Below are 144179 nucleotides of genomic sequence, written 5' to 3' on the forward strand. Positions count from 1 at the left end.
GAATCGGTTGCACCCACCATCAGTTATCAACATGATCTTCATCATCTTTAACCAACGTGACTTTTATATAAGTTAAGGGGCCTATCTGCTCCCCGCGACCCCCGCTAAGCAACACTAGCTATTAACAGCTCCGGGGGTAAGCTTTCCTCTTCTTTACAGTACCAAAGTACCCCATGGGAAGAATTGGTCAGCAACAGGAACATTACAAACATATCCCTGAACAGCAGACAGGGCCTATTATGGGTCGTTTTGTTACCAGATCTCAACTTACACCCTCCCATTCCCCCCGGATCCTTTCTCCACCATGGATTCACCTCTGGGAATTGAGGGTTCTGGCACCCCCAGCTACTGTTCCCCAGGCCTCTGACCCGTGTCCACCTCCACCGCAGCGGATCCTTACACCTGCTATTTTGGATGCAAAACTGGATGCCAAATTACATCTTTTGCTCCAACAGATCACAACTAATGTCTCAGCCGAGGTAAATAAACTTGCGGTGGAACTGAGGAAGGAAATTAACCAGCTTGGTGAGCACACAGACACACTCGAAAATAAATTTGATGAGATGGTTAGCTATGTCCAGGCCGTCGAAGAGGACAACCATAACCTGCGCCTCTTAGTCTCTCAATTACAGCTGCAACAGGTGGACCTGGAAAATAGAGAGAGACGCCAGAACTTGCGCTTTAGAGGTATCCCGGAGACTGTGGGAGATTCTGATTTACGTTCTTATCTCCTAGGCCTCTTTAACACCCTGGCCCCCACGGTCGTGGATATAGACTGGCGCCTTGATAGAGCCCACCGCTCTCTAGCCCCCAGGCCTCCTGCTGTAGCCAGACCCAGGGATGTTATTGTCCTGTTCCACTTCTTTGAAAGCAAAGAGGCACTGATCCAATCCACGAGCAACAAACCTCAAATCGTCTACAAAGGGGTGAAATTGCAGATTTTTAATGACCTTTCTCCCATCACCCTGGCTAAACGCTGGAACCTTTGGCCGATCACCTCCTACTTGCAACATCACAAGGTTCCATATTACTGGGGGTTCTCCTTTCGTTTGCTGGTGTCAAAAAATGGAGCTCAGCACACCTTATGGGATCTTCCGGAGAGCGAATCCTTTTTAAAGAGCCTTGGGCTCCCCCCTTCCTGAGGAGGACATGCACCCTGCTGAAGCCCAGATTTGCCCACTTCCCAATACTCCAAGCCGCATCTGGACACCCATGAGGAGCAAATCCAGGAGGCATCCCTCTACACCTCAACATCCACGGTTCTCCAAGCAACCCCCTGAATTTCCCTGCCAGATCCCACTTGGTTCAATTTTGTATGCTGCTTACACTCCCTCACCTTTTCTCTTCCCTCTGTGAATTGAAAGGAAAGGATCCTGTTGCTATGATAAAGTTTGTCCTCAGTCTTGATTGTTCAAGCTGGGACTATTTTTCCCCATCCCATGGGGTTCCATTCTTACAAAAGACTATATGTTGTTAATGCTATTTGTTAATTTCTGATTTCATAAGGAGAGTAGATGGCCCCTCCACCTTTAAGCTCGACCACTTCCGGTGATCGTCCGGCCATGACCCTCGTGGCCTGGGTTGATACCCTGGGTCCCCTGAGGCACATGTTTCCCTCAGGCTCTCCAGATGTTCTATTCTTTTTTGTTTTTGTTCCCTTTTTTATTTTTCTGATACTTTTGTTAATGTTTCTTTTTAACGTTTTTTGTTCTACTGTGTCCATTTTTATAGCTCAGTTTCACTGTTTACTTATGCATTGCATAAGCTGGTTTGGCCTCAGGCTATCCTGGCTCTGCATATACCTACTATTTTCCCACCGCTTGGGTATAACTGACGCTAATGACACATTCTGTCGAATGGTGTCCTGGTTCAATGTTACTTATTTTTGGCTGTACTGCAACCTCCAGGTACTTACACATGCTTACCCATTTAGTCCGCCCTTATGGCTTTAAAGCTTGTGTCATATAATGTAAAGGGCTTAGGCTCTGTATGCAAGCGCTGGTTGGCACTGAAGGAATTCAGGTCCTCTGGTGCAGATGTGATTATATTGCAAGAAATCCATTTTAAAGCAGATGACTCCCTTAAGTTTGCCTCCAAGCACTTCCCTACCTCCTTCCTAGCCTCCGATCGCATAGGCAGGGCAGGTGTTTTGCGATTCTGATCAAAAAGTCATGCCCCATTAAGGTTAAAAACTCCCATGCAGACCCCCATGGTAGATACCTAGTCCTAGAGTGTCAATACTTTAACACCTCTCTGATCCTCGTCAACCTGTATGCTCCTAATGTTGGTCAGATTGATTTCCTTAGTGGCCTGTTTGACTCTTCCCATTACCCATCACAGCCCTTTATGATAGTCGGCGGGGACTTTAACTTGGTTATGTCCCCCTCTAGAGATAGGCAAACTCTGTTCTCGTCAACACCCTCCAGGAGGATTGCCTCCCAAGCTACCTCCTTCCGTCAGATTCTGAGGTGTTGCTGATTACCTGGTCTGATCATGCCCCCATTACCCTAGATCTCTTGCTCACCCAGGCCTACCCCAGATCTTGCCACTGGTGACTTTACAATCACCTCTTACAATCTGAAAACTCCCACTCCGCCCTTGCGGAGAGCCTTACAGAATTTTTCCAACTAAACAGAGGGTCAGTCTCTGATTTTTCCACCCTGTGGGAAGCTCACAAGGCCGTTTTTAGAGGCGCTTGCATCACAGAGAGCTCTAGACTGAAGAGAGACAGAACCGAATATATTTGATCTTTAATTTCTGCTCTTCTCTTGGCAGAGCGGAGGCTTCTGGGCTCCCCCACGGTGGAGAGGCTCCGGAGAGTCACTCTTCTTAGGGAACAGATTAAAACAGTGCAACTCGACTGGGCAGCCAAATCGCTGCTCTGGATGAAGCAGAAATTCTACGAATTTTCCAATAAACCCCATAAAATGTTAGTTAATAAACTACGTCCATTCAACTGCTTCCCTGAGTTCCTCTCCCGGCCTGATGGATCTAGGACTCATTGCCCTCGTGAAATCTCAAACATTTTTGGTGATTTTTACCATAAACTCTATAACTGTCTATCCCCAGAAAATCATTTTCACTTTACACAAGAGAAACTGAAGTCCTTTTTCTCCAACCTGAAACTTCCCAAGCTCTCGTCAAGTGATTTAGAGGTCCTAAATAAAACAGTAACGGCAGGCGAGCTCTCTGTTGTTATACGGAAGCTCCCATCGCATAAATCTCTGGGCCCTGACGGTCTCCTCTATTTCTACTACAAAATATACCTGGACATTTTGGGACCGCACATGCTCACCTTATTCAATTCTCTGCTAAAGGGCACCCCTCCCCACCCTCACTTTTCACACTACATCATCTCAGTGATTCCCAAGCTGGGTAAGGACCCCTCCATCCCAGATAATTATAGGCCTATAGCCCTTCTGAATTTGGACTACAAGATATTTACGAAAATCCTTGCTTCTAGACTATCAGTTCTTGCCCCCAAACTTATTCACAGAGATCAGGTGGGGTTTGTCACTGGCAGGCATGCTGGAGATAACACCCGACTCACAATCAATCTGGTCGACCTTCTGGATAGGACCAACAAATCAGCACTTCTACTTAGCTTAGACGCACAGAAGGCCTTCGATAGGCTTAGCTGGCCTTATATGTTCACCACGCTCAAAGTCTATGGTTTTAATGCCCCCTTTTTAAATGCACTTGAGGCTTTATACTCAACGGTTACTGCCCAGGTACAGATGTCGTCCTTCTTGTCGCCTAGTTTCCCCTTGATGAATGGTACTCGGCAGGTGTGTCCTTTATCACCGTTGTTATTTATCTTATGTCTAGAACCCCTAGCCGAAGCCGTAAGTTCTCATCCAGATATCCGTGGGGTGGCAATATGACAGGGGGAGTATAAATTATCACTCTTTGCGGACGACATCTTGCTAACCATTACCAATCCACAGGTCTCCCTCCCCTCACTGCATAAGCTACTATCATCCTTTGGGGGTATCTCTGGTTATAAAGTTAACACCTCCAAGACTAAAGCTCTACCCATACACATACCCACTACACAACTCTCTAGGCTGAAAGAAACGTATCCTTATAGATGGTGCAATGACTAACTCAAATATCTGGGTTTTTTTTTTACTCCTTCTTACTCCCACCTGTTTGGTGCAAACTTTCCTGTCCTGTTTCAGGATATAAATAATTCCCTACTGACCTGGTCCAAATACCCTTTGTCCCTATTGGGCAGGATCAATGTCCTTAAAATGTCAGTCTTGCCCAGATTGCTCTACCACTTTGAGACACTGCCAGCTGCCATCCCAACCTCACAGCCTAAACTTCTCCGAAGACGTTTTCTAAAATGTATATGGGCTGACAGGTCTCACCGCTTTGCCAGTTCAATGGTGTTTACGCCTAGAGATCGGGGAGGATTGGGGGCTCCGGATATCGTGAAATATTACCATGCCATTCATTTATGAATTATTGCCACTTGGTCTTCTCTTAGTACCATGAGCCAGTGGGCTGCTATTGAGAAGGGGGTCCTATATCCGGTTCACCCATGCTCCCTGATCTGGGGCGCTCCATCCCCTCTACACCCTAACCTTAGACGTCAATGTACGGCCCCAATGTCCTTTACCTTGAACCTGTGGCAAAAGTGCAACAAAAAGTACTCCCTTTCTTCACCCTGCTCCCCCCTCACGAATGTGTTGTTTAACCCAATTATCCCCAATGGACTGTCTTTGGGTAGGATTTCCCCGTGGCTCGATCCCCCCCTTTTCCAACTTAGAAACCTGGTAACCCTATTTCACGTAGACTTCATGCCTTCAAGACTTTATGTGAAAAATATGACATCTCCAAGCATTTGTTTTACTTTAACCTACAGGTTAGACACCTCTTTAGCTCCAAATCTCCGACTTTAATCCTTGATAACCCCACGGCCTTTGAGAACCTTTGCGCTCAGGGTCCCCATCAACTACATTTAATTTCCTCTATCCACCAAATCCTCCATGAATCGACTCCCTTAAATGAACTTACACATCTGTATATGGGAAAATGGTCTCAGTTGTTGGACAAACCTATCACCCTACAGACATGCGATAGGATTTGGTCCTGTACCTTTAAATCCTCTAAGTGTGTCACGCAAAGGGAAACGGCAATTAAAATCCTCATGTTCTGGTATAGGACCCCCAATGTCATCCACAAATATGACCCCTCAGTCTCTTGCTGGCGATGTGGGCTAGACATTGGGTCACTGTTTCATATTTTCTGGAAATGCCCCCTGATATGTCCCTTTTGGATAGCGGTGGGATTGTTGGTGGCGGAGGTGACGGGGTGTCCCTTCCAATCGGTCCCTTACACTGTTTGTTGGGTCTCCCTGTCCCAGGCCTACCTAAAAATACAAACCGGCTGGTCTCCTATATTCTATTAGCTGCTAAGAGGCTTTTCCCGTTGTGTTGGCTGTCTAGCGCAACTCCCCCCAGCCTAGATTTCTTCAATTGGTGTCCGAAATTCGGAGAATGGAGTACATGACAGCCTGATTTGGTTCCCCAGTTTGATAAAGTATGGGAACTCTGAGATCGGTCGGAATATGGGGCTCCCCTACCTGTACACCCTTCATGATCATAGCTGCCGGCCGTAATGCCTCCTTTTTGGCTACTACTCCTATATTTCTCGACATAATCTTCCAGGTAACCCACCACCCCCTGGGATTCACCATGATGACCATGTGAATGTTTGGTTGCTCTGTTTCTCTCTGGCCTCCGGCCTTCTGTTGAATGGAATTTTTGTTTTGGTTTACATAAACTTTATTTGTTATTCACTGTACAAGATATGGTTATGCAGTTCACCCTTGTGCCTGCATATGTGGACATTATTCTCTGTCTTCTGTAGTTAACGTTTATGTTATAAACCATATTCACTTCTGCTTATTGATTATTCCAATGCTCGATTATATTGTATTTGCTTTGAAAATTAATAAAAATTCCAATTATAAAAAAAAGTCGGGTTAGGGTTAGAAGTAAAAGAAGGGTTAGGGTTAGAATTGAAAGTCGGGTCAGGGTTAAAAGTCGGGTTAGGGTTAGAAGTAAAGGTCGGGTTAGGGTTAGAAGTAAAAGTAGGTTTAGGTTTAGAATTAAAAGTAGGGTTAGGTTTAAAAGTCGGGTTAGGGTTAGAAGTAAAAGTCGGGTTAGGGTTAGAAGTAAAAGTAGGGTTAGGGTTAGAATTAAAAGTAGGGTTAGGGTTAAAACTAACCCAAAATTTAAACCCAAACCGAATATTTAATGTGAAATCTCCTGACGAAATAGACTCAATGTAGGTGCTTGTATAGGTGACATTGTACTTGTGGTTTTCTCAATGCCCTTTTTTCCCCACACAGTTTTGATGCTTTGCTTGGTTTACTCAGCAGCAAGCTGCAACTTCAGAACACATTGTTCAGGGACTGCATTCCACCAACTGAAGGGACTGCATTCCATCAGTTGAAAGGTTATTACATTGAGGTAATTTTTTTACTTTTTGTTTTATACTTTAACCACTTGAGACCCGCAATATGTCTATTGACGTCATTGGGTTTCGCTGGTTATATCTAAATGATGCCTGAGTCCACAGACATCATTCAGATATTGCCGTTTTCAGCCGGCGATTCCCTACACCATAAGAATGATCATAGTGGCTGTTCCGCCACTTGATCGTTCTTACGGGCGGCGGGAGGGGACGCCCCCCCTCCCGCCGCCCTCCGGTGCTTCTACCGACTCACCGTTTCCATCGGTGAGTTGGTCACAGGATCCGCCGGCCCCAGCATCTGATCATAGAGATTTCCGGTGGACTAGATTGTCACCGGAGTCTCTATGATCGTTCGGAGGCCGGGCGCGATGTTATGACGTCACGGCCGGCCTCGGTATTCAAATTAACGGCGCCGATCTGGCTAGGAAGCCATGATTGTTTTTTTGTTTTTTTCTATTCTTCCCAGCCTAGAGATGAGATATGGGGTCTTATTGACTCCATATTTCACTGTAAATAGGTCAGATCGTGCCATATTCCTATTACAAGGGATGTTTACATTCCTTGTAATAGGAATAAAAGTCATAAATTTTTTTTTTTTTAAGTGTAAAACTAAAAATAAAAATAAAAATTAACAATAAAAAAAAAAATTTAAGTGCCCCTGTCCCCGTGAGCTCGCACACAGAAGCGAACGCATACGTAAGTCCCGCCCACATATAAAAACGGTGTTCAAACCACACATGTGAGGTATCGCCACGAACGTTAGAGCGAGAGCAATAATTCTAGCCCTAGACCTCCTCTGTAACCCAAAACATGTAACCAGTAAAAAATTTTAAAGCGTTGCCTATGGGGATTTTTAAATACCAAAGTTTGGCGCCATTCCACGAGCGCGTGCAATTTTGAAGCGTGACATGTTGGGTATCTATTTACTCGGTGTATCCTTCTCTTTCACATTATGCAAAAAAATTGGGCTAACTTTACTGTTTTTTTTTTTTTAAGCATGAAACTGTTTTTTTTATGAAAAAAAACGCTTTTCGAAAAAATTGCTGCTCAAATACCGTGCGCGATAAAAAGTTGCAATGACCGCCATTGTATTCTCTAGGGTCTTTGCTAAAAAAACATATATAATGTTTGGGGGTTCTATGTAATTTTCGAGCAAAAAAATTAGGAATTTTACATGTAGGAGAGAAATGTCAGAATTGGCCTGGGTCTGAAGTGGTTAACACACAAAGTGTTAATCAATGTAAAAGGCACAGTAAGTGTGTATTTCAACAAAAATATTTATTTGTTATTTCCAGTTAGAATTTTGCAATAAACAGATAATGTGTAGAACTGCTTCATTCTTACAAAAAAAATGTTCAGATCACAAAATAAGTAACTATTAGGCTCATCCCTATTTCAATATATCAATTATTTTAGTTAGGTTTCCAACATATTTTTAAAAATTCAAAACAAAAAAATAGGATTTCTTAATTATAAAGTATGATAAGTAAATGGGTCTTGGGATGCTTCAGGTTGCTGAGATACTTTCTCCATAGTGCTGGTCCTGAGTAAGACTTGGAGCATGTGTGAAACGGTAAGGTGGCCCCCTATTGCCCACATCTGGTGCTCCAAAACTGGATCCTGGTGGCCCAAGTGCAGATGTTAGAGGAGGTTGTTGGTGATCAAGCTGTCTAAGTTGTGGTCTGGATAGGTATTGATTTTCCTGGTCTGTAACTTTGTTGCATAGGCATCTCGTAATATAATGGAGGGGTTTGGGAAAGAAGCATAACTAGCTGTCTGCGTTGGCTACATAGGCATCTGGTAATTTAATGGGGGGTTTGGGAAAGAAGCATAATGGGCTGTCTGCGTTGGCTGCAGTGGAAGATTTCTGTCTGTTTGGAAACTGGTTTGAGGACTGAGGAGATTTGATGCATTGCATCACTGAAATTTGCACCTCCATTTTCAGGGTATTGGGTACCTGGTCAAAATAGGGCACAAGGGTGTATGCAAATTGTTGGGAGAGAGACAAATGCCTGGTAAAACGATCAGCCAGATCCTTTAATAAAGTGTACATTTTCTCAGACTCTTTTTCATTTGCCCGTTTGGTGGCATCCCCCTTCTTAGTTGTGCGCCAATTTTGCACTGGTGCAGCAGCCCCCCTCCTCCTTTTCCTCTTCTCCAGCTTTTTCAGCTATTTGCTTATTTGGAGATCCTGGGTTTGACGGCTCCTATGTTGGCGCTAATGAGTCTTCTTCTGCAGCTTCATCATCCCAGCAGGTGTCTATGCTTCAAACCACAAAACAAACCAGGTCATTATTTTTAGGGGGGCGGGTAATATTTGGACAGAAACACAGATTCATTTTACCCTTTTTCTAAAAATTACCTTTGCATCTCCAGAATGAGTCTCAAATATTCAAGGTCTTTGGCATACAAGTATGGTGTGAAGGACTTTGCAGCCGGACCACTTCTCTCACTCCTTTCCTTTTTTAACTGACTGTTAAAGCTATCCTTGGCACTACGCCATCTGGTTTGCAAAGCTTTTACTGCAAAATAATGAAAACATTTTGTTATAAAAGATATATATTAAGGGGTCCAGGCGCTACCTATAATAGATGTATTTAAAGCAGGTGAATCCTAGATAGCTAAAATAATCTAGGTTATGGTTAGCTCCTTGTTGCTGATGTTCCTTATATAAGAGAGAGAAAAATGTGCCCCATATCATTGGCAAAAACAAACAAGAAGAGGTGGTCACAACCTATATATATAGGCCACTATGGGGGTACCCTATATTAAAATTCTATGTTCCTAGGCCTAAGTAGGTTGCCTGCTGCCCTCTACTTAGTGTATATGCCAGTATTCACCTGTGGGTGTACTATATGAAGATTAGAAGATGAGACTTGATACAGTATCACGTATAAGGCCAAAATCAATATCTAACCCCCATTAGGAACCGAATATAGAAACAACTCAGGAAACAGCAATATAAAAGAATAATAAAATAAAAAAGATAAAAAATGTGTAAACTAGTATATAATTGGATAGTGACACTTGTCACCATCCAACCTTATACAATATGAGGGGCCCTATCTTAGTTAAGGACACTAGGCCAATTACATAAGGATCTCCACCACAATGTCCTATGACACCACCTAAATAAATTGTAAATCTGTGGTGTATGGACAACCATAAGTATAGTCCACAGAGGGAGACCTATTGTGCAAAATTACAAGAGAATAAATAATGTGCAAATAAGAATAAGTGCAAATATTGTGCAATGGTGCAAAAAATAGGATAAATGTACCACATATGCAGATAAAATATAAAGTCAAAACCAATAAATTATATAATATGTGATATTGGCCAAAAATAATAATGATGTTTGGCCGGTACGAATAGACCCAAAAATACAAAAATAATAAAAAATGCAAAAATACAAAAAGTGCAAAAGTACAAAAATATAAAATGCGCAAAAAGTGCAAAAATAACAGCAATACCCTCTGATAACACATGAATAGGCACTAAAAGTGCATTAAGTCTATCGTTCTCATATAGAGTCCTTGAAGAATAAGTCCACTTGGCAAAAATAGTTAACTTGACAAAAATAATTATATATACTGTAAATCTTCAAGCAAGTAGATCTTAAGGGAGACTGGTGCTCATGCAGTTAATTCGGTGACTTCTGTGCTCACCCCCTCAGGTCCCCACTCACCGGATCCCTATGCCCACTAGGGGCAGATGTGCGTATCTGTCTCAAGCTGCAAATTGTCATCAGCCCAAACGTCCACCTTATCTTCTTCCTTTGTTGTACAAGGTAATGCAGTGTAGCCGGTGATTACAGGCCAATGTGTCTTCAGGGAGATGGAAAAATATATCCCATAGTGTAGTAACTCAGTGCCACCAAAAAAACGTAAATTCAATATCTTTATTTAATATAGACCATACATCCGGCCAAAAATATATATATAAAAACCATCTTCCACATCTTTCAAGCTCAGTGAAAGCGGAAAAAACACAAAACGCAAAAAATATATATAATATAAAAAAATTAAAATAAAAAAATAAAAATACACTGTAATAAAATTATTAAAAATATAAAGCATTAAAAATAAAAATAAAAATTTAGAGATCAGCAGTCCAAAAATGGCTTAGATAGTGGTCAGGGCTAAAAGCCACACAAATAGCATATACTTAACAGGTGCAAGCAGCGGGGGTCTTCATTGGAGTTTGCCCATGCACAGTATCCATTTTAAAATGCTCCAATAATAAAAAGACGAAAGCACCCACCACCGTTGCCACTGTGAGATAAACAAAAATGAAGCAGATAGAAGCAGTCCGCGGTCTGTGAGCCGAGTATGAGCGGAGATGCAGCGTGCGCTCCAGCCAGACCGGAAGTGATGTGGTGTGGGGGTTAGATATTGATTTTGGCCTTATACGTGATACTGTATCAAATCTGATATTCTAATCTTCCTATAGTACACCCACAGGTGAATACTGGCATATACACTAAGTAGGGAGCAGCAGGCAACCTACTTAGGCCTGGGAACATAGAATTTTAATATAGGGTACCCCCATAGTGGCCTATATATATAGGTTGTGACCACCTCTTCTTGTTTGTTTTTGCCAATGATATGGGGCACATTTTTCTCTCTCTTATATAAGGAACATCAGCAACAAGGAGCTAACCATAACCTAGATTATTTTAGCTATCTAGGATTCACCTGCTTTAAATACATCAATTATAGGTAGTGCCTGGACCCCTTAATATATATCTTTTATAGCAGTTGTAGTTCACTATCTCTTTCGGGAGGTGTGTAGTATAGGGGTGGCAGCAACCTTAGTATAGTGCAGTATAAGAATTACCATAGCACGGGTTTGTTTTTTCCATTTTGATATTTTTGTTATAATTTCAGATACCTAGCAACTGGACACTCCATTTTTAGCCTGCATTTTCAGTTGTTGATTGGGAAATCAACTGCTAGCTACATAATTCAGGACACATGCTCCATCATTTGGGATGTTTTTAAAGAGGTGGTCTTCCCAAAACCTACAACTGATGAATGGGCAAAAATAGCAGATATCTTCTGGCAGCAGTGCAATTTCCCAAATTGTGTGGGTGCTATTGACAGAAAGCATATACACATCCAGAAGCCAGTAGGCAGTGGCAGCAACTTTTATAGCTATAAAAAATATTTTTAATTTGTGTTTTTTGTAATGGCAGATGCCAATTACCATTTTGTATATGCTGATGTCAGGTCCTACGGCAGAAGTTCAGACTCAAGTAAATTTAGCCACTCAACCTTAGGGCATCTTCTGTTTCAAAATAGGCTGGGACTACCAGCCAATAGACTACTCCCTGGAACTAGTGGGCCTGCAATGCCGAATGTCTTTGTGGCTGATGAAGCATTTGCACTAGGGGAAAACCTTCTCAGACCATAATCAAGCCACTCTTTGAACCCCGAAAAAAGGGTGTTTAATTTTAGACTCATTCGGGCCAGGAGAGTTATGGAATGTGCTTTTGGCATACTGGCCAACAAATGGCGTTTTTTGCACACACCAATCTATCTCAAAATGGAACATGCTATACAGGCTGTGAAAGCTGCTTGTGCTCTCCATAATTTTATTCGAGAGCATGATGGGTTCCAAATTGAGGACACTCTTGCCAATCAGGCTATGCCAAGAGCTGAAATAAGATCCACTCGGGGCAGCAGGAGTGGTGCTGCTTTCTGAGAAAATTTCTGCTCATATTTTATGTCTCCAGAAGGTCAGCTGCCATGGCAGCTAGATGCAATAACCTAGATAGGCCAAATTGTACACATCTTCTAAACATTGTGAATGTGTTTCCTTGTTAAGGTTATGTTTGTTCCATTGTTCAAGCTCTGTTCTACTTTTGTCACCTGCATGGGGAAATGTGTATCTGGCATTAAGCTACTATTAAAAACAACTAGCCTAATTTGAATTAGAATTTTTATTAATAAAGTTTTTAAAGGAACATTAATCTCAAATAGACCAATACAGCTCTTAGGGAAATACAAGTCCCATGAAGCATTGCAAGGTTGACAGTTAAAAGCATCACTGACAAAGGTCAAGGCATGCTAGAACAAGCAGGACCACAGGCTCAACACACATTATGCAAAGGTCTATTAATTTTCAAAAGAAAGGGACATTTTAATCTCCTACGCTTTGGGGGCTGCAATTACTGGTGTGTGACTAGACATGTGCAGTTTGGCAAATTTGTAAGAATTTATAGAAAATAGGACATTTGGAGGTCTCTGAATTCATTTTTTACAATAGTAATGAATTTAAACAATTACTAAATAATCAATCAGAAATTGAGCATAAATTATAATCAATTCAAATGCATACAAAAAATTATAAAAAAAGAATTTGCTCAAAGTAAAAAAAAAAAATTAAAACATGATAAGAGAATCTAAATAAAAAGACAAAAAAATAATAAAATAGAAAGAGAATAACTATATTGTTTCTATTTTATTCTAGTTTCTAATCTTATGTAGTTTAATTTGTTAGAAATTATGCTTATGAGTTTTAGCAAATTCGGAAGAAATTCTCAAATTCAGAAGAATTCTACACACATTCAGAAGAATTGGCCCAAATTGAGTTCAATTTGTCACAATTTTAATGCAATTTTGCCCAATTTGAAGTGATTTTTGCCTAATTTGAATGCAATTTTGACCAATTTGAATGGATTTTTCCCAATTTGAATGCAATTTTGCCCACATTTTAATGGGTTTTGCCCAATTTGAATGGATTTTTGCCCAATTTTAGTGCAATTTTGCCAAATTTTAATGGATTTTTGCCCAATTTGGATGCAATTTTGCCCAGTTTGAATGCAATTTTTACCAATTTTATTGGCAGTTGGCACAAATCTAAAGTTGAACTCCTCTAACACTGTAACTTTACAATTTGGTGTGGAGTTCACCTTAAAATCCCATTCAGGTCTGGTATGGATATTTGGAGGGGACCCCACATCATTTTTTTTTATTTGACATGGGGTTCCCCTTAATATCCATACCAGACCTGAAGGGCCTTGTAATTGAATTTGAGGGAACCCCACACTTTTTTTTTATCAATGACTTTCAATGACTGTTCTCTGTATTATGGGGAGCTGACAATTCATTATAGCCGCGAGTGCTTTTAAATTACTTATTCCTGCAGAAATGACACTTTGTGCAGGAATAGTTCGCACTGGAAACATGCGCCCCTTCACAGGCATACTTTACACACCCCCAGGTACGAAATTTAAAGAAATATTACACTTTTATTGTTTCACTAAGCATTATTAAAATCACTGCTCCTGAAAAAACTTACGTTTTTAAAACAATTTTTTGCATTGATACATGTCCCCTGGGGCAGGACCTAGGTCAACAAACACTTTTTATGACAATAACTTGCATATAAGCCTTTAAAATTAGCACTTTAGATTTCTCCTATAGACTTGTACAGGGTGTATCGTGGCTTTTCGAATTTGCCACGAACACCCCAAATTGTTCGCTGTTTGGTAAACAGGCAAACAGGCAATGTTCGAGTTGAACATGAGTTTCACTCAAACTCGAAGCTCATCCCTAATATAGAATCAAAATTGAAATATATTCAAGTCAATTGACTTAAGATCCAAAAGTATGTATGGATACGAATGTGAGGTAGTAAGGTATAAATAGATTTAGTTAAGAAAATTATTAAGATTGTTTAATCAATAATTTTGAGAGGGAAATGTTAGAATATTAATATTTACAAATGGATTAGATCTTACAGAATAATTGAGTTTAAATTAATATATATGAAGTGCACTACTCCCATAGGAGCTGCTGGTTAAGTTTACTGCTATACACATCACAACCCATAAAAATTGAAACAGTCCATATTAGAATTTTATATTTGGTTTGATTTGCATAACTTGAACTTGGATAGGAGAAGGATTGTTTGAGATGCTCTTTTACTGCTTGTCAATTCTTCCCTTGACTTCTTTTGCAAATACTTGCAATACTAGTGCAATATTGTGAAGTCACTCTGAATAACTTGTCTTTGATAGTCTTATCCCTGAGAATACACAGGCCAGATAATAAAGAGTCACTCTCAATAAACCTGCACACGTAGGACTTTTCCCTTAGAACATGTTTGAGTTTTTAAAGAGAAATGAACAGACTTTCTTGGAACTTTCCTCATCAATATGAATTAAGGAAATAATGTTATTATTACCGTAAAAATGTGATTATTACATTCTGACCAGCTGGCTAATACATGGTGACATCAAGGATTAGTGCTCCATCCTACTCATTACAAGATATTGCATCTGGTTCCCTTGCTGGGGCTTCACTAATTTATTTCTTCCCTAAACTTCATTCTCCTTCTCATTTGCTTTTCATTCACTTGGTCTCTGTATTTTTCTTGCTTGGACCTCCTAATTAATTATTTAACCCTTGGCCTGAGCTGCATCTAGTTATTTTCACTTTCATTGCTTTTTTCTCTCCACTTTTTTCAACTTCTTATGTTTATTCATTCTCACTTTATCTTCCCTATTATTATTTTATATCTACATGTCCTAGGGTTCCTTTCCTTTTGGTCCCCATGTCTGCCTTGGCCACAGAACTTCAGCTCCAATAACAGAGCTTATCCTGTGGATGTACTCCCATGTCTTTGTTATCCCTTTTGCATTTATTGCTTGAATTGCATTCTTTGTGTTTTTGTTGATTTAATCTGTTTGATATGTATTTATATTCACTAAGGGAATGAATAATTACTATTCACAGTGGTCCTAGAATTTTTCTTATATACTGTGTATATATACATGCAGTACATAGGCTTGTTATCTTATTCTTTTTCTGAATACACACCAAATTTTCATGAGCTCCCAGAATCAATCGCTTTGTTTTGCTTCTTTATTAGAGGGTTAAAGGAGAAGTATGGAATTGTTTTTTTTTCCCTTATCATACTTACCTAGGTGGATGCAGCATTGGTCCGATGCTACATATGTCCCTCATTGTCTCTGCACTGAGAACTGAGCGGATCCCTGAGCGGAGAGCTGCCGACTGTCAGTTATCAGCTCTCCTGCTCTGGTCCCCCACACTCAATGGAGCATCGAGCTGTGGAGGGGCGGGGAGCGGCTTTCTCAGCATCTTAGTGCCTCACTAAGATGGCTATCATTACAGGCACCTTGGCAGATCCAAACTTCCAGAGTCGGGATGACACTGATCTTGGTGATGTCAGCAGTGAGAGGACTTCAGACCACTCTCTGCTGAAAAAAATGGGTCACAGGAGTGCAAAACAAATTGCACTCCTGTGACCCTTAAAAGTCCAGCCAAACAAGATTAGGCTGGACTTCTCCTTTAATACCTTGGATAGGGATGGGAAGTTACCCACTTAAAGTGGTTGTTAAGCCACTCTTTAAAGTACAGTACATGCAATCCCCTTTGTTGAAAAACATTAATTGTCTGTGTTTTGTACAAAATATGCCCCATTACTACCTTATTTCACAACACAGCCTGGCACTCACATGACTTTTCATTCCTTCGTCTCCCGATTGACAGCAACAATGAGAGGGTCCAAGAATCCCCCACAGATGTCAGTCAGGGAGGAGGGGAGGAGAGGAGGAATAAGCCAAGACGTCAGCCAGGGAGGAGGGGAACGGCGAGGAGTCACGTGAGCACTGAGCAGTGCTCAGAAATAAGATAGAAATGGGCATATATTTTACAAAGCACAGTCACTGCAGCATAGAACGTTTTCTAACAGGGGGGATTGTATGTACTTTTTACTGTTATTACTGTTATTTCAGCTGCAGGAGGGGGGGGGGGGCAGGCCCTGACACAGAGCTGGCTGGCAGGGAGGGGAGAGGGGAGAGAGGACAGATAGGAGAGCTGCAGATGATGGAGGCACGTAAACTGACCACAGTGTCAGGGCTCAACAGCCATGATAAACCGCGGTCAGTTTACAGGGGGAAAGGCATAGCCAGGCAAGATCAGCCAGGTAATTCAAGTGCTATAAAGGGCCAAATGACACAGCTTTAAAGGAACTGGATTTTTTAATTTTTTTTTAGGGTTACAAATGCTTTTACTTCAACAAACTTCAGGAACATTCTTCCTTTATATACATATTATACACATAAGTCTACTTCACTTTCCTCCTGCACACACTTGCTTATCCCAGCTGAATTGCTGCAGAATGATCTGACAGGCTTCCTTTACAGGCAGGAACTCATAGACCCTTTTTATGTAGCACAGAAGCAATAAAACAGCATGTAACTTCTCCTCTGTGGCTATTGATTCCAGCACCACCTTTCCAGGCACTACCAACTCACCTGACTGCAACTGCCTCTTTAAACAGGCCTCCTGGCTACTTCCTTACACCAGTCCATCCAACTGACTCTTCACCAGCCCACCCCAGCGGAATCTTCACCAGTTTACCTGGCTAACTCTTGGGATATCTCTCAGGGAAGGGATGAACACTTAAGCACACTGGTGTCTTCAGGGAGACTGGCTACATTTGGCAGTCTCCCCCCTTTGTTAGACCCCAACAGTGTTGCTCTACTCACTGTCTCTCTCTTGCTCGCATGCCTCCAGGAAAGCCTCCTCCTGTGTGTTTTGATAGGATCCTTCCAGCACCTGAGCCCCAGCCCACAGCAGGAAACCCCCCTAGCCTAGGGGATACACCTGAGGGCCACCGACAACCTCCTCAACACTGTAACTCCATCTTCCACCCAACTCCCCCTGCTGGCATGGCCTATGTCTATTTATGGAATGGTCTAAGCCCCTTGCCAGCCTACCTCTGAGGATTGGCCAAGGCTCCATAAATATTCAAGGCAGCCCCTCCTAACCTCCAACCTCTAGTTCCAGAATATTCTCCAACCTTCTAAACCAGGGGAAGGCACCAGAGGGCTGCCAGGATGAGTCAGCCAGCTCTGAACTTTAGTAAACCCCTGACCCAGATTCCATAGCTCATGCTTAGCCCTGAGCTAAAATATATTTTACCTACTCTAACTTCTAGAACACACTAGAGGGTGCTATAATTAATTTTGGCTGTTCCTGAAGAAGTCAGTGCTGTTCCATGAAACGTGTTGAGATTTCAGTCCAATGTGCATCCATTTCAGTGTATTTGCAAATTGTATATACCTGTTTTTTAATTCTAATATGGAATACATTTTGTACTTTTTAAGAAACTTGTTATTAACTTTATTATTTCACTAAAGTTCTATGGGGAAAATTATTTTTAGAGTCCTACATAGCTCATGCTTAGCCCTGAGTTAAACTATAATTTGCCTACTCTAACTTCAATCACACACTAGAGGGTACAACAATTCATTTTAGCTGTCTCCTGAGGAAGTGGGTTCTGTTCCATGAAATGTGTTGAGATTTCAGTCCAATGTGCATCCATTTGAGTGTATTTGCAATATTGTCTGTACCTGGTTTTTAATTCTAATATGGAATACATTTTGTACTTTTTAAGAAATGCGTTATCAACTTTATTATTTCACTAAAGTTCTATGGGGAAAATTATTTTTAGACTTCCTCATGTAATTAAATTCTGTGTTTCATTTTTTGGTTAGGCTGTTGCTTAATTTTTCTGTGGAAAACAAATATAAATTGTAGTGCTAAAAGTAAGCCAGTTTTAAATGATTCATTTAAAAACAAATTTAAAGTTTATTGTCTAATAAAAATTCATAACATTTTCCAAATCATGGGAACATATTCATTAGCATCTACCCAAAGGATTGTAATCAGCTGGAATGGATTCTCTGTTCAGGACTGAGCTATACACCAACCACAGCATTAACATCAGTAATCTTGGGAAAAGATCCAGTTTCAAAATAGTTAAACACAGGAGACAGAGTGCAGAGAGGTGTCAGCAGCAATAACCATATTCCTCACTAATACCATTTAGATGCAGCAAAAATTTCTGTTTTTCTTAGATCTAGAACTCGGTTATCATGAACATACCATCACCTCCAGAAAACACTAATTTTGCGGACACACGATCAGACATTCCGACAACAAAATCCTGGATTTTTTTCTGACGGATGTTGACTCAAACTTGTCTTGCATACACGCGGCCCCACAAATGTTGTCGGAAATTCCAAATGTCAAGAATGCGGTGACGTACAAGATGAGCTGAGAAAAATGAAGTTCAATAGCCAGTACGGCACTTCTGATTGATTCCAAGAATGCGTGGAATTTTGTGCATCGAAATTGTGTACACACGCTCGGAATTTCCGACAATAGATTTTGTTGTCGGAAAATTTGAGATGCAGCTCTCAAATTTTTGTTGTCGGAAATTACGACAGCAATTGTCTGTTGGAGCCTACACACGGTTGGAATTTCCGACAACAAGCTTACTTCGAACATTTTGTTGTTGGAAATACCGACTGTGTATATGCGGCATAAGACAGTTGCAGGTAATTCCTGTTATAAGTTGCCACAATCCAAAGTGGAAACTTGACACACCCTAGAACCAGTTCTGCTGACTCTGGAAGTACTGTATCTTGCTGGATGGTTATACACAGTGGAATGAGGTCAGAAAATTTCAGGACAAGTAATATCAAAAAGAGGTGGTGGAAGAAGCCAACCAGTTATTGTATATTTTAAACTCCAGGTTACAAAAAATGCTATTCCTAATAATGACCTAATAACATCAGGGAGGTTAGATTTATTACCCAGTTTCATAGCCAATTTAAACACATGGAACAAACCCTGAACATGTACTGGCCCATTTTGCTAAGGGACCCCCCAATTGGGCCCACATCTCCCTAAGAAACCTAGAGCAGTCTACTGTAAATACCTGAGCGAATAAGAAAAAGTTGTACCTAGTGAACTTAAAAAGCCAAATCCACCACACTGTATTAGTGGTAATATGTTTGGAAATCTAGTGTGGATGTATCAATGCTAGAAATTGCTCCACACAGTCTGTAAAATATTGTTTAACCTGACCTGCTTAATGTAAGCTCCACTATCTGAGCTCTCCATAGTCCTTTTGATGATCACATAAGATTTATTAAACAGGGTAAAGATGGTCATAGTGTCTCTAGACACTTCTTAGAGAAGCACATTAGTTTAGCAAATGTGCATTCTGGAAACCATAACAGGTAGTCTTTCCCCTGTTGAGCAGTTTAAAAGGCTCTGTGAGAGAAAGAGACGTCCTGGACCTACAAGTTTGACACCTTGTCTCCTAAAGGATTAAATTAAATTATTGATATGAGTATGGTATTATAAATCTCCCTTGTTTGTGTATATATTAAACACACACAGCTTTTTTAGTTTCCAGTATTTTTCTCAGATTGTATCTTTTCATTACTATTTACATTTCACTTCTTGATCTGTTGCTTTTCTCTTCTCAGTGATGCTCATTGTATCTATTCATTGACACTTGTTTTAAATTCCAGCCCTCCCTCTGCTCACACAGTGCTTGCTATATCCACGCCAGTTGTTTTCATTATCCCCAGAGGGAAAAACTGCTGGTTTTACTCTTATATGAGGTGAGCAGCTTGTGAAACTGGTGGAGGAGAGCACATAATATTGTCTGCATTTGGATGAATTGATTTACGGTTGAATCCTCTTCAATCAGTCACCATTTATTTGCACAAACGTTGATTCCTTTTTTAACATTCAGTGGAGTTATTTATATACACTATGAATGTATTCCTGTTTTATGTGTTTTGAGTCACTTAGCAGTGCAGCACTGTGTTTTGGTATATATTTCATAGTGCAATATACAAGCAAAAAAAATTAAAGATTTGTCTAGAGATATACTCATTACTCATCCCAGTGGCGGTCCTGCTGTCACCGGGAAAGGAAGTGAAGTGAAATCTCCCTAATGGGACAGCAATGAGAACTGAGCAGAAGTGTTTATTCTTTTAGAGTTTGACTTTCCTCCATGACTATCCTAACACACAGCCTTGTGTAAGTTTTCCAAGTGGACTAAAATGTGTTTATTGGTCATTATGATGTTTTATATTTAAAGTTGAACTATTCACACAGGCAGGACACACATCTGACACTTAACAAGTGTCTTAATTATAAGCAGAGTAATGATGAATAATATCAAATGCATGAATATATAACTAAATAATGTACAAGACAGGTGAGACATTTTAAAAGTACATATAATAAACTTTGAGAATGCAAACAGGGGGGTGGAAAGCTTTCCCATACCTCAGATATCCTCTAGAGTTCCCAGAATCCCCAAAACTTAGAGCCATGGACATCCATGGAGGGTGGGGACTCTGAGGGAGGATTTTTTATGGACAGTGAATTATATTTAATCATAGTTATTTTCCAATAGCATGTTACGCTATATTTCCAAAACTATTAGGACACCCCAATACAGGCTTCTGTATTCTGTGACTTTTGTGATTGGCTCCCACAGATGTCACATGATCGGGAGCCCATCCCCCTGACTCTTGATCAGGAGCCTTGACTGAGGACTGTTGGTGAAAACTCAGTCAGTGTGCTCGGAGTGCATAGTAATTGCAATCTCAGCAAAAAACTCATACCACCATGGTGCACATGTGCCCTATATGCTGTATGTAGCCAGATGCTGGATAACTTTCCTGCATCATTGTGGGACATTCTGTAACATTCTAGTGTTCAGCCTGGTCATTGCGCCATCATTTCATGAATGCAGAGAGAGAGAGAGACCACTACTTGTGGGATATTTGGTCCGAAGAGCCAGGATTTACATTGGAGCCAGTTCTGTTGTAGACTACAAGTTCCAGCTGGCTAGGAGAGAGAGGGATGCTGGGTGAGGACATAAATAGTCTGGTCTTGGGAAGAGCTCTTCTTTTTGGGAGCATGGCCTTCAGCTGCGGGCAGGAACCCGGTCACTTTGGGGAACATGAGTGGATGATACGACCTTGACAGTTGAGGAGACTCCAGCAAGTGAGCGTTACACCTGAACGCAGATCTCCCTTCACCAGCCCCCTGCCGGCCAAGTGACAGCCGGGGATCACGATCATCGTCACCACTACAGACCCAGCTGAATCTCAGTATCGTGTGGTGCAGGGCCAGGCACCATCCACTGGTTGCAGATTCTTCAAGAGCCTGCTCCAGGACATCCTTTTCCCTTGAGCCTTGGTATCATCAGGATTGGTGAGCAGGCAGAAGCCCACTTTGTGTACACCCCACAAAGACACTGCATGCAGACATCTTTATCCCATCTTTACATAAAGGCTTTGAAAAGGAAACACACTATGCTTTATTTCTTGCCGTCATTGCACAACGATTCCTCTGGGCCCTTGTTGAGCTAGCTGAAGACTTCACTACAAGAACTTCACCACTTTCTCTTCCCCTCCCCACTTAAAGGGCACAACATCGGCACACATTAAGGGGAACTCTACTCAGATATTGATTATTGCATTTCTTATAAATCATTTTAAAATTGTTCCACAAATTTTCTGGGCCTGTGGCATCAAGATTTTAAGGGAGCAGGCTGACACAGAAAAAAGGTAATCTCTTCCCTTTTATACCTGGGGTCATAGGTTCTTTCAGGACCTATTGGTTACTATTGTTTGACTCATTGTGATTTCCTTTGCATTGCATACCCTTTGTATACTTACTAAGACCAACGTTTACCACTGAAAGATATCTGTTCTTATCTGCCTTAAAAAATCTTAAGTAAAATACTTGTTTACTTTTCTACAGTCTGGTGTCTGTGTAATTATCACTTTGAATTATGTCTGAACCCAGGGTGTCAGAGATGTCAGGTGGCTTGCAAGGTCAGGGCAACCTTTGGGGTCAGTCATCTTCCAACCTTGCTTTGTGCACTGGTCCAAATCATTTGGTGGAGGGGGATTATGGTGTGGGGGTTGTTTTTCAGGCGTTGGGCTTGGCCCCTTGGTTCCAGTGAAGTGAAATCTTAAGGTGTCAGCATACCAAGATATTTTGGACAATTTCATGCTCCCAACTTTGTGGGAACAGTTTGGGAATGGCCCCTTCCTGTTCCAACATGACTGTGCACAAAGGAAGGTCCATAAAGACATGGAGGAGCGAGTTTGGGATAGAGGAACTTGACTGGCCTGCGCAGTGTTGACCTCAACCCGATAGAAAATCTTTGGGATGAATTCGAGAGGAGACTGTAAGCCAAGTCTTCTCGTCCAAAATCAGTGACTGACCTCACAAATGCCCTTCTGGAAGAATGGTCAAACATTCCCATAGACACACTCCTAAACCTTGTGAACAGTCTTCCCAGAGGAGTTGAAGCTGTTATATGTGCAAAGGGTGAGCTAACTCTATATTGAACCCTATGGACTAAGACTGGGATGTCATTAAAGTTCATGTGCATGCAGAGGCAGGGGTCCCAATTCCTTTGGTAACATAGTGTATATATATGTTATGCAGTCAACAAGAGGTGAAAACGTTTGCAGGCGATCAGCAGCTCTGACATGCAACAAAGGATACAACATTAAAAAAGCATTTTATTGGAAAAGAAAAAAAAAACAGATTTAGCCAATTAAATGTCATTCAATTTAGATTTACATCTACTTTTATAAGACAAGTGACTATGAAGCTGCCTACAAGCTGGAATATATATCCAGTACTAAGCTTATTGATTTTAAAGCGGTAGTAAACTCTCATACTTCTATCTGAAAATACACAGAACAAAGTTCATTAAGTTACTTTAAATCAAAGCACCACATAGGAAAAATATATGAAGGCTTCTTACTAATAAAAATACTGTATTCTATAAGCTCTTTTTCCTCTGAGGCCACCACTATGCTGACTTCTGTGTTCAATACTGTACATTCTTCCTCCCTTATGCCCTTTCCCTGTCCCAAATCTTGCGCTTGCGCCGTATTTATCAAGCCAATCGATCACTGTTGGGTTAAGGCTCAGCTTGTGAATTGTAAACGGTCCTGCGGGATCTCAGAGATGACGTCCGGCAAAGGAAATGACGTAGCCCCGATATGTAAACGCTATTTTCCGGCAAGAAGAGCCTGCTGGAAAAATGGGACTAACTACACATGCGCTGATTACGTCATTGATTAGAAAAGGACAGATTACACAGAAAGGGATAAGGAAGGAAGCGGTTTACATTACAAGTTCACTAGGTATGAAAGCTTGATATGGTGGAAATAGCACAGGAAGGGTATACTACCGATTTAAGTACATTGTGCTAAATAATTGTACTTATATTAAATAATGAGTGAAAAAATAAACCTCACAATCCAGGTATCCATTAAAGTGGATGTGAACATAATAAGAACAAGCCAAGAAAGGGCATGTGAAAGAATCCTCCTAGGTTGTTATGGCCCTGGAGTTATTGCTTTGACCCAAGTCCAGTCCAGGAACAGGAGGAGGAGGATTTCCAAAAATTGGTTGCTTTATTAATCTTGACCAATTATGTCATAAACCTTTGCTGCGGGAGCTCCAGGAGAAAAATCCAGATAATTTTCGGAATTCTCTCCGGATGATGGACCCCTGCTTTCACCAACTCTTGGCATTGGTGACCCCCTATATTAGGAAGCAGGACACATGCATGAGGCTTGTATTTTACTTTGTGGTTGAATAATGATTTGATTTGGTATATTTTCTATATTTTTGGATGCATAGAATGCACTTTTTGGTTAATTTCTATTGACAGATAGCATGTCTAATTTTATTTGTTTTCTTTTTTTAATGCACAATTCGATGCTTGTGGCCGACAGTCACAATGACCACTCGCCACATGCGATCGCTGGCACAAGGGACAGAACACAGAAGTGTATGTGTAAACACACAAATCCGTGTTGTGTTCTGAGAGGAGTGACAGATCGTATGTTCCTATTACCTAGGAATCAGGTTATGTCACTTCTTCTAGTCAGTCCCCTCCCCCTTCAGTTAAAATCACCTCCCAGGGAACACAGTTAACCCCTTGCTTGACCCCTAGTTTTAACCCCTTCGCTGCTAGTGACATTTTCAATAATCAGTGCATTTTTACAGCACTGATCGCTGTATAAATGCCAATGGTCCCAAAATGGTGTCAAAAGTGTTCGATGTGTCCGCCATAATGTCGCAGTCCCAATGAAGATTGCAGATTACCGCCATTACTAGTAAAAAAAAAAAAGATAAAAATGCTATAAATCTATGCCCTATTTTGTAGACACTATAACTTTTGTGCAAACCAATCAATATACGCTTATTGCAATTTTTTTTTTTTTTACCAAAAATATGTAGAAGAATACATATTGGCCTAAACTGAGAAAAAAATTGCTTTTTAAAAAAAAAAGGGGGGGGGGGATATTTATTATAGTAAAAAGTACAAAATATTGTGTTTTTTTCAAAATTGTCGCTCTTTTTTTGTTTATAGCGCACAAAATAAAAACTGCAGAGGTGACCAAATACCACCAAAAGAAAGCTCTATTTGTAGAGAAAAAAGAACGTCAATTTTGTTTGGGTACAGCGCCGCACAAATGCACAATTGTCAGTTAAAGTGATGCAGTGCCATATCACAAAAAATGGCCTGCTCATTCAGCAGCCAAATCTTCCAGGGCTGAAGTGGTTAAAATATGTTTGCAATAATTCCATCAGTATTACCAGCAAAGCAGCTTCATTATTATCCCATTATAGAAGAAGAGAATTGTGCGCTGTATTTCGACATTTCATAATTTGCCGTGTCACAAAAGCTAATTCTCCATTCCGAACGCTAGTTTACAATACCGACCACTTCTGGCTCGTCCTTGCTTCCGAGCATGCGTGTTTGTACTTTGGACTTTGGTCTGATAGACTTTGTTTACACACGCTCAGAAAATCCAACAACAGACATTTGTCCGCTGAAAATTTTAAAGCCTGCCATACAACATTTGTCATGGGAAAATCCGACAACAATCGTCCGATGGATCATACAAACGGTCGGATTTTCTGCCAACAGCCTGTTATCACACAATTCCCACCGGAAAATCTGATCGTGTGTACGAGGCTTAAGAGTGAGGTGTGCATTGAGGAGAGCAGAGAAAGGAGACATGTAAGGTGATTATAAGACAAAACTTCATTAGACAAAATCATGTTGTTTATAAGGCTTCCAGCCAGTTACATGTTTGTATGAATTATGTAATGCTTAAACTAAAAATAGATCCACTATACTGTCAGTCACCCACACCCTCAAAAAAAAAAAAAAATAAAAAAAAAACTTTGAGAAAATACAAAGACCATACAAAAATGTAAATAACAATACAGTGTCCTGAAAAAGTATTCATACCCCTTGAAATCACATTTTGTCAGGTTACAACCCAAAACGTAAATGTATTTTATTGAGATTTTATGTGATAGACCAACACAAAGTGGCACATAATTGTGAAGTGGAAGTGACTGTACAGGTGAATGAATAGGAAGCGCTGTGAGGCTTCCTGCTCATTCACAAACGGAAGCATAGTAAGCATAGTTTACTATGCTTACTATGCTTCAATGATGAGTGAACACAGGAGTGATTGGTACTGATCACTCACACACTCACTTCCCCTACTCTCCATCCTGAAAGATCCCCCTGTGTGCCCACAGCAGCTGCCGGTGGGAAAAGAGGGGAGCCGGCACCGCTGTGTGGGGAAAGGAGCACACAGGGTGTCCCAGACAGCAGATGGAGGGGGCACATGTGCTAGAACCAATCCCAGGTAGAGGGAGGGAGTGGAGGAGAAGCTGCCAGTGCTGCAAGGGGAGGCAGAATAGAATCAGTGTCTGCAATAAGACAGTACAGGTGGTCCTCCCTGCTCAGCAGGTGCCCAATCCCCCCTTTTGAACTGATGGGGCCCGGGCCAAGTACAGGAGGGCTGGCTGTACTGCCTTATCAGTGCCCCTTAAACTCACAGTGCCCTCTTTGCACAGCGATGGAGCTGTCATAGACAGCTCAAAGTCTAGAGCAATGATCGGGAGCTGGAGGCAGGAGATTCTGATCATGTGACCACTGTGACAGCCAATCACAGTGGTCATGTAATTGGGCAGTTCTTCCTGGCTGTATAGACCCAGTTAAAAGAGATGCCAGGGCTGGGCAGAAAGGGGGTTCAAATAGATCATTCACTCTTAGTGAGCTGAGCAGGATGAGTCCTCAGGGGTACCTGCTCTATGTGTACTGGAGGGCGATCATTTCTCTTCCAGCGCAGCAAGCTGGAGACGTATCTCTGACACTCGGAGGAAGCAAAATAATAGATAAGAGGATCCAGACAACAGTTTATACTGATGATACTGGAAGAGGTGATGTTGGCAATATACAGAGAGAGACCATAATTCTTAAACATCTGCTTGTAGTGAATTAAACAGATGACATTGTTGGGGCCAAAACAAAGGACAAAGACACTCAGTACAATCACAGATAGACGGATAGATCGCGATCTCTTATGTCTGCGATCAAATGCTGATCTGCTGAGACTGCGGATGATTCCGATGTAACAGAAAGTTATAATGAGTAACGGTAAGAAATTAAAAAGTGAGAACACAGTGGGGAAGTAATCATAACTAAAATAGAAATAAAACCCTAAATGCTGAATGTCATGACACAATGTTATGTCTCTGCCACTATCCCAGGTTTGTTTTTCTATGAGAAAAGGCACAGTGTTGGCCAATGAGATGACCCAGATGGCACCACACACCAGCCAGGCTCGGGTCACTGTGCGCCAGGGAAGAGACCGCACCGGGTAGACTACGGCCAGGAAACGGTCCATGCTGATACTTGTCATGAGCAGGACGGAGCAGTATATGTTACAGTAATATGCGACCGTGACAAAGCGACACATTCCCTCTCCGAAGATCCAGTTATTTCCCAAGAATCTGTAGACAATATAAAAAGGAAGGACACAAACAAGGAGGACATCTGCTATGGCGAGGTTCAGCATGTAGACCACTGCTGGCTTCCCGACCTTCATCTTCACCAGGAACATGACGATCACCATGATATTGAGAGGAATAGCCACGAGGAACACAACAGTATGGATCGATGGGATAAGAATGGTAACACTCCGACTTCTTAAAATGCACAAGACTTCATAAATATAATCTGGAAAGTAAACACCCAGTATTAGCGTTAATACAGTAAATATACTGGATACATTTAACTTTTCTTTAAAGCAGGACTGTGGTTGAAAAAATAGATAATGAATCGCTCATATTAAGTAAAATTAAGAAAAAAAACAACAATCACTCTGAACCAGAGCCCTCCTTCCTCTATATAGTTATATATACAGGGCCTTTTTTCTGTCGGAATATGGAGAACAAAGTTCTGCCACCTCCAGCGCTGGCCCTTTGCTAGTTGTTCAGAAGCCTGGCATCTATGGGTACAAGGGACAGCACTCTCCCAGTGCCACACACAGAACCCTTCCTGTCCTGCACTTTCCTATGACAGCAGACTACGGTGTGGGGGATGTGCACAGACACTCTAGTCTTTAACGTGTTGGCAACACTTTCATAGCTTTAAAAAAAGCAAGTTTGTTAAGAGTTTATACATTAATATTTGTTATACAAAAGTAATAGAAATGTAAGAATTTGGGGTTATGTTTCCTTTAACCACCTCAGTACAGTGCACTTACACCCCCTTCCTGACCAGACCAATTTTCAGCTTTCAGCGCTCTCACACTTTGAATGACAATTACTCAGTCATGCAACACTGTAGCCATATGAAACTTGCGTCCTTTTTTTCACACAAATAGAGCTTTCTTTTGGTGGTATTTAATCACTAGTGGGGTTTTTTTTTGTGCTATAAATAAAAAATGCCGTAAATTTTGTGAAAAAAATGCCTTTTTCTTTTTTTCCATCAAAATTTTTTGCAAATTAGTAATTTTTCTTCATAAATTTTGGCCTAAATTTATACTGTTACATATCTTTGGTAAAAATAACCTAAATTAGTGTAAATTATTTGGTCTTTTTTAAAGTTATAGAGTCTACAAACTATGGTACCAATCACTGAAAATTGATCACTTCTGATCAGGCCTTCAGTACATCAGGTGTATCTCATTTCTTGAGACACTAACAAGTCAGGAAAGTACAAATACCCCCCAAATGACCCCTTTTTAGAAAGTAGACATTCCAAGGTATTAAGTAAGTAGCATGTTTATTTTTTTTTTGTTGTAATTTTTTCCCACAATTCTTTGCAAAATGATGATTTTTTATTTTTTTTTTACAAAATTGTCATATTATCAGGTTATTTCTCACACACAGCATATGCATACAACAAATTACATCCCAAAATACATTCTGCTACTCTTCCTGAGTACAGCGATACCACATGTGTAGGACTTTTACACAGCCTGGCAACATACAGAGCACCAACATTGAAGAAGCATCTTCAGGCGTTTTACGAGCATAAATGACACATCTCATTTCTCAACCACCTATTACACTTTTGAAGGCCCTGGAGCACCAGGACAATGGAATTGCCCCCAAAATGACCCCATTTTGGAAAGCAGACACCCCAACGTATAATCTATGAGGCATAATGAGTCTTTTGAATGGTTCATTTTTTTCCAGACGTTTTTGGAAAATGTGGAAAAAAATGAAAACGCATTTTTTTTTACACAAAGTTGTCCATTTATCAGATATTTCCAACACATAGCATGTACATAGCAAAGATGACACCCCAAAATACATTCTGCTACTCCTCCTGAGTATGGCGATACCACATGTGTGAGACTTTTACACAGCCTGACCACATACAAAGGCCCAACACTGAAATAGCATCTTCAGGCATTCTACGAGCATAAATTACACATTTCATTTCTCAACCACCTATTACACTTTTGAAGGCCCTGGAGCACCAGGACAATGGAATTGTCCCCAAAATGACCCCATTTTGGAAAGCAGACACCCCAACGTATAATCTATGAGGCATAATGAGTCTTTTGAATGGTTCATTTTTTTCCAGAAGTTTTTGGAAAATGTGGAAAAAAATGAAAACGCATTTTTTTTTACACAAAGTTGTCCATTTATCAGATATTTCCAACACATAGCATGTACATAGCAAAGATGACACCCCAAAATACATTCTGCTACTCCTCCTGAGTATGGCGATACCACATGTGTGAGACTTTTACACAGCCTGACCACATACAAAGGCCCAACACTGAAATAGCATCTTCAGGCATTCTACGAGCATAAATTACACATTTCATTTCTCAACCACCTATTACACTTTTGAAGGCCCTGGAGCACCAGGACAATGGAATTGTCCCCAAAATGACCCCATTTTGGAAAGCAGACACCCCAACGTATAATCTATGAGGCATAATGAGTCTTTTGAATGGTTAATTTTTTTCCAGAAGTTTTTGGAAAATGTGGAAAAAAATGAAAACGCATTTTTTTTTACACAAAGTTGTCCATTTATCAGATATTTCCAACAGATGGCATGTACATAGCAAAGATGACACCCCAAAACACATTCTGCTACTCCTCCTGAGTATGGCGATACCACATGTGTGAAACTTTTACACTGCCTGGCCACATACAAAGGCCCAACATTCAAGTAGCACCATCAGACGTTCTAGGAGCATAAATTACATATAGTTTCCTGGCAACCTATCATTTTTGAAGGACCTTCATATTTCTAACACATAGCATGTACATACCAAGAATTACAATCCAAAATAAATTCTATTGTGGAAAGGGTAAAAAAAAAAAGCATTACCTGTGTAGTATCCACCAGAGCGCGGGTCCAGGCAGCAGGCAGGGATGTGCTTAGCGACAGCAATGGTAGTTATCAAGGCAGCCGGCAGGAATATTGTCTATAGTCAGCACAAGGATATTGTCAGCATGGCAGTCCATAGAAATTGTCCAGACAGAGACAGCCAGCACAGCCATAATATTGGTCCTGGTACACCGTTACCTGCAGACACTCATTATCGCACCGCTCTCCAGCCCTTCATAAACATACTGCCTCTTGCTACAGCTAATTATTTGCATAGTCCAGGTAGCGGTGTGGTCCGTTCATGCGGCAGGCAGAGGCATGGTGGCAGTAAGTCAACGGCAGGCTGAGGGCCGCAATCACGTAAGACCTGTGCACAGGGGCACAGGGGTAGAGGCTTCGACCCACCCAAATCTCTAAGAAGCCTCCGGACTCCAGACCCTATTCCAAAAACCGGAAGAAACAATAAAAATTGTTTCCTCCATCCGGAAAAACATTTCTGGAGCCCCTCACATGGGAGACCCCTGTGTCCTAGAGTAGCAGGGCAACAGATCAGTCCAAGCGGTAGGCAAAAGCATAGTCCATAAAACAGGCCAGGGTCAGATGACGTGAAAGCAGTCCAAGCGGTAGGCATAAGCGTAGTTGGTAAAACAGGCCAGGGTCAGTTCACGTGGAAGCAATCTAAACGGTAGGCAAAGGCATAGTCACAAAACAGGCCAGGGTCAGTTCACGTAGAAGCAGTCCAAACAGTAGGCAGAGGCATAGTCAAAAAACAGGCCAGGGTCAGTTCACGTGGAAGGCAGTGGCATGGTTATTTGGGGAAGCATGAAAAATGGTCAGCACAGATAATGAAAATGGGGAAATGGTTAAAAATATGGGCTAATATTTTAGGGATGTATGATAAAGTTTGAAGCATTCACCAATGCAAAGGCCAGGTTGGGAGGGACAATCGGGACAATGGTAGCTGGTATCTTTTCGAAACCCTTTTTTGGTGCACACGCGACATTTTTTTTGCCGTCTTCGGCCTGTTTCAGATGCTGGAATTCTGAAGGGGAAGTGGCGCTCACGAAGTCGGCAAACAGCCTCAGAGCGAAGGTCAACTAGGGGGGGGTCTTTGGTGATAGATGAGGGACATGACAACTTCTTCGATGAATTTTAGGAAGGGGGCGGGGCTTTCCATGGATTTGGTGTAGACTATGTAGGAATTATAAATGGCCAAATGGATTAGATAGATTGCTACTTTCTTGTACCAGAATCGGGACCTCCTTATTGACAAATAGGGCTGAATCATTTGATCGTTGAAATCCACTCCCCCCATGTAGAGATTATAATCTTGGACACACTTTGGCTTTTCAGTGGGACCTCGTCTTCTTTGAACATCAATTGTAGTGTCCTCATGGATGGTGGACATCATGTACACGTCCCTTTTATCCTTCCACCTCAAGGCCAGCACTTCGTTGCATCTCAGTGATGCTCTTTCCCCCCTTCGCAGCTTTTTGTTTGCCAGTGATTGTGGGAAGCCCTTTCTATTTTTTCTGCAGGTTCCGCAGGCCAGGGTTTTTGCAATGTAGAAGTGTCTGAAAAGGGGCAGGCTGGTGTAAAAGTTGTCAAGGTATATGTGATATCCTTTGTTCAGAAGTGGGTATGCCAGGTCCCATACAATCTTTCCAGTTGTGCCCATGTAGGCCGGGCACTCAGGGGGCTGGAGCTGGGAATCTCTTCCTTCATATATGCGGAACGCATACAGATATCCCGTGGCTCTCTCACACAGTTTGTATAATTTTATTCCGTATCTGGCCCTTTTGCTAGGTATATATTGCTTTATTCCTAGCCGGCCTGAAAAGGGTACCAGGGACTCATTGACACATATATTTTGATCGGGGACATAGAGTTCTGCAAATTGTTGGGAAAAGAAATGTATCAGTGGGCGAAGTTTATATAACTTGTCATAATTTGGATGATTGTGGGGAAGGCACTCGGTGTTGTCCCTAAAGTGAAGAAATCGCATTATCTTCTTGTATCGGGACCTGGACATTTCGGCAGAATAAATAGCCATGTGGTGGATGGGTTGGGTGGACCAATAGGCATGTCCTTCATTTTTTTTTGTTATCCCCATGTTCAGGGTGAGGCCCATAAAAATTTTGAACTCCTCCAAATTGAGATCTCGCCACTCAAAGGGACGGGCATATGATAAGTGGGGGTTATTGGCAATATACTGCTGGGCATATAAATTTGTCTGGTCCACAACTAATTGCAGAAATGTGTCGGGCAAAAACAGATGAACAAAATCGATCTCTGAAAAATTTTGGGTGTTGGTCTGCACACCTGGCTGTGCTGTGAAAGGGGGAATAATTGGTGATGCCGAGTTGGAAGATAAATGTAGAGGCCCTGGCTCTTGGGGGATGTGACACTCTAGTAGTCGGATTGGAATTTCCTATGCTGGTACTCAGGCGTGATGTACCAGCACTGGTACTGGGTCTGGGCAATTGTTGGTGAGGCCCATCGCCGGCGGCAAAGCTGGTACTAGGCATTTGATCCCGGGGCCTAACGCTGACAGCAGCGCTGGTACTGGGCCTGGGAATTTGTTCTTGGGGCCTATTGCTGGCAGGAGCTCTGATACCGGGCCTGGGAATATAATCCTGGTTTTCAGAGGGCCTTGCCCTTTTAGGAGGGACCCATTCTTCCTCCGAATCAATTTCCGATTCACTATTCGGGTTAAATGCCGAATTTGATTCGGAATCAGAATCGGAATCTGATGAGAATTCCCCGTTGCTCTCATCGGTCATGGAGAGGATCTGGAACGCCTCCTCGCTGGTGTATACTCTTCTGGCCATGGCGCTGATGGCTGTGTGACAGGTGACGTTCACTGATGGGCTGTGCGATGGGTGGCAGGTGATGACGGTGTGACAGGCCACGGATTATGACGGGTGATGGTCACTGATGGGTGATGGTCACTGATGGGTGATGGTCACTGATGGCTGGCAGTCACGATGGGTGGCGGTTGATGGCTGGCGGTCACTGATGGGTGACAGGTGATGAGTGATGGCTGGCGGTCACTGATGGGTGACAGGTGATGGGTGACGGCTAGCGGTCACTGATGGCTGGCGGTGACTGATGGGTGGAGGGTGATGGTTGGCGGTCACTGATGGGTGGCGGGCAATGGCTGGTGGTCACTGATGGGTGAAAGGTGTTGGCTGGCGGTCACTGATGGGTGACAGGCGATAGATGGCGGTCACTGATGTGTGACGGCTGGTGGTGGCTGATGGATGGCGGGTGAAGTCTGGCGGTCACTGATGGGTGACGGTTGATGTCTGGCGGTCACTGATGGGTGACGCCTGGCGGTGGCTGATGGGTGACGTCTGGTGGTCACTGATGGATGACGGGTGACGGATGATGTCTGGTGGTCACTGATGGGTGACAGGTGATGTCTGGCGGTCACTGATGGCTGACTGCAGGCGGTGGCTGATGGGTGACGGGTGACAGTTGGCGGTCACTGATGGGTGACGGGTGACAGTTGGCAGTCACTGGTGGGTGACGGGCGACAGCTGGCGGTCACTGGTGGGTGACGGGCGACAGCTGGCGGTCACTGATGGGTGACGGGCGACAGCTGGCGGTCACTGATGGGTGACGGGTGATGTCTGGCGGTCACTGATGGCTGACTGCAGGCGGTGGCTGATGGGTGACGGGTGACAGTTGGCGGTCACTGATGGGTGACGGGTGACAGCTGGCGGTCACTGGTGGGTGACGGGTGACAGCTGGCGGTCACTGGTGGGTGATGGGCGACAGCTGACGGTCACTGATGGGTGACGGGTGATGGGTGACAGGTGCACCGCTGACGGTCACTGATGGCAGTCTCCTATGTGACAGGTTCACTTTATTGGGTGACTGTGGTGACTGTTGGGTAACAGATGACAGTGGGGGGGGGGGGCGATCTGACAAGTGTGGTGTTGGTGTAGACACTACAGAACACAGTTAGATAACTCACTGCTCCAGGCTCTTCTCTCCTCACACTGGAAACTGTGTGTGAGGAGAGAAGAGCTGGTAACAGTCAGTTACCGCTCTGTGTTTACATTTAGTGATCGGCTGTGAAAGGTTCACAGCCGATCACATGGGTAAACAGCCAGCCAATGGCTGTTTACCGGCATCGGTGACGAGCAGTGTTCCCGGGGAACACGCCGCCACCACTGTGAACGAGCAGCGCGCTCCCGATCCCGCGCATGCGCCGTGCACAGGCGACGAGCTCTAGCTGTGATCGGCCGTGACTTCATCAAGGCCGATCACGTGGTAAACAGCCATGACCAATGGCTGTCTACCACCCTCGGTGGTGAGCGGTGTCTCCGTGACACGCCGCCACCGAGGGAACGGGGATGCGCGCGCACGATCGCGCGCATACCCTGTTTAAACGCGAGGCCGTCATATGACGGCCTCCCGCCACGAGAGCTGCGCCGCCTGGCCGTCATTTGACAGCCGGCGGTCAGCAACAAGTTAAAGGAAATACTGAACTCTGCACTCCATATGTAGCACAATCTTTAAGTTTGTATTGATATGTATTGTAGCTTACTCCTGAACTCTGTACATGGCAAACTCCATAACCCCACACTCTCTACGTGGCAAACTCCATAACCCCACACTCTCTACGTGGCAAACTCCAGAACCCTGTACTCTGTACATGGCAAATTCCAGAACCCTGCACTCTCTACGTGGCAAACTCCAGAACCCTGCACTCTCTATATGGCAAACTCCATAACCTTGCACTCTGTGTGGCAAACTCCAGAACCCTGCACTCTCTATGTGGCAAACTCCAGAACCCTGCACTCTCTATGTGGCAAACTCCAGAACCCTCCACTCTGTGTGGCAAACTCTAGAACCCTGCACTCTCTATGTGGAAAATTCTAGAACCCTGCACTCTGTAGGTGGCAAACTCCAGAACATTGTACTCTGTACATGGCAAACTCCAGAACATTGCACTCTGTACGTGGCAAAATCCAGAACACTGCACGCTGTACACAGCACATTCATGACCTCTGCACTCTGTACATACAGTAGGTGACCGTGACATTGTGTCAATCTCGCCGCTTCTAGCGGCGAGATTGACACCCTACGAGCTCCGTCGCGGGAGCCAGCGCCAAGCTGGCTCGCATCGGGAAAGGAAAAATGTTTATTTTCCTTTCCCGATAAGCGACAAGCATCGCTGGCCGGGTTGACACTGGTGCGGGGATCTGAATTGGATTCCCGCCAATACCAGGCACTGTTTGGTATGAATCCTGAGGGAGAACTCCACGCCAAATGTAAAAAAAAAAAAAAAAACAGCATGGGTTCCCCCTTGGGAGGCATACCAGGCCCTTAGGTCCGGCAGGGATTTTAGGGGGAATCCCCTTTGCCAAAAAAAACGGCGTGGGGTCCCCCCCAAAATCCATACCAGACCCCTATCCGAGCACGCAGCCCGGCTGGTCAGGAAAGGGGGTGGGGATGAGTGAGCGCCCCCCCCTGAGCCGTACCAGGCCGCGTGCCCTCAACATGGGGGGTGCCTTGCGGAAGGGGGGCCGCGCGGCCCCCCCACCCCAAAGCACCTTGTCCCCATGTTGATGAGGACAAGGGCCTCTTCCCGACAACCCTGGCTGTTGGTTGTCGGGGTCTGCGGGCGGGGGGCTTATCGGAATCCCGGAGCCCCCTTTAATAAGGGGGCCCCCGGATCCCGGCCCCCCACCTTATGTGAATGAGTATGGGGTACAATGTACCCCTACCCATTCACCTGTGAAAAAAAATGTACAAAAAACACACACACAAGGGTTAAAATAGTTTATTGCACAGCTCCGGGGGTCTTCCGTCTTCGGGGGTCTTCTCGCCGGACTCCTCCGCTATCTTCTGCTAGCTCTTTTACTAGCGGTGGTCCGGTCTTCTGTCGCCACCGCCTTCCATTCTTCTTCTTCTTCTTCTCCTGGAGATGTTGACTCAACGCTCTCTCCGGCCACAATCCCAGGGACGCGGTGCGCGGGCGACTTATATAGGGACACGGGGCGGGGTCACCGGTTGATGTCACATGGTGACCCCGACCCTTATGATGTCACAGTCCCGGAGGATGCTGGGACTGTCACCATGTGACATCAACCCATGTGACATCAACTGGCGACCCCGCCCCTTGTCCCTATATAAATCGCCGCGCACCGCGTCCCTGGCATTGCGGCCGGAGAGAGCGTCGAGTCAACATCTCCTGTAGAAGAAGAAGAAGAACGGAAGGCGGCGGCGACAGAAGACCGGGCCACCACTAGTAAAAGAGCTGGAAGAAGAAGCGGTGGCCCGGCAAGAAGAACCGAAGAGGGGGACAAGACCATCAAAGTCGCAAGAAGAGGGCGGCGACGAAGAAGAAAGCCGGGCTCCTCCGCTAGTAAAAGAGCTAGCAGAAGATAGCGGAAGAGTCCGGCGAGAAGACCCCCGGAGTTGTGCAATAAACTATTTTAACCCTTGTGTGTGTGTTTTTTTGTACATTTTTTTCACAGGTGAATGGGTAGGGGTACATTGTACCCCATACTCATTCACATAGGGTGGGGGGGCCGGGATCCGGGGGCCCCCTTATTAAAGGGGGCTCCCGGATTCCGATAGGCCCCCCGTCCGCAAACCCCAACAACCAACGGCCAGGGTTGTTGGGAAGATGCCCTTGTCCTCATCAACATGGGGACAAAGTGCTTTGGGGTGGGGGGGTGCGTGGCCCCCCTTCCCCAAGGCACCCCCATGTTGAGGGCACGAGGCCTGGTACGGCTCAGGAGGGGGGGCGGTCGCTCGTCCCCACCCCCTTTCCTGACCGGCCGGGCTGCGTGCTCGGATAGGGGTCTGGTATGGATTTTGGGGGGACCCCACGCCATTTTTTTCGGCAAAGGGGATTCCCCTTAAAATCCCTGCCAGACCTAAGGGCCTGGTATGCCCCCGAGAAGGCATGCAGGCTTCATGAGTGAGGCGAAATTGTCACTTCGCTCTGGCTGCTATAGGAAAATTACATTTTCCTATTGCAGCCAGCGCAACGGGATCGCGCTGGTTAGAGAAGCCTGTCGCCGGGAGCCAGCGCGATACTGTCGCGCTGGAAACACAATGTCAGCGGCACCTACTGTAGCACTCTCCTGAACACTGCACTCTGTACATAGCACTCTCCTGAATTCTGCACTCTGTACATAATGCACTCCTAAACCCTGAACTATATACATAGCACACTCCTTAACCTGAACTATAAACATAGCACACTCCCAAATGCTTCACTTTATACATAGCACTCTTCTGAACCCTGCACTGTGTACGTAGCACACTTCTGAACCCTGCAAACTATACATGGCAAATCTCTAAAGTCTGTATTCTGTACATGGCACACTCTTGAACTCTGCACTTTGTAAGTCCTACACTCCTTACTTCTGTACATAGTGCTCTCTTTACTGTGCTCACCCTGTGTAGCTGTCAGGGCTGGCTTAGCCCTTCCTTCTCTAGGCTGGCTGCTCAGCTGTCGGCTAATTGCCAGCTCTTATCTCTCTCCACAGTTACCAGCTGTTCCTGATCATGCTCGTCTGACCTGCCTACTTAAAGCTGTCCAGTTCACTTCACCTCTGCCTTCGCCTGGTCATATCACATGAAACCATCTCCTGCGGTTCTGTTTAAAGACTGGCTTGCTGACATCCCTTCTGGCTCCTTATCCTTATCCTGCTTGCTGTTGCTCTACTTGGATCCCTGACTCCTGGCTTGGCTGATTACCCGATCTGATTATTGAACTCTGGTCTGGCTGACTACTCGATCCGGTTACTGGACTCTGGCTATGCTTTGACTCCGCTTTTTCTATTTACCTTTTTATTTTTAGTTAATAAACAAGGGTGATTTACTTGTACTTCTGTCTCATTCTGATTCATGGTTTCTGACAGTAGCACTCTCCTTAACTGTGCACACTCTACATTCTTAACTCTGCAACTCTGTCCATAGCGCACTGCTGAAACCTGAAAACTGTGTGTAGAAAACTCCAGAACCCTGCACTTTTTGGATAGTGTACTCCTGAACTCTGCACTCTGTACATAGTGACATGGACATTCACTGTACTGTTCATTTAAGCACAAGAGACTCCATTTTGTCCTCCTTTGTTTTAGTGTTCTGTAACCTTCACCTAACACACAGAAACCTCTCCTACTAAACACTCTCTACTCCCCCCTCCCTTCTCAATGTTTTACTTCTGCAATTGTTCTATTCGCTAGCTTTTAATAATATATTTCTATTTGTTTAGCTCTTAATAACATATTTCTATTTGTTAGTTTTTAATAACATCTCACACCACCCCTTTCTTATCTATGTATAAAATAACATGTAATAATAAATTTTGACACTGAACGGACATTTTAAACACAGTGATTGAGTCCTGTGAATCTGTTCCTGCAGCTGCAGTATTAACTTTGTTTTAGAGTCCCAATCAGAAATCAGTCATAACAATTTGGCGAGTCAGATATCAGGAGCTTGGCAGAGTTTCCAGAAGGAACCGCGCTTTGATCTGGATCATCGGGAACGCAGACATCTAAACGCCGGCTAGGTAAGCTGTCCTTAAGCTTGCTATATTTCTGCCTTTCCTATGTATCCTATCTGTCGGTTCTCAAGGAAACCAGACCACTCTCTGACCTTTCTGGTTGGGTAACGTGTGTGTGTGAATGTGTTTGTGTCCCCCTTCACGGGCTGGACTGTGTGTGGATAGGGAGAATCCTCTGCAGTTCCCTGCGTTGACTCCTTGTGGGCGACCTGGGTCAGAGGCGCATGGTAGGGTCAGATAAAACTCAGAGAAGAGAAGAGACGAGGAGGGTCTCTTAATGAGTGTTTTGTCTATTGTCATAAACCCCTTCTATCCACGTAGATAAGTGGAGACTATTCTTGTAAATCTGCAGATTTGCTGTACTATTTGTTTTAGAGGCAAGAGTGTATAGGCACAGATAGAGAAGACTGGCCAGTCATTATGGGCATTAATTTAAGTAAGAGAATGAAGGGAGAGAAGCCTTCAGAAAATGCCCAGCGCAAGATGAGCGCTAGAGAATATATGACCCGAAGGTACGGTTCCGCCTATACTGAGCCCCTAGATAAATGGGTAGAATGGACAAAAGGAACAGCTAAACCTTTAAAATCTGAAGGGACTTTTGATTTACAAGTATGGCAAACTTTTCTGCACGATTATGGCCCACTACTGTGCAGTGAAGGAACGTGGAGAATAGCTTGCACATGGGAGACAGAAGCTAAAGTAGCAAATCATAGAACAATATGGTAACCGGGGTAGTTGGCGCTACCTACAAATAAAACTCCTTACAAATAGAGTGAAGAAAAATCCTTCTGCCGGGATTCCTCAAATCCTATAAGATCCTAATTGTTTCCAACAGGATCAAGAAAAACGGCAACAGAAAACAGTTCCTACTAGAATCTATTACAATCATAAAGATAGTCTAATGTGTATCGGCCACACCCTGCAGAGTAAGGTCGGTATATATAAAAAATATATGTATATAATCCCGAGTAGATCATGTATTCATCCTAAAAAATATATATATAATAAAAAAAGGGTATATGCCAAAAAGTGCTGCTATTATGCGATTTTCCAAGTTACAAGCTACTCAAATGTCCCAAAAAACAGCAATATTCCTACTGGAAATTAATTCCTGAGATTAACAGATAGATCCAATAAACGAAGGAGAAAGGAGAGAACTAAAAACCAAACAACAACAGACAAAAGACAAACAATTGTATATGTGTATCTGTTGCTAAGTGCAATATTGCCTAAAATCGCATTAACGCCAAGATATATTTAAATAAGCAAATTCCCAGTAAGAGGTGTATATAAATGTGCTTATGAAATTGTAGTCAAAACTTAAATATACAAGCTATAAGTGCAAAATGCTAGTATAAACATATATATAAAAAATATATTATATATATATAAAAAGTGCATCAAAAAGTGCGGGTGAAGAAACAAAAAATCAATTAGCCAACAAGTTAAATAAACAATCCATAATGAAAAAATATATAAATATAAAAAAATGTATATAAAAAGCAAACAGAAATAAAAATAAAAATAAAATAAAAATGCAAATAAAAATAGAAATACAAAAATAATGTCCAATTGTCCAAAAAAAATCTTCAATAGTGCAAAAAAAGGTGCAAAAAAAGTGACTTTAGTGCTTCTTGTGCAATCTTGAATGTGACTTCTGTGTTCCCCCACAAGGTACCCCACTCACCAGAAGAATGTACCCCTGCAGGGGTAATTCGCCTTGAGATCAAAGTCTGCCGATATCCAGCTCCTCAATCGCATCCGGAGAGAGGTTTCTCAATCCCTGCCGATATCCAGCTCCTCAATCGCAACCAAGGGGAGATTTCATATGTCCTCATAAGAAAAAAATTGTAGCCTCCATAGTGTGATTTGTATAAAAAATCTATTTATTGCCACAAAAATATAAAACAATAAAAACATAAAAATAAAAAATGGAAGAAACAAATCTCATATGTTGAGACAAGATATGGAAATACAGTCCACTAAAAAATCACTCAGCCCCCATCTATAAATAAATGGTAACGTTCCAGGAAAACAGATAGTAAATCCTAGAACCAAGCTGGGATAAAAAAATTACATAATCAACCATACGCTAATGGCAACATATCCCAAAAAACAAAGGACTAAGAGTGCAAAAACCACTTAGAAACAATGTACCAGGTTATACCCTGTTGCATATGGTCACTCCAGTTTATGTAAGTCCCCCAGGGATAGAGCCCTTCTAGCGTAAAAATCAATCCGAACGTGGAAGCCGCTCGGTAGATACGCAGCTGCGGCTTGCACTCCAACTGCGTTCCAACGAACGGAACTAACGTAATAAGCGTAACTCCGTCGAACGCGTTTCGTCATTGACGTCTTCAGCGGCGGTGTCACGCTACTACGTCCTACATCTCAAATAGGAAAAATCCCAGATTAAACGGCATCTGATTGGCCATCAATCGTAATCGACGCCCAAACGAACAATAATGGGCTGTACCTGGTGTCTGAAGGAGTGACAACCACCATATCCAATCCGCATGTTAGTACCACCCAATCCCAAGCCAGAAGGCGAGGGGAGGATATCCAAAAAACGAGATTTCAAAACTTAACTAATAATAAATAATGGATAAATCCGAAAACCATCTATCGTCCACCTATTGGGTACACAGCACATGAGGGTGATCTATCCCAAGGGGAACTCACAGAAACTGTATACATGATAACAATAATTTTACTGCTATAAACATTAATAACATTACTGACCCTTTTAACAAGTTATCATAAACAAAGGTATAAATAAATCAAAATAAGTGTTTAAAATTGAAAGTCTGCCAAAAATCGGTCACTTATAGAGCTGAGATAGCTGAATGCAATGGGTATCACCAACAGAAAGAAAAAAAGAAAAAAAGAAGAAAAAGGACCACCCTATTTTGTTTCATTGCAATCCAGCTATTACCTAGTAAAGATAATAATACTAATCTAGTAAAGGTTTGTAATTATTCATCTTTCCACAGCCTATATGGTGGGCTGTAAAAGAAACGAACAAAACTAGAATTATGGTATAACATACTCAGTCAAAAATAAAAATAAAAATAAAAAATATATAAAATAATAATTATATGGCCTATATTTAGTGGATCCGCATTTATCTAGATATCACAAAAAGGTGTTTAAAAATTGAAAAACCGCCAGAAATCGGTCACTTATAGAGCTGAGATAGCTGAATACAATGGATTTCACCAGCAAAAGAAAAAAGAAATTGGGTATGATATACCACAATTCTAGTCCTGTTCGTTTCTTTTACAGCCTACTATATAGGCTGTGGAGAGATGAATAATTACAAAGCTTTACTAGATTGTTATTAGTAATTTTACCAGGTAATAGCTGGATTGTAACGAAACAAATAGGGTGGTTCCTTTTTCTTTTTTCTTTTTTCTTTTTTCTCTTTTTTCTTTTGCTGGTGAAATCCATTGTATTCAGCTATCTCAGCTCTATAAGTGACCGATTTCTGGCGGTTTTTCAATTTTTAAACACCTTTTTGTGATATCTAGATAAATGCGGATCCACTAAATATAGGCCATATAATTATTATTTTATATATTTTTTATTTTTATTTTTGACTGAGTATGTTATACCATAATTCTAGTTTTGTTCGTTTCTTTTACAGCCCACCATATAGGCTGTGGAAAGATGAATAATTACAAACCTTTACTAGATTGGTATTAGTATCTTTACTAGGTAATAGCTGGATTGCAATGAAACAAAATAGGGTGGTCCTTTTTCTTCTTTTTTTCTTTCTGTTGGTGATACCCATTGCATTCAGCTATCTCAGTTCTATAAGTGACCGATTTTTGGCAGACTTTCAATTTTAAACACTTATTTTGATTTATTTATACCTTTGTTTATGATAACTTGTTAAAAGGGTCAGTAATGTTATTAATGTTTATAGCAGTAAAATTATTGTTATCATGTATACAGTTTCTGTGAGTTCCCCTTGGGATAGATCACCCTCATGTGCTGTGTACCCAATAGGTGGACGATAGATGGTTTTCGGATTTATCCATTATTTATTATTAGTTAAGTTTTGAAATCTCGTTTTTTGGATATCCTCCCCTCGCCTTCTGGCTTGGGATTGGGTGGTACTAACATGCGGATTGGATATGGTGGTTGTCACTCCTTCAGACACCAGGTACAGCCCATTATTGTTCGTTTGGGCGTCGATTACGATTGATGGCCAATCAGATGCCGTTTAATCTGGGATTTTTCCTATTTGAGATGTAGGACGTAGTAGCGTGACACCGCCGCTGAAGACGTCAATGACGAAACGCGTTCGACGGAGTTACGCTTATTACGTTAGTTCCGTTCGTTGGAACGCAGTTGGAGTGCAAGCCGCAGCTGCGTATCTACCGAGCGGCTTCCACGTTCGGATTGATTTTTACGCTAGAAGGGCTCTATCCCTGGGGGACTTACATAAACTGGAGTGACCATATGCAACAGGGTATAACCTGGTACATTGTTTCTAAGTGGTTTTTGCACTCTTAGTCCTTTGTTTTTTGGGATATGTTGCCATTAGCGTATGGTTGATTATGTAATTTTTTTCTCCCAGCTTGGTTCTAGGATTTACTATCTGTTTTCCTGGAACGTTACCATTTATTTATAGATGGGGGCTGAGTGATTTTTTAGTGGACTGTATTTCCATATCTTGTCTCAACATATGAGATTTGTTTCTTCCATTTTTTATTTTTATTTTTATGTTTTTATTGTTTTATATTTTTGTGGCAATAAATTGATTTTTTATACAAATCACACTATGGAGGCTACAATTTTTTTCTTATGAGGACATATGAAATCTCCCCTTGGTTGCGATTGAGGAGCTGGATATCGGCAGGGATTGAGAAACCTCTCTCCGGATGCGATTGAGGAGCTGGATATCGGCAGACTTTGATCTCAAGGCGAATTACCCCTGCAGGGGTACATTCTTCTGGTGAGTGGGGTACCTTGTGGGGGAACACAGAAGTCACGTTCAAGATTGCACAAGAAGCACTAAAGTCACTTTTTTTGCACCTTTTTTTGCACTATTGAAGATTTTTTTTGGACAATTGGACACTATTTTTGTATTTCTATTTTTATTTGCATTTTTATTTTATTTTTATTTTTATTTCTGTTTGCTTTTTATATACATTTTTTTATATTTATATAGTTTTTCATTATGGATTGTTTATTTAACTTGTTGGCTAATTGATTTTTTGTTTCTTCACCCGCACTTTTTGATGCACTTTTTATATATATATAATATATTTTTTATATATATGTTTATACTAGCATTTTGCACTTATAGCTTGTATATTTAAGTTTTGACTACAATTTCATAAGCACATTTATATACACCTCTTACTGGGAATTTGCTTATTTAAATATATCTTGGCGTTAATGCGATTTTAGGCAATATTGCACTTAGCAACAGATACACATATACAATTGTTTGTCTTTTGTCTGTTGTTGTTTGGTTTTTAGTTCTCTCCTTTCTCCTTCGTTTATTGGATCTATCTGTTAATCTCAGGAATTAATTTCCAGTAGGAATATTGCTGTTTTTTGGGACATTTGAGTAGCTTGTAACTTGGAAAATCGCATAATAGCAGCACTTTTTGGCATATACCCTTTTTTTATTATATATATATTTTTTAGGATGAATACATGATCTACTCGGGATTATATACATATATTTTTTATATATACCGACCTTACTCTGCAGGGTGTGGCCGATACACATTAGACTATCTTTATGATTGTAATAGATTCTAGTAGGAACTGTTTTCTGTTGCCGTTTTTCTTGATCCTGTTGGAAACAATTAGGATCTTATAGGATTTGAGGAATCCCGGCAGAAGGATTTTTCTTCACTCTATTTGTAAGGAGTTTTATTTGTAGGTAGCGCCAACTACCGCGGTTACCATATTGTTCTATTTTTTGGAGGAAACCCCAATTGGAGTTTCTCTCCTTGTGGGTGGCAGCAACCTAGTGATACAATTAGTATTTGTCTGTAGCCATTGTTACCACTATCCTTTTTGATTTCCAACCCCCACCGGTGTTTTAGCGCGGTTTTCTTCATTTTTATACTCAAAGTAGCAAATCAAACTGGCTTGATGGAGATGTTTAATAAAAGTACGGCCCAAATTTACTACGTTTGGCCAGAAGACTCTATGGAGGAGGACCCCCCACCTTATGTGGCTGCCAGTTTGGCTTTAAGGGGTCCACGCACAAAAGCAAAAGAATTAGATTACATGGAACATACAAAAGATGAGCTGGGCAATATAGTAGAGAGCAGAGGTTTAACAGCCCCATATCAACCTACAAAGAGGGATTTGGCTCGTATCTTATGTGAGGGGGTTCGCTCGGTAGCGGGTGTGTGTGACCCCCTGGATGGGTTCACAACACAAAGTCAGGCACAGCAGACAGCGGTGTAGGTGCAAAAAACAAAAGATCCGGTTTATTTAGGCTACATGCAGTGATACATATAACAGCCAAACAAAATAAAACAAGAAAATAAATCCTGGTCAGCTTGACCTCTAACTACACACGTAGACTCCCTGTCTAACAACTGGGTGCAGCCTTGTGCTGCCCCAGTCCCTGTCTCTATTGTAGGGGTTTGCCACACAGGCGTTAACTCACCGCACAGAACAGATCTCAGACTCCCCAGTCTATACACACAAAACTGGTTTCAGGATGGAGCATCTCCCTATGCATGCTGGGGTTTTTTGTAGAGGCCTTAATGAGCCCACTTACTACAGCTGGGCTCATTAACTCTTCCCCTCTAATTGTAAAAGTCTGCATAAAGCCTGAATCTAGGACACACATATTTCCCATCCTGAATACAACCAGGTGATTTTACCTGCGTGCTGCCACACTTAGAAACAGATGATTGGCATAAATCCAAAGGCACATATGCAAAACTAGATCTCTCTGAACTTAAGGCTTTGGCCAGACAAAGAGAGATAGAGTCTGAACTTCCGGAGCAAACCATAATTTCCAAATTGTGGCAGCAAGATGAAGAGAGAAAGAAGGGAGATGCCAGCCCTTCTGCCCCGGTCATAGATCAATCTGTTGCAGTTTATCCTGTCAGAACCCAATTCGTTTTTGAAGGTAATGCTGTTGACAGTAAGTCTCAAATTAAATGGCATGTACCTTTTAGTCCCCAAGATATGAGATCCATATTAGAGGGATTGGGAGACCCTAGAAAGAATCCAATTGGGTTTGCAAACAAACTTAGCGCTGCACAGGAAGCATATGAGGCTTCTGCTACTGACATTCATCAGCTTCTTATTAAAGCAGTGGGAAGCAACATGTCTGGTTATATACTTAAAGAATGTGGTGTAGACATCAAAAATCTAGGTAAGATGGTTAGTGGATGGGAGGTTTGTGAGAAATTGAAGGAAAAATTGCCCCAAATATATGGACAAACCAGACATGCTGAATTTATGAATGCCAAGCAAGGGAAAGAGGAGGCACCAGGGGCTTATTGGAGGAGGTTAAGTGATATGGCTGAGGAAGCAGGCATTAAAATAGAGGAAGAGAAGGCGGGAGAAACTGCAAGTCCATCTACACAACTGGTGAAACAAAGGTTTCTTGATGGTTTAATACCCCAGTTGAAAGAAAAGTTGTTCACAGCAAGGCCTGAGGCAGGCAATATGTCTATTCGAGACTTCCTGCCTATCCTGTTATCCATAGAAAACAGGATTAACCAAAAAGACAGCAAACCCAAGGTTATGTATGTGGGGAAGCAGAGAGGTAGAGTAAGAGGTAAAGGCAATGTCAGAAATCGTGGCAATCGGGGACCAATCATATGCTACAATTGTGATGGGGAAGGACACATAGCCAAATACTGCCATCTTCCTGACCGTAGACTGGAAAAGAGCTCAGAGGCACCTCATGCTGATCCCAGTTCTCTGCCAAAAGCAGTGGATCAGGCATTGGAAAATGGCATGCCAGTATCAATCATGTTAAATAGGGGAGACAATGGTCCCGAGGCCAGAGTAAAAGTATTTTTACGAGAACTCCCCTATCCTGGAGGAGAAACAGAATTAACCTGTTTAATAGATACTGGTGCAAGCCGAAGTGTTTTTAATATAGAGGACTTACCTCCAGGATTATTATCTACAAATGTTATCTCTGGTGTTGGCCTAACCGGGACCTCTACTGATTTGGTTGAGTCCAAGCCACTTAAACTCAGGCTAGGACAGCAAACAGAAATTGTCACTAAAGTGTTAGTTTCAGACACAGTTCCTACCAATCTTTGGGAGCAGAAATTTGGAATCAAATTTTAGCAAACATAGACTACACTCCTACAGGAGTCCAAGTGGTCAGTAGTCTGTCAAGAGAAGTTTTAAATACTGCGTGTGGAGTATTTTTAATTCAAGACTCCACTCCGCCATTTCCACCAGAATTGAAAGTGATTCCTGCTGAATTATGGGCCACCAGCAAATATGATGTAGGTCTGCTGGATTGCACCCCAGTCATGATAAAAATTAAACCAGGAGCCCATCTCCCACAGATTAAACAGTACCCACTGAGTATTGCTCAGATTGAGGGGATAAAGGATCAAATCACTCAACTGAAAGCCGCAGGGGTTGTTGTACCAATTAAGTCCCAAGTCAATACACCCCTGTTCCCAATTGCAAAGAAGCCAGACAAGAAGGGTGGGCAGGTGACATACCGCATGGTGAATGATTTGAGAGCCATTAACAAAATAATTGAGGCAGATACCCCGATTGTGCCCAATCCCCACACTTTACTAAGTGGAATACCTGCCTCCAGCACCTGCTTTACAGTGATTGATCTTGCAAATGCTTTCTTTTCGGTGCCTCTGCACCCAGATTGCTGGCATATTTTTTCTTTTACCAATGACGCCCAAAAATTAGCATGGACAAGATTGCCCCAAGGCTGTGTGAGTAGCCCCTCTGAATATAATACTGCGTTAAAGCAGGTATTGGACCAATGGTCCCCCTCACACCCAAACACAGTCTTGCTTCAGTACATAGATGATTTGCTTATTTGTTCTGATACAAAAGACATTTGTAGCAGAGAAACCGTAAGCCTTCTCATGTTTCTCTATAACAGTAACAACAAAGTTAGCAAAGATAAGCTACAATACTGCCAAGAGAAAGTGATCTTCCTGGGTCACTGCATTTCACATGGAATCCGTCACCTAAGTTAAAACTCTACAAAAATTTGAAAAGCCAAGAAATGTACGGCAACTACGTGCCTTCCTGGGGTTAGTGGGATATTGTAGGGACTGGATTCCAAATGCATCAGAACTTATGGCTCCTCTATATGAGGCTACCACTAGAAACCCTTTCAACCTCACATGGGAAAATGAATTGCAGATGAAGGAGCTTATTAAAATTTTGTCTGAAGCTCCCGCCATTGGACTTCCTGACTATAATAAGACTTTCTCGTTGTTCTGTCATGAAGTCAATGGATTTGCTGCAGATGTACTCACCCAGCTACATGGAGACAAACAGAGGCCTGTGATGTATGTATCAGCCTCATTAGACCCTGTCATTAAAGGCTCCCCCAGTTGTATGCGAGCCATAGCAGTCTGCTCTGATCCTGTATGTGCCACATGCAGTCAAGTCCACATGAATCAAGTAAATACCAGACATGTGTCTGCCAGTAGATTTGACAAGTACCAGTCTGCTCTTTTTGCTCCATCGAATTTAACAATCAAACGGTGTGTTACTTTAAATCCGGCTACTCTTCTTCCTATAATTGATGAGGAAGATGCAACAAATGGTACTGATGTAGAATCAGAGAGTTTTTCTCATGATTGTATGGCTCTGATGGAGGTAGAAAGGGCCTCTGTCACACCAGCAAAAGATGAGCCTTTATCAGATTGTGACACACACTTATTTGTAGATGGTTCCAGATTTTACACCGATGATGGTCAGCCACACACAGGTTTTGCTGTAACTACTACAGACACCATTTTACACCAGGAGGCATTGGCACCCCAGATGTCAGCACAGGAAGCGGAATTGTGTGCTGTAGTCAAAGCATGTCATCTCCTAGAGAATCAAAGGGGAAACATTTACACTGACAGCAGATATGCGTTTGGAATCGCTCACGATTTTGGGCCTATTTGGAAAGCACAGAATTTCCTGACTAGTGCAGGGAAGCCAGTGAGACATGCAAAACTCATAGAGCGGCTATTTGAGGCCTTTCAGAAACCAGCAGAAGTTGCCATCTTGAAGGTAAAAGGGCATGCAAGGGGAAATGACATGACAGCCAGAGGAAACGCTTTAGCGGACCAAGCGGCAAAGGATGCTGCCCTTATGGCATTGGGAGTCACACCCACTGTAGGGGTTGCCCAGGTAGCGGGGACAGATTCCCCTCATCAAGAGCAGTGGGATGTAGAAACTCTAATTCAGTTGCAGAACCAGGCCCCTGATGAAGAGAAGGATAAGTGGAACAAATGTAATGCTACCCAAAATCAGCAGGGCCTGTGGAGCGCTGACAACAGGTGGTGTCTACCCAGGAGTTTGTACCCAGTTTTAGCACAACTGGCACATGGCGTCAGTCATCTTGCTAAGGGCGCGATGGTGGCACTTACTGACTGCTATTGGATAGCACCTGGATTTAGTGCATTTGCAGCCAGGTTTTGTGCTTCATGTCTCACTTGTGCTCTGTACAATGCAGGGAGGCCTGTCCATGTTCCCCAAAAGCATTCTCCTAGGCCAGATTTCCCTTTCCAAAGAATTCAAATAGACTACATTCAGATGCCCAGAATAGGCACCTATGAGTTCGCTTTAGTTTGTATTGACATGTTTTCAAGCTGGCCAGAGTGCTGGCCGGTAGCCAAAGCAAACGCAAAAACAACAGCAAAGAAAATTTTGAATGAAATAGTTTGTAGATATGGAGTTCCTGAAACTATTGAGAGTGACAGAGGAACCCATTTTACTGGGGAAGTAATGAAAGAGGTAATGGGAGCCCTTCACATACAGCAAGATTTCCATACACCTTATCATCCACAAAGTAGTGGCAAAGTTGAGAGACTTAATGGAATTTTGAAAAACAGATGTGCAAAAATTAAAGCAGATACAGGAAAAGGATGGGTGGAAGCTTTGCCATTAGCACTATATTCTGTACGAACTACCCCTAAACAACCACATGGGCTGTCCCCCTATGAGATTTTATTTGGAGGGCCACCCAAAACAGGGCTATATTTTCCCCAACAGTTGCAGGCTTCTCACTTTAGTCTGTTAGAATATGTTCAGATTTTGCAAAGAACTTTGAATAAAATACATGAAGGTGTTTATAAATCTATCCCCGACCCAGATTCTGTTTCAGGTATTTACAGAATCCAACCAGGTGACTGGGTGGTGGTCAAGCGACACGTCAGAAAGCCGCTAGAACCAAAATTTGACGGACCACATTTGGTGCTTTTGACAACCGGTTCCGCAGTCAAGTTGGAAGGAAAGCCCTCCTGGATTCACGCCAGTCACTGCAAGAAAATCCTGAAGTGATGATATCCTTTGAAAAAATGATGATGTTGTTCTTTTTCTTTTTGTTGTTTGTGAGAACTGAGACATGGAAACATAACCCTTTCATACAAATGTTAAAATTGTATGCAACCCATAGCAGCGCTAGTGACTGCTGGGTGTGTTCTCACTTACATCCCCAAACAGGAACAATACCCATGATAGCAATGCCTCTCAAATTCACTGATCTAAACAGGACCAGAATAAATGGCTCATACATAGTCTCCAGAGCTAATGAGCACAGATCAGTAACTTTGATGGTTTCAAAACAGATAGACACTTCACAGATTTGTTTAAACATTACATGCCCGTTTAACATTAAATGTACACGGTTGGGCAATTCAGATTGCACCAGGGCAAAGATTACAGTTTATGGAGGAAACCATGGTCAATATTATTATATCCCAGATCCAGAACTAAATAGAACCCTTTATAGTACAAATTGTTCACAGTTCCCAATATGTGAAAATATCGGTTACCTGAGATTCCATGTTATTGCTTCCAGTTTTTTAGGCACAGGCATACCGTCCATACGTAGAGGGTTATATTATATATGTGGAAATAAAGCTTAAGCCTGGCTTCCTGCTAATGTTACAGGTACATGTTATATTGGGAAGTTAGCACCTGCTTTGGCTGTTCGCAAAGATACAGTGCGAGCAGATCAAAGTCCGGAATACCCTTTAGTGTTCAAAAGAGAGCTGTTCACTGAAGGCGACATGGCATGGTCATGGTTCCCTTCCTGGACAGGATGGGGAATTGAAGCAATGAAAAGAATAAATAATTACACTAGAATTGTAGATGAGATTTTTAACCTTACTACCACTGATATAGGTTTATTAAGTGAAGAAATGGCTCAGATTAAAAAAGTAGTATTAGAGCACAGATTAACGCTGAATTTTCTCACTGCAGCTCAAGGTGGGATGTGTAAGTTATTTCGCACCGACTGTGGTATATACATTTCTGATAATGAGGACATTATTAAAGGACATCTTGCTAAGATAAGAGAACTACAGAATAAGGCCAGAGATATTGCTAAAGATGGATGGAACCCCTTTAAGGCTTTAGGAGGTTTTGGTGACTTTTTATATGGTATAGCAACATGGTTACAGAAACTAGGCGCTTACATTGCGATGTTCCTATTTCTCATATTTGTCATTTACTTCCTCATCAGGCTGTGCCTCCGTGTGACTACCCGCTGTACCGACAAATGGTCCACCAGCTAGGGTTGCCACCTGTCCAGGATTCACCCGGACAGTTCGGGTTTGGTATCATTCGTCCAGGTTTCAGACTGTCTGAAACCCGGACACATTATTTAGACTGGACTATAGCTTCCCAGCAGCCTCAGATCCATCTGGATGAGAGGTGCTGACTGCCAAGTGAGCTCACCATTTATATGTCTGTGACTGAAGTCTCCCCCTTCTCTCTCTTGCCTGAGTGAGTACACTAAGGCAAATCAGGGTTCTCAGAGCACCCCTTACATCAGAGTTCCCCTTTACATCAGAGGCCACAGTGTTTCCCCTTACATCAGAATCCTCTCCGTACATCAGAGTTCTCGGTATTTCCCCTTAAATCAGGGTTCCCAAAGATCTCCCTTACATCAGAGTCTGCAGAGTCCCCCCCTGACAGTGAATGGGAACTCTGCGAGTTCAGACTTAAAGGAGAACTCTGTGGACTCTGATGTAAAGGGGGACTCTTGTTATTAACTTCATATGACTGGAAATGTTATTTAGTAGCAAAATATATGTATAGTTTATACTATAAAAAAAATTGCTGTGCACCACTAAAGTGTTCGTGTTTGACTTGAAGAAAAGGTGGCAACCCTACCACCAGCCCTGATGAACCCATTATTGTGAGAAAGTTAGGAGAGAGCTGAACAGGACGCCGTCTCTCTGCGCCAATGTAACAGGAGTTACCAGCAATCGGCTGAATGTAACGCGGAGAAGAATGGTGTCAAAAAAAAAAAGGAGGGAAATGACATGGACATTCACTGTACTGTTCATTTAAGCACAAGAGACTCCATTTTGTCCTCCTTTGTTTTAGTGTTCTGTAACCTTCACCTAACACACAGAAACCTCTCCTACTAAACACTCTCTACTCCCCCCTCCCTTCTCAATGTTTTACTTCTGCAATTGTTCTATTCGCTAGCTTTTAATAATATATTTCTATTTGTTTAGCTCTTAATAACATATTTCTATTTGTTAGTTTTTAATAACATCTCACACCACCCCTTTCTTATCTATGTATAAAATAACATGTAATAATAAATTTTGACACTGAACGGACATTTTAAACACAGTGATTGAGTCCTGTGAATCTGTTCCTGCAGCTGCAGTATTAACTTTGTTTTAGAGTCCCAATCAGAAATCAGTCATAACAATAGCACTCTCCTAAACACTGCACTCTATGGCCGCGTACACACGCGCGGACTGTTCGCCCAACTTTGTCCGCTGAACAGTGTTTGGGCGGACAGTCCGCTCGTGTGTGGGCTTTCAGCGGACAGTTTCAGCGGACAGTTGGACGGACAAGGTTTTTCGGAAATTCCGAAAAAGGCCGCGTACACACGCGCGGACTGTTCGCCCAACTTTGTCCGTCCAACAGTTTCGGCAAACAGTCCGCTCAAAATTAGCATGGACGGACATGCCCACACACGACGAACGAACAGTTTGCTGAAACCGTGCGTGATGACGTGAACGGCACGTGCGACGGGACGAAAAATACGACGTCCTATACACTGCATTATAGCTTTCGGCGTGAAAATCCTTTCTGAGCATGCGCGCAACTTTGTTTGACGAACAAGCCTACACACGGGCGGACTGTTCGCTCAAACAAGGTTTCAGCGGACAGTTTTTCGGAATTTCCGAAAAACCTTGTCCGTCCAACTGTCCGCTGAAACTGTCCGCTGAAAGCCCACACACGAGCGGACTGTCCGCCCAAACACTGTTCAGCGGACAAAGTTGGGCGAACAGTCCGCGCGTGCGTACGCGGCCAAACTGTCCGCTGAAACCTTGTTTGAGCGAACAGTCCGCCCGTGTGTAGGCTTGTTCGTCAAACAAAGTTGCGCGCATGCTCAGAAAGGATTGTCACGCCGAAAGCTATAATGCAGTGTATAGGACGTCGTATTTTTCGTCCCGTCGTACGTGCCGTTCACGTCATCGCGCACGGTTTCAGCAAACTGTTCGTTCGTCGTGTGTGGGCATGTCCGTCCATGCTAATTTTGAGCAGACTGTTTGCCGAAACTGTTGGACGGACAAAGTTGGGCGAACAGTCCGCGCGTGCGTACGCGGCCAAACTGTCCGCTGAAACCTTGTTTGAGCGAACAGTCCGCCCGTGTGTAGGCTTGTTCGTCAAACAAAGTTGCGCGCATGCTCAGAAAGGATTGCCACGCCGAAAGCTATAATGCAGTGTATAGGACGTCGTATTTTTCGTCCCGTCGTACGTGCTGTTCACGTCATCGCGCACGGTTTCAGCAAACTGTTCGTTCGTCGTGTGTGGGCATGTCCGTCCATGCTAATTTTGAGCGGACTGTTTGCCGAAACTGTTGGACGGACAAAGTTGGGCGAACAGTCCGCGCGTGTGTACGCGGCCTATATGTTGCAAACTTCTGAAAATTGCATTCTGTATGTAGCACACTCCTGAATAAGGATGAGCCGAACACCCCCCCGGTTCGGTTCGCACCAGAACGTGTGAGAAGACCTAAACTTCGTGTGAACTTTAGAACCCTTTTAAAGTCTATGGAACTTGAAAAATCAAAATCAAAAGTGCTAATTTTAAAGGCGAATATGCAAGTTATTGTCCTAAAAAGTGTTTGGGGACCTGGGTTCTGCCCCAGGGGACATGTATCAATGCAAAAAAAAGTTTTAAAAATTGCAGTTTTTTTCGGGAGCACTGATTTTAATAATGCTTAAAGTGAAACAACAAAAGTGCAATATTCCTTTAAATTGCGTGCCTGGGGCGTGTCTATAGTATGCCTGTAAAGGGGCACATGTTTCCCGTGCTTAGAACTGTCCCTGCACAAAGTGCCATTTCTGCAGGAATAAAAGTAATTTACCAAGCCCACAACCTGGCAGGTCGCAGGAAAAGATGGGGGATGAGAGAACGCCCTCCCCCCCTCCTGAACCATACCAGGCCACATGCCCTCAACATTGGGAGGATGCTTTGGGGGTCTGTGACAAGGGCCTCATCCCCACAACCCTGGCCGGTGGTTGTGGGGCTCTGCGGGCAGGGGGCTTATCAAAATCTGGAAGCCCCCTTTAACAAGGGGACCCCCAGATCCTGCCCTCCTGTTTGAAATGGTAAGGAGGTACAAAAGTACCCCTACCATTTCACAAAGAAAGTGTAAAAAAAATGTTAAAAACACACACACCGTTGGAAAAAGTCCTTTATTAAAAAAAAAAAAAAAAAAGATTCCAGCAGTAGTAATCCACTCTTGCTATCCAGCGATGGATGATCATCTCTCCAGGGTCCAGCGATGGGTAATCTTTCCCTCCAGCGCAGCGCATCCATCCTGTCTCCACCGGAGACACTGTGGGAATCCCGGCACCCTGACACTTCTTAGCTGAGGAGGGCAGGGCCACCCGTCACCTGACCCTGTGCCCCAATGACGTGGGAACCCCACATAATTTTTTTTTTATTTGTGCGGGGGTTCCCCTTAATATCCATACCAGACCTGAAGGGCCTGGTAATTGAATTTGGGGGGAACCCAACTTTTTTTTTTTTTTTTTATCAATGACTTTCGATGACTGTTCTCTGTATTATTAATTCATTATAGCCGTGAGTGATTTTAAATGACTTTTTTCCTGCAGAAATGACACTTTGAGCAGGGACAGTTCTAAGCACGGGAAACATGCGCCCCTTTACAGGCATACTATACACACCCCCTAGGTACGTAATTTAAAGGAATATTCACTTTTATTGTTTCACTTTAAGCATTATTAAAATCACTGCTCCTGAAAAAAATGGCCGATTTTAAAACTTTTTTTTGCATTGATATATGTCCCCTCGGGCAGGACCTGGCTGCCCAAACACTTTTTATGACAATAACTTGCATATAAGCCTTTAAAATTAGCACTTTAGATTTCTCCCATAGATTTGTACAGGGTGCTTCGTGGCTTTTCAAATTTGCCGCAAACACCCCAAATTGTTCGCTGTTCAGGGAACAGGCGAACAGGCAATGTTCGAGTCGAACATGAGTTCGACTTGAACTCGAAGCTCATCCCTGCTCCTGAAATCTTCACTCTTTGCATAATGCACTCTTAAACCCTGCTCTCTTGTATGTAGAGTACTCCTGAAAATGTCATTATGCACATAGAACCCTGAACATTGTATTTAGGACACTCCTGAACTCTGCACTTTGTACCTAGCACACTCCTGAACCATGCATAATTTACATAGCACACTCCTAAAGTCTGCACTTTGTACATAGCACAATCTTGAACTGTGCATTCTATATGTACAGTATATAGAAAAAAGTCTAAATGGTGGCAGGAATTTTAAAGGGCATCAGAAAGAAAATACACTTAAAGCTGAACCCCGGGCATAAACTTCTTTGCATAGCTTTATTGCTGCTATCCTACCTTTCTAGAATATGTAGTACATCTTCTGGTTGTCTCTGTAGTTTCAGAGAAACAGCATGTGCATTTTTTTAAATAATGGGGCTTATTTCCCATGGCTCCCTGTTTGCAAGACTGGCAGCTGCTATGCCTTATATTCAGTGGTGGCTGGTGCTCAAAATTTGTGGGGGGGGGGGGCGCAAACAAACTGAAAAATACTGAACCCCCCCACCAATTGCATCCTCACTGTGCCCATTAAATGCAGCCATTGTGCCCATAAAATTCAGCCATTGTGCCCATCAAATGCAGCCACTTGTGCCTGTCATATGCAGCCACTTGTGCCCATCAAATGCAGCCACTTGTGCCCTAGTATTGCAACCACTTGTGCCCCATCATATGCAGCCACTTGTGCCAATCATATGCTGCTACTCGTGCCTGTCAAATGCAGCCACTTGTGCCCAGTAAATGCAGCCACTTGTACCCATCATATGCAGCCACTTGTGCCCAGTAAATGCGGTCTCATTGACCTGCCTGCTGATTGGCAGGGAGGAAGATTGGTGTGAAAATAGCAAAAAATAATTTGCTATGCCACACAACAGGGTGGGATCAGGATGCAGTGCTTTGCTCCCCCAGCCCACCCTAATTTGAAGCCTATTGGAGCCCCTGGCTCTAATAACATGCTTCAAAATACACACCCCCACCTATCCCCGCCATAGTATTTCATGTGTACAGCATCCTGAAAGGGGCCAGGCACATGAATAGAGAGAGTGGCGGAGGTGTCAGGGGAAACAGAGCCCGTGCCACTGCTTATATTTCCAAAGCCACTAGTATTGTCATATCCCTCCTGTAGTTCTTATTTAAGCAAGCACTTCCTGCTCGCTGCAGAGGGTGGACCAGCTAGTCTGAGACTCCCAGTCTGAACTTTCCTAGAGGCAGTGTGCCCCTCCTCCCATCACAAGCCAAGCTTGTCGCCTGAAGGAGTTTTTTTATTTATTTATATGTAACTCTGGTTGTTTTTATGTTGAAAAAAGGAAACATCAGGGGTGGAAAATAATTTGCCATATGTCTATGGCATAGACCCCTTTCAGACTGCAGTGCCCAGTCGTTAGTGCTAAAGTGACGCTCGTTTTTGCATCGATTTAGTGCTGTTTTAGCGCCACTTAGTGGTGCACTTTTTACCTTAAGAACAAGGAAAAAAAGTCCCTTTTTGCAGCGTTTTCAAATCGCTTTTAAGGTGCTTTGGAATCGCTGCCATTCAGTGCAAACAATGGACCCCAAAGAGGCTGCTTGCAGGACTTTTTATAACATCCCGCAAGTGCACCGCCCGGGTGTGAAAGCACTCATTGCCCAGAATGTGAGGCAGTTTTCAGGTGCTTTTTAGAGGCTATTTCAAGTTCTAAAACACCTAAAAACTCAGTGTGAAAAAAGGCATAGGGATTGGTAATTATGTATATCTTCATATCTGTAGACATGTCACTACTACCCACCAATACTATCTTCCCTGCTTTGCATTTACTGCTTTCGACCAAATCTACCCTGATCCTCCCTGATCTTCGAGGAGGAGATTCGGACAAAATCCTAATACAGAGAACTAAGATTGATCCATAAGCTCAGAGCCAGAGCAGCGCCTGAGTTAAATGAGGCTGTTACTTCCAGTGGAAAAGTCCGGCAAACTCAAGTCCGCCGGACAATCCCCCCGTGTGTAGCCTCCGGCAGACTTTTTTTTTACCCAAAAGTACGGCGGACTTAGAAAGTAGTTTTGCACTCCAATCTTCCCGTCGGATTTGCATTTCGGGCGGACAATCCGGCCGTTGGTTTGCCAGTCCGCCGTACTTTTGAAATGAGCGGACTTTTCCCGCACGGAGAAAAGTCCGCTAATTTTGAGCGCGTCTCCAGGTAGACGGGGCCAGCGAAGGAGGCGTCGCTGACCCTGTCACCTGGTATGGACTTAAAGGGGAACCCCAACACCGAAAAAAATCAGCGTGGGGGCCCCCCCAGGTCCACATCAGACCCTTGTCCGAGCACGCTACCTGGCCAGCCAGTTAAGGGGGGGGCGAGCGAGCGCCCCCCCTCCTGAGCCGTACCAGGCCGCGTGCCCTCAACATGGGGGGGTGCCTTGGGGAAGGGGGGCCGCGCGGCCCCGCACCCCAAAACACCTTGTCCCCATGTTGATGAGGACAAGGGCCTCTTCCCGACAACCCTGGCCGTTGGTTGTCGGGGTCTGCGGGCGGGGGGCTTATTGGAATCCGGGAGCCCCCTTTAATAAGTGGGCCCCCGGATACCGGCCCCCCACCCTATGTGAATGAGTATGGGGTACAATGTACCCCTACCCATTCACCTGTGGAAAAAAGTAAAAATAAACACAACACACAAGGGTTGAAATAGTTTATTGCACAGATCGGGGGGTCTTCCATCTTCGGGGGTCTTCTCGCCGGACTTCTCGCCGGACTCCTCCCCTATCTTCTTCTAGCTCTTTTGCTAGCGGAGGAGCCCAGCTTTCTTCTTCGTCACCGCCCTCTTCTTCCGACTTCGGGGGTCTTGTCCCCCTCTTCGGTTCTTCTGCCGGGCCACCGCGCCTTCTTATAGCTCTTTTACAGGCGGTGGCCCGGTCTTCTGTCGCCGCTTTCGCCGTCTTCTGTTCTTCTCTTCAGATGTTGCCTCATCGCATCCTCCGCTCACAATGGCACGGACACGACGTGCGGCGACTTATATAGGGACATCACCGGATGATGTCCCCGCCCATTATGGTGTCAAAGTCCCAGAGGATGCTGGGACTGTGACATAATAGGCAGGGACATCATCCGGTGATGTCCCTATATAAGTCGCTGCGCGCCTTGTCCCCGTCAATGTGAGCAGAGAGAGCGACGAGGCAACATCTGAAGAGAAGAAGAGAAGAACAGAAGGCGGCGAAAGCGGCGACAGAAGAAAGAAGACCGGGCCACCCCCTGTAAAAGAGCTAGAAGAAGGCGCGGTGGCCCGGCAAGAAGAACCGAAGAGGGGGACAAGACCCCCGAAGTCGGAAGAAGAGGGCGGCGGCTAGGAAGAAAGCTGGGCTCCTCCGCTAGCAAAAGAGCTAGAAGAAGATAGCGGAGGAGTCCGGCGAGAAGACCCCCGAAGACGGAAGATCCCGGAGCTGTGCAATAAACTATTTTAACCCTTGTGTGTTGTGTTTTTTTTTACTTTTTTCCACAGGTGAATGGGTAGGGGTACATTGTACCCCATACTCATTCACATAGGGTGGGGGCCGATATCCGGGGTCCCCTTATTAAAGGGGGCTCCCGTATTCCGATAAGCCCCCCGCCCGTAGACCCCGACAACCAAGGGCCAGGGTTGTCGGGAAGAGGCCCTTGTCCTCATCAACATGGGGACACGGTGCTTTGGGGTGGGGTGGCCGCGCGCCCCCCCTTCCCCAACGCACCCCCTATGTTGAGGGCACTAGGCCTGGTACGGCTCAGGAGGGGGGGGCGCTCGCTCGTCCCCCCTTTACTGGTCGGCCGGGTAGCGTGCTTGGACAAGGGTCTGATGTGTACCTGGGGGGTACCCCACGCCATTTGTTCGGCGTTGGGGTTCCCTTTAAGTCCATACCAGGTGGCGGGCCCAGCGACGTCTCCTTCGCGGGCCCCGCCTACCTGGAGACGCGCTCAAAATGAGCGGACTTTCCTCCGCGTGTGTGGGCGAGTCCGTTCATTTCAAAAGTACGGCGGATAGTCCGATGAACTTAATACGCCGTATTTGTCAGCTGAAAAAGTGCCGTGTGTGGGCAAGTAGCCCGTTCGGAAAGTCCGGCGAACAGTCCACTACGTGTGTACGCGGCATAAGGTTAAAAAAATCTACCACGATGGAAAAAGGTTTTTCTGCTATTTTAGGGACCCTTGTGTGTTCTTTTTCATATCTTTATTACACAATATGTGTACTGTTTTGTACATACTGTATATACATATATATGTTTTTGTATTGAATGTTTCAGTATGATATTTTGACGTTGTGTATACTGGATGTTTAGACACAATGGGCTCCATTCACAGAAGAAGATCACATGTGGTATTTAGGTGTCTGAACACATTTTGCCTAAATATCACATACAATCCTGAAACTTTCAACTCACTATACCGCTTGGCGGTATTTACCGCAAAACGCTGAAAATGCTCAGTGAATACTGCATGAAATGGAGTTAAACTTAATTCACAGAAGGAAAAAAATAATGAAATGCCTGCAGTAAATAATTAGTGGTTCAGGCATGTGATAGTTAAGGAACGCCGGCATTCTTAACAACCAATTAACAACATGCAGCAGGCTGTGTTCTTAACAACCAATGAGTCATCAGCTGTCAGTGGGGTTCTCCTCTGTCAGCTGATTGTAAACATAAGAATTTCCAGCAATTAAGAATTGTGAAAAAAAAAATGTGTGGGGGTCTCCCCCTCCAAGTCATAGCAGGACTTTTGGGTCTGGTATGGATTTTGAGGGGAACACCATGCAAATTGTTTTTTTTTAAAACAGCTTGGAGTCCCCCCGAAATCCATACCAGATCCTTATCCGAGCATGGAGCCAGGCAGGTCAGGAAATGGGGGATAAGCAAGTGTCCTCCCTAATGAACCATACTGCGCCACATGCCCTCAACATGGTGGGTGCTTTGGGGCAGGGAGAACCTCCAAGCACCTTGTACCCATCTTGATGACAATAAGGGTCTATTTACCACAACCTTGGCTAGTGGTTGTGGGGGGGCTTATTGGAATCTGGAAGCCACTTTAACAACAGAGCCCCTAGATCCCGCCCCTTCCCATGTGAATGAGTATTGTGTACATACCCTTACTCATTCATCAAAAAAATGTCCCTGGTGTAGATTCATCATCAATCACAATGAACGCTGCCAGGAAATAAGAGGCCTGCACCCAACACTGGCTTCAGCCATCTAGCAGCTCCGCTGCCTCCCACCACTAAATAAATTGAGGGTCAGGGTGATCCGGTGATGTTACCATGTGACTCTGCCCCCTTGTGATGTCATCAACTGAGCATGCTGGGTAGGGATGAGCTTCGTGTTCGAGTCGAACGTATGTTCGACTCAAACACCGGCTGTTCACCCGTTCGGTGAAGCCAGAACTATGTGGGCCGTTCGCGCCAAATTCACGTGGCGCTCACTGCCCACAATGCACTGCGCCATTGCAGTGCATTGCTGGCTCATGATTGGCCAAGCATGCACTGTGACCCAGCATGATTGGCCAATCACAGCACCGGCAGCGAGGAGAGCCATTATTGGCCACAGCCAATTATAGCTCAGGCTGTTTAGTACACGCCCCACACTATGTAAGGATGCCAGCGCGGCGGCCTTGTGTAGTGTTCCAGCATCTGCAGGAATTAGTGGGTGTTGTGTGCTTTCAGCGCAGTATACACCTGTATCTACCTTTATTGCTGTTCTCTAATAGAGCCATCTGTAGGAGTTATGTCGCGTACACACGATCAAACAAGCGGGTGGAAAAGTCCGGCAAACTGACTTAGAAAGTAGCTTTGCACTCCAATCTTCCCGCCGGACTTGCATTTCGGCGGACAATTCGGCCGTGTGTGTGCCAGTCCGCCGTACTTTGGAAATGAGTGAACTTTTCCCGCCCAGAGAAAAGTCCGCTGATTTCAAATGGGTCTCCAGGTAGGCGGGGCCCGCGAAGGAGACATTGCTGGCCCCGCCACCTGGTATGGACTTAAAGGGGAACCCCAACGTCGAAAAAAATCGGCGTGGGGGTTCCCCCACGTCCACTTCAGACCCTTGTGCGAGCACGCTACCCGGCCGGCCAGGAAAGGGGGGGACGAGCGAGCGGCCCCCCATCCTGAGCCGTACCAGGCCGCGTGCCCTCAACATGGGGGGTGCCTTGGAGAAGGGGGGGCTGCGCAGCCCCCCACCCCAAAGCACCTTGTCCCCATGTTGATGAGGACAAGGGCCTCTTCCCGACAACCCTGGCCGTTGGTTGTCGGGGTCTGCGGGCGAGGGGCTTATTGGAATCCGGGAGCCCCCTTTAATAAGGGGGCCCCCGGATACCGGCCCCCCACCCTATGTGAATGAGTATGGGGTACAATGTACCCCTACCCATTCACCTGTAAAATAAAGTACAAAAAAAACACAACACACAAGATAAAATAGTTTATTGCACAGCTCCGGGGGTCTTCCGTCTTCGGGGGTCTTCTCGCCGGACTCCTCCACTATCTTCTTGTAGCTCTTTTACTAGCGGAGGAGCCCGGCTTTCTTCCTCGCCGCCGCCCTTCTTCCGACTTCGGGGATCTTGTCCCCCTCTTCGGTTCTTCTGCTGGGCCACCGCGCCTTCTTCTAGCTCTTTTACTGGCGGTGGCCCGGTCTTCTGTCGCCGCTGTCGCCGCCGCCTTCTGTTCTTCTTCTCTTCTTCAGATGTTGCCTCATCGAGTCCTCCACTCACAATGGCTCTGACCGTGCACGCGGCGACTTATATAGGGACATCGCCGGATGATGTCCCCACCTATTATGATGTCACAGTCCCAGCATCCTCTGGGACTGTGACACCATAATGGGCGGGGACATCATCCGGGATGTCCCTATATAAGTCGCCGCGTGCCCGGTCAGTGCCATTGTGAGCGGAGGACTCGATGAGGCAACATCTGAAGAAGAAGAAGAGAAGAAGAACAGAAGGCGGCGGCGGCGACAGAAGACCGGGCCACCGCCTGTAAAAGAGCTAGAAGAAGGCGCGGTGGCCTGGCAGAAGAACCGAAGAGGGGGACAAGACCCCCGAAGTCGGAAGAAGAGGGCGGCGGTGAGGAAGAAAGCCGGGCTCCTCCGCTAGTAAAAGAGCTAGAAGAAGATAGGGGAGGAGTCCTGCGAGAAGACCCCCGAAGATGGAAGACCCCCGGAGCTGTGCAATAAACTATTTTAACCCTTGTGTGTTGTGTTTATTTTTACTTTTTTCCACAGGTGAATGGGTAGGGGTACATTGTACCCCATACTCATTCACATAGGGTGGGGGGCCGGTATCCGGGGGCCCCCTTATTAAAGGGGGCTCCCGGATTCCAATAAGCCCCTCGCCCGCAGACCCCGACAACCAACGGCCAGGGTTGTCGGGAAGAGGCCCTTGTCCTCATCAACATGGGGACAAGGTGCTTTGGGGTGGGGGGCTGCGCAGCCCCCCCTTCCCCAAGGCACCCCCCATGTTGAGGGCACGCGGCCTGGTACGCTCAGGATGGGGGGCCGCTCACTCGTCCCCCCCTTTCCTGGCCGGCCGGGTAGCGTGCTCGGACAAGGTTCTGATGTGGACCTGGGGGGGACCCCCACGCCGATTTTTTTCGGTGTTGGGGTTCCCCTTTAAGTCTATACCAGGCGGCGGGGCCAGCGACGTCTCCTTCGCGGATCCCGCCTACCTGCAGATGCGCTCGAAATGAGCGGACTTTCCTCCGCGTGTGTGGGCGAGTCCGTTCATTTCAAAAGTAGGGCGGATAGTACGGCAGACTTAGTACGCCGTATTTGTCCGCTGAAAAAGTGCCGTGTGTGGGCAAGTAGCCCGTTCGGAAAATCCGACGGACAGTCTGGCGGAAAGTGCGCCAGACTAAGTCCGTCGGATAGATGGCTACGTGTGTACGCGGCATTAGTGGGTGTTGTGTGCTTCCAGCGCAGTATACACCTGTATCTACCTATATTGCTGTTCTCTAATTGAGCCATCTGCAGGAGTTAGTGGGTGTTGTGTGCCTCCAGCACAGAACAATATACACCTGTATCTACCCTTTATTGCTGGTGTTCTCTAATAAAGCTATCTGCAGGATTTAGTGGGTGGTGTGTGCCTCCAGCACAGCACAATATACACCTATATCTACCCTTTATTGCTGGTGTTCTATAATAAAGGCATCTGCAGGAGTTAGTGGGTGTTTTGTGCCTCCAGCATAGCACAATATACACCTGTATCTACCCTTTATTGCTGGTGTTCTCTCATACAGCCGCATGCAGGAGTTAGTGGGTGTTGTGTGCCTCCAGCGCAGTATACACCTGTATCTACCGTTTATTGCTGTTCTCAAATAGAGCCATCTGCAGGAGTTAGTGGGTGTTGTGTGCCTCCAGCACAGTATACACCTGTATCTACCCTTTATTGCTAGTGTTCTAACATAAAGACATCTGCAGGAGTTAGTGGGCGTTTTGTGCCTCCAGCACAGCACAGCATATACCTGTATCCATTGCTGGTGTTCTATAATAAAGTCATCTGCAGGAGTTAGTGGGTGTTGTGTGCCTCCAGCACAGCACAATATACACCTGTATCTACCCTTTATTGCTGGTATTCTCTAATAGTGATGGACGAACTTCCGACGGGACGTTTCGCGAACGCGAAACGCGAACGGACACAAACGTTCGCGAAAACGACCGTTCGCCGCGGGCTCCATTGACTTCAATGGGAGGCGAATTTCGCAAACCTTTAGGTCGAATTTGCGGCCACGGGGTAATTATTAGGGGGTAGCACGTAGTCCCACCACCTGGACAATAGCATAATACATGTATGAGGTGAATTTGGGATCGATAACTACAAGCATTTTTTTTTTATTTGGGAAATTGTTCTGACAATTCAGGACTATGGAGCTAATGAAGGCAATGGAGGAGAGGGAAGGTCAGGGACCAGGGTAGGCAAACAAGAGGGTGCAGGAGATACAGAGCACTGACAGCAGCACCGTAATACAGAGCACTGACATCAGCACCGTGACATACAGCGCTGACAGCAGCTCCGTGACATACAGCGCTGACAGCAGCTCCGTGACATACAGCGCTGACAGCAGCTCCGTGACATACAGCGCTGACAGCAGCTCCGTGACATACAGCGCTGACAGCAGCTCCGTGACATACAGCGCTGACAGCAGCACCGTGACATACAGCGCTGACAGCAGCTCCGTGACATACAGCGCTGACAGCAGCTCCGTGACATACAGCGCTGACAGCAGCTCCGTGACATACAGCACTGACAGCAGCTCCGTGACATACAGCGCTGACAGCAGCTCCGTGACATACAGCGCTGACAGCAGCACCGTGACATACAGCGCTGACAGCAGCTCCGTGACATACAGCGCTGACAGCAGCTCCGTGACATACAGCGCTGACAGCAGCTCCGTGACATACAGCGCTGACAGCAGCTCCGTGACATACAGCGCTGACAGCAGCTCCGTGACATACAGCGCTGACAGCAGCTCCGTGACATACAGCGCTGACAGCAGCTCCGTGACATACAGCGCTGACAGCAGCTCCGTGACATACAGCGCTGACAGCAGCTCCGTGACATACAGCGCTGACAGCAGCTCCGTGACATACAGCGCTGACAGCAGCACCGTAAGCAGCCCCAGGAGGAAGTCAGCACAGCACAGGGATGGTGTGATCCCCTCATAATAAGAACCCCCAGGAGGAAGTCAGCACAGCACAGGGATGGTGGGAGCCCCTCATAATAAGAACACCCAGGAGGAAGTCAGCACAGCACAGGGATGGTGGGAACCCCTCATAATAAGCAGCCCCAGTAGAAATATGACACCGCTCAACCTCTTCAAAGAGGAGGGTAGGGGCATATAGTACGGTGTGCTTTTTTGGGTCAGGGAAGTGAGCCAAATGAATTAAGAAGGTCTGTGTGCTTGATTCCAAAAATTGTTTATAGACATATACATGGTCTACTGATCACATGTGTTGAATTCCTCCGAGATCCATGCCTCATTCATTTTTAGAAATGTGAGGTAGTTAACACTGTGGTGAGCTAGGCGAGTACGCTTATCGGTCACAATCCCCCCTGCTGCGCTGAACGTCCTTTCGGACAGGACACTGGATGAGGGGCAAGCCAACAGTTCGATTGCAAATTGGGCAAGCTCTGGCCAGAGGTCAAGCCTGCCCACCCAGTAGTCTAGGGGTTCATCACTCCTCAGAGCGTCCACATCGGCCGTTAACCCAATGTAGTCGGACACCTGACGGTCTAGGCGTTCCCTGATGCTGGATCCGGATGACACCTGTCGATGGGTCGGCTGAAAGAATGACCTCATATCCGAAGTCACCAACACATCTTCAAACCGGCCTCTTCTTGCAGGCGCTGTTGGATTGGTACCCGCAAATCCTTCTCTGGGAGTGGGAATTGCTCCTCTGCCAGCGCACGCAAAAGCAGAATGCAGCATTTCTCGAAGCAAGGCCTGGAAGTGCTGCATTCTGACAGCCCTCTGCGACGGCGGTAACATTTCCGCCATTTTGTGTTTGTACCGGGGGTCTAAGTACGTTGCCACCCAGTACTGGTCCTTGACCCTCATGCTTTTTATACGGGGGTCCCTATTAAAACACTGGAGCATGAAGGCCCCCATTTGCACTAAAGTGGAAGCGGTGTGGTGGCCTGGCTCCTGCTCATCATCCAGGATAATGTCGTCCTCTTCATTCTCCTCTCCCCATCCTCGCACAACAGGGATCCCAGAAAGGTTTAAAGCATGCTCTTCTTGCTCCTGCTCATCCGCCCCGGCACCATCCTCCTCTGACTCCTCATCAGACTCCTGTTGTTGACTTGTCTCAGATAGAGTAGCCCCCCCTGGGAATTCATCCAGCATTGCGACTTCCTCATCTTCCCGCTCCTGCTCCTCCACAGCCTGATCAATGACACGACGCAATGCACGCTCCAGAAAGAAGGCATAAGGTACCATGTCACTGATGGCGCCATGGCTGCGACTGACCAGTTTGGTGATCTCCTCAAATGGCCGCAGAAGTCTGCATGTGTCGCGCATGAGCAGCCACTGGCGCGGTGAAAAAAAACCCAGCTCCCCAGAACCGTTTCTTTCGCAGAGTTCATACAGGTAGACGTTAACTGCACGTTTCTGCTGGAGCAGCCTATCAAGCATATAGAAGGTTGAGTTCCATCGCGTCGGGCAATCGCAAATAAGACGTCTGACCGGCAGATGGTGTCGCCGCTGAATGTCAGCAAGGCGAGCCATGGCCGTGTAAGATCTTCTGAAATGGGCCGAGATTTTCCTTGCCTGCCGCAAGATGTCCTGGACCCCAGGGTATTTGACAAGGAATCGCTGCACGACCAAGTTTAAGACGTGTGCCATGCACGGCACGTGCGTGATTTTGCCCTGTTTCAATGCGCTAAGCAGATTGGCACCGTTGTCACACACCACTTTACCAACTGTCAAATTGAGCGGTGTTAGCCACTCATCTGCCTGTGAACGCAAAGCTGAAAGGAGTGCCGGGCCAGTGTGGCTCTTTGCTTCCAGGCACAACAGACGCAGCACGGCATGGCAACGTCTCACCTGGCATGTGGAATAGGTTCTGGGGAGCTTGGGCGGTGCAGTGGAAGAGACGCTAGCAGCGGAAAAGGAGGAGGCAGCTGAGGAGGAGAGGGAGGAGGATGGAGTAGGAGGAGGAGAAGAAGAGTCAGGCCTGCATGCAATCCGTGGCGGTAAAACCAAATCTACACGGGTGCCACGGGTTACATGCTTGACGGCCGTCAGAAGGTTCACCCAGTGGGCAGTAAAACTGATATACCTTCCCTGCCCGTGTTTGCTAGACCACGTGTCTGTGGTCAGATGTATCTTGGCACCGACACTGTGTGCCAGAGATACATTCACTTGCCGCTGAACATGGCCATATAGCTCTGGGATGCCCTTCTCTGAGAAATACTTCCTTCCTGGGACCTTCCATTGTGGTGTTCCAATGGCCACAAATTTGCGAAAGGCCTCCGAGTCCACCAGTTTATATGGCAGTAGTTGGCGGGCTATGAGTTCTGACAAGCCAGCCGCCAACCGTTGGGCAAGAGGGTTATCCGGCGTCATCATTTTTTTACGCTCAAACATTAGGCCCACGGAAGCCTGCCTTTTTGCAGAAAAATGTGAGCTTGGCGTGATGGAAGGTGGAGTGGAGGACAATTGTGAGGAGAGAGGAGAAGGAGAAGTAGAAGACGAGGCTGGACGGTGAGAGCCTGCAGTGTGGCTTTGTGTGTTCCGTTGCTCCCACTGGGCTCGGTGATGGCTGCTCATGTGCCTTCTTAAGGCGGTCGTCCCTAGGTGAGTATTGGGCTTACCGCGACTAACGCGTTGACTGCAAAGATTGCAGATGGCAACGCTATTGTCAGCAGCGGACACGTTAAAAAAAGCCCACACTGCGGAGCCATGTGCCGGTGTCCTGGGAGCGCCAGATGTGACCGTACATGGTCGATGACTCGCTCCTGATACATTTGCAGTCTGCTTTGTCCCTGCTGTGCAATGTAAGTCATTGCTGCTTCTCCTCCCTATCTGCTGGTCCATATCTCCCTCTGAACTCCCCTCCTCTTCCTCTCTTGTGGGCACCCACGTGACATCACTAGACACGTCATCATCAACGTCACCTTCCCCACCGCTATAAGTAGAGTAGGCAGCAACACCGGGGACCAACCTCCTCCTTGGGCTGATCTGGGTACTGGCGTCAGACTGCTGAGTAGCGCTTGTTGCTACCTCCTCTTCCTGATCCAATACCAAGAGTGGCTGCGCATCAGAAATGTCCTCTTGATATGGATCGGAAAATAATTCCAGTGACTCAAGCGGAAGGTATGTGGTGGTGGTGGTCGTGTTGTTGGTGGTAGTGTCTTTGGGGGTGCACATAGCAGAGAGTGAAGAAGAGGGTGCAGATCGAGAGGATGAGGAGGGTGCAGAAGAGTAAGGCTGAGCGAGCCACTCAACCAAGTCTGGTGCATCCTTTAAAGTAATTGAACGCACCTTCTGCAACTTCCCACTTTGGCTCAAGCCTGTTGCTCCTGCCCTACCCCTACCACCCCTGCGGAAGGGCCTGCCTCTTCCTCTGCATGTCATTTTTTAAATGACCCTGTGACAAAACTCTTAGTCCCTATACCGCTGAAGGACTGCTGCAGTATAGGTGAGCGGTCAGCAGTGGTGCACGTCAACCCTATCTATTGTGGACCTATAGCGGTCCTTACAGAACAGCAGACTGTACCGCACTCAAGCCTATGTACCGTAGCACCCTATACCAAGTTACCAGTCCTTATAAGAACTTTTGTGGACCAAGCAGGTTGTGTATTAGTGTTTAGCAGACTGTACGTCAGTCCCTATACCGCTGAAGGACTGCTGCAGTATAGGGCAGCGGTCAGCAGTGGTGCACGTCAACCCTATCTATTGTGGACCGATAGCGGTCCTTACAGAACAGCAGACTGTACCGCACTCAAGCCTATGTACCGTAGCACCCTATACCAAGTTACCAGTCCTTATAAGAACTTTTGTGGACCAAGCAGGTTGTGTGTTAGTGTTTAGCAGACTGTGCGTCAGTCCCTATACCGCTGAAGGACTGCTGCAGTATAGGGCAGCGGTCAGCAGTAGTGCACGGCAACCCTATGTATTGTGGACCGATAGCGGTCCTTACAGAACAGCAGACTGTAACGCACTCAGGCCTATGTACCGTAGCACCCTATACCAAGTTACCAGTCCTTATAAGAACTTTTGTGGACCAAGCAGGTTGTGTGTTAGTGATTAGCAGACTGTACGTCAGTCCCTATACCAATGAAGGACTGCTGCAGTATAGGGCAGCGGTCAGCAGTAGTGCACGGCAACCCTATGTATTGTGGACCGATAGCGGTCCTTACAGAACAGCAGACTGTAACGCACTCAGGCCTATGTACCGTAGCACCCTATACCAAGTTACCAGTCCTTATAAAAACTTTTGTGGACCAAGCAGGTTGTGTGTTAGTGTTTAGCAGACTGTGCGTCAGTCCCTATACCGCTGAAGGACTGCTGCAGTATAGGGCAGCGGTCAGCAGTGGTGCACGTCAACCCTATCTATTGTGGACCGATAGCGGTCCTTACAGAACAGCAGACTGTACCGCACTCAAGCCTATGTACCGTAGCACCCTATACCAAGTTACCAGTCCTTATAAGAACTTTTGTGGACCAAGCAGGTTGTGTATTAGTGTTTAGCAGACTGTACGTCAGTCCCTATACCGCTGAAGGACTGCTGCAGTATAGGGCAGCGGTCAGCAGTGGTGCACGTCAACCCTATCTATTGTGGACCGATAGCGGTCCTTACAGAACAGCAGACTGTACCGCACTCAAGCCTATGTACCGTAGCACCCTATACCAAGTTACCAGTCCTTATAAGAACTTTTGTGGAACAAGCAGGTTGTGTGTTAGTGATTAGCAGACTGTACGTCAGTCCCTATACCAATGAAGGACTGCTGCAGTATAGGGCAGCGGTCAGCAGTAGTGCACGGCAACCCTATGTATTGTGGACCGATAGCGGTCCTTACAGAACAGCAGACTGTACTGCACTCAGGCCTATGTACCGTAGCACCCTATACCAAGTTACCAGTCCTTATAAGAACTTTTGTGGACCAAGCAGGTTGTGTGTTAGTGTTTAGCAGACTGTGCGTCAGTCCCTATACCGCTGAAGGACTGCTGCAGTATAGGGCAGCGGTCAGCAGTAGTGCACGGCAACCCTATGTATTGTGGACCGATAGCGGTCCTTACAGAACAGCAGACTGTAACGCACTCAGGCCTATGTACCGTAGCACCCTATACCAAGTTACCAGTCCTTATAAAAACTTTTGTGGACCAAGCAGGTTGTGTGTTAGTGTTTAGCAGACTGTGCGTCAGTCCCTATACCGCTGAAGGACTGCTGCAGTATAGGGCAGCGGTCAGCAGTGGTGCACGTCAACCCTATCTATTGTGGACCGATAGCGGTCCTTACAGAACAGCAGACTGTACCGCACTCAAGCCTATGTACCGTAGCACCCTATACCAAGTTACCAGTCCTTATAAGAACTTTTGTGGACCAAGCAGGTTGTGTATTAGTGTTTAGCAGACTGTACGTCAGTCCCTATACCGCTGAAGGACTGCTGCAGTATAGGGCAGCGGTCAGCAGTGGTGCACGTCAACCCTATCTATTGTGGACCGATAGCGGTCCTTACAGAACAGCAGACTGTACCGCACTCAAGCCTATGTACCGTAGCACCCTATACCAAGTTACCAGTCCTTATAAGAACTTTTGTGGAACAAGCAGGTTGTGTGTTAGTGATTAGCAGACTGTACGTCAGTCCCTATACCAATGAAGGACTGCTGCAGTATAGGGCAGCGGTCAGCAGTAGTGCACGGCAACCCTATGTATTGTGGACCGATAGCGGTCCTTACAGAACAGCAGACTGTACTGCACTCAGGCCTATGTACCGTAGCACCCTATACCAAGTTACCAGTCCTTATAAGAACTTTTGTGGACCAAGCAGGTTGTGTGTTAGTGTTTAGCAGACTGTGCGTCAGTCCCTATACCGCTGAAGGACTGCTGCAGTATAGGGCAGCGGTCAGCAGTAGTGCACGGCAACCCTATGTATTGTGGACCGATAGCGGTCCTTACAGAACAGCAGACTGTAACGCACTCAGGCCTATGTACCGTAGCACCCTATACCAAGTTACCAGTCCTTATAAGAACTTTTGTGGACCAAGCAGGTTGTGTGTTAGTGATTAGCAGACTGTACGTCAGTCCCTATACCAATGAAGGACTGCTGCAGTATAGGGCAGCGGTCAGCAGTAGTGCACGGCAACCCTATGTATTGTGGACCGATAGCGGTCCTTACAGAACAGCAGACTGTAACGCACTCAGGCCTATGTACCGTAGCACCCTATACCAAGTTACCAGTCCTTATAAAAACTTTTGTGGACCAAGCAGGTTGTGTGTTAGTGTTTAGCAGACTGTGCGTCAGTCCCTATACCGCTGAAGGACTGCTGCAGTATAGGGCAGCGGTCAGCAGTGGTGCACGTCAACCCTATCTATTGTGGACCGATAGCGGTCCTTACAGAACAGCAGACTGTACCGCACTCAAGCCTATGTACCGTAGCACCCTATACCAAGTTACCAGTCCTTATAAAAACTTTTGTGGACCAAGCAGGTTGTGTGTTAGTGTTTAGCAGACTGTGCGTCAGTCCCTATACCGCTGAAGGACTGCTGCAGTATAGGGCAGCGGTCAGCAGTGGTGCACGTCAACCCTATCTATTGTGGACCGATAGCGGTCCTTACAGAACAGCAGACTGTACCGCACTCAAGCCTATGTACCGTAGCACCCTATACCAAGTTACCAGTCCTTATAAGAACTTTTGTGGACCAAGCAGGTTGTGTATTAGTGTTTAGCAGACTGTACGTCAGTCCCTATACCGCTGAAGGACTGCTGCAGTATAGGGCAGCGGTCAGCAGTGGTGCACGTCAACCCTATCTATTGTGGACCGATAGCGGTCCTTACAGAACAGCAGACTGTACCGCACTCAAGCCTATGTACCGTAGCACCCTATACCAAGTTACCAGTCCTTATAAGAACTTTTGTGGAACAAGCAGGTTGTGTGTTAGTGATTAGCAGACTGTACGTCAGTCCCTATACCAATGAAGGACTGCTGCAGTATAGGGCAGCGGTCAGCAGTAGTGCACGGCAACCCTATGTATTGTGGACCGATAGCGGTCCTTACAGAACAGCAGACTGTAACGCACTCAGGCCTATGTACCGTAGCACCCTATACCAAGTTACCAGTCCTTATAAGAACTTTTGTGGACCAAGCAGGTTGTGTGTTAGTGATTAGCAGACTGTACGTCAGTCCCTATACCAATGAAGGACTGCTGCAGTATAGGGCAGCGGTCAGCAGTAGTGCACGGCAACCCTATGTATTGTGGACCGATAGCGGTCCTTACAGAACAGCAGACTGTACTGCACTCAGGCCTATGTACCGTAGCACCCTATACCAAGTTACCAGTCCTTATAAAAACTTTTGTGGACCAAGCAGGTTGTGTGTTAGTGTTTAGCAGACTGTGCGTCAGTCCCTATACCGCTGAAGGACTGCTGCAGTATAGGGCAGCGGTCAGCAGTAGTGCACGGCAACCCTATGTATTGTGGACCGATAGCGGTCCTTACAGAACAGCAGACTGTAACGCACTCAGGCCTATGTACCGTAGCACCCTATACCAAGTTACCAGTCCTTATAAGAACTTTTGTGGACCAAGCAGGTTGTGTGTTAGTGATTAGCAGACTGTACGTCAGTCCCTATACCAATGAAGGACTGCTGCAGTATAGGGCAGCGGTCAGCAGTAGTGCACGGCAACCCTATGTATTGTGGACCGATAGCGGTCCTTACAGAACAGCAGACTGTACCGCACCCAAGCCTATGTACCGTAGCACCCTAGACAGACCAAGTTACCAGTCCTGATAAAGAGCTTTGTGGAACAAGTGAGTTGTGAATGATTAGCAGACTGCAGCAGAAGGGCAGCAGTCAAGTATAATATTCTTTCTATATTTGGAAGAAAGAATATTATACGTGTACAAGCCTATTACCGTACCACTGATACCAGTCCTGAAAAGAACCTTTGTGGAACTAATAGTAACAGCAAGTCTTTAAAATTATCCTCACTGCCTGACACACTGCTTCCTGCCTGTCCCTATACAAATTGGCAAAAAAGAGTAGGCTGGAACGATTAGCTGGAACAGCTCTTTTGTGGACCTGATAGTAACAGCTAATGATGATGATGATGATGATGATGAAGAAAGACTAATCTGGCTGAGCTGTCCCTAAAATAGCAGCATACAGCGCTCTGTCCCTTTATCTAAACTGACAAAAGAAACTCAGGCTGCTGACCTAACACCTATACCAGTCCTGAAAAGAACTTTTGTGTACCAAATAGCTAGCGTTTTCTCTGTCCCTACTCCACACAGGATCCTTTCCCTACAGTGACAGAAGAAAGAATGTAAAATGGCCACCGGATCGGGTGTATTTATAGGTTAGGGGGAATGTCCAAGTGTCCATGAGCTGTCATGTCTCAATTGGTTGTCCTGTAACACATGATAAACGTGTCACGAAAGGTTAAAGTTCTTGTATACATTAAACACGTAAGTCCGCCGGGGCGAACGACGGAAAAAGGCGTTCGAACCCGCGGACGGCGAAAGTCGGAAATTCGCCGCGAAACGACCGCCGGGCGAACCGTTCGGCCATCACTATTCTCTAATACAGCCATCTGCAGGAGTTAGTGTGTGTTGTGTGCCTCCAGCACAGTATACACCTTTATCTACCCTTTATTGCTGGTGTTCTATCATACAGGCATCTGTTCTGAGTATATAGGGCCTGGGGGCCCCACGCCTTTCCTTTTTTTAATATGGGTACGGGGTTCCCATTAATTTCCGTACAAGACCCAAATGGGCTGGTAATGGGCAGGGGGGCTACCTATGCCATTTTTCTCAATGATTTTCATCCATATTGCCGGAAGCAGATGTTACATTAAAACTGCAAGCAGTTTTAAATTACTTTTTTTCCGTTAAATGTCATTTTGTGCAGGGACTGTTCTAAACACGGGAAACACGTGGCACTTGGGACACCCCCCAGGCACGATATTTAAAGGAATATTTCACTTTTTTTCACTTTAATCGTCATTAAAATCAGTGCTCCCGAAAAAATGTCAGTTTTCAAAACATTTTAGGCATTGACCCATGTCCCCTGGGGCAGGAGCCAGGTCCCCAAACCCTTTTTAGGATAATATCTTGCATATTAGCCATTAAAATTAGCACTTTTTATTTCGAACGTTCGAGTCCCATAGACTTCAATGGGGTTCTAAAGTTCGCACACATTTTTGGTCCGTTCGAAAGTTCTGGTGCGAACCGAACAGGGGGTGTTCGGCTCATCCGTAATGCTGGGCCTGTATTTGATATGTCATTATTAGTGATATTCTTTATCAAATTTTGCGGTGGTGCCTGTTGGTGGGGTTTCGCATTGGAGGTCTGTTTGGGGGCTGTTTGGAGGTCTGTTTGGGTGGGGCCACCTGGCCCCACCCAGCATAGGTAGCCCCTTGCCTGTGGTCCTCTCAGGCATGGGGGCACTGTGGGGTGGCTCGGGTTATGTGTTGCATGCCAGGTTTTCCTCCCATGGTCCTTGTTTCCCCCCATGCCCTGGTCTGTCTCTTTTAGCTTCTTGGAATGCATCCTGTAATGCCCCGTACACACAAGCAAATTTCTCATCATAAAAATCTTGGATGTTTTTTTCCAGTGGAATTCCGCTCAAGCTTGGCTTGCATACACCCGGTCACACAAAAGTCCTCTGAACTTTCGACCATCAAGAATGCGGTGACGCTTAACACTACAACGAGCCTAGAAAATTAAGTTCAATGCTTCTGAACATGAGTCGAATTGTTTACGTGCATGCGTAGGAATTTTGCGCATCGGAATTGCTACAGACAAACGCATTTTCGGATAGGAACTTTTTCCAACCGAAAAATAGAGAACCTGCTCTCAATCTTTTGCTGGCGGGAATTCCGCCAGCAAAAGTCTGATGGAGTATAAACACGGTCGCATTTTTCTGACCAAAAGCTCTCATCGGACTTTTGATGGCGGGATTTCTGATTGTGTGTTTGTGGCATTAGGATGCATTGCGCCTGGGGGGAGGTCTGGCCAGCGGGTAGGTGGTGCCAGTGGCCTCCCCTTTCTGTCTATATTTAAGTTAGCCTATCTGACAGAATGGCTGACACTGCTCATTTCTTGGAGGGTGGTGTTCAGCCATGATGTCGAGTGGACCACACAGTTGTATTGCAGAAGGTTTAGTTAATGTGTTAGTTTGTAGTTGATGTTTATTATTATTAATATTTTTTTTTATTGATTTCAATTATTTGTTATCCCTTTTTTTATTATGATTTTTTCATAGCGCATCTGGGATCTCTGCACTTGCTGGTGGGCCCCTCTTTTTGGCTCTCCTTTCGACCCCACCAAGTTGAGCATCTACAAAACTTTGTACAGGATAATAACCACAGGTTACATCTCTAGCAAATATATGGGCTATGATGGAGCATATCTGCAGGTCTTTCGGGACTCATTGGTGCATCACTACAAGCCAGGAGGCTAAATAACTGATTACTTACCCCTGTGAGGGAACCTCTTGATTTGTTTTGGTCATTTCTGCTGCAACACTGATGAATAAACATGGGCAGGAAGCCCTAAAACACACTTTGGTGTTTGGATAACCTCTCTGTGAGCTCAATTTGAAGCTGATTGCCCAATATATATATATATATATATATATATATATATATATATATATATATATATATATATATATATATATATATACATATATACACACACTCAGTGGTGTATTTAGGTTTTGTGCTGCCCTAGGCCTGACTAAACTCGTGCATCCCCTAATTTAAATATGACTCACCCTCACCTTCATGTCAAGGTCACACCCCAATGTAAAGGAGAATGCTGATGTAAAAGGGACTACTACAGACTCTGGTGTAATAGGAAATTCTGATGTAAGGGGGTCTCTTGTAACCACAGCCCTTTCTTTACAAAATAGTCTACAGAGCTCTTCTTTATATCACAGTCCACAGAGACTGCATGCATGGCACAAGGGATGGTCAGAGACTGCATACACGGCGTGGCGGGAAGTGTACCCCTAGGTGAATGGGGCCAACCAACCTGCAACCATGTGCATTGCACCCAGTTGCAGAACTGTGATACTGCATTTAAGGGGGTAAAACAGGCATTGCAGAGGCAACAGAATTGCCTCTTTACCGCATTTCAAATTTCTGTGAAAAGAGATCCGAGCATGGATTTATTTTCAGAAGAGTGTCAGTCCTTACCGACATTGTGAACGAGCATAAAAAAAGCAGTTGTGATTGTACAGGATTAGGGGCAATAGTAACGTACACAAGACAGTTGTCTTCGGAAATGCTCAAAAGTATAAATCTGGCCTTGTCAGTAGTGATGGACGAACTTCCGACGGGACGTTTTGCGAACGCGGACCGCGAACGAGGCCGACCGTTCGCGAAACCGAACGTTCGCGGCGAGCCCCATTGACTTCAATGGGAGGCGAACTTCGCAAACCTTTAGGTCAAATTTTCAGCCACAAGATAATTATTAGCTGGGCAAACATAGTCCCACCACATGGCCAATGACATAACACATGTATGAGGTGAATTTGGGATCGATAACTACAAGCATTCTTTTTTTATATGGGAAATTGTTCTGAAAATTCAGGACTGTGGAGCGCATGAAGGCAATGGAGGAGAGGGAAGGTCAGGGACCAGGGTAGGCAAAGAAGAGGGTGCAGGAGATGACATACAGCAATGACACCTGCACCGTGATAGAATCATCTGACAACAGCACCGCGATAGAGGGCACTGACATCAGCAGCGTGACATAAAGCATTAACACCAGCACTGTGACATACAGCATTGACAGCAACACCGTGATAGAGAGCAGTGACATCAGAAGCGTGACATACAGCACTGACATCAGCACCGTGATATACAGCACTGACAGCAGCACCGTGATATACAGCACTGACAGCAGCACCGTGATAGAGAGCACTGACATCAGAAGCGTGACATACAGCACTGACATCAGCACCGTGATATACAGCACTGACAGCAGCACCGTGACAGAGAGCACTGACATCAGCAGCGTGACATTAAGCACTCACACCAGCACCGTGATATACAGCACTGACAGCAGCACCGTAAGCAGCCCCAGCAGGAAGTCAGCACAGCACAGGGATGGTGTGATCCCCTCATAATAAGCAGGCCCAGGAGAAACTCAGCACAGGACAGGGATGGTGTGATCCCCTCATAATAAGAACCCCCAGGACGAAGTCAGCACAGCACAGGGATGGTGTGATCCCCTCATAATAAGCAGGCCCAGGAGTAAGTCAGCACAGCACAGGGATGGTGTGATCCCCTCATAATAAGCAGGCCCAGGAGAAACTCAGCACAGCACAGGCATGGTGTGATCCCCTCATAATAAGAACCCCCAGGAGGAAGTCAGCACAGCACAGGGATGGTGTGATCCCCTCATAAGCAGCCCCAGTAGAAATATGACACCGCTCAACCTCTTCAAAGAGGAGGGTAGGGGCATAGAGTACGGTGTGCTTTTTTGGGACAAGGAAGTGAGCCAAATGAAGAAAGAAGGTCTGTGTGCTTGATTAAAAAAATAGTTTATAGACATATACATGGTCTACTGGTCACATGTGTTGAATTCCTCTGAGACCCATGCCTCATTCATTTTTAGAAATGTGAGGTAGTTAACACTGTCGTGAGCTAGGCGAGTACGCTTATCGGTCACGATCCCCCCCGCTGCGCTGAACGTCCTTTCGGACAGGACACTGGATGAGGGGCAAGCCAACAGTTCGATTGCAAATTGGGCAAGCTCTGACCAGAGGTTAAGCCTGCCCACCCAGTAGTCCAGGGGTTCATCACTCCTCAGAGCGTCCACATCGGCCGTTAACCCAATGTAGTCGGACACCTGATGGTCTAGGCGTTCCCTAAAGCTGGATCCGGATGACACCTGTCGATGGGTCGGCTGAAAGAATGACCTCATATCCGAAGTCACCAACACATCTTCAAACCGGCCTCTTCTTGCAGGTGCTGTTGGATTGGTACCCGCAACTCCTTCTCTGGGAGTGGGAATTGCTCCTCTGCCAGCGCACGCAAAAGCAGAATGCAGCATTTCTCGAAGCAAGGCCTGGAAGTGCTGCATTCTGACAGCCCTCTGCGACGGCAGTAACATTTCCGCCATTTTGTGTTTGTACCGGGGGTCTAAGTACGTTGCCACCCAGTTCTGGTCCTTGACCCTCATGCTTTTTATACGGGGGTCCCTATTAAAACACTGGAGCATGAAGGCCCCCAATTGCACTAAAGTGGAAGCGGTGTGGTGGCCTGGCTCCTGCTCATCATCCAGGATAATGTCGTCCTCTTCATTCTACTCTCCCCATCCACGCACAACAGGGATCCCAGAAAGGTTTAAAGCATGCTCTTCTTGCTCCTCCTCATCCGCCCCGGCACCATCCTCCTCTGACTCCTCATCAGACTCCTGTTGTTGACTTGTCTCAGATAGAGTAGCCCCCCCTGGGAATTCATCCAGCATTGCGACTTCCTCATCTTCCCGCTCCTGCTCCTCCACAGCTTGATCAATGACACAACGCAATGCACGCTCCATAAAGAAGGCATAAGGTACCATGTCACTGATGGCGCCATGGCTGCGACTGACCAGTTTGGTGATCTCCTCAAATGGCCGCAGAAGTCTGCATGCGTCGCGCATGAGCAGCCACTGGCGCGGTGAAAAAACCCCCAGCTCCCCAGAACCATTTCTTTCGCAGAGTTCATACAGATAGATGTTAACTGCACGTTTCTGCTGGAGCAGCCTATCAAGCATATAGAAGGTTGAGTTCCATCGCGTCGGGCAATCGCAAATAAGACGTCTGACCGGCAGATGGTGTCGCCGCTGAATGTCAGCAAGGTGAGCCATGGCCGTGTAAGATCTTCTGAAATGGGCCGAGATTTTCCTTGCCTGCCGCAAGATGTCCTGGACCCCAGGGTATTTGACAAGGAATCGCTGCATGACCAAGTTTAAGACGTGTGCCATGCATGGCACGTGCGTGATTTTGCCCTGTTTCAATGCGCTAAGCAGATTGGCACCGTTGTCACACACCACTTTACCAACTGTCAAATTGAGCGGTGTTAGCCACTGATCTGCCTGTGAACGCAAAGCTGAAAGGAGTGCCGGGCCAGTGTGGCTCTTGGCTTCCAGGCACAACAGACGCAGCACGGCATGGCAACATCTCACCTGGCATGTGGAATAGGTTTTGGGGAGCTTGGGGGGTGCAGCGGAAGAGACGCTAGCAGCGGAAAAGGAGGAGGCAGCTGAGGAGGAGAGGGAGGAGGATGGAGTAGGAGGAGGAGGAGAAGAAGAGTCAGGCCTGCATGCAATCCGTGGCGGTAAAACCAAATCTACACGGGTGCCACGGGTTACATGCTTGACGGCCGTCAGAAGGTTCACGTAGTGGGCAGTAAAAGTGATATACCTTCCCTGCCCGTGTTTGCTAGACCACGTGTCTGTGGTCAGATGTATCTTGGCACCGACACTGTGTGCCAGAGATACATTCACTTGCCGCTGAACATGGCCACATAGCTCTGGGATGCCCTTCTCTGAGAAATACTTCCTTCCTGGGACCTTCCATTGTGGAGTTCCAATGGCCACAAATTTGCGAAAGGCCTCCGAGTCCACCAGTTTATATGGCAGTAGTTGGCGGGCTATGAGTTCTGACAAGCCAGCCGTCAATTGTTGGGCAAGAGGGTTATCCGGCGTCATCATTTTTTTACGCTCGAACATTAGGCCCACGGAAGCCTGCCTTTTTGCAGGAAAATGTGAGCTTGGCGTGATGGAAGGTGGAGTGGAGGACAATTGTGAGGAGAGAGGAGAAGGAGAAGTAGAAGACGAGGCTGGACGGTGAGAGCCTGCAGTGTGGCTTTGTGTGTTCCGTTGCTCCCACTCGGCTCGGTGATGGCTGCCCATGTGCCTTCTTAAGGTGGTCGTCCCTAGGTGAGTGTTGGGCTTACCGCGACTAATGCGTTGACTGCAAAGATCGCAGATGGCAACGCTATTGTCAGCAGCGGACACGTTAAAAAATGCCCACACTGCGGAGCCATGTGCCGGTGTCCTGGGAGCGCGAGATGTGACCGTACATGGTCGATGACTCGCTCCTGATACATTTGCAGTCTGCTTTGTCCCTCCTGTGCAATGTAAGTTAGTCCTGCTTCTCCTCCCTATCTGCTGGTCTATATCTCCCTCTGAACTCCCCTCCTCTTCCTCTCTTGTGGGCACCCACGTGACATCACTAGACACGTCATCATCAACGTCACCTTCCCCACCGCTATAAGTAGAGATCTCGGAGTAGGCAGCAACACCGGGGACCAACCTCCTCCTTGGGCTGATCTGGGTACTGTCGTCAGACTGCTGAGTAGCAGTTGTTGCTACCTCCTCTTCCTGATCCAATACCAAGAGTGGCTGCGCATCAGAAATGTCCTCTTGATATGGATCGGAATATAATTCCTGTGACTCAAGCGGAAGGTATGTGGTGGTGTTGTTGGTGGTAGTGTCTTTGGGGGTGCACATAGCAGAGAGTGAAGAAGAGGGTGCAGATCGAGAGGATGAGGAGGGTGCAGAAGAGTAAGGCTGAGCGAGCCACTCAACCAAGTCTGGTGCGTCCTTTAAAGTAATTGAACGCACCTTCTGCAACTTCCCACTTTGGCTCAAGGCTGGTGCTCCTGCCCTACCCCTACCACCCCTGCGGAAGGGCCTGCCTCTTCCTCTGCCTGTCATTTTTTAAATCACCCTGTGACAAAACTCTTAGTCCCTATACAGATGAAGGACTGCTGCAGTATAGGGCAGCGGTCAGCAGTTGTGCACCTCAACCCTATGTATTGTGGACCGATAGCGGTCCTTACAGAACAGCAGACTGTACCGCACTCAACCCTATGTACTGTAGCACCCTACACCAAGTTACCAGTCCTTATAAGGACCTTTGTGGACCAAGTAGGTTGTGTGTGACTGATTAGCAGACTGTACGTCAGTCCCTATACCAATGAAGGACTGCTGCAGTATAGGGCAGCGGTCAGCAGTGGTGCACCTCAACCCTATGTATTGTGAACCGATAGCGGTCCTTACAGAACAGCAGACTGTACCGCACTCAACCCTATGTACTGTAGCACCCTACACAGACCAAGTTACCAGTCCTGATAAAGAGCTTTGTGGAACAAGTGAGTTGTGAATGATTAGCAGACTGCAGCAGAAGGGCAGCAGTCAAGTATAATATTCTTTCTATATTTGCAAGAAAGAATATTATACGTGTACAAGCCTATTACCGTACCACTGATACCAGTCCTGAAAAGAACCTTTGTGGAACTAATAGTAACAGCAACTCTTTAAACTGACCCTCACTGCCTGACACACTGCTTCCTTCCTGTCCCTATCCAAACTGGCAAAACAGAGGAGACGGGAACAATTACTGGTCACTCGAATAGCTCTTTTGTGGACCTGATAGTAACAGCTAATGATGATGATGATGATGATTAGGGATGAGCTTCGTGTTCGAGTCGAACGTACGTTCGACTCGAACATTGGCTGTTCGTCCGGCAAAATCCGAACATTTTAGTCCGTTCGCGTCAAATTCGTGTGCGATGGCGCAGTGCATTGCTGGCTCATGATTGGCCAAGCATGCACTGTGACCCCGCATGCTTGGCCAATCGCAGCGCCAGCAGCGAGGAGAGCCATGATTGGCCACAGGCAGGATGCCTGTGGCCAATCATAGCTCAGGCTGTGTAGTGCACGCCCCACACTATATAAGGCCGCCATCGCGGCGGCCTCGTGTAGTGTGTTGGCGTCTGAAGCAGTGGGTGTTCTGTGTACCTTCAACACAGTACACACCGATCGTTTTCAGCCGATTTTCTATCTTGCTGATGTGTAGTGGTTATTGTCTGTGTGCCCTGACCGCAGTATACACCGCTATATTCACCTCACCTATATAGCTAGTGATCTATCTTTTATAATAGAGCTTGCAGTCAGTAGTGTTAGGAGATAGTGCGTGCTGAGTTAGAGTAGGATTTTGCAATATCAATCAATTGGATCGCTCTGCAAATGCTGTCTCATGTACCCCTTAAATGGACAAAGCCTACTTGATCTTTATGCGCAGCCACTGCGCCCATCAAGCGCAGCCACTGTGCCTATCAAGCGCAGCCACTGTGCCCATCAAACGCAAGTACTGTGCTCATTAAACGCAGCTACTGGTGCCACTAGCGGCTGGTGCTCAAAATTTTTGGGGAGGCGCAAACAAACTGAAAAAAGAAAATCAATTGCGGCCATTGTGCCATTAAACTAAGCCACTGTGCCCATCAAGCCCAACCACTGTGTCTATCAAACGCAGCCACTGTGCCCATCAAGCGTAGCCCCTGTGCCCAGCAAGTTCAGCCACTGTGCCCATCAAATGCAACCACTGTGCCCATCAACCACAGCCACTGTGCCCATCAATTGCCACCACCGTGCCCATCAAATGCAACCACTGTGTCTATCAAACGCAGCCACTGTGCTCATCAAGCGCAGCCACTGTGCCCATCAAATGCAACCACTGTGCCCATCAAAGGCAGCTACTGTGCCCATCAAGAGCAGCCATTGTGCCAACTACCATACCTATCAATTGCTGCCAGTATGCCCATCAATTTCTGCCAGTGTACCCATCAATTGCCGCTCCTGTGCCCCATCAAATGCTGCCAGTGTGCCCATCATTTGCCACTGCAACTGTGCCCCATCAAATGCTGGCAGTGTGTATCCCCCCGGCACTTGCCTGTCTCGCAGCGGCTCAGTGGCGGTGTCCTGCCTGCTCCTTGATGTCTTCTTCCGTCCTCTCTATCAGGCGTCCAATCACAGCGTCTGATGTTTCAGCCAATCAGGTGACAGATAACAGACCCGAGCACCTGATTGGCTGAGAGGTGGTTCAGTGTTAGCAAAGTGAATTCCTTCGCTTTGCTAACAAACAATTGAGTGAGCAGCAAACGCACAGCATTGCACCCGCTGTTCACCTTTTTGGGTCCCTATTAGAGTCTACGGCTCTAATCAGGTGCTTCCAAAAAAAAAAAAACATCACTATAATTCAGGTGCCCAGCGCCAGAAAAGGGGCCAGACACCTGAATAGGGGGTGTCAGCGGGGACTATAAATAGATTCATGCAAGGCATGAATCTATCTATGGTGATAGAGCGGTGACAGAAGAGAGGGGGCAGCGCTCCTGCGCCCTTTACGGACGCACTGCCACTGTATGTTATACTTTTCATTTAAAGCCCCTCTCAGAGATAAAATCCACACCCCTGCCTGTTGTAATCACTTCCTATTGGATGGGCTATGGTAAAAAAAAGGTGGACGTCAGCAGAGAGGATTGGAGGAGACTGGTGGTCCCCTGGGTCGGTGGTACTCCTAACAGTGGGGATGTGGGATCTAGTTTGGGGATTTACGTGGGTATATCTGGCTTCACACAGTAAGGGGGGAAAGGCCTAATAGAAAAAGATAGTGGGTATTTAAGTCAAATAATGAAGAGGTAGAGAAAACATTTTGGGAGCCCAATGGATCCAGCAAATTATGCATTCTAATTATTTTCCTATTGCATTCTTCTTTCTTTTCTCCAGTACCACTACATTAAACTCCCACTTAAATTAATATTTTATTGCTTCATAGGCAGAACAAATGTCATTTGTAATTATATGGCAGAGGTTGCAGTGTGGTGGCACCAGCACCAGTGCCTAAGGCCCAATTTTTCTGCCCCTATTTAACAGGGACATGTAATTACAATTCTTGATATAATATTTCACAGGAGGGCCCCTTCCTGTGCCCACCCAGAGTAACGGTGAGGACCACAACCACCAAAGGTCAATTTTTCTACCACTGTTCAACAATGGCATGTAATTACAATTCTTGATATAATCGTTCACAGCAGGGCGCTCCAGCGCCCACCAAGAGTCACTTTGAGGGCTTACAATGTTGTGGCAAAACCAACACCTTGTTCCGCCATTTCTGCAGAGCATATAGGGCAGGCCCCTACTTTCAAACATCCAACTTACAAACATCTCCTACTTGCAAACGGAAGGAGACAACAGCAAGTGAGATGAAAAAAGATGGACGACAAAACAAATTATACAGGGGTGATAACCCTTCCCTATGTTTTCCAAAAAGCTTAAAAATAGTTTTTTTGACTGGAGCTACACTTTAAAAATGTACCAGTTGAAAATTACAAACAGATTCAACTTAACACAACAAACCTACACAGTCCCTGTCTTGTTTGCACCGCCTGTATACTGCTGTTCTGAGTATATAGGGCCTGGGGGCCACACGCATTTCCTTTTTTTAATATGGGTACAGGGTTCCCCTTAATATGCGTACAAGGCCCAAATAGGCTGGTAATGGGCAGGGAGGGCTACCCATGCCATTTTTTTCAATGATTTTCAACCATATTGCAGGAACCAGATATAACATTAAAACCGCAAGCAGTTTTAAATGGTGTTATTTACGTTTAATGTCATTTTGTGCAGGGACTGTCCTAAACACGGGAAAGACGTGGCACTTCACAGGCATACTACAGACACCCCCCAGGCACCATATTTAAAAGAATATTTCACTTTTTTTTTTTCACTTTAATCGTCATTAAAATCAGTGCTCCCGCCAAAACGGCCGTTTTTAAAACTTTTTTTTGCATTGACCCATGTCCCCTGGGGCAGGAGTCAGGTCCCCAAACCCTTTTTAGGACAGTATCTTGCATATTAGCCGTTAAAATTAGCACTTTTTATTTCGAACGTTCGAGTCCCATAGACTTCAATGGGGTTCTAACGTTTGTTCGAATTTGGGGTCCGTTCGAAAGTTCTGGTGCGAACCGAACTGGGGGGTGTTCGGCTCATCCCTAATGATGATGAATAATCTGGCTGTCCCTAAAATAGCAGCAGACACAGCGCTCTGTCCCTTTCTCTAAACTGACAAAAGACACTCAGGCTGCTGCAAGAATCAGTAGCACAGCAAACCTATATACACCTAACACCTATACCAGTCCTGAAAAGAACTTTTGTGTACCAAATAGCTAGCGTTTTATCTGTCCCTGCTCCAAACAGCAACCTTTCCCTATAGTGACAGAAGTAAGAATGTAAAATGGCCGCCGGATCGGGTGTATTTATAGGTTAGGGGGAATGTCCAAGTGTCCATGTGCTGTCATGTCTCAATTGGCTGTCCTGTACCCCATGATGGATGTGTCATCATAGGTCAAAGTTCTTTTACACATTAAACACGTAAGTCCACCGGGGCGAATGACGCCAATAGTCGAGCGAACGAGCGGACCGCGAACGGCCGAAATTCGCCGCGAAACGACCGCCGGACGAACCGTTCGGCCATCACTACTTGTCAGTAGGCAACCACAAAGCTTCCCTGTGACTTTCACCACTATCATTCAAGCCTGGGCACTGCCATGCTGCCAGCAACAATTGGGCAGCACCATGTCACCAGCAACACCCGGTACCACCATGTCACCAGCAACACCCGGGCACCGCCACATCTCCAGCAACCCCGGGCACCGCTACGTCATCATTATGAATGTTTGATAAATTACTCTCTTTCTTGATTATTATTATTAATTAATGGTTGATCCAGGCAATCAATTTTTATATTTTCGCCGCCACGTTGCCAGCAACACCTGAGCACCAGTATCTCATCTGTTAGACCCAGAGACATCTATTCATTATCAAGCAATGGTGGTAGCCTGCATGTAACATGATACAGAGCAAGCTGTCCCTGCCTGCCAACTTTGTGCTGTGCAGTCTTGTCAGCTTCAACTGGTGCCATCTGTGTTGGTGCTGACATCTTCCTGACCACTCCTCTCAGCATCTTCCTCTCCTCCAGGAGATCTCCCCCGGCCCCCGCACAAACAACCAGAAACTCTGCCTCCCGCCTCCTGCCGCCCGCCGATTCATACAACATCTACATCTGCCCAGACTTCCCATTCACGCAGACCCCTTCTCCGCCGCTGCAAGTGACCTTATGCTATCACTGGCGGAACGGCTCCTTCTGCCTGCCCCGATGACGCTCACTGCATGGCGTTGCACTGATCTATAGTTTGGCAACAAAATAGGGGCTTTTTTCGTGCAGAGGACAGCTTTTTTTTGCTGCCCCCCCCCCCGCAAAGTGCCACCCTAGGCCTGGGCCTTGTTGGCCTAGGCCAAAATACAGCGCCGTATATACTGTATAGTTTATAACCCTATTTTTACAACCTCTGCATGCTACTGGTATGTTGTGCTGCCACCTGTGTGGTAGTAAGGAGCACAGCCTTCACTTCATCTGTGAGGAGAGGACAGAATCCCTAATAAAAAGCCAGTGTCTCCAGTAAATTATATCTTGTGGATAACTAGTGTGGTCCAAGTTGTGAAAATGTGCTACTTATGTAGCACATCCCCGTGAGGGCCGCTTGAAGATGACTGATCGCAGCTCTGACCCTGCAAGCCTCCCGACACCTCTGACACCCTGGGTTCGGACATATTTCAATATGACAATGCAATTACACAGACACCAGACTGCAACAAGTAACCAAGTATTTTTACTTAAAGTTCTGCAAACAAGTTCTGCAAACAAGAACAAAAAATGGCTTAGGCAATTGTACTTTTAGTATTAAACTCTTGCTCTCAACACACATAAACAGGTATGCATTGCATACAGAATCACAGTAGGATGAATAGTTGCAACTAAGTAACTTTGGTAGAACCTATGACCGCAGGTAAGTAAAAGGGAAGGTGACTGGCCCTTTTTATTTCAGACTACACTCTTCAACTCCTGATGCTACAAGCCCACCAAACTCTTTAACACAATAGTAGTTCTACAGATTACCAGAAACATAACATTTAGCCTCTGATATTGTACACAAAGTCCTTTAAGTGGGGGAGAGGATGGTGGAGTCCTGGTGAGTCCTGGTGATGGAACTATTTAGTGTCTTCAGCTAGTTTAATAAGGGTCCAGAGACATTTTCTGTGTAGTGACATCCAGTACTGTAAATAGCATATGCCAAGTGTCTCCTCTTTAAACTTTTAGTGCAAAGAAGTGAAATAAAGGTGTCTGCATGCAGTGTCCTTTGAGGGTGGACTTTTTCCCACTCACCAATCCTGATGATACCAGGCTCAAAGGAATAGTAAGTCCCAGAATAAGCCCCTGTAGAATCGGTCACTGCACATCTTGCGGTGGTGGGATTCAGTGGGATCTGTGCCGATGACAATGAGAGTGACCCCCAACGATCTGCTGAAGGCTCTCCTCACTGACTAGGCCTTACATCCCTCAGAGCGTCTGGGTCCCTTCTCCTAGCTGAAGGCCGGGATCCCAAGAGAGTGACTCCTCCCCAGCCCAGGCTATAAATATCCTCTCCCAGCATTCTGCTTTCTCTCCAGCTGGCTGGAACTTGTATTCTACAATGGTCTGATCCTAGTGTAATCTTTTCCGGATTACATGTTCCACGATCCTCACCCAATCTGCATTCAGGAGGTGACAATTCAGTATCCAAACTGAGCACTAGAGGGAACAGACTCACTGTGACTGATGTTGTAGAACATCCCCTCAATGACACAGGCAATTTAGCCAGCACCCGGCTGCACTTTCAATTAACAAAAGTCCACATAGTTTTGTATCTGAAAATCCATACTGCACACAGAAGAGTAGGAACAAGGTACATCCAGTATACCATCAAACTTTATATATTCACTAGAAAAGAACATTAATACACTCTAAAGGGAAGGGTGCTTTTTGTAAAGGAAGTTCCAACTTTAATATTAAAGCAGAACTTCACCCAAAAGGGGAAGTTCCACTTCTTTGCCTCTTCTCTCCTCCCCTTTAGGGGGAAGTGGGTACCCAGTTTTGACAGGTACCCGCTCCCACTTCAGGTCAGATCGCCATGGCAATCTGAGGGGCAGTTCAGCCCCCACCCCCTCCCCCAAAGCCCTCTGGGACATGTCCCAGGTCCCAGAAAGCTGCAGGACCATTCACAAGGTGCAGTGTGGCTCATGCATGTGCAGGGGGAAGCTGACTGTGAAGCTGCAAGCAGTCACAGCCGGCTTCCAAAAGTAAATGTGGCGGTGCCTGGACCCGAAGATGACTGAAGAGCCAGCTCAGGTGAGGATAGTGCTGGATCCCTAGACAGGTAAGTGTCCTATACTAAAAAGTCAGCAGCTACAGTAATTGTATGTGTATATTTGTGAATTCCATTTTTTTGTTTCTAGGGAATATTTCTGAGTGTTTAGAAAAGCATCATATATAGACACAAGACACAAGATGTGCAGTCCACTGAAAAGCATTCAGAATGAAGGCAGATCACCACCTTATAACATGGATTCAGTATGTGTTTAGAACATTGTCTTATAGTGTGAGCACTTCATAGTGTAGCGCCACCCCCGAGAGAAGAGAGAGGGAGAGGAAATCCCCCGCAGTTGTGGCTCTGCCTGTGTCTGGCGGCAGTGGAGGGATTAGTGGGGGGGTCGGCACCCGCTACAATAGTTACATAGTTAAAGGTGAAGTTCACATTCATGAACATGTTACACCAATATTTAGGGTGTAACATGTGTAGCGCTACCCCACAAAGCAGCAGCTAATGAAATGGGATCCCCCACCCTGCACAGCCAGGCACACTGAGCTTTCACAGGCACAATTGAGTCAGGAAAACAGTGCAGAAATGTTGTGTTTTATTAGGGGTTAATTAACTTGGATGGGGTTAGGGGTCATTATGGGATGCCCACTTGACTTAAGCAAACTCTTCACGGACAACTTTCCTGTATACAGTCTATGTACACCTCTTCTTCCTCCAGCACTCGTTTGCTTGCAGAACTAAAATCACGAACCCAGCTGGCACCCTGGTAGTTGATCTGACAAATGGCATCAGTCAGATAAAGCAAAGGCCCTTTACAGGCAGGGACCGTGGGCCCCTTGTCTGTGCAGCAAATGTCAGTGTCCAGCTTCCATCCCTGAGGCTACTGATCCCAGCATCAGCCCGTCTGGATGCATGTGTCTCTCTCATTAGCCCTCCTGGCCAGGGCCGGATTCAGAACATCATGGGCCTGGGGCTGAGGATTTTGGTGGGGCTTTTTTATAAGGTGTAGAACCTCACGAACGCCTGTCAGCTGCTGCTATACCACTCGTTGAAAAGCAATCCACCACAGATCACTATTCAGAGGGTAGTAAACATTACCGCAAATGTGAAAGAAACTTGAAACACATCATCCATTTCACACTCCCCACCAACCAGGTCACTCCCCAGCCACTTCCCATGTTATCTACCTCCCTTTAACTTCTATCACAGGTGACCATTTCCCAACCTGCAGATGACAGACCCAACTCCAAAAGATATCACTCCCAGTTACTCCCCCTACCCACCAACTGATATCCCTACTGACCAGTGGCCCTTGTGCAGTGCCCAAGTGTATACTTGCCAACATTTCAAAAATATTTTCAGTGACACTTTTTTTAACAGTGGTATATTTAGAGTAGCTGAGATCCCCTATGTTCCTCTATACATCACAGTAGTAATCACAAAATTAAATGAGTACTAATAATGGGCAGAACACATATGAGGACTGAGAATATTTCCTTTAGTTGAACTAACAAAAGTGTGCCCATTCTAGAGCTGGTAACATTGAGGATATTCAATATAAGTTTTAGGAACTGTTTTGTGAGTAAGAGGCATAGGGGAGGAGTATGGAGGGTATAAAAGTGAGAAGTATGTGCAGGGGAGAGAAATGTGGAGGATATAACATTGGGCAGTATGTACCGCAGAGGAGTGTTGGGGTATGACAGTGGACACTATGTATGGGAGAGGAGTATGGAGGGGATGACAGTTGGTAGTATGTATAGGAGAGGAGTGTGGAGAGAAACAGTTGGCAGTATGTACAGGAGATGAGTGTGGGGGGTATGACAGTGGGCACTATGTACGGGAGAGGAGTGTGGTGGATATGACAGTGGGCAGTATGTATATGAGAGGAGTGTGGAGGGTATGACAGTGGGCAATATGTATAGGAGAGGAGTGTGGTGGGTATGACAGTGGGTAGTATGTACAGGAGAGGAGTGTGGTGGATATGACAGTGGACAGTATGTACAGGAGAGGAGTGTGAAGGGTATGACAGTACCCTTTCTTCAAGAAAAGACAGAGATACGATGTATCCATTCCATTCAATGTATCCTCCCCATTCACAGAAAGAAAAAAAAAAAACACAGGGGCGGACTTCACAGTGACTGATCCCTGTGGAAGCCAATCAGAGGCTATTACAGCAATCGGGTGACCTGGAATCAGGAGATCTGGGTCCCGATCGAAAGTACGGGGCCTGAGGCTCTTGGTGAGACCCCAGGCCCTTTTTTTCTATTTATCCCTGGACTACTTTAACTGGCAATTGCGCGGTCATGTGACGCTGTGCCCAAATTAAATTGATATAATTTTGTTTTCACACAAATGGAGCTTTCTAAGTGTATAATTGGTTTGTGTGAAAGTTATAGTGTCTAGAAATTACTGTATGGTATATATCTGAAAATTGATCAGTCCTGATATACTGATGGATCTCATTTCTTGAGGCCCTTAAAATGGCAGGACGGTACAAATATCCCTCAAATGACCTTTTTGCAAACTAAACAGTCTGGGGCATTTAGTAAGAGGCAGGACAAGTTTTTTTGAAGTTATAATTTTTTGGAAAGCAAAGAAATTAAATATATTTTTTCCACTTTTTTTTTTTTTTTACATACTGTCACCAGTGCAATACAGCGTCATCATATGACTGGCGGGGATGTGATCAGGGATACTGACTGGTGACAGTATGTGTAAAATAAAATATTTTTTATTCCATTTTCTTAAACAATTTTTTTTTACATCCCGTCATCAGAGTAGTTTAGTGTCACTGTAATTCTCTGGGGGGTGGGGGGGGGGTGACGGGAGGGCACATGGAACCCAGAATCCCTTGGAAAGTTTGGGAAACCCATGTTTCAGCTCCCCATACAACTCTTATGTCTAAGTCACCTTGTGCCATCCTGGTACAGGGTGAGTGAGAAAATATATCTTGGATTACTTAAAATGTAAGTAATATTTATCTACAGTATCTCCCAGGATATATGCAAAGAATATTCTTAGGTTGTTAATTCTGAATACACAATCCTTGAAAGAGCTGATTTCATTGACCTCCAGAGATGGACTGTCTGGTCACCTAGGCTGCCTTAAGTGCTGGGTTAATTAACATGTTAATTGTGTAATTGTCTTTTTAAGTTGTTGCTATAGGGGAGGGGGGAGTATCCATGAGCAGCCCTACCTCGTTATCTACCCCCTTGTGTAAAATGTGTATAAAAGGCCATATTCTGTCCAATAAAGCATTCAAGATTCTACAAGCTATTTTCAGCTAGATTTGTATTCAATGCAGCTATGAGAATATATCTCTCTGATAGTCGGATTGGAGGAAGTGGGATATACTGATGGAAGGACTTAATCGGAGTGTGGGATCGTATCCGTCAGTCACAGGAGAGAATCAGGTATTACATTTTTCACATGTTTTTATTTTACCCCAGTGGGTGTGCCAGTGTGCATGTACTAAGTGACATACTGGTACATCATGGTACGGGTACTATGGGGGGAGGGTGGGAAGTAGTTAATGTAAAGGAAGAACTCAATTTTTGTTTTCTTTGGGTTGATGGGTAGTGCCCATATCTTTCTCTTTCTTCGTATTTCTATATATTGTCTGTCTGTCTGTCTGTCTGTCTGTCTATCTGTCTATCTCCCTAGTTATAATCTAGCTATCTATTTGGTTTCATTATCTTTGATACTTTGGTTAACTTTGAAAAATGCATCTTTATTTATTAAAAGATGGCAGTTGAAAATGTGAACAAAAAAAACCAAAAACAAATCGGGTGGACATATTAAGTCATGGCAGTAATTTTTTTTTTTTTTATGAAATAGCATTGTATGATAAGTATCTTACCGTAGGTGACAAATGTAGATTCACCATCTGCAAAAGTATGGGAGTAAAGTGTTAGACAATCATACAATCCAAACCTACATTTCAGTTTTTGTTACACATTTTTTAAATGTTTCTAATTATAATTTTTCTATCCGTGTTATTTTCTGTTATTAGAAATTTAGAGAACAACGAGGGGTAAATTGATTGATCAGTATAGAATACCTTTACCCCAATGCTGTCCATAATAACATTACAGGTCCTCTTATCCCAATCCTGTCCATAATAACATTACAGGTCCTCTTATCCCAATCCTGTCCATAATAATATTACAGGTCCTCTTACCCCAACCCTGTTCATAATAACATTACAGGTCCTCTTACCCCAATCCTGTCCATAATAACACTACAGGTCCTCTTATCCCAATCCTCTCCATAATAACATTACAGGTCCTCTTATCCCAATCCTGTCCATAATAACATTACAGGTCCTCTTACCCCAACCCTGTTCATAATAACATTACAGGTCCTCTTACCCCAATCCTGTCCATAATAACACTACAGGTCCTCTTATCCCAATCCTGTCCATAATAACATTACAGGTCCTCTTATCCCAATCCTGTCCATAATAACATTACAGGTCCTCTTACCCCAATCCTGCCCATAATAACACTACAGGTCCTCTTATCCCAATCATGTCTATAATAACATTACAGGTCCTCTTACCCCAATCCTGTCCATAATAACATTACAGGTCCTCCTATCCCAATCCTGTCCATAATAACATTACAGGTCCTCCTACCCCAATCCTGTCCATAATAACACTACAGGTCCTCTTATCCCAATCCTGTCCATAATAACATTACAGGTCCTCTTATCCCAATCCTGTCCATAATAACATTAGAGGTCCTCCTATCCCAATCCTGTCCATAATAACATTACAGGTCCTCCTAACCCAATCCTGTCCATAATAACACTACAGGTCCTCTTAGCCCAATCCTGTCCATAATAACATTACAGGTCCTCTTATCCCAATCCTGTCCATAATAACATTACAGGTCCTCTTATCCCAATCCTGTCCATAATAACAGAGGTCCTCTTATCCCAATCCTGTCCATGATAACATTACAGGTCCTCTTGAAAAGAAACAAAAGAACTGCACTCTTATATCATAAATTACAGTAACAGTACAGTAACATCCTAAGTGAGTACAGGAAGTGTTCCTTTCCACCCGCATGCAGACACACAATGCACTCACCAGACTTAATAGACCCCAATTACAGGGAGTCAAATTGCTCATATGGGAAAATCCAAGATGTCATACATGAGGTGACAGGAATGAATCCAAACCGCTGCTGTCATCCAATCAGTATATACAGTTGTGCTCAAAAGTTTGCCTACCCTGACAAATTGTGAAATTTTGGCATTAATATAAAAATTTTGACTGATCATGCCAAAAAACTGTCTTTTATTTAAGGATAGCAATCACATGAAGCCATTTATTATTACATAGTTTTTTAGATCCTTTTTAAATTATAACAGAAATCACCCAAACAACCCTGATCAAAAGTTTATATACCCTGGAATGTTTTGCCTTGTTACAGACATAGAAGGTGGCACACACAGTTTAAAATGGCAATTAAAGGTTCATTTCACACATGTGTGGCTTTGTGTTAGCTCTCACATGGATACACTAAGCAGGCTAGACACTGAGCCATGAGGAAGTAGAAAAGAACAGTCAAAAGAATTGCATAACAAGGTAATGAAACTTTAAAAAGATGGAAAGGGATATAAAAAGATATCCAAAGCCTTAAATAGTCAGTACTGTTCAATCACTTAAGAAGAAGTCGAACATTTGGGGATCTCTTGATACCAACCCAAGGTCAAGTAGATCAAGAAAGATTTCAACCATAACTGCCATAGGAACTGTTCAGGATACAAAGAGAAACCCACAGGTAACCTCTAGAGAAATGCACGCTGCTCTGGAAAAAGATGGTGTGGCATTTACTGTACAAGTTCAACAAAAAAAGCCTGGTTACAATATGCCCAACACCTTGGCTTGCCTCATTAGCTTTTTTGTGGCATTGGTGCAGTAAAGGCTTCCTTCTGGTAGCTCAACCATGCAGCTCTTTTTTGTTCAAGTATCGTTGAATTGTGCTCCTTAAAAACAACCACACTGTCTTTTTGGAGAGCACACTATATTTCTCCTGAGGTTACCTGTGTGTTTTTCTTTGTATCCTGAGCAATTCTTCTGCCAGTTGTGGCTGCAATCTTTCTTGGCCTACCTGACCTTGGCTTGGCATCAAAAGAGCACCTAATTTTTCCACTTCTTAATAAGTGATTAAACAGTACTGACTGGCATATAAAAAGATATCCAAAGCCTTGAATATCTTTTTGCATCGTTGTAAAGCTTCATTGCGTTGTTACGCAGGTCTTTTGACTGTTATTTTCTACCTCCTCATGGCTCAGTGTCTAGCGTGCTTAGTGAATCCATGTGAGGGTTAATAGACTTTTTGACTATTTATATACAGACACTAATTGTGATTTAAAAAGCCACAAATTAGGGAAATTAACCTTTAATTGCCATTTTAACCTGTGTGTGCCGTCTTCTGTGTCTGTACCAATGCCAAACATTCCAGGGTAATTCTGTTATTCTGATTTTAAAATGATCCAAAAAACTATGTATTAAATTGCTTCATGTGATTGCTATCCTTAACCAGTTGCCGACCGCCGCACGCCGATGTACGTCGGCAGAATGGCACGGGCAGGCATAAGGGCTTACATGTACGTCCCTTGCCTCCCGCGGGTCGGGGGCCCGATCGGGCCCCCGCCCGGTGCCTGCGGCGGTCGGTTTTCGTCCGGGAGCGATCCGGGACGAGGGGGCGGCCATTCATTCATGGCCACCCCCTCGCGATCGCTCCCGACGAATAGAAATCCCCCGTGACATCACTTCCTCTCCTGTAATGTAAACACAGGAGAGGAAGTGATGTATTCTCTCCTCCGTGTCGGTATTTTTCGTTCCGACACGGAGGAGAGCGGATCGGTGAGTTGCACCAACACTCTACACACACAGTAGAACATGCCAGGCACACTCACACCCCCCCGATCACCCCCCCAATTACCCCTGCCCCCCAGTCACAGTGACACCAATGTCATTTTTTATTTTTTTTTGCATTGGTGTCATTTGTGACTGTAATAACTGTTAGGGCCGTTAGAGTTAGCCCCCTTTAGTTCTAATGTACCCCCCTAACCCCCCCAATAAAGGTTTAACCCCGTGATCACCCCCCGTCGCCAGTGTCACTAAGGCTGGGTTCACATTGCAGCGGTTTATGAGAACGAATGTGATTCGCACCGCACTGCAGTGCAAATCACATCCGATCTCTGTGCGATTCGAGTTCAGCCATTCGCCGCACCCGCCGCACCCGCCACACCCGCCGCAAATTCGCACGGGACCCTTTTTTTGGCCCGCAGCAGAATCGGATTGCATGGGTGTTCACACCATGCGATCCGAGTTTGCAGATCGCACTGCGATATGCGAACTGATCTGGGGGTGTCAGTAACATTTCACTGACACTCCCAGCAGTTCGCATAGGGCAGTGTGAACTGCCGCCGGGAGGCATGCGATGCGGGAACCCGCCGCGGATTCGCGGCGTTTCCGCATCGCTCCAGTGTGAACCCAGCCTAATAAGCGATCATTTTTCTGATCGCCGTATTAGTGTCACAGGTGACGCTAGTTAGGCAGGTAGGTATTTAGGTTCGCCGCAGCTTTTTATAGCGCCAGGGACCCCCATATACTACCGCATAAAGCCCCCTGATTGCCCCCTAGTTAACCCTTTCACCAGTGATCACCATATAACTGTTACAGGTGACGCTGGTTGGTTAGTTATTTTTTTATAGTTTCAGGGCACCCGCCATTTATTACCTAATAAAGGTTTAACCCCCTGATCACCCGGCGGGTGTCATTTGTGACTAATAACTGTTAGGGCAGTTAGGGTTAGCCCCCTTTAGTTCTAAGGTACCCCCTAACCCCCCCAATAAAGGTTTAACCCCGTGATCACCCCCCGTCGCCAGTGTCACTAAGGCTGGGTTCACATTGCAGCGGTTTATGAGAACGGATGTGATTCGCACCGCACTGCAGTGCAAATCACATCTGATCTCTGTGCGATTCGAGTTCAGCCATTCGCCGCACCCGCCGCACCCGCCACACCCGCCGCACCCGCCGCAAATTCGCACGGGACCCTTTTTTTGGCCCGCAGCAGAATCGGATCGCATGGGTGTTCACACCATGCGATCCGAGTTTGCAGATCGCACTGCGATATGCGAACTGATCTGGGGGTGTCAGTAACATTTCACTGACACTCCCAGCAGTTCGCATAGGGCAGTGTGAACTGCCGCCGGGAGGCATGCGATGCGGGAACCCGCCGCGCATTCGTGGCGTTCCCGCATCGCTCCAGTGTGAACCCAGCCTAATAAGCGATCGTTTTTCTGATCGCTGTATTAGTGTCACAGGTGACGCTAGTTAGGCAGGTAGGTATTTAGGTTCGCCGCAGCTTTTTATAGCGCCAGGGACCCCCATATACTACCGCATAAAGCCCCCTGATTGCCCCCTAGTTAACCCTTTCACCAGTGATCACCATATAACTGTTACAGGTGACGCTGGTTGGTTAGTTATTTTTTTATAGTTTCAGGGCACCCGCCATTTATTACCTAGTCTCACTAGTGTACCCCTAAATTTAGGGGTGTCTACTTTCCAAAATGGGGTCATTTGGGGGGGGGTTTGTGCCATCTTGGCATTTTATGGCCTTCAAAACTGTAACGCCCTTAGAAAGCCTGAAGGCGGTGCTTGGTTTTCGGGGGCCCCGTACGCGGCTAGGCTCCCAAAAAGTCCCACATATGTGGTATCCCCGTACTCAGCAGAAGCAGCAGAATTTATTTTGGGGTGTCATTTCACATATGCCCATGGCATGCGTGAGCAATATATCATTTAGTGACAACTTTGTGAAAAAAAAAAAAAAAGTTTGTAATTTTCCCGCAACTTGTGGCAAAATATAAAATATTCCATGGACTCAACATGCCTCTCAGCAAATAGCTTGGGGTGTCTACTTTCTAAAATGGGGTCATTTGTGGGGGTTTTGTGCCATCTTGGCATTTTATGGCCTTCAAAACTGTAATAGGTAGTGAGAAGTGAACTCAAAAATTTACGCCCTTAGAAAGCCTGAAGGCGGTGCTTGGTTTTCGGGGCCCCGTACGCGGCTAGGCTCCCAAAAAGTCCCACATATGTGGTATCCCCGTACTCAGGAGAAGCAGCAGAATTTATTTTGGGCTGTCATTTCACATATGCCCATGGCATGCATGAGCAATATATCATTTAGTGACAACTTTGTTAAAAAAAAAAAAAAAAAAAAAAGTTTGTAATTTTCCCGCAACTTGTGGCAAAATATAAAATATTCCATGAACTCAACATGCCTCTCAGCAAATAGCTTGGGGTGTCTACTTTCTAAAATGGGGTCATTTGTGGGGGTTTTGTGCCATCTTGGCATTTTATGGCCTTCAAAACTGTAATAGGTAGTGAGAAGTGAACTCAAAAATTTACGCCCTTAGAAAGCCTGAAGGCGGTGCTTGGTTTTCGGGGCCCCGTACGCGGCTAGGCTCCCAAAAAGTCCCACATATGTGGTATCCCCGTACTCAGGAGAAGCAGCAGTATTTATTTTGGGGTGTCATTTCACATACGCCCATAGCATGTGTGAGCAATATATCATTTAGTGACAACTTTGTGTAAAAAAAAAAAATAATTTTTTTTTGTCATTATTCAATCGCTTGAGGCAAAAAAATAAAATATTCAATGGGCTCAACATGCCTCTTATCAATTTCCTTAGGGGGTCTACTTTCCAAAATGGGGTCATTTGGGGGGGTTTTGTACTGCCCTGCCATTTTAGCACCTCAAGAAATGAGATAGGCAGTCGTAAACTAAAAGCTGCGTAAATTCCAGAAAACGTACCTTAGTTTGTAGATGTGACAACTTTTGCGCAAACCAATAAATATACAATTATTGACTTTTTTTTTACCAAAGACATGTGGCTGAATACATTTTGGCCTAAATGTATGACTAAAATTGAGTTTATTGGATTTTTCTAATAACAAAAAGTAGAAAATATCATTTTTTTTCAAAATTTGCGGTCTTTTTACGTTTATATCGCAAAAAATAAAAATCGCAGAGGCAATCAAATACCATCAAAAGAAAGCTCTATTTGTGGGAAGAAAAGGACGCAAATTTTGTTTGGGTACAACATTGCATGACCGCGCAATTACCAGTTAAAGCAGCGCAGTGCCAAAGTGTAAAAAGACCTCTGGTCATTTACCAGCAAAATGGTCCGGTCTGAAAGTGGTTAAATAAAATACAGTTTATTGGCATTAACAGTCATATTTTCAATATTACGATAATTAACATTGATATATATGATATATGATATGTGCCTCCATCCTGGGTTCAAGTAATATAAAAAAGAGGAATTTGGGACTTTAAATGAAACTTATGACATTGAGGAGGAAATGAATGGAAAAACATATTTAATAACATGCAACGATGTAAAAATACATAAAAATAGTACAAAAGGTATAAATCATGTGCATAAAACACATACATCTGCATGTACAATAAACATCAAGGATACATGAATATAGATCAACTTGGCAATACATGCAATATAAAAGTTGGTAGATAAACCCGGTAAATTCATATACAGTATGTACAATCATCATATGGGTGGCACATTGCAATGGAAGTAAGTAATATGGAATAGTATAAACATGATTTATGTAAATGGTGAACTGAAGTAAATGCTGGTGCAGGCATGTATCTGCATCCTATAGTGTGCGACGTGTTTCGTGTATAAACATTCATCAGGGACAGAAGTTCAAGAGTATCTATGAAGGATAAATATGATTAAACTGTAGTATTAAACTGTAGTATTAAACATAAACATAACAGGAAAAGGCAAATGTACCAGTCCTGAATGCTTATAGATAATTCAGTGAGATAAGGTATGGTGAATCGGGGCCAGGGCTAGAGAGGTAGTCAGTCCCGGGAGCTGAGGCAATTTATGGCCGCATGGCAACAGGGCACACACACAGAGCCCCCCATAACACAGGTAGCCAATCTCATTGGTGGATCCAAGTGGTGTTGTCACCTACTTGGTGGAGATTGAGCTATAGAGAGAGCTTCTCTTGCACCTCCTGTCCATCACCCCTGGTAGAGATGACAGGGAGTGAAGGTCACAGAGTAGCATGAGGACCGATGTAGCAGGTGGCATCAGCTGGGCCTTGGCAGAAACACGGATAAGCACAGAGAACAAGAACCTGGATGAGCAGGCGGAAGCGTGGTCGGAACATAAGCCAGGGGGTCATCAACAGCCGAGCAGAGAAGGTACCGGAACGTGAGGCAGAAGATAAGACAGGATACAGGCCAGGTTCGGTACACAGTCGGGCAGCGAGGTACAAAAGCACGAAGCAGGAGCAGGGTCAAGCACAAGCCGGGGTCACAGGAAGGCAGGTGGAAGTCCAAGGGAAGATTCAGGTGAAGACGGGTCAAACACAGGGAGACTGGAACAGATCAAAACATAGGTATACAGGAACAAGCTGAAAGACCACTCAGCGTGCCTGCTCGTGCCCGCGCGCATCAGGGCTTGCACCAGCACATGCTATATTTGGCGTAAACACTGTGTATGCACCTGTGTGCCATTGCGCATCAATCAACCGGACTTCTCTTACATTGCCTCCACCAATGGGCAACCTCTGGATGCCCATCTGTAACTTTTTTTCAGGGTGAGCCTGGAAGAACGCCTGTATCAATCTCTTGGCATGTAGATGGGACTCTGGTTCCGAAGAGTTGTCTTCAGGTCTGTAACCTTTCCATCTAATTAACGACTGGATCATTTTTCTTCTTTTTCTACAGTACACAGTTGTTTTGACCTCATACTCCTCATTACCATCGATTATAGTAGGTGCAGGTGGACCTGACTCACAACCAGAAAAAAAGATCTAACCTTGTATTTTTTAGTAAAGAAACATGGAAAACAGGGTCAATTTTGTAATTTTCAGGAAGTGAAAGTTTGTAGGCTGCTGGATTGCTCTGCCTTTTGACAGGGAAATGACCGATATATCTAGGTCTAAGCTTCTTAGATGGACCAGACCTTGTCTCCTACCTGAAGTTTTAGGTCTGAATCCGACACTGTGTCTTCTGCTGCCCTATCCCATGGTGGTCTTCTCATTCCAGAGGGATGGATTTGCGGTTCGACCGGCGGGCGGTTTGCCGCCAATTTTGCGCGTTCGCGATTCGCCAAACCAGCGGACTTCTGTGACATTGTGAAAGAACTTTGACCCATGATGACACATCCATCATGGGGTACAGGACAGCCAATTGCGACATTTCAGCACATGGACAATTGGACATTCCCCCTACCTTATAAATAGACCTGATCTGGCGGCCATTTTACATTCTGTCTTTTGTCAGTGTAGGGAGAGGTTGCTGTGTGGAGCAGGGACAGACTGTAGTGACACAAATCACTAGCTATTAGGTCCACAAAAGTCCTTTTAAGGACTGGTATAGGTGTACAGTATATAGGGTTCTGGTACACTGCTGCTGACTGCTGTGCTGCTGATTGCTGAGTGCACTGCGGACCAATTCTGCAGCTGTCTTTTGTCAGTGTAGGGGCAGGACGCTGTGTGGAGCAGGGACAGTCAGTTTAATCACTAGCTATTACTATTAGGTCCACAAAGGTCATTTTAAGGACTGGTATAGGTGTACAGTATTTAGGGTTGTACAAGTATAATATACTTTCTTTCAAATATAGAAAGCCTATTATACTTGACTGCTGAGCTGAGTGCTGACCGATTCTGCAGCTGTCTTTTATCAGTGTAGGGCCTGAGGGACAGTCTGCAAATCACTAGCTACTAGGTCCACCAAGGTCCTTTTAAGGACTGGTATAGGTGTACAGTATATAGGGTTGTACAAGTATAATATACTTTCTTTTAAATATAGAAAGCCTATTACTGTATACTTGACTGATGAGCTAAGTGCTGACCGACAGAGATGGACAAACTTCCGACGGGACGTTTCGCGAACGCGAACCGCGAACGCTTTCCGAAAGTTTGCGAACCGCAAACTTCGTGGCAGGCCCCATTGACTTCAATGGCAGGCGAACTTTAAAAACCTACAGGTCATGTTTCCAGCCACAAAATAATTACTAGCTGTGCACACATAGACCCACCACATGGTCACTGACATAACACATGTATGAAGTGAATCTGGGATCGACAACTACAAGCATTCTTTTTTTATATGTGAAATTTTGACAATTCAGGACTCAGGAGTGCATGAAGGCAATGGAGGAGAGGAAAGGTCAGAGTAGGCTATGAAGAGGGTGCAGGAGATGATCACCAGCACCGTGATATAGAGCACTGACACCAGCACCGTGATAGAATGCACTGACACCAGCACAGTGATAGAGAGCACTGACACCAGCACCGTGATTTAGAGCACTGACACCAGCACCGTGATAGAGAGCACTGACACCAGCACCGTGATATAGAGCACTGACACCAGCACCGTGATAGAGAGCACCGACACCATACCAGAACCGTGATAGAGAGCACTGACACCAGCACCATGATAGAGAGCACTGAGACCACACCAGCACCAAGATAGAGAGCACTGACACCAGCACCGTGATAGAGAGCACTGAGACCACACCAGCACCGAGATAGAGAGCACTGACACCAGCACCGTGGTAGAGAGCATTGACACCAGTACCGTGATAGAGAGCACTGACACCAGCACCGTGATAGAGTGCACTGACACCAGCACCGTGATAGAGTGCACTGACACCAGCACCGTGATATAGAGCACTGACACCAGCACCGAGATGACACCGCTCAACCTTTTCAAACAGGAGGGTACGGGCATATAGTACGGTGTGCTTTTTTTGTACAAGGAAGTGAGCCAAATGTAGAAAAAAGGTCTGTGTGCTCGATTAAATAAATCGTTTATAGAGATATACATGGTCTACTGGTCACATGTGTTGAATTCCTACGAGATCCATGTCTCATTCATTTTTAGAAATGCGAGGAAGTCAACACGGTCGTGAGCTAGGCGAGTGCGCTTATCGGTCACGATCCCCCCTGCTGCGCTGAACGTCCTTTCGGACAGGACACTGGACGAGGGGCAAGCCAACAGTTCCATTGCAAATTGGGCAAGCTCTGGCCAGAGGTCAAGCCTGCCCACCCAGTAGTCCAGGGGTTCATCACGCCTCAGAGCGTCCACATCGGTCTAGGCGTTCCCTGGTGCTGGATCCAGATGACACCTGTAGATGGGTCCGCTGAAAGAATGACCTCATATCACAAGTCACTAACACATCTTCAAACCGCCCTCTTCTTGCAGGCGCTGTTGGATTGGTACCCGCAACTCTTTCTCTGGGAGTGGGAATTCCTCTGCCAGTGCACGCAAAAGCAGAATGCAGCATTTCTCTAAGCAAGGCCTGGAATTGCTCCATTCTGACAGCCCTCTGTGATATTGGTAACATTTCTGCCATTTGTGTTTGTACCGGGGTCTAAGTTCGTTGCCACCCAGTACTGGTCCTTGACCTTTATGCTTTTTATACAGGGGTCCCTGTTAAAACACTGGAGCATGAAGGCCCCCATTTGCACTAAACTGGAAGCGGTGTGGTGGCCTGGCTGCTGCTCATCATCCAGGATAATGTCATCCTCCTCGTTTTCCTCTCCCCAACCACGCACAACCACAGGGATCCCAGAAAGGTTTAAAGCATGCTCTTCTTGCTCCTCCTCATCCGCCCTGGCACCATCCTCCTCTGACTCTTCTTCAGACTCCTGTTGTTGACTTGTCTTAGATAGAGTAGGCCCCCCTGGGATATTCATCCAGCATTGCGACTTCCTCATCTTCCCACTAATGCTCCTCCACGGCTTGATCAATGACATGACGCAATGCACGCTCCATAAAGAAGGCATAAGGTACCATGTCACTGATGGCGCCATGGCTGCGACTGACCAGTTTGGTGATCTTATCAAATGGCCGCAGAAGTCTGCATGCATCGCGCATGAGCAGCCAGTGGCGCGCTGAAAAAAACCCAGCTCCCCAGAACCTGTTCTGTCGCAGAGTTCATACAGATAGACATTAACTGTACGTTTCTGCTGGAGCAGCCTATCAAGCACATAGAATGTTGAGTTCCATCGCGTCGGGCAATCGCAAATAAGACGTCTGACCGGCAGATTGTGTCGCCGCTGAATGTCAGCAAGGCGAGCCATGGCCGTATAAGATCTTCTGAAATGGGCCGAGATTTTCCTTGCCTGCCGCAAGATCTCCTGGACCCCAGGGTATTTGACAACGAATCACTGCACGACCAAGTTTAAGATGTGTGCCATGCATGGCACGTGCGCAATTTTGCCCTGTTTCAATGCGCTAAGCAGATTAGCACCGTTGTCACACACCACTTTACCAATTGTCAAATTGAGCGGTGTTAGCCACTGATCTGCCTGTGAACGCAAAGCTGTAAGGAGTGCCAGGCCAGTGTGGCTCTTGGCTTCCAGGCACAACAGACGCAGCACAGCATGGCAACGTCTCAACTTGCATGTCAAATAGGTTCAGAGGAAGAGACGCTAGCAGCGTAAAAGGAGGAATCAGCCGAGGAGGAGAGGGAGGAGGATTAAGTAGGAGGAGGATGAGAAGGATGAGAAGAAGAGCCAGGCCTGCATGCAATCCATGGCGGTAAAACCAAATCTACACGGATTACATGCTTGACGGCCGTCAGAAGGTTCACCCAGTTGGCAGTAAAAGTGATATTCCTTCCCTGCCCGTGTTTGCTAGACCACGTGTCTGTGGTCAGATGTATCTTGGCACCGACACTGTGTGCCAGAGATACATTCACTTGCCGCTGAACATGGCCAAATAGCTCTGGGATGCCCTTCTGTGAGAAATACTTCCTTCCTGGGACCTTCCATTGTGGTGTTCCAATGGCCACAAATTTTCAAAAGGCCTCCGAGTCCACCAGTTTATATGGCAGTAGTTGGCAGGCTATCAGTTCTGACAAGCCAGCCATCAACCGTTGGGCAAGAGGGTTATCCGGCGTCATCATTTTTTTACGCTTGAATATTTGGCCCACGGAAGCCTGCCTTTTTGCAGAAAAACGTGAGCTTGGCATGATGGAAGGTGGAGTGGAGGACAATTGTGAGGAGAGAGGAGAAGGAGAAGTTATGAAATGTTGAAAAAGTTCCGGAACCAGGGACAAAGGGTATCTGTTCTTGATGGTGACTTTATTTAATTACCGGTAATCAATGCAGGGGCGCAGGGTATGGTTCTTTTTCTCCACAAAGAAAGTTCCAGCACCCGCAGGGGATGTGCAAGACCGGAAGAAGCCCTTCTACAAGTTCTCATCAATGTGCTGACGTAGCACCTTAAGTTCCAGTTCAGAGAGGGTAAAGATGTGCCCAAAAGGAATTTCAGAATTGGGCAGTCATATGAGTGATGAGGTGGTAGGATATCTGCCTTCTGTTTATCAAAGGCCTCCAGGAATTCATGATAAACTGCAAATATGAGCTGTGACACAGGAGAGTCAGTATGTACACCCAGAAAGGGTGCAGGTCTCATGGAAATGGGGTGAAGGCAGGATTGCTGGCAGTAAGAGGATGAAAAGGTAATTTCTTCAGAAATACAGTTTATCTGCAGGTTGTGGGCTTGCAACCAAGGGATGAAAAAGGCATAGAACTGCTGTGTTCTGGATTTGGGGTGCTCAGAACCCTCTATTAAAGTAGTGAATTTCTAGTATAAATCTTGTGCAAATAAATGCTATAACAAAGTGCAAAAATGCATACCAAGTGAAAATATGCAAAAATTGCTGAAAGTGCAAATGTCTGAATAGTTATGGCAGACTGATGTGGTATTGCTGTGAAAACTGGCAAATAAACAAAAGTGCAAAAAACACAAAAGTGCAAAAAAACAACAATGTATTCTCATATACTAATCCTAAGCAGTAAAATTAGTGCCCATGCAATGATGTGAGCCTCCTAATCAGATGACCACAATTTTAATTAAATTGTCCAATAAAATGAGAAACATAAATCAAAAAACCATAATGGCGCAATGATTGCAAGTGAAACCAATATTAAGATAATAATATATTGCACTAGGCTCAGCATGTATATGAAGTCCTTAAGTAAACCGTGCTGGTGCACTACAAAGTCCAAATATCATACAAATAATAAAGTGACAAAGTGCTCTTCAAAACTGTTATTCAGTGCTTCTTGAAAAGGTGCCCCATAGGAAACGCACTCACCGCTATTATTCACCCCACAAGGGGGTATTTCACCTTCACAATATGAGCCACTGTGTAGCATATGGGAAAAAAGCCTGTTGTCCTGTATCAGCTGTTTGCTTACATGTTTACGGTATAAGTGATCTCATTGCGGCTAGCCTCTTATAATGCCCACATGTAGAGAAGGAAAAAGCTCCATAGTGTATTACCATAAAAAATTAAGTGTGTTTATTCATATAGACAAAGGGTACTCACATTTGAATAGTAAATACAAAGCGAAAATAATTAAACAGGAAGCCGGGATGATCTGTGCTCCACGGCCCAAAAACCGGAAGTGATGCAATGACGCTATTAGCCCCGCCTGATTTTAATGCTCTTTGCTTTCTATTTACAAATCATGACACAGTGCTCCATACAACAACCCCATTCTGTCCACACAATTTGGGACTCATCAGACCTACTATCTCTCTCTCTCTATCTATCTATCTCCTTACTTTTAATACTTTGTAAACTTAGAAAAATGTTTATTAATTCATCCTGTAGACTACTGATGACAGTTAAACATTTGGGAACCCACCTATTTGTTCTCACTATTCAAAACAGTCTTTTTTTGCAACGTACGTTTCACTGCTCATCTTTGTTACAAAGAATGGAAGAGATTACCTCTTTAATATAAACACAAAATATTTAACTTTGCCAAATCTAAATGCACTTTATGTCTAAGGTCAACAGATGGATATGAGATGACATTCTGCCTCCTGGCTTTTTTTTAGCTGGATCAAGCCACAATCTCATGTCTTGTAACCCCATGGCTCCAACAGACCATTACGTTTTGAGAAAATAGTCCATTGAGGGACCCTGGAATAAGCTATACCACTGCTTGATTCCTTCCCTCTCTTTTCACATAGCATTATAGGCCCTTCTACCCTGGTAGCTACTATAAATACCAGCTTGGGATGAGCTGATGGTTTGGTCCAAACCTAGGTTCAGACTGAACTTTGGCAGTTTGGGCCATTATGCTGTTTGGCCTCCTATTCAGGGGGAGCCATGCATCATTGTCAGAAACCATGAAATCAGATCGAGACAGAAGTACAGGTAAATCACCCTTGTTTAATAATAAAAGTGAATAGAAAAAACATAGTCAAAACATAGCCAGAGTTCAGGAACTGGAACGGATAGTCAGACAAGCCAAAGATCAGGGATCCGGAGATGAGCATAGTAAAACAGCAAGCAGGCTGTGGAGCCAGAAGGGATGCCAGCCAAGCAAGTCTTTTAACAGGAGCGCAGGAGATCGTCTCTCAAAATCATGGAGGAGGACAGGGGCATGTACGTCCGAGGATGAAACCCAAGAGCGTTCCTCCGGACTGTACCCTTTCCAATGCACCAGGTACTGTATGCGCCCATGAAACCTATGGGAGTCAACAATGGACTGTACTTCATTCTCCTCATGGTTCTCAACCTTTACAGGGTGAGGACTAGGCACCGAGGTGGTAAAGCAGTTGCAGACCAAAGGTTTTAATAAGGAGACATGAAATACATTTGAGACACATATTAGAAGGAAGATCTAATGCGTAAGCCACTTGGTTAATCCGGTGAAGAATACAGAAAGGCCCAATATACGGAGGTGCAAACACAAAGTCGGAGGTTGCAAGATGACAGACAGACCATGTCCCCAACCTGGTAGGAAGGCGCAGGCAGGCATCTGTGGTCAGCATGGAGTCTTTACCTATCATTAGCATGTTGCAAAGCCTCCTGGACTTGTACCCAAGTGGAACGAAGACCACGGAGATGCTCCTCTAACACAGAAATACTCTGTGGAACAAATGAGTCAGGCAACATGGAAGGTTGGAAACCATAGTTCGCCATAAACGGGGACAATCGGGAAGCAAAATTCAAGGCACTATCATGATCAAACTCCGCCCATGGTAAGAGGTCTGACCAGTTGTTACAGTATAATGGTCAGAAATATAGCAACGTAGGAACTGCTCCAAAGACTGATTGGCTCGTTCTGCGGCCCTATTAGACTGCGGTTGATACGCAGAGGATAAAGCAAGCTCAATTCCCAACGGTAGACAAAAGGCTCTCCAGAACCGGGACCCAAACTGACTACCCCTGTCCGAGACAAACACCTTGGGTAGCCCATGTAAGCGAGCAAAAATGGAAGACAGTTCCTTAGAAGTGGACAACGTCTTAAGTGGAATGCAATGAGACATTTTCAATAACCGGTCAACCACCATAAGGATAAGTGTGTTGCCCTGGGAGTTGGGTAACTCCACAATGATGAAATCCATAGACAGGTGGGTCCAGGACCTCTCTCTATTAGGTATAGGTTGTAGGAGGCCCACTGGAAGGTGTTGTGGAGCAGACACGGAACAGGCAACTACGAAGGCAGTTACATCAGCACATAGACTAGGCCACCAGAATTGTTGGGAAATGGCCCAACAGTTGATTCCTCCCAGGGTGGCCAGCAGCCTTGGGAGAATGGTAAGTCTGAAGCATGGCAGTATGGAGACTCCCTGGGACAAAGCAACGGTCACATGGTTTCTCAGGAGGAGCATGAACCTGAGCAGCAAGACTTTTGTCACCCGAAAGAGAAGTGAGACTGGTGCAAACTGTAGTCAGAATATGATCAGAAGGAAACACAGGAGCAGGAACCGACTCCATCTTGGTGGAGGAAAATTGTCGTAACAAAGCATCAGCCCTTCCATTCTTTGTACTGGGTAAGAATGAGACAATGTAATTGAACCTTCTGGGAGAGAGGCGTTTAGCCTCAAACAAGAATGTGAGAGTCTTATGGTCAGGAAAAATGAGAACCGGCACAGTGGTACCTTTGAGGAGATGTCTCTATACTTTCAGGGCTAAAATGATCTCTAACAGCTCTCTGTCACCAATCTCATAATTGCACTCCGCAGGTGACAATTTCTTGGTAAAGTAACCACAAGAATGCATAGCGCTCTCAGAGGTATGATGTTGAGACAGAAGGGTGCCAGCTCCAGTCTCCAAAACATCAACCCCCAAGGATAGAATGTAACGTAGAATCAGAATGTGCCAACACAGAAGCAGAAACAAAGGCAGCCTGGAGACTCTCAAAGGTCTTAATGGACTCCGGAGACCAACTCTGTGGATTACCATCCTTTCTGGTCATATCAGGCAAGGGCTTGACCAGAGATGAGAAGTTCTGAATAAACTTCTGACAATAGTTAGCAAAGCCAAGGAAACGCTGCAGAGGTCATAAACCCATGGGTCATTGCCACTGTAGGACTGTTGAAAGTTTCTCTGGGTCCATTGGAAAACCAGCAGTGGAAATTACATAACCCAGGAATTTAACCTGTTCACAATGAAATTCTCACTTCTCTCTTAGTTTCTGAAGCATAGGACAGACATCTGTATGGTGGCTCTCCAGGGACTAGGAAAATATGAGGATATTGTCGTGATAAACCACCACACATAACTGCAACAAATCTCGGAGGACATCATTAATAAATTCCTGGAAAACTGCCAGGGCGTTACAAAGGCCAAAAGGCATTATGAGGTACTCATAATGGACTGTTCTGGTATTAAACGCAGTTTTCCACTCATTGCCCTCCTTAATTCTCACTAGATTGTATGCCCCTCTCAAATCAAGCTTCATGAAAACTCCCTTGAGATGGTCAAATAGCTCCGTGATCAATGGAATAAGATAGCTATTCTTAATCATGAAACGATTGAGACCCCTATAATCAATACAACATCTCAGTTCACCACACTTCTTCACAAAGAAGAAACCAGCACCAGCAGGAGACGAGGATTTGCAGATAAAACTTTAAGTACATCTGCAACATACTTCTCCATGGCCTTATCCTCCAAGACTGACAAAGGGTAAACCCGGCCATGAGGGGGTATAGCACCAGGTTGAAGTTCAATTGAGCAATCATACTACCAGTGTGGAGGCAAACTAGCAGCTTAACCTCTATCAAAGACATCGCTAAAATTGCAGTACTCCTCCAGCAGGGAGGATAGTGAAGAGGTGCACAGACCCTCGGCTACCTTCTGGAAGCATGTCTCACTGCATTGTGGTGACCAGGAGAGAACCTCAGCATGGAGCCAATCAAATGAGGGGTTGTGCCTCTGTAACCAAGGATAACCAATAATTAGTGGAAACTTAGGTGAGGAAATAACTTGGAATCGGATTATCTCATGGTGAAGAGCCCCTACGGCCATGGATAATGGAACAGTCTCATAAGTCACATGGGCAGGCTGTAGAGGTCTGCCGTCAAGAGCCTCAAATGGCAAATGGAGTGTCATACAGCTGCAGTGGAATCAAGTTGTTTGATACAATGACAGCATCAATGAACAGGCCTGCAGAGTCCATTAGAGCCTGTATTTCGATGGGCAACTCAACCCAAGAAAGGGTAACTGAAACAAGGGGCTTATCCTTCTGGATAACTGGGGATGAAACAACTCCACCTACGGTCTGTCCATGACAGGACCTCAAGGTTCAAGTGTTCCCTGGACTGGCAGGACAAGACTGGCCACAATAAAGGCACAATCTCTCCCTCCTCCTAAGGGTTCTCTCATCTGCAGAGAGACGTGAGAAGCCCGCGTGCATGGGTTCCTCTTCACAGACTGACTCGGTATCAGGAGGCATGGGAGGTGAGGGAGTTAAGGATGGGACTGCAAAGCTCAGAAACAATTATACAGGAGGCTTTCACAAGAGATTCTTTCTCTGAGTCTGGAGTCAATCAGGATGTCTGTGGCCAATTATAGCTCATGGGGGTTTAGTACACGCCCCACACTATATAAGGCCGCCAGTGTGGCGACCTTGTGAAGTGTGTTGGCATGCAGAGAAAGAGCAAGATAGGCAGGGACAGTGTCTTTTTGCTTGGGAACCTAGAGCTGTTACAGTGAGCGTTGCGTGCCTCCTGCACAGTATACACCTGAAGTTACCCCTTATTTCTGGTGTTGTTCTGTTTCTGTAATACAGGCATCTGCAGCAGTTACACTGACAGTAGTGTGCCTCCTGCACAGTATACACCTGAAGCTACACCTTATTGCTGGTGTTGTTCTGTTTCTATAACTCAGGCATCTGCAGCATTTACAGTGGGTGTAGTGTGACTCCTGCATAGTATACACCTGAAGCTACCCCAATTGCTGGTTTTTCCATCTCCCTGCAGGCCATTACTATGTCTGGAAGGCCAAAAAGGAGAGACAGACAGTCACGAGCCAATAAAAGAGGGCAAGCAGCCTCTGTGTCTAGAGACAACAAAATGAGATGAAAAAAGACGGACGGACAAAAAAAAATTATACAGGGGTGATAACCCTTCCCTAGGTTTTCCAAAAATCTTTAAAATTAATTTTTTTGACTGGAGCTATAAAGCTTTAACCACTTGCTTACTGGGCACTTAAACCCCCCTCCTGCCCAGACCAATTTTCAGCTTTCAGCGCTGATGCATTTTGAATGACAATTGCGTGGGCATACAACACTGTACCCAAATGAAATTTTTATCATTTTTTTCCCACAAATAGAGCTTTCTTTTGGTGGTATTTAATTACAGCTGGAAGTTTAATTTTTTGCTAAACAAACAAAAAAAGATGCAAAAAAAAAATAAAAATCATGTTTAATAGTTTGTTATAAAATTTTGCAAACAGGTAATTTTTCTCCTTCATTGAAGTGTGCTGATGAGGCGGCACTGATAGGCTGCACTGGTGGGCACTGATAGGCTGCATTGGTGGGCACTGATAGGCTGCACTGGTGGGCACTGAGAGGCATAGTTAAGGCGGCACTAATAGGCACAGATAAGGCAGTACTGATTGGCAAAGATGGGCACAGATAAGATGGCACGGATGGGTGGCACTAAGGGGCACTGATAGGTACCACTGATAGATGGGACTGATGGGCACTGATAGGTGGCACTGATAGGTGGCACTGCTGGGCGGCACTGCTGGGCACTGATGGTCACTGGCAGATGACACTGATGGGCATGGATATGTGGCACTGGGGTGCAGCACCATTGTTGAGGCAGATTGTGGGCACTGCTGGGTGGCACTGTGGGCACTGCTGGGTGGCACTATGGGCACTGCTGGGTGGCACTGACCGGGGGCACTTATTTTTTAATGAAGTGGCACTGGCAGGGGGCAGGTGGGCACTGGCAGGGCTGGCCGTGATCGGGCCGTGATCGGGCTGTCAGCGCGAGGAAGAATAATAGCCGATTACCGGCTCCGTTGTATCACATGAGCAGCTGTCATTGGCTGACAGCTGACCACGTGATAAGGGGTCGGGATCGACCCCTTGCTCGGATCAGTGATGTCAGCGCGAGGAGGAATAATAGCCGATTACCGGCTCCGTTGTATCACATGATGAGCTGTCATTGGCTGTCTCATAGACTCGCCGATCACAGAGCGCGCCGCGCGCGCCCCTCAGGGGGCGCGCAGGCCGCTTGTGCACGGGACGACGTCAATAGACGTAGTCCCGGCAAAGGACGAATGACGGCTACACCGTGGGTCTCTAGTGGTTAAAAATGTACCAGTTCAAAATTACAAACAGATTCTACTTAACACAACAAACCTACACAGTCCCTATCTTGTTTGCACCGCCTGTATACTGCTGTTCTGAGTATATAGGGCCTGGGGGCCCCACGCCTTTCCTTTTTTTTTATTTGGGTACAGGGTTCCCCTTAATATCCGTACAAGACCCAAAGGGGCTGGTAATGGGCAGGGGTGGCTACCCATTCCATTTTTCTCAATGATTTTCATCCGTATTGCCGGAACCAGACATTAAATTAAAACCGCAAGCAGTTTTAAATGACTTTTTTTCCGTTAAATGTCATTTTGCGCAGGGACTGTTCTAAACACGTGCCACTTCACAGGCATATTATAGACACCCCCCACGCACGATATTTAAAGGAATATTTAACTTTTTTTTTAACTTTAATCGTCATTAAAATCAGTGCTCCAGAAAAAACTTTAATTAAAAAAAAAAAAATTGCATTAATCCATGTCCCATGGGACAGGAGCCGGGTCCCCAAACCCCTTTTAGGACAATATCTTGCATATTAGCCTTTAAAATTAGCAATTTTTATTTCGAACATTCGAGTCCCATAGACTTTAATGGGGTTCCAAAGTTCGTACAATTTTTCAGTCTGTTCGACGGTTCTGGTGCGAAACGAACTGGGGGGTGGCCGGCTCATCCCAAGCAGCAGGGATGGCCTGCAACACAGGTTGTACCGGAGCAGCCATAGTGGGAGATTCCAGGTGATCTCTGCAACTTAGGAGAGTTTGTAACGCAGTAGTAAACTGATCCATGCGGTGATCCTGCTCATCCAATCTGGAAAATATATTACCAACAAGTGGTTTGACTGCATCTTCTGAATTCATGGCCTTTGCCTATTGTCAGAAACCATGAATCAGACTGAGCAGAAGTACAGTTAAATCTCACTTGTTTAATTATAATAAAAAAAGTAAACAGAGTAAACGTAGTCAAAACATAGCCAGAGTTTAGGAACCGAAACAGATAGTCACACTAACAAAAATGTCAGGGAGCCAGAAATGAGCGTAGTAGAACAGCAAGCAGGATCTGGAGCCAGAACGAATGTCAGCCATGCAAGTCTTTAACAGGAACGCAGGAGAGCGTCTCTAGAGATGGTGAAGGTGAAGGTAGAGGTCATCTGGGCTGGACAGTTTAAGTAGGCAGGACTGACAAGCAGGATATCATCAACAGGTGAGTCACTGTGGAGAGATAGGAGCTGCCAATTAGCCGACAGCTGAGCGGCCAGCTCAGAGAAGGAAGGGCTGAGCACAGCCCTGACAACATCTCTGTGCGTTACTGCATGTTTAACGCAGTGTATTTCATTGCATTACTGCAGGCTTAATGCAGTATTATTGCAGTGCGTCAGTGCAGTTTTATTGCAGTATATTATAGTGTGTCAGTGGAGTGTGTCTGTGTAGTGAGTACTCAGGTTAAAGTGCACCAAACACCACTTTCAATTGATTAAAGTTCATTCACGTACATATTTCCACATTTTATTACTTTTTGTTAATAAGCACCCACATCATGTCTGACAGGCCAACAAGGAGAGGCAGACATTCCCACAGCATCGAGGGGGCCAGCAGCATGTGTCCACAGGCAAAGGTGGACGTGGTCAGTCCTCAGGCAGGGCATCATTCCCTCTGTTTAGTGATGTTGCCCGTGCTATCCAGTCACAGCATGCAGAGGAGGTGGTGGACTGGTTTACAAAACCATCCTCATCCTCCTCATCCTCCATCACCCAAGCAGAGACTAGTGCACAGTGCAGCTGCCAGAGCGGCTTATTCTGCCTCCTTATCCACAGCTATTCCAGCCATAGCCCCAGCATCAGGCATGGAGGAGTCCACTGTATTATTTGAACACAGGGCCAGCCACTTGCTCCTTGATGATGCACAGCCATTACTAAATTCATATGTTGGTTCTGGGGTTGAGGAAGGCAGGAACATGAGCCTACAGAGAGGGGAGATCACTGGTACACAAATTGGCAGTCATGTTCACCCTGCCACAGCATATTGCCAAGTTGTCTCCAGTGGTAATACGGATGGAGGAGATTATGATGATGATGAGGTCACTGACACAACTTGAGTGTTGGATGGAACAGAGGGTGAAAGTGAGGTTGAGGCACAACTCCAATGATGCAGCCATCATGGACAAGAGCAGTCACCCTATTCCATCACATTGTGGAACTGTTATCTCCTGGCCCACTTCCCACAGCTCAGCTGTCTGGGCCATTTTTAGTACATGTGCAGCTGATTGCACTGTTGCAATTTTCCAACTTTGTCTCAAACACATCAAGGGTGGCAAAAACACCAACAATTTGGGTACCACATGCTTGACAAGGCATTTAACCTCCCACCACTCAGCCCATTGGCAAGAGCACCTGAAAGCCACACTAAAGGAGCGCAAACTTGTTCCTCCTCCTTACTCACCTCAGTCTGTCCCTGCTATACCTCATGACCTCTCTGCAGCCTCCACTGACAGGGATGATGGTAAAGTGCAAGGTGTTCCAAGTCCTTGCAGCACACCTGCCAGTAGCACACCACCATCTGTAGACTATAGCCGGCAAATTTCTCTGCCTCATCTGCTGCAGCGAAAAGCAAATACAGTCACTGCCACCCACATGCCCAGCATCTAAATGAAAGCTTGTCAAAGCTTCTGCCTTTACAACTTCTTCCTTTACATCCGGTGGATTCTACCCCCTTCCGTGAATTTGCAGAATGTGCTGTACCACAATGGCAGGTTACCAGTCGCTATTTATTTTCATGTAAGGCCATTCCAGCTCTGTACCATCACGTGGAAAGCAATGTTGTGGCATCGTTGGGCAAGGCAGTCCAGTGGTCCAGCACGTATGGCCAGGGACGATATATATTTAATTCCCAGCACACTGGGTAACTCTGATTGCAACTCAGAAGGATGCAGGACAGGGCTCAGTGCTGCAGCTTGTTTTGCCCCCACACCTCAATGCAGCTAGTGGTGATGATGCGAGATTTGTCAGCTCTACCCCACCTCCTCCATGGCCTCCTCTGCTGAATTGTCCTATGAACCACAAATACCTCCTAAACGTTCAAGGGGCTATTCAATGAGTCAGGCTAAAAGGTGCCATGCAGTGCTTCAGCTTGTGTGTCTAGGGGTCAGGAACCACACTGAAGCAGAGATTCTTGCAGCTCTGCAGGGGCCGGCAGGGGCAGGCCCAGAGGTGGTTCATGCCATGCCAGCTGGAGCCAGGAATAGTGGTGTGCAATAATGGCACAAACCTCCCATCTGCCCTTAGGGAAAATTTAGACATGTGCTATGTCTGACAAATGTCCTCAATTTAGTGGTGCAGCATTTCTTAAATACGTACCCAGGGTTTGAAGATTTGCTAAAGCAGGCCAGAAGAGTCTGTAGCCATTTCAAGCATCCCATCTTGCGGTGCATGGGCTCCCTCATGTTTCAAAACCTGTGAAAGGACCTAAGACTATGTGGTATCAAGGAGAAGGATCACTATTGGTTGGCAACTCTCCTTGACCATCGTTACCAGGGGAAATACTCAGAACTTATCCCGTCCCCAAAGAGGGGGCAGAAGATGAAATCTCTTGATACATATCTCCCAGGGAAGTGCCTGGACCCCCATAACCATTGTATGTCCAATTACTTGCATATAAGCCTGCAAGTTAGGCACTTTTGATTTTTACAGTTCAGGTTCCATAGACTTCAATGGGGTTCATTATTCGGTTCTGAACATTTGAGATATTCTGGTGTAAACCGAACAGGGGGTGAACAGGGGGTCGTTCGGCCCATCCCTAAGCAAAACTTTACAGAGGAAGAAAAATTACACAGTTAAAATTGTAAGCAAATGACATTCATTGTCAGCTTCTAAAAAAGTACACAGATTCCTCCAAAGGTCCCCCATAATACATAGCAGAGCCTTGGAGAGGTCTGTCTGTTTTTTATTTTTTTTATTTTTTTAATACACAAAGCTGTCAATCTCAGCTGTCAAAGTCATTTGCCGACAAATTTTAAACTTTTTTCACTTGTAAATGTCAGCACTGCTGCAGCACTTTCTGTACATCACAGAGATGCCCCTTCACAGGCAGGATTAGAACACCCACCAGGCATGTCATTTAAAGCAATTGGACATTTTAAATGTTTTTCCTTAAGCATTTAAAAATCATTACTCCTGTTCAAATGGATTTTTTTTAAATATTTTTTGCACTGTACATGTTCCCCGGGCACACGTATCTGCCACGAGGCAAACAAGGCATTTGCTTTGTGTTGCATTCTCAGGAGGCCCCACTATAGCCGAAAAAGACAGCTATAGCTCAGTCGTTCAGTTCTGCGAGGTCGTCTATTGATGCCCTTCTAGAACCGAGCACCTGCTGCGGCTCGCACCTATCACAATCTCTGATCAGCTCTGTCTTATGGACAGGGCTGATCACAGATTGGGGTAAAGAGCTAATCACAAAGGCTCTTTACTATGTGATCAGCTGTGTTCAATTACAGCTGATCAGGATCTAAAATAAAAACTGCCAGTTATCTGCATTCTTTTCTTCAAGCTGTCACAGCGCGAGGAGAGGAGAGCCGGTAACTGGCAAGTATTAAAGGGGACATCTGCACTGATAGGGCTCTGATAATCAATGTGCTGATTATCAGTGCAGCCCCAACAGCACCCATCAGTGCTGCCAATCAGTGCCCATCAGAGCTGCCAATCAGTGCTACCTATCAGTGCCCATCAGTGCCACCTATTGGTGCCCATCAGTGCCACCTATCAGTGTCCTTCACTGGCACATATTATTGCCCATCAGTGCCTCCTATTATTGCCGATCAGTGTTGCCCATCAGTGCCTTTCATTGCCCCTATCGGTGCCACCTATCAATACCCTTCAGTGCCGCCTTTCAGTGCCCATCAGTGTTACTTATCAGTATCTATCGGTGCAGCATATTAGTACAGCCTCATCAGTGCATCCTCATCAGTACCCACCAGTACAGTACCTCCTATGTCTCGCTGACCCCATCCTCTGCTCCATTTACCACATATATGGCACTAGGAGGAATCATGTCTCAGGGTCTGATGAGGAAACCACAGCTGTTCACTGTGAATTGCTGCAGCCCCCTCATCAGACCCTGATACAAGAATGGTATAACACGGCTGGGTGTGACAAATTTAGATGGAGGAACGGCTGATTTTAGTCCTGCCTAGGGCAGCACAAAACCAAAATACACCACTGTCCACAGGGCAGTGCCCACATCCTTGAAATTTCTGACATGCCCCTTGCATGTTATCCCAGAAAACAGGTATTTTAAAAATTACGGATTTGTCTCCCACTGATTTTAATGGAGTTTGGGTTTGGTATACAAACAAAATGCTCTGCTGAGTGCACAGGGTGCGGTTTGTTTTGTTTTTTCTCTTTGGTACATACCCCCAATGGCAGTGTCTGGCTTCCTATGCATCTTTTTTGACAATAGTTTGTATATTTGCCCCTCAGAAATAATGCATTGAATACCAAGATTCACCACCATACACTTTTGGGGAAAAGTTTGTATTTTCTGAATTTTGAGGACATTTCAACATTCTGGGCACAAATCATATCCAGGTAAATTCTCATCCCCAACAATTACATAATCTTACAAACTTTGAGTGAAAAATACAATATACTAAAATGTAAATTGAATTCTATGATGAGCTACTTACCAGTGACATCTGAGTTCCATTCACACTCTGCAAAGTTTGTGTTGGATAATACAAAAGAAAATACAATTTAGTTTTCAGTTAAAGTGGTGTTGCCACCAAAAAATAAAAAAAGTGCTTAAAATTCTTAAAAAAAATAAATAATAATAATTGGAAAAAAACATTTTTTTACTCACCTTTAAATACCTGTTGCTAGGGGGTTCCTCGTGGTCTGCCTTCTTCCTTGCCCGGGCTGGTGACATCACTTCCCTTTGTGCTGCACAGTCACCTGGGACCTGTCACGTGTCCCAGATGACTGTGTGTGCAGTGGGTGAAGCCGCAGCCAGGTGCCCACAGTATGAATGACGGCATCACGAGTGGAGCGGGGAATGGTGGGGGGCTTCGTTCCCCCGCATCGCTGGACCATGAGACAGGTAGGTGTCCGATTATTAAAAGTCAGCAGCTGCAGTATTTGTAGCTGCTGACTTTTAATTATTTTTTTTTTTAGGGGGCACCCCACTTTAAAGAAAAACTTTTTTTGTTAATTTTGTTTACAGTTTGTTCTCTCCTGACTATCTATCTATCTATCTATCTCCTACCACTATATGACTAAAAGTATGAGGAACTGTTAACACTGCAGTATACAAAGGCATTTAGCCAATTGTTCTCTTCCAAACTTATGACAACAATTTGGGGACATCTCTTTTCTCTCCCAGCATGACTGCACTAAGCCAGATCCATAGAATGTCCTGTACAGAGCGCTGACCTCAACCCTACTGAATGCTTTGGGATGAGTTGGAACCCTGACAATGCGCCATCTAATTTTCCATTTTCCATTGCCCTTTAAGGGGGTTCTGATGCCAGGAGTTGGGGCAGGCTTTATGATCATGTTACCCCCCTGTAATTCATTGTTGTAGTGGTTACATGACTGGAAAGCTCTAAATCACAAGTAGCAATCTGGGCTTTCCATTAGGCACCTGGGAACTGTGATGTCCACTGATCAGCTATCCCAGCAACTTCTATGCTTTTTCTTATAAGAAGGGTTTATATGTCAGAGAATGCCCTGGAGGAGAGGGCAGCTCTCCTAAAAATGGAAATACTTTGAATACTGCAACTGAGTTCTGAGAATGTTAGTTATTTCTGGGTTTTGGTCTTCCTTGGTGACTGACTTTGCACTAGCATGCAGCAAGTAAAGATAGATCAAGGATAAAACTCCTGATCTGTAAACTGTTCAGGGTCTTACTTGAAATAGTGAAGTTAGATGGTCAGCCAGGCAAATGGCATTTTCAAAAGAAAGGTCATTAATGACTCTTCCTCCAGGTTTCCTCTGGGTGGTGAAGACAGTGAGGGGGAGAAGGTTATGTTAAGGTGAAAGAGTCGGGACACAAACCTTGTATCAGAAAATGCCGTGCCCTGACATTGTGACATTGGAATATTGATGGAAAGTAGCACATTTGTTATAAATAAAAGGAAATGTAACAAACAACTTAATAAGATGATTCTGCAGAATTTGATGATCCGTCTACAATAGTGAGATCAGATCACCATGAGATAAACGTGCAGGTAAAATACTACATAACGAGAGTCAATATTGTCACCCTAGTGTCACTTACCTCCTCCGATATTTCCCCATTCCTGTGTAAAAGCCTCAATACTGACATCCATGAGCACAAGACTAACATTGGGAGTTTTCCTCAATATCACTTCTTTATGGGTAAATGAATGTCCAAGTGGAGTAACCAAGGATTCTGGAGACATATCTAAATCTATGGGGTACTTCTCTGTAAAGCAAAAAGAGATAGATAGTTTACATCTCAGCATGACTGCCAAGTGTAAGAAGACAATATGCGATTAGGGGCTGTATAGATAAAATACAAGGTTGGACATGGCTAGTATACAGGTAGAGGAGTGCTATACCTACCTAGACTAATATATGAGGAAGCCCAGATGAGCATCATGAGGGCCATTACCTAACCAAATAATGAAAAATGACAAGTAAGGTGAAGAAGGAAAAAACAGTTGAAATCCTGCCTAGATTAACCACTTGCCGACCGCCTCATGATGATATACGTAGGCAGAAGAGCTCGTACAGGCAGAATCACATACCTGTACATTGCCCTTTAAGAGGTGGCCACTGGCAAGCTCCGTGATTACCCACTATCACATCACGGGGAGGAAGAACGGGGAAGAACGGGGAGATGCTAATGTAAACAAGTATCTCCCTGTTCTGCCTAGTGACAGTGTCACTGATCTCTGCGATCAGAGCAGAAATCAGTGACGAGTCACACACAGCCACACCCCCCCCAGTTAGAAACATGCCCTAGGACACACTTAACCCCTATACTGCCACCTAGTGGTTAACCCCTTCACTGCCAGTGTCATTTACACAGGAATCAGTGCATTTGTATAGCACTGATTGCTGTATAAATGGCAATGGTCCCAAAAATGCATCAAAACTGTCCGAAGTGTCCGCCATAATGTCGCAGTCATGATAAAAATCGCTGATCGCCACCATTTAAAAAAATATTAATAAAAATGCCATAAAACTATCCCCTATTTTGTAAACGCTATAACTTTTGTGGAAACCAATCAATAAACACTTATTGTGATTTTTTTAATCAAAAATATTTAGAAGAATACGTGTCGGCCTAAACTGATGATATTTTTTTTTTTTATATTTTTGGGGGATATTTATTATAGCAAAATGTAAAAAAAAAAATTTGTTTTTTTTTGCAAAATTGATGCTCTTCTTTTGTTTATAGTGCAAAAAAATAAAGAATGCAGAGGTGATCAAATACCACCAAAAGAAAGCTCTATTTGTGGGGGAAAAAAGGACGTCAATTTTGTTTGGGAGCCACATCACACGACCGCGCAATTGTCAGTTAAAGCGGCGCAGTGCCGAATCGCAAAAAGTGCTCTAATCGGGAAGGGGGGTAAATCCTTTCAGGGCTGAAGTGGTTAATACATGTACACAAGGCTGAGCTCAGCTAGGATCATTATACCAGGAACCAAAACTGATTATAGTAGGGACAAGTAAAAGTAAAAACAAGTAAAAAGACTAGAACTAGTACCAAAGAAAATAATGTTAGGCAAAACTAGAAAATGCATTTCCTGGAGAAAATGGGTGGGAATGCTGAATAACATCTCCCTATCTGCTAGCTGCCTGTCCCCTGAACACACTGGAAAAACATCTCCTCACTATCTGCTAGCTGTCTGAGTGAAAGTCAGTGTGAGAGATTCCTTCAAAAAAGCCTTAATAAATCCACCACAGTACATGCTATGGAAACAGCGACTTCACCATTAGAGACACTCGGCCTTTGTGAACATATCGGTATAAAATTTATGTTGATAAACTTAAAAATGTGGGCATGTCAGCGATATAAAAAAGAAGTTGGCTGTGCGTTTCGCTGGGAAATGTGAAGAATTTTATACAACAAAACTTCTCCATCATATTGCCCCATCAAAACTGCCCCATCATATTGCCCCCATCAAAATTGTCCCCATCAAAACTGCCCCATCATATTGGCCCATCAAAACTGCCCACCATATTGCCCCCATCAAAACGGTCCCCATCATATTGCCCCATCAAAACGGCCCCATCAAAACTACTCCATCATATTGCCACCATCAAATCTGCCCCATAAAACTGCCCCATCATATTGCCCCATCAAAACAGCCCTCATCATATTGCCACCATCAAAACGGCCCCCATCAAACTGCTCACATCAAAATTGTCCCCTCATATTGCCCCATCAAAAGTGCCCCATCATATTGCCACCATAAAAACTGCTCCCATCAAAATTGCACCCATCAAAACTGCGCCATCATATTGCCCCATCAAAACTGCCCATCATATTGCCACCATCAAAACTGCTCCCATCATATTGCCCCATCAAAACGGCCCCCATCAAAACTGCCCCATCATACTGCCCCCATCAAAACTGCCTCATCACAGTGCCACCATCAAAATGGCCCCATCAAAACTGCCCCATCATTTCGCCCCATTAAAACTGCCCCATCATATTTCCCCAATCCAAACTGTCCCATCATATTGCCAATATCAAAACTGCCCTCTCAAAATTGCCCCTATTAAAAGAGAGAGCTGGAAGTCAGAGTACAGGATCTGCTGCTGCATTCTTCTAGTGGGAGATCTGATCAGTGGAGGACCCTGGGAGGGGAACCAGCACATCCTGCACTGTATATGTGTCCCTGACCTATGTCCATTTACTATGATATACATATCGTTTTGGGATTGAGGACCTAGAGGGGGCCACCCATGCTGTTTACACCAATCACCTGTTTAAAGGAATATTTGCTGTTTACCTTACAGCAGTAAGGTAAGGTAGCCATTGCACCTAGTGTGTGGACACCTTTGCACGTTATCACCGGTGGAATTACTGCTTATTCACGGAATTATCATATATCTACAATACAGAGTGGATATTTTAAACGCATGTTTTGATACGGACTATGGAATTTTCTTTTTAATTTTTTCTTTTTTCGTCTATAGAATTAGACAAATTTTCACTTTTTATTTTTATTTTTGTTGCACTTTATTGGACACTGAATTACTCATTGTTTTTGGTCACACTTCAGATTCTGGTTATTACTGAAATTGGTGCACTATGGATTGATTTATATTTTATATTCAATATTATCTGAATTATTTATTTGGCACGTAATGCACTTTACTGTTTATTGTCATTAGATGCACCTTATGATAGATGGATGCTATGATATTTTTATGCGTTTAGATTTAATACTTTGAAGACACATTCACCAACTGTTGGAAATTATTTGCACATTGTGTACTGACACGTATATTCATATTTATTTATTTTTTATTACATTGGAGCGCAACACCACCTAACACACATAGTGCCCCATCATGTTGTTACCATAAAAACTGCCCCCATAAGAATTGCCCCATCAAAACTGCCCAATAATATTGCCACCATCAAAACGGCCCCTTCATATTGCCAACATCAAAACTACCCCATCAAAATTGCCTCCATCAAAACTGCCCCATTATATTGCCACCATCAAAACTGCCCCCATCAGAAATGCCCCATCAAAACTGTCCCATCATATTGTCACCATCAAAACTGCCCCATCATATTCTTCTATTAGGGATGAGCCGAAAACCCCCTGTTCGGTTCATATCCAGAACATGCGAACAGGCAAAAAATGTGTTCCAACACACGAACACCGTTAAAGTGTATGGGACACGAACATGAATAATCAAAATTGCAAATTTTAAAGGCTTATATGCAAGTTATTGTCATATAAAGTGTTTGGGGACCCGGGTCCCGCCCCAGGGGACATGTATCAATGCAAAAAAAAGTGTTTATCGAACCTGTGTTTGAATGTGCCTAACCTTACCTCTATTAGTCCAAGATTATATAGAGAAAATATTAGACAGAGGGAAAATATTTGACATAGAGAAAAAAGATTTGACAGAGAGAAAAGATTCTAAAGTGTTAATTTTAAAGGCTAATATGCAAGTTACTGTCCTAAAAAGTGTTTGGGGACCCGGGTCCTGCCCCAGGGGACATGTATCAATGCAAAAAAAGTTTTAAAAACTGCAGTTTTTTCAGGAGCAGTGATTTTAATAATGATTAAAGTGAAACAATAAAAGTGTAATATTCCTTTAAATTTCGTACGTGGGGGGTGTCTATAGTATGCCTGTGAAGGGACGCATGTTTCCCATGCTTAGAACTGTCCCTGCACAAAGTGTCATTTCTGCAGGAAAAAAAGTAATTTAAAATTACTCGCAGCTATATTGAATTGTCGGCTCCCGTAATACAGAGAACACTCATTGAAAGTCATTGATAAAAAAAAAAAAGCGTGGGGTTCCCCCAAATTTAATTACTAGGCCCTTCAGGTCTGGTATGGATATTAAGGGGAACCCTGCATCAAATTTAAAAAAGAAAAACAAGGGGACCCCCAGATCCCCCCCCATTTGAAATGGTAAGGGGGTACAAAAGTACTCCTACCATTTCACAAAGAAAGTGTAAAAAAATAAAATAAAAAAAAAAAAAGATTCCAGTGGTGGTAATCCACTCTTTTTATCCAGCGACGGATGATTGTCTCTCCGGGGTCCAGCGATGGCTGATCTGATCCAGCGCAGCAAATCCATCCATCTTCTGTCTCCACGGAGGAGACACTGGGGGATCCCGGCGCCCTGACGTTTCTTATATGCGGACGGCGGAGCCACCCGTCACCTGACCCCGCCCCCCGCTGACACAAATGGGGAAGCTGAAGTATGGGTGGCCCCGCCCCCTCTGATGTAATGGAAACCTGCGTTACATCAGAGGGGACGGGGGTCGCTGGATAGCAAGAGTGGATTACCACAGCTGGAATCTTTTTTTTTTTTTTTTTAATAAAGGACTTTTTCAAAAGTGTGTTTGTCTTATTTAGCTATTTTTTACATTTTCTTTGTGAAATGGTAGGGATACTTTTCAAACTTATAATTTCAAACAGGGGGGGCGGGATCTGGGGGTCCTTTTGTTAAAGGGGACTTCCAGATTCTGATAAGCCTCCCGCCCGCAGACCACCACAACCACCGACCAGGGTTATGGGGATGAGGCCCTTGTCCCCATCAACATGGGAACATGGTGCTTTGGGGGGGATCCCAAAGCATCCTCCCAATGTTGAGGGAATGTGGCCTGGTATGGTTCAGGGGAGCGCTCTCTTGTCCCCCCCTCTTTTCCTGTGGCCTGCCAGGTTGCATGCTCAGATAAAGGATCTAGTATGGATTTTTAGGGGGACCCCCACATCAATTTTTTTTTTAATTTGATGCGGGGTTCCCCTTAATATCCATACCAGACCTGAAGGGCCTGTTAATTGAATTTGGGGGAACCCCACGCTTTTTTTTTTTTTTATCAATGACTTTCAATGAGTGTTCTCTGTATTACGGGAGCCAATAATTCATTATAGCCGCGAGTAATTTTAAATTACCTTTTTTCCTGCAGAAATGACACTTTGTGCAGGGACAGTTCTAAGCATGGGAAACATGAGCCCCTTCACAGGCATACTATAGAAACCCCCAGGTACGATATTTAAAGCAATATTACACTTTTGTGTGGGCTCCATCGGACTGTTTCCGTCTGAGTATCCGACGGACCAAGTTTTCCAACTTGGCTATAAAATTTTCCGACAACATGCTCCGATCGGACATAGTCCGATCATGTGTAGCATAGTCCGACGGACAAGGTGCCACGCATGCTCACAATCAAATTAGGACACGGAAGCGCTCACTCAGGTAAAACTACCGCTCGTAATCGATATAGCACATTCGTCACGCTGCAATGTTAAAAATTCTTTCATGCAGCGCATTCTCTTTTTCTTTACAATGCTGCAAGAATGAAGTTGTTTTGATGCTCATAGTCACACACACTTCTCTCGAACGTATTTCTTTATTCTTTTTACTCATTTCAGCAATACAATATTTTAAATCGTCACATCTACCCAATCTTTTTTTTATTTTTTTTTATTTTGTGGTTGTTTTTTTAATCAACATCTCCTTTTTTGACAGTTTGCTCATCTTTGCATTTTTTTGGTGTGTTTTGTCTGTCAACTTACCACAACACCATTATTATCTTTTTAATTGTGTTTTTCTTTTTTAATCTACAGGAGGTTGTTTGGTGTTGGTGCCCCTTGTTATTCATTTCACTTTGTATGTTTGAAATGTACCTGCCTACTCACAAATAAACTGTCCTTTTTGAAGTAAAACACATATGCAAGTATTTCTTCAACCAAAAAAAACCTTTATTTAGGTGTCAAACAAATAAACAGGAAGGCAACGCTGGAGAAACTGGTCAATTTGGCAAAGCCTTTGGCCCCCAGGGCAGACATGAACTAATTAGAAAATGCAAAGTTGGTGGCCTGAGGAGTACATATCTCAGGGAGAGAAGTCTGATCCAGAAGTCCTAGAGATCAGGAAGAGCAGATGCCATCTATGTCCCCAGGCTGTGGTTCTACAAGAGGCTGCATCTTCTGTCAAACCAGACTGAACCCAGGCCATCACTCTCTAGTCTTCCTTGGGCACTTCCCGCCAGGCTTCCTTCCAGGCTGTGGCTCGGCTCCTGTAGTTGTGGTAGGAGGAGGAGAAGGAGGGCGATGGTCTTCCTGTGTATGAAAATGGGACATAGTTTTAGTTTTTTGCTCATCAATCACAAAATGTTGTGCTCATGACTGTTGCAAATTGAATGTAACCAAATAGAACAGACTATCATTCTGAACCCAGCATTTTTCATTCTTGTACTAATCATTTTTGGTCACTACTACTGTCTATTGAGATGTAAACCACTTTGTTAAATCACAACTTACTGATCAATAATAACATCTGGTTAACATCATTAAATGTACGACAAGAAATATGTTCAACAATGCTATACCTGTCTCAAGCTGGCCCCCTCCACATGTTGCTGCCTGGAAGGCCCAGCTTGGACATTGGAAGTCTAAGCTGGGGTGAAGGAAGCCTTGAAGGAAGACTGGAGAGTGGTGGCGTGGGTTCCCCCTGGTCTACCATAAAATGCAGCCTCTCGTAGTACAACATCCTGGGGTAATAAATGGCATCTGGATCTCCTGATCTCAGGGAATTCTGGTGCATTTTTCGCTCCCTGAGATATATACACCCCAGGGCACCAACTTTGCCCTTCACATACTGTAGGTCATGTCTGCTGTGGGGACCATGATCTTCACGAAAGCAAGAAGTTTCTCAGCGCTGCCTTCCTCTTTCTTAGGTCATTATAAAAGGGGTTGTTCTTCTGCCACAGACAGGGCAGCTCCCTGAGCAGATCAATGAATAGCCCCATAAAATTGGAGTTTTTGAAGGGATCATCTTGTCTGCAAGACACAACACAAGACAAACCCTAATAATAATAATAATGCCATGCTAAACCCTCCTAATCTTGTCCCAACATAGGCCTATATAGAAGCAGTATAGGCAAGTGATGTACCAAGTTAAAAATTGTACCTGCGTTTGCACGATCAGCTCCTCACTCTGTTCACAGATCGTACGTACGACACACGCGGGTTGCGTTTTATATACAGTGCACATGCGCGAAACTCCGCCCGCCCAACGTTCTTTCTAGACTATTCCTCGCCCCTTCTCTTTTGGCGCAGTGGGGAGAGCACATGGCGGAGAGAACGCAGGTGCCCAATCAGAGTTCCACTAACGAGGAGGAGGGCGAGGAAAGCCCGAAGCCTGAAACGTCCCAATCCTGGAGGAGAAGATTTAAGGCCTCAAATATGTCTTTTGGAGAGATGTTGGAGATGGTGGACTATGATGGTGGACTATGATGGGAAGTATGGACCTTACCAGAACCCAAATATCAGAAAGGCCAAGATCATGACTAAAGTTGTGAAGAGTCTTCAGAAGAATTTTGGGGTACGACGATCCAAGGAACAACTGAGAAAATGCTGGTCAGACCTGAAACTGAGGGAGCACGATCAGTACAGAAGGATCAAGTGTGTTCTTCAAAAAAGTAAGTAGTTGTCGTGTGTTCATATTATTAGTATTGCTTGCATACTGCTCCATGTGCTTTGATTTAATGTTGGACAGTTTAAAATGGCCACTTTCATGTTCATGGGTTCAATCGTTCATAATAAACATCGTTCGTTAGCCCACTCCCAAAATGACGTTTTCCCAAATTACACTTCACTACATTTCTTCACACTGCAGGTAAGTATTCCAGCTTTAGAAAGTGTCCAAAATAATGTTCTCACCTTTGAACTCGGCCAAAAAACACAATTGTACGACGCTTCCAAGCAATGTTTCATATTCCTAGTTCTGCCCTCTGTGTGCTAAGTATTCCTTTTTTACATTCTCATAGGGGAGAGAAGACTCAGGAAGTCTGAGGACACGAGGGACGCCACACCTCCAAAAGAAGGCGAAATTCCAACACCAGAAGCAGAGGAGGAGGAGGAGGAGGAGGAAGGAGAGATTGTTGAAGTTGGACAAATTGTCACCACAACAGGTGAGTGTCGGAGACCACAGCTTACGGTAAGCTAATCAATGTATGTCGTCATATTTATAATACATGGTGTGCTTATTCTTGTTTTTTTAGGTGATGTGGAAGAATCACATTTTACCAGTGAAAGTGCCCAGATCCTGATTGGGGAGATAATGGGGTGCAATCGCGATTTAGAAATTATACAGAAAAACATCAATGATGTTCAACATAAAATGAAGAACATCATTGATGTTTTGGGGAGAGTTTGAAACACCCCAAACTAGCTCGGTTTTTTTTGTTTCAGACAAATAACTTTTGTATTTTACTAAAAGCCAAATATGGAAGATGCACACAGTGTGTCAACATGTGCTATCTCCCATCATGGGGGACCAATGTACGTGTTTTGTGGAAAGTGGCTCAGATGAAGGGGTTGCACCCCCAAAACATGTACATTGATCCCCCATGATGAGAGATAGCACATGTTGACACACTGTGTGCATCTTTCAAATTTGGCTTTTCCAGGGGTGACACCCCATGTGATAAAGGCAACATCAGTCCAGTTTGTACATACTCATGACTGATATTGTCTTCACTTTTCAAAGTTGAACTTTGTAAGTTCCTGTGTTCTGTATGTTATGCTTTGATACATGCCTGTTTACACAAAAACGCCAAGTTACAAATAAGTTACCGAAAATAATGTTTTTGATACACCCAATATGTTGGTTTGTTGTAAAACGCTTTTCTAAACGCACATGTGAATGCGCAAAAGCATTGCAACTTGTAGTGCATAGTGGATGTGCCTTTAGTAAATAACACCCACAGTGATGTGTAAATTTCCCCAATCACCCCATTTTCCTGACCCCACATATTTCTGTCATGGTGCTGAAAATAAGCAATATTATTGTCAGTAATGCACTACATACATTAGCAACAAAAAGAAGGTGTGTGTGTGTAGCAGACCCACAACATAATAAGATTATCTGAAGAAGAGACTGTCACCTCATCTCGCTCAGAACGTGGGTTTGCACTGTTGTAGAAAAAGGCCCAACAAAAAAAAAGTCAAACAGTAAATGAAAACAAAGATTATTGTAGTTTCAAAGAAAATGTATTAAAAAAAATGCCTCTCAGACATTGTCTGGCATATCAATGGCCCCCCTACCCACAAAGTACTCCATGTATTGGGTTCTGACCTTGCAGGCGCTTTGGGGGGGCAAGCCAGGATGAGCAGCTTCAAGGGCCGTGAAATTGTCATTTTCAGGCAAGTCTGCATCTGGGCCAACTGAGACCACATAGTTAGCTGAATGTCTTTTCAAGAAATTGTGCAGAACACAGCAGGCAAGCACTATGTGATTGAGTTTATATTCCACCATGTGGATTGAAAAATAGGCGGAACCGGCTGGCCAGTATTCCAAAAGCGTTCTCCACAACTCTTCTGGCTCTGGCAAGCTGGAAATGAAAGATCCTCTGATCTGGGGTGAGGGTCCTCATCGGGAAAGGCCGCATCAGGTGTTTTGCCAGGGCAAACGCCTCATCCGCAACAAATACGAACGGGAGTTCTTCGACATTCTCCTCTGGGGGTGGCAAGCCCAGACTGCCACTCTGGAGACGCCAGTAGAATTCCGTCCGTGAGAACACTCCACCATCCGACATCCAGCCATTTTGCCCCACGTCCACATAAAGGAAGTCATAGGTCGCTGACACCCCCGCCAACATCACAATACTATTAAACCCCTTGTAATTATAATAGTACGACCCCGAATTGGGGGGTGGGATGATGCGGACGTGTTTCCCATCAATTGCACCTCCACAATTGGGAAAGTCCCAACTGCTGGCAAAGTGGGAGGCCACAGTCTGCCATTCGTGTGGCGTTGAAGGAAACGGTGGAGTGAAACAAGACAAAAAATTTGTAATTTGGCACATCAACATTTCAAGCAGATTAGACACAAACATTTTTGGCCAAGATCAGTATAACATTTTGGGAAATGAGTATTTAAAGCCTAAAGTATAAGGTCCCCTTATCAGAGTCATCGTCCCCCCCATCCGTCCTCCACCCCCCCATCCCGCCATCTGATGGACCCTTGCAAAAAATGAGGGGGATGTTTTGGACAGGTAACCCGCTCCACTTCATTGAGAGCTGAATGCATAAATAGTGTGTGATACTTTGGCCAGCCCCTCCTTACTTACACTATTGGCAGCCCACCGGACAGGTAAGAAGTGTCATAATACCAAAAAAAAAAAAAGTACATTTTGACATTCTGCTATTACCTATCAAGATAATAATAGGAGAAAAAAAAAAAAAACAGAAACTGTAGCATTTGAAAGTATTGCAGCAGGCCCTTGCACTACATGCTTTGGTGAATTCGTCCATAAATCTGACCAGAAAAAAGGTAGGTAGAGTGTGTATTGGGTTTGGCAAAGTCAGCAGATAGAGGATTGCTATTAGCTGACCTAGCAGTTGGGGGGAGGGGGGTTCCTAATGAGTTTGGCCCAACCAAAAAAAAATGGCACTCTGCATGAATTTAAGCACACACATAACATGTATACACATTTTAGGGGGTGTTTAGGGGAAAGCAATACTATGGAGCTGACAAAAGACATTGCTAAGTGACAAGACTATAGGTTTATGGACCCAGAAGAGCATGGTGGGAAAGTTAGTGAAGGCAAATATGCATGAAGGACAAAAAAGGAACTTGAAAAGCTTCCAGCATGCATGAGGACAAAGGGGCAGAGCATATCAATTAGAGCATATTGCAATCATGGTAATTAGGGAATGAGGAAAGAAATCCAATACATTAGCAATCATTAAATACATAGAATGTGATGTTAAAGGATAAAACTTACCTTCATATAGTCCTTCTGCAGGACCTGAATGATGGCAGAACAGGTCTCTGGAATAATGATCCCCAGAGCCTGGGGAGAGATGCCTGTGGAGAACTTGAGGTCCTGAAGGCTTCTCCCTGTCGCCAAGTAGTGCAACGTGGCAATGAGCCTCTGCTCCGGAGTGATGGCTTGCCGTATGAAGGTATCCTGCCTGGTGATATAAGGGGACAGCAAAGCCAGCAGACGGTAAAAAACGGGGTCCATCATACGGAGATAATTCCTGAAATCATCAGGATTATTCTCCCGAATCTCCAGGAGCAAAGGCATGTGTGAGAACTGGTCGCGTTGGCGCAACCTATTTTTGGTCCCCAAACGCCTCCTCGCCCTGTTCATGGACCGGGCTTGTGTGAAAGCTAAAAGGCCAACACCAAGCCCCTGCACAGCACAAACTCTACGATGAGTACGAACACGAAACATGGCTTGAAAACGGTCGGCTGGTCAGAACGGACAACAGAAAGCACCGATAAACAGCAATGCCTGAAAGAACGACCTGAAAAGCAGAAACAAGCAGACAATAAGCAATGCAAATCAAAGCATACTATACCAAGATATAGTCCCCAATGAGAAACAAATGCTTACTGACTACACGCACTGATAATCAGATACGCACCGACAAGCACAAACTGAAGAGCAGTAACGAAGTGAAGCACAAATCTGAAAAGCGCAAATCGTCTCTCACCAAACTTCTACTAACACGCGATAAACACGAGATCAGCAGAAGGAGCCCAAAGGGTGCCGGATGTGGTGCTGAACTTCCCTTTTCTAGGCCCGTCGTACGCGGCTTACGTCACCGCGTTCTTGGCAACTGGAAACTTCCAACAATTTAGTCCGACCGTGTGTATGCAACACCACTTCCGGACCTCTTCCGGACTAAATCCGTCGGAGTTTATCCGATGGATTTGGTTGCCGGAATGTCCGACCATGTGTATAAGGGCTTAGGGTTCTAAAGTTCACACGAAATATGCTATATAGAGTTTAGCAGCTCCGTCAAATCTATTATTATTACATTCCACAGACACCATAAACCTTCAAAGACAGATTCGACCGTAATTCATGTGAATTTTCTGACTAATGCAATTTTTGAACGAAAAAACAAATAAATAAAAACGAATTTCGGGAGTAACGAAATAAATTAATTTTTCGGACGAAAACGAAATTCCGAAACTATACATTTCACTCTGCACATGTCTACTTTTAAAAAGGGGTTGAAGACTTTTCTTTTTAGCAAATGTTTTGTAAATTAAGCGGTTTGTTTGTTTTTATTGTAATTATGTAGCACTTTGAGGTCTTTTGATGGAAAGTGCATTATAAATAAAATTTATTATTATTATTATTATTATTACTGTCCACCGACTCGGTCGATCGACTGACCTTCATAAAAATTAATCAGTCTTCTATCACCACCAGCTACTAAGCACCTGATGCTGATGTAACTGAATATTTTTTTTAAATGTCAGATCCCTTCAAGACTGCCTATGCTGATGCTGAGCGACTATCCTCTTCCTCCTCAATTATCATGCTGATAGCTCGTAAGAACATTTTTGGTTCTGGGCGCCACCACCAGGCCCAATTTTTCAGCCCCTGTTTAATAGGGGCGTGTAATTACAATTTTTGATGCAATATTTTGCAGGAGGGTTCATTGCTGCTCTCAACTACAGTATCTGTGAGTGGTTGCAGTGTTGTGGCATGAGCACCAGTGTCTAAGCCCCAATTTTTCTGCCCCTGTTTAACAGGGGTGTGTAATTACAATTTTTGATGCAATACTTTGCAGCAGGGCTCATTCCTGCGCTCCAACTAGAGTATCTGTGAGGCTTTGCAGTGTTGTGGCACCAAGTCCAAGGCCCAATTGTTCTGCCCCTGTTCAAGAGGCACATGTAATTAAAATTCTTAATCTAATATTTCACAGCAGGGCCCATTCCTGTGCCCACCAAGAGTAACTTTGAGGGCTTACAGTGTTGTGGCAACACCACCACCACCAAAGGCCCAATTTTTCTGCACCTGTTCAACAGGGGCATGTAATTACAATTTTTGATATAATATTTAACTGTAGGGCCTGTTCCTGTGCCCACCAAGTGTAACTGTGAGGGCTTACAGTGTTGTGGCACCACCACCACCAAAGGCCCAATTTGTCTGCCCCTGTTTAACATTAACATGTAATTACAATTCTTGATCTAATATTTCACAGCAGGGCTTGTTCCAGTGCCCACCAAGAGTAACTGTGAGGACTTACAGTGTTGTGGCACCAGCACCAGCACCACCACCACCAAAGGCCCAATTTTTTTTCTATCACTGTTCAACAATGGCATGGGATTACAATTTTTTATATAATAGTTCACAGCAGTGCGTTCCAGCGCCCACCAAGAGTAACTGTGAGGGCTTACAGTGTTGTGGCAACACCTAAAGCCTACATTTTTGCAGAGTATATAGGGAAGACCCCTACTTTCAAACATCCAACTTACAAATGACTCCTACTTGCAAATTGAAGGAGACACCAGGAAGTGAGATGAAATCTACCCCTAGGAAGGGAAATTCTCTCCTGTAAGAGTTAATATGGGAAAAACGTGTCTCCTCTCCACCAATCACCAATCCTTGTTTCACTAAAAAACCCAAATTTTCAAAAAACATTTGTCATTGGGACAGAAAGTGAGGTGAAATCTCCTGAAGAGGTGCACAGACAGCAAAACAAATGTTACAGGGGTGATAACCCTTCCCTATATTTTCCAAAAAAGCTTAAAAATAGATTTTTTTTGCTGGAGCTACACTTTAAAAATGTACGAGTTTAAAATGACAAACAGATTCTACTTAACAACAAACCTACAGTCCCTGTCTTGTTTACACCGCCTGTATACTGCTGTTCAGAGTATATAGGGCCTGGGGGCCCCATGCCTTTCCTTTTTTTTTTATTTGGGCACGGGGTTCCCCTTAATATCCATACAAGACCCAAGGGGCTGGTAATGGGCTGGGGGGGTACCCATGCCATTTTTCTCAATGATTTTCATCCATATTGCCGGGACCAGACATTACATTAAAGCCGCAAGCAATTTTAAATGACTTTTTTCCTTTAGAAATGTAATTTGTGCAGGGACTGTTCTAAACATGGGAAACGCGCCACTTCACAGGCATACTATAGACACCCCCCATGCACGACATTTAAAGGAATATTTCACTTTTTTTGCACTTTAAGCATCATTAAAATCACTGCTCCCGAAAAAATGGCCATTTGTAAAACTTACTTTGCATTTATACATGTCTCCTGGGGCAGGACACAGGTTCCCTTTTAGTACAATAATTTGCATATTAGCCTTTAAAATTAGAACTTTTGATTCTGAACATTCGAGTCCCATAGAGTTTAACAGGGTTCTAAAGTTTGCGTGAACTTCCGGTCCGTTCACAGGTTCTAGTGCGAACCGAACCAGGAGATGTTCGGCTCATCGCTAATGGGCACTGATGAGGTTGCATTGATTGGCACTGGTGAGGCTACATTGATGGGCACTGGTGAGGTTACATTGATGGACACTGGTGAGCCAGGCAGCAACCAGAAAGTGAGCCTAAACAACCCCCCCAATGATGTGGGCTTGGGCTGAACTTAGTTTACAATGTGGGAGGGGTTATCAAATTTACCTTCGAGCTGAAGCCCCTGGTCTTTTTGCCACCTAGCAACAGCCCTGTTTAAAAGAGAGATCAATAACTAGTGATGGACGAACTTCCGACGGGACGTTTCGCGAACGCGGCCGATCGTTTGCAAAACCGAACGTTCACGGCGGGCCCCATTGACTTCAATGGGAGGCGAACTTCGCAAACCTTTAGGTCAAATTTGCAGCCACAAAATAATTATTAGCTGGGCAAACATAGTCCCACCACATGGCCAATGACATAACACATGTATGAGGTGAATTTGGGATCGATAACTACAAGCATTCTTTTTTTATATGGGAAATTGTTCTGACAATTCTGGACTGTGGAGCGCATGAAGGCAATGGAGGAGAGGGAAGGTCAGGGACCAGGGTAGGCAAAGAAGAGGGTGCAGGAGATGATCACCAGCAGCGTGACATACAGCAATGACACCTGCACCGTGATAGAGTCATCTGACAACAGCACCGTGATAGAGGGCACTGACATCAGCAGCGTGACATAAAACATTAACACCAGCACCGTGACATACAGCATTGACAGCAACACCGTGATAGAGAGCACTGACATCAGCAGCGTGACATAAATCACTCACACCAGCACCGTGATATACAGCAGTGACAGCAGCACCGTGATAGAGAGCACTGACATCAGAAGCGTGACATACAGCACTGACATCAGCACCGTGATATACAGCACTGACAGCAGCACCATGATAGAGAGCACTGACATCAGAAGCGTGACATACAGCACTGACATCAGCACCGTGATATACAGCACTGACAGCAGCACCGTGATAGAGAGCACTGACATCAGCAGCGTGACATTAAGCACTCACACCAGCACCGTGATATACAGCACCGACAGCAGCACCGTGATAGAGAGCACTGACATCAGGAGCGTGACATTAAGCACTCACACCCACACCGTGATATACAGCACTGACAGCAGCACCGTGATAGAGAGCACTGACATCAGCAGCGTGACATTAAGCACTCACACCAGCACCGTGATATACAGCACTGACAGCAGCACCGTAAGCAGCCCCAGGAGGAAGTCAGCACAGCACAGGGATGGTGTGATCCCCTCATAATAAGCAGGCCCAGGAGAAAATCAGCACAGCCAGGGATGGTGTGATCCCCTCATAATAAGAACCCCCAGGAGTAAGTCAGCACAGCACAGGGATGGTGTGATCCCCTCATAATAAGCAGGCCCAGGAGAAAATCAGCACAGCACAGGGATGGTGTGATCCCCTCATAATAAGCAGGCCCAGGAGAAAATCAGCACAGCACAGGGATGGTGTGACCCCCTCATAATAAGAACCCCCAGGAGTAAGTCAGCACAGCACAGGGATGGTGTGATCCCCTCATAATAAGAACCCCCAGGAGTAAGTCAGCACAGCACAGGGATGGTGTGATCCCCTCATAATAAGAACCCCCAGGAGTAAGTCAGCACAGCACAGGGATGGTGTGATCCCCTCATAATAAGCAGGCCCAGGAGAAAATCAGCACAGCACAGGGATGGTGTGATCCCCTCATAATAAGAACCCCCAGGAGTAAGTCAGCACAGCACAGGGATGGTGTGATCCCCTCATAATAAGAACCCCCAGGAGTAAGTCAGCACAGCACAGGGATGGTGTGATCCCCTCATAATAAGAACCCCCAGGAGTAAGTCAGCACAGCACAGGGATAGTGTGATCCCCTCATAATAAGAACCCCCAGGAGGAAGTCAGCACAGCACAGGGATGGTGTGATCCCCTCATAATAAGAACCCCCAGGAGTAAGTCAGCACAGCACAGGGATGGTGTGATCCCCTCATAATAAGAACCCCCAGGAGTAAGTCAGCACAGCACAGGGATGGTGTGATCCCCTCATAATAAGCAGGCCCAGGAGAAAATCAGCACAGCCAGGGATGGTGTGATTCCCTCATAATAAGAACCCCCAGGAGTAAGTCAGCACAGCACAGGGATGGTGTGATCCCCTCATAATAAGCAGGCCCAGGAGAAAATCAGCACAGCACAGGGATGGTGTGATCCCCTCATAATAAGCAGGCCCAGGAGAAAATCAGCACAGCACAGGGATGGTGTGATCCCCTCATAATAAGAACCCCCAGGAGTAAGTCAGCACAGCACAGGGATGGTGTGATCCCCTCATAATAAGAACCCCCAGGAGTAAGTCAGCACAGCACAGGGATGGTGTGATCCCCTCATAATAAGAACCCCCAGGAGTAAGTCAGCACAGCACAGGGATGGTGTGATCCCCTCATAATAAGAACCCCCAGGAGGAAGTCAGCACAGCACAGGGATGGTGTGATCCCCTCATAATAAGAACCCCCAGGAGTAAGTCAGCACAGCACAGGGATGGTGTGATTCCCTCATAATAAGAACCCCCAGGAGTAAGTCAGCACAGCACAGGGATGGTGTGATCCCCTCATAATAAGAACCCCCAGGAGGAAGTCAGCACAGCACAGGGATGGTGTGATCCCCTCATAATAAGCAGGCCCAGGAGAAAATCAGCACAGCCAGGGATGGTGTGATCCCCTCATAATAAGAACCCCAGGAGTAAGTCAGCACAGCACAGGGATGGTGTGATCCCCTCATAATAAGAACCCCCAGGAGTAAGTCAGCACAGCACAGGGATGGTGTGATCCCCTCATAATAAGAACCCCCAGGAGTAAGTCAGCACAGCACAGGGATGGTGTGATCCCCTCATAATAAGAACCCCCAGGAGTAAATCAGCACAGCACAGGGATGGTGTGACTGATTAGCAGACTGTACGTCAGTCCCTATACTGCTGAAGGACTGCTGCAGTATAGGGCAGCGATCAGCAGTGCTGCACCTCAACCCTATCTATTGTGGACCGATACCGGTCCTTACAGAACGGCAGACTGTACCTCAGTCAACCCTATGTACTGTAGCACCCTAGACAGGCCAAGCTACCAGTCCTGATAAAGAGCTTTGTGGAACAAGTGAGTTGTGAATGATTAGCAGACTGCAGCAGAAGGGCAGCAGTCAAGTATAATATTCTTTCTATATTTGGAAGAAAGAATATTATACGTGTACAAGCCTATTACCATACCACTGATACCAGTCCTGAAAATAACCTTTGTGGAACTAAAAGTAACAGCTACTGTTTAAACTGACCCTCACTGCCTGACACACTGCTTCCTTCCTGTCCCTATACAAACTGGCAAAACAGAGGAGACTGGAACTATAACTGGTTACTCGAATAGCACTTTTGTGGACCTGATAGTAACAGCTAATGATGATGATGACTAATCTGGCTGTCCCTAAAATAGCAGCACACAGCGCTCTGTCCTTTTCTCTAAACTGACAAAAGACACTCAGGCTGCTGCAACAATCAGTAGCACAGCAAACCTATATGCACCTAACACCTATACCAGTCCTGAAAATAACTTTTGTGTACCAAATAGCTAGCGTTTTATCTGTCCCTGCTCCAAACAGCAACCTTTCCCTATAGTGACAGAAGAAAGAATGTAAAATGGCCGCCGGATCGGGTGTATTTATAGGTTAGGGGGAATGTCCAAGTGTCCATGTGCTGTAATGTCTCAATTGGCTGTCCAGTACCCCATGATGGATGTGTCATCATAGGTCAAAGTTCTTTAACACATTAAACACGAAAGTCCACCGGGCGAACAACGGCAATAGTCCGCCGAACGAGCGGACCGCGAACGTCCGAAATTCGCCGCGAAACGACCGCCGGGCGAACCGTTCGGCCATCACTATCAATAACGCATGTTGTTAACAAATGATTCCAGGTATTCAGCGATAGTCCATATCAGACCACCAACCATTGTAACTCATTTGGCTCCCAAAGTAGTTATACCAGGCCAGATGTCACTATGAACTGTATTTGGAAAAATTGCTACTAAAGCATTTACCATATTTATCGGCATATAACACACACAGGCGTATAACACCCACCTTCAATTTAAGAGGGACGTTTCGGGATTATTTTTTTTTTTTCAAAATAACTTTGAAGAAAAATAATGGTCAGTGCCCATCAATGTAGCCTGATCTGTGCCCATCTGCAGCCTCAATGCAGCCTGATCTGTGCCCATCTGCAGCCTCAACGTAGCCTGATATGTGTCATCTGCAGCCTCAACACAGCCTGATACTGTATGTGCCCATCTGCAGCCTCAACGCAGCCTGATATGTGCCCATCTGCAGCCTCAACGCAGCCTGATATGTGCCCATCTGCAGCCTGATATGTGCCCATCTGCATCCTGATATGTGCCCATCTGCAGCTTCAATGCAGCCTGATCTGCACCCATCTACCATCAATACAGCCTGATGCCCATCTGCAGAATTACCATCTCTGATGCAGGAAATCACTGAGCCGTCATCTCCTGTTTATGCAGCTCTCAGTTGGCAGTCACATACACAGTCATGCCTCCGCCATTGGAACAGCTCCTGTGATTGACAGAACACTGGTCCAATGCCAGTGGCAGAAACGGGACTATGTGTGTGATGTCAGAGCCGATTATTATACAGGATATGACGGCTCAGTGAATTCCGGTGTTGTCCGCCTCCTTCCCCTCTGAGGTGCACTATTGGCATATAAAACACACACACACGCGTGATTTGCCCCCTATATTCAGGGGGAAAAAGTACAAATTAAATGCCGATAAATATGGTATTTAAAATAGAGACTGGTGCTTACGATTTCAAATCAAGTCAGCATGCAATACAAATGCCACACTAACAAAGCCTTGGCAGATGTGATGATGTCACAAGTCAGGCTCCTCCCAGCGTGTTTCACATCAACATGCAAAATCAGTGGCAGAATAAATAGGTCTATCCACTGCCGTTACAGGGTTTGTATACTTCCCAAAGTATGATCAAGTCGTTTAAAAAATTGTGTTTTTTGCAGACCGACCACTGGAGGCCGAAAACTGGGTATGTATACTTTATAACGAATAATCAGATATATTAAAAAATGGCATTGGTTGTACACCAAGTGTTAGAGGTCTAAAAAAAGACAAAAAACACTTTACCTTTTAAGAAATAAAGCACTATTCAAACCATCATAAGATGTATTTAGAATGGCACCGGTCGGAGACCAAACACTGGAGGTCCAGGAAAGATATTTCCTCATGCAAACAGCTAGGGTCAGTCACCTCTCACACAGGTCACACACAGGTCCTCAGGTCAGCCCATGGTCTCTGTTTCTCTCCATCTTATACAGTCCAACCTCCAGTCTCCAGAACAGATTCCCCTGACTCCACTGTCATTGTACCATTTTTGGTTGCTAGGACAACAAGCATCCTAACAACCAATCATGCGCTTACCCCAGATTTTAACATGAAGATGGCTCCCAGCCATGTGATAAGTATATAAGGGTGGGCTCTGATGCAAGTAAGGCACTCTGATGGAGGCCTAGATGTAAGGGGAGACTCTGATGGGGAACATCATGTAAAGTTTTCATGGACTCAAGTGTATTTGTTTTTTTTTTGCTTTATTTTACTAAAGTTCTTTCTCTTTTGTTCTGAATCCTATCACAGTGATTCCAGAAACATCCAAGTAGAGCATAATAATTTGTTTACATTTTATTTTGAATAAAACTGTTTTTTGGGTTTTTTTTTTTTTGCCCATGACTATTTGTAAAAAATACAACGTGGCCCTCATACTGAAAAGATTGGTGACGGGGCGTATGCACGGATGCCTAGGAGGACGGTAATATCGGCTTAGAGCTCCGCTCCTGTGACGGCCGCACCGGAGGACTACAGGTCGCAGAAGTCCCTAATCTTTCAAAAAAAAAAAAAAACTACCATTAAGACTCAGGCACATATGAGTATGGTTTTAAAGAGCACAAAAGCTAAACTTAAAAGCAGCAAGCAAAGAGAAGCCGCCTCAGCCGTCTTCCAAGATGGCGACGGCAGTCTCCTCACAGCCTTGTTCTTCACAACAGGCTAAATCTCTTAAAATAAATACAAATACCGCTGAAACTATTGAGGACTCTGACTCTGGTGCTTTGGTATTAGAATCTCAATCTGTCATATTTAAAAAATTTGAGCAGATTTTACAGAAGGCTCTAAAACAGACAGCAGACCATATCACTGACAAACTGACTAGAGAAATTAGAGAGCTGGGCCTGAGAACAGCTGAATTAGAGATACGTGTAGATGATATTGAAAGTCAAACTCAGCACTACATTTCTGAATTTAATAGTCTTAAAGAAGAGAATGTCATATTACAGTCACGTTTAGAGCATCAGGAGAATAGGGACCAAAGGGCCAACTTGAGGATCAGGGGAATTCCAGAGACTGTCACGGATGTGGATGCCACTATGATTACTTTATTTCAGGAATTACACCCTGGTATTCCTGTGGAGAGATTAGAGATGGATAGAGTGCATAGAGCGTTAGCGCCACGCAAACCAAACTGCCTTCCCAGGGACATAATTGCCAAGCTGCATTATTTTCGTACAAAAGAACAATTGTTAGCAACGAGAGAAAAGGGCTCCCTTATGTTCCAAGGACAAGTATATCAACTCGTTTCAGATTTATCTCCTATTACAGTGCCTAAAAGGCGAGCTCTCAAACCGCAGCTACAAATACTTCAACAGCACCAGATCACTTATCATTGGGGGTTTCCTTTCTCTCTCAAATTCACACATTTGGAGACCAGATATGTATGTCGCTCTTCAGAGGACTTACAGTCAGACTTGGCCAAATTGGGTCTTGCAGATCAAACTACAATTAAAGACCAATCCCGCAGAAGGTCAGCCACCAGATCCCCTCAACAAAATACTACAACTATCTCTAAGTCATCTACTTCTTCTCGCCAGAATCAGCATAAACGTGGTCGATTTGAACATCTGTCTCCTAATACCGAAGACTTTATGGACTGAGTTTAATATATATGTCTTTCTCTTTTGATTCATTTCCTCTTTTTCAGAACCGCAGGATACTACATTGTCTGAAACAACTTAATTTTTAAGTTACTATTTTTTGCAACTTTATGGCCCTTTGGCTTATAATTCTTTGTTGGCCCTCTTCTATATAAAATATTTACTTCTTTATTTATTTTTTCTTCTCTCTCAAATCAGTTAACGATACTTATGTGGTCATTTCCTGAGGTTATGGCTTTGATAGTCCCCCCCCCCCCCTTTTTTTATTTTTTTTATTACATATACATTTGTTATTATAATAGTATAGATTGCTTTTTGTATAGTTCCTGTGGTTCTCCGGTGTGGTTTGTCCCTTTTGGAACTACTTTCTGCCCTTTTGCCATCCTCAGACCCTTGCTTTTATTATGCAAGATTCTGATGATAGCTTTGGAGCCCCTGGGAGTCCTTTGTCCACTCCCATGAGTTGCTCTCATACCCTAGTGATTTTTTATTGCTTAAACTCAAAGTTTTTTCATATTAGGGTTATTCTACCAAGCTATGTTCTCCTTTATTCTATTCTTTCTTCTCTTCTTTTTTCTCTCGAGTTGGTGTCCTGTACTCTAATTTCAGGCCATTGTTCTTATTTTGAGCTAGTTAACTTAGACTATTTATGGCCCCCATAAATATTTTATCTCTTAATGTACAAGGATTTAACCACTTTCAGACCGGACCATTTTGCTGGTAAATGACCAGAGGTCTTTTTACACTTTGGCACTGCGCTGCTTTAACTGGTAATTGCGCGGTCATGCAATGTTGTACCCAAACAAAATTTGCGTCCTTTTCTTCCCACAAATAGAGCTTTCTTTTGATGGTATTTGATTGCCTCTGCGATTTTTATTTTTTGCGATATAAACGTAAAAAGACCGCAAATTTTGAAAAAAAATGATATTTTCTACTTTTTGTTATTAGAAAAATCCAATAAACTCAATTTTAGTCATACATTTAGGCCAAAATGTATTCAGCCACATGTCTTTGGTAAAAAAAAAGTCAATAATTGTATATTTATTGGTTTGCGCAAAAGTTGTCACATCTACAAACTAAGGTACGTTTTCTGGAATTTACGCAGCTTTTAGTTTACGACTGCCTATCTCATTTCTTGAGGTGCTAAAATGGCAGGACAGTACAAAACCCCCCCAAATGACCCCATTTTGGAAAGTAGACCCCCTAAGGAAATTGATAAGAGGCATGTTGAGCCCATTGAATATTTTATTTTTTTGCCTCAAGCGATTGAATAATGACAAAAAAAAAATTTTTTTTTTTTTTTACACAAAGTTGTCACTAAATGATATATTGCTCACACATGCTATGGGCGTATGTGAAATGACACCCCAAAATAAATTCTGCTGCTTCTCCTGAGTACGGGGATACCACATATGTGGGACTTTTTGGGAGCCTAGCCGCGTACGGGGCCCCGAAAACCAAGCACCGCCTTCAGGCTTTCTAAGGGCGTAAATTTTTGAGTTCACTTCTCACTACCTATTACAGTTTTGAAGGCCATAAAATGCCAAGATGGCACAAAACCCCCACAAATGACCCCATTTTAGAAAGTAGACACCCCAAGCTATTTGCTGAGAGGCATGTTGAGTTCATGGAATATTTTATATTTTGCCACAAGTTGCGGGAAAATTACAAACTTTTTTTTTTTTTTCACAAAGTTGTCACTAAATGATATATTGCTCACACATGCCATGGGCATATGTGAAATGACACCCCAAAATAAATTCTGCTGCTTCTCCTGAGTACGGGGATACCACATATGTGGGACTTTTTGGGAGCCTAGCCGCGTACGGGGCCCCGAAAACCAAGCACCGCCTTCAGGCTTTCTAAGGGCGTAAATATTTGACTTCACTCCTCACTACCTATTACAATTTTGAAGGCCATAAAATGCCAAGATGGCACAAAACCCCCACAAATGACCCCATTTTAGAAAGTAGACACCCCAAGCTATTTGCTGAGAGGCATGTTGAGTCCATGGAATATTTTATATTTTGCCACAAGTTGCGGGAAAATTACAAACTTTTTTTTTTTTTTCACAAAGTTGTCACTAAATGATATATTGCTCACGCATGCCATGGGCATATGTGAAATGACACCCCAAAATAAATTCTGCTGCTTCTCCTGAGTACGGGGATACCACATATGTGGGACTTTTTGGGAGCCTAGCCGCGTACGGGGCCCCGAAAACCAAGCACCGCCTTCAGGCTTTCTAAGGGCGTTACAGTTTTGAAGGCCATAAAATGCCAAGATGGCACAAACCCCCCCCAAATGACCCCATTTTGGAAAGTAGACACCCCTAAATTTAGGGGTACACTAGTGAGACTAGGTAATAAATGGCAGGTGCCCTGAAACTATAAAAAAATAACTAACCAACCAGCGTCACCTGTAACAGTTATATGGTGATCACTGGTGAAAGGGTTAACTAGGGGGCAATCAGGGGGCTTTATGCGGTAGTATATGGGGGTCCCTGGCGCTATAAAAAGCTGCGGCGAACCTAAATACCTACCTGCCTAACTAGCGTCACCTGTGACACTAATACAGCGATCAGAAAAACGATCGCTTATTAGGCTGGGTTCACACTGGAGCGATGCGGGAACGCCACGAATGCGCGGCGGGTTCCCGCATCGCATGCCTCCCGGCGGCAGTTCACACTGCCCTATGCGAACTGCTGGGAGTGTCAGTGAAATGTTACTGACACCCCCAGATCAGTTCGCATATCGCAGTGCGATCTGCAAACTCGGATCGCATGGTGTGAACACCCATGCGATCCGATTCTGCTGCGGGCCAAAAAAAGGGTCCCGTGCGAATTTGCGGCGGGTGCGGCGGGTGCGGCGAATGGCTGAACTCGAATCGCACAGAGATCGGATGTGATTTGCACTGCAGTGCGGTGCGAATCACATCCGTTCTCAAACCGCTGCAATCTGAACCCAGCCTTAGTGACACTGGCGACGGGGGGTGATCACGGGGTTAAACCTTTATTGGGGGGGTTAGGGGGGTACCTTAGAACTAAAGGGGGCTAACCCTAACTGCCCTAACAGTTATTAGTCACAAATGACACCCGCCGGGTGATCAGGGGGTTAAACCTTTATTAGGTAATAAATGGCGGGTGCCCTGAAACTATAAAAAAATAACTAACCAACCAGCGTCACCTGTAACAGTTATATGGTGATCACTGGTGAAAGGGTTAACTAGGGGGCAATCAGGGGGCTTTATGCGGTAGTATATGGGGGTCCCTGGCGCTATAAAAAGCTGCGGCGAACCTAAATACCTACCTGCCTAACTAGCGTCACCTGTGACACTAATACGGCGATCAGAAAAATGATCGCTTATTAGGCTGGGTTCACACTGGAGCGATGCGGAAACGCCGCGAATCCGCGGCGGGTTCCCGCATCGCATGCCTCCCGGCGGCAGTTCACACTGCCCTATGCGAACTGCTGGGAGTGTCAGTGAAATGTTACT

At 44.9% G+C, this 144179-nt stretch overlaps 1 protein-coding gene across 1 annotated transcript; it reads right to left on the bottom strand.

Moving 5' to 3' along the window:
* Window positions 1-25541: 25541 nt before the first annotated feature.
* Window positions 25542-119101, bottom strand: LOC143961579 (proteinase-activated receptor 1-like). The gene is made up of 3 exons (XM_077470888.1): window positions 118957-119101; window positions 91902-91928; window positions 25542-27423 (listed from the first exon to the last, which is right to left on the bottom strand). The coding sequence occupies exons 1-3, from the start codon at window positions 119099-119101 to the stop codon at window positions 26444-26446; spliced, it is 1152 nt and encodes a 383-aa protein (XP_077327014.1). The 3' UTR covers window positions 25542-26443.
* Window positions 119102-144179: the final 25078 nt, after the last annotated feature.

The sequence above is a fragment of the Lithobates pipiens genome, unplaced genomic scaffold (genome assembly GCF_037356315.1).
Source record: "Lithobates pipiens isolate NorthernLeopardFrog02 unplaced genomic scaffold, aLitPip1_a1.2 Scaffold_8, whole genome shotgun sequence".
Lineage (NCBI taxonomy): Eukaryota > Metazoa > Chordata > Amphibia > Anura > Ranidae > Lithobates > Lithobates pipiens.

Coding starts and splice junctions, on each gene's coding strand:
- LOC143961579 (XM_077470888.1), bottom strand. CDS start 119,101: ATGTCTCCAGAATCCTTGGTTACTCCACTTGGACATTCATTTACCCAT. Junction 91,929..118,956: donor ATGGGGAAATATCGGAGGAG/GTAAGTGACACT, acceptor ATACTTTTGCAG/ATGGTGAATCTACATTTGTC. Junction 27,424..91,901: donor ATCTACATTTGTCACCTACG/GTAAGATACTTA, acceptor TTTACTTTCCAG/ATTATATTTATGAAGTCTTG.